The sequence below is a fragment of the Urocampus carinirostris genome, chromosome 16 (assembly GCF_059441175.1).
Source record: "Urocampus carinirostris isolate Australia breed hairy pipefish chromosome 16, RoL_Ucar_1.0, whole genome shotgun sequence".
Classification (NCBI taxonomy): Eukaryota; Metazoa; Chordata; class Actinopteri; order Syngnathiformes; family Syngnathidae; genus Urocampus; species Urocampus carinirostris.
Window position 1 is genome coordinate 35107092 of NC_142364.1, and position 143449 is coordinate 35250540.

Here is a 143449-nt window from a genome sequence, read left to right on the forward strand (position 1 = left end):
TTATGGATCAATCTTAAAATTGCAAAGTTTTCCAACTAACTTGCAGCCGCCGACTAGATTTTCCCCCGAACTCCAAGTAGTACGCGGTGTATGCTGGGATTTATTTACCGGCGTTTCATTGGCTAACCAATGTGTCAATCATCATTTGAATCGATCACTATTGGCTAAAGTTATTCGGAGGTCAAGGGGCGGATCCTTTTTATCATTTACAGGCTGGCATTGGCTTAAACGGCGAAACAAAGCCTGCAATTGGCCGAAAAAGATGAATGTGTATAGCACGTGGCTGACGGCATAGAGAAAGCATTTTTTTCTATTCTGTATTTGTAAATATTGTATTCTCCTGGATTTACTACCCTCACGGATATAAGAGGACTTTGGCTGCACATTATTATGATCACAACGACTTCGGTGAGCTACTCCGGGTTTTATATTGTCCCTGTATCTTGTTTCAGACTGAACTCGATGTTTCTGTGATAAGCGGTGCTGATAATGGATGGAATGTAGTGTCTATTTTTAAATTAAACTCAATTCCAAGTGTTTATTGTCATATGCACAGTAAAGTTGTGAGCGAAAAAGAAAATAAATACTAAGGAATGGTTGGCATTTCTTGAATCCTAAGACTTTAACCTTCCGAATGATGGAACGATGCATTTGAGTGACATCGTACGGACACCGCATCCGCACGTGTTCTCGACACGTATTTGCGTCTTTGCAAGCTTTCGGAATGTTAAGGGGGTAATAAGTTGGACTGAACAATGTGACTGTTTTGTCGACGTTCCCATTGTAGAGCCTTATAATCCGGTGCGTCTTATGTATGTCAAAAATAGGACCAAAAACTATTTTTTCGGGGTGCGCCCTATAACCCGGTGCGCCTTATAGTGTGGAAAATACGGTAATTTATTGTTAGGAACAGTGAAAATTATAATTAAAGTTGTGGAGAATTTCAATAGTTATTTTGTAAATGTTGGACTGAAGATAGCTGCAAATATCCCAGAGTACAGGAGTAAGCAATTTGAGTCACTAATAAAAATGAACTCCAAGACCATGTTTTTAATCTGGGGTTACGGAATCAGAGATCTTAGACGTGGTTAACAACTGTGAAATGAAATGAAATGAAATGATCTGCATTTATATAGCGCTTTTCAAGTCAATGACTTCCCAAAGCGCTTTACATTGTGCTTCACATTTCCCAATAGCGGCCGTGATCTGTGCAGCCATGTAAGGCGCTAACCTGCTTATTGGGGGTATTGGGGGTTTAGTGTCTTACCCAAGGACACTTCGGCATGTAACACGGACAAGCCGGGATTCGAAATGGGATCCCTTAATCCTAAAACGATCGCTCTACCTCCTGAGCTACTGCCGCCCCAACTGTCAAAACGAAACGTCTACGGATTGTTTCGACATCAATATGGTACTAGTTAAGCAAACTATAAATAGCATAGTGAAACCAATGACCTACATATGTAATCTATCATTTCTAACAGGCACATTTCCAAATCAAATGAAGGTAGCAAAAGTTATAAAAGTTTGTAAAAATGTGTTTTTTTCCATACAAAAATGGAAACAAACACATTTTTACAAACTATAGACCGATATCTCTGCTTCCTCATTTTCTCTAAAATATTAGAGAAACCTTACAATAATAGACTAGAATAAACATAAATTGATTAATGAAAGTCAATATGGTTTTAGAGCAAACAGATCAGCAACAATGGCTATTATTCATGCAGTAGAAAAAAATCACCCATAGCATAGAAAAAAAGAGATACGCAGTTGGGGTATTTATTGACTTAAAAAAGCATTTGATACCATTAATCATAATATACTATTAAAAAAATGGAAAGATATGGCATCAGGGGCGTGGCTTTGCAATGGATTCAAAGTTATTTGACGGGGAGGAAGCAATATGTGAAAATGGGAGAGTTGTCATCTGAATACTTGGACATCTGTTATGGAGTACCACAGGGTTCTATCCTGGGTCCAAAGTTATTTAATTTATATATTAAAGATATTTTTAATGTTTCAAAACTATTGAAAATGTTAATATTTGCAGACGACACTAACATTTTCTATTCAAATGATAACTATATTGATTTGGTAACCTGTATTAATCATAAATTAGTTAACTTGAAAGTATGGATGGATATAAATAAATTATCTTTAAATTCAGATAAACCAAAGTAATATTCTTTGGTAATCGCAAGGCAAATTAAGGTTTAGAAGTAAAAATGGACACTCTATCAGAAATTGAGGATACACAATGATTGAAATAAACATTTATTGATTCATTAAATGCATATGGAAAAGGCTTAGATACTTTTAACAGCTCGCACAAAAACATTCCTATCTGATAGCTTGAGACTAATTAGACACAAAAGACCACCATAAATTTCAGACTATAAGCTGTTACTTTAAAATAAAAATAATTTTAAATGCCGGCTCACAATACAATGCGGCTTATTCTTTTTTTTCTGCGGGCGGATGGTGTCGACGGTGACTTCGGACATGTGCCATTTAGAAGTGAGATTCTAAATTAAAGGACCAAAAAGGCAACATCAACAAAAATCTCACCAAAATGAATGCTAAAATTGCCTGGGAGGCACATCAAATGAAAAAGAAGGAATGGTACAGTACTGAATTTTTGGTAAATGGCCAATCCACAAACAAGAAAACACCATGTCACTCAAATCAGGGTGAGTGATTCTGATTATGATAATAGTTAAACAACTTCAGTGACTGAAATTAGTAAAAAGCCTAATTTGAGATTTAGAGCTAACAATTTTGAAAAATAAATTGTTTTTTTTTTATTTGGAGTCTTGGGATATAGTGCTCAGAATTGATCTTGCAACTTAAAGCGGGGATTTTGCATTCACTAATAATAAATATAAAGATAATTTAAGAAATTATACGAATAAACAATTAATGAATTATTGTACAGTTTTAGGGGTTTAACCACCAAGGGGAAAAATGACTCTAAGAATTAGTGGTTTTTCATGTCAAATGTGCATTCAAGATGATGTGTCGTAAATTCCAGGTGATGGGGGATGCGAAGCAGACATCTGGTTGTGGTCAGAGAAGATAAAGTTAACGACTACTTTAATCCCTAGCGGCACAGCACCAGAGCTATTGGGGGGCCTCGGGGCAAGAAGATAAATGAGCAACATGAAGATAAGGGAAGACCAGCGTCATATCACATATCCTTTTTTTATACAAAATGGGGGTTAAATTGAGCCATAAGGATATAATATGTCTCAACAGGGGGGATAAAGGATATCTAATTAGTGTAACCTATTTTTTTAAAAAAATTGTAGGTCTCTATCTTTTGTTTCTCTCTCTTTCTCTTTCTATCTCTTTCTCTCTCTCTATCTCTCTTATCCACACAGGAGACGGTGACCCCTGGTGATCTGATACTGGTAAAACAAAAAAACTAGTCCAGTCCACGCTGGGACGGCCCTTACAAGGTTCTGCTCATCGCCCACCACGGCTGTCAAAATACCTGGATTCACCAAGGCCACTGCAAAAGTATGAGAATGACACGATGGTCGATGCCCTTGCCACCAGGAAGAACCTCAGGAACACCATTGCCCAAGAAAAAGGCGTACAACAGGGATGGCTGGATTGGCTGTACTATGGCAGCTGGTCTCAGGATGGTGTCAAGAATGTTTGTTGCACATATGTAACATTACAAACTAATTCCTGACCCACAAACTCTGATAATGATATCGAAACCTGACAGCGGTGTCTAATCGACTTGTCCCTACAGCCCAAAGGGAAACCCCCTCACTGCACACACCATGGTGAGACCACTGTGCAGGCGGGGTTCTTTTCTTTTTGTTTTATTTTGTTTGTTTTCATTTTTGCGGTCTCTATCAATGAGCCTTATAGTTAACCATTGCTTACTACTTTGTGTTCGAAGAGATTTGTTTTTATTTTTGAGAAGAATGAACAACACTGATCCCCCAATATGCAGGTTAGCGCCTTTCGTGGCTGCACGGCCGCTATTGGGAAATGTGAAGTACACTGTAAAGCGCTTTGGGAAGTCTTGACTTGAAAAGTGCTATATAAATGCAGATCATTTCATTTCATATGCGGGTTTTTTTGTTTGTTGTAGGTGTCCAATTTTTATTTTTATTATTATTATTATTTTTAATCCCCTGTTTTTCCAGAAAAAGACATTCCTGACCCCTAGCGGGTGGGAGGAGGGGATTTTTTTCCTTTTTGAAGGTTTTCGCCTCTCCATGAAATTACCAATCTGATGTTTTTTTTTATGTTTTAATTTGAAACAACTGGTATTGTTTTTATTGATATTCTAGGGGCGGCAGTAGCTCAGGAGGTAGAGCGATAGTTTTAGGATTAAGGGACCCCAGTTCGAATCCCGGCTTGTCCGTGTTACATGTTGAAGTGTCCTTGGGTAAGACATTGAACCCCCAATTACCCCCAATAAGCAGGTTAGCGCCTTACATGGCTGCACACATCACGGCCGCTATTGGGAAATGTGAAGCACCATGTAAAGCGCTTTGGGAAGTCATTGACTTGAAAAGCGCTATATAAATGCAGGTCATTTCATTTCATTTCATTTCATATTCTATGAAAATCACAACAGGGGGGGAATGTAAGTAAGCTACTTTTAGTTATTGTGTATTTCTCAGACTCCTATGTTACAAATTAACTTGCTATGAAATTAACTTGTTTAACCTGTTTTTCTATTCTTAATACACAAGTAATCATTCACACACACACACATAGTCACATTCAAAGATCCACGTTTTTCAGTCTTTTTCTAATGTAAGTAATGTAATGCGCATGCGTGACTCCATTGTATGTACTGCGCATTGGTGACTCTTCAATAAATGCAGCCACTGAAACCGGAAGTAAAGGAGAAGAATCCGGTCAAGCTAGCTAGCGGATCTCTCTCCCTACTGCAGTAGTACAAACCCTATTTTTCTGCCTCTGCCTGAATTCTATGGTCAGCCGTGGGTTTATATCTTTATAGACTCAACACCCCTGCTGAGGTGTTCATGGTGGCGGTGCTCACTGCCCGGTCTGGTGCCGTACGGCGTCCTCGGCTGGTCGCCTCAGCGGGCAGGTATTGAGTCAAGTCAAGTCATGTTTATTCGTATAGCCCCTAATCACAAAGAGTCTCAAGGGGCTTAACAGACCACAGATTATTGTAAACCACAGACTATTATGAAACCATCAACTGATCTAAAACCTACATGAGGACAAATAATACACAGATACACAGTTATTGTCAACATAAAATATAGGTTATTCATATGCTATAGAATAGAGGTGTGTTTTAAGCTTAAATTTAAACATTTCCACTGAGGTTGCAGATCGAATCTCAGGGGGAAGACCATTCCACAGCACCGGGGCCCGAATAGAGAACGATCTCCAACCTGAGGATCTCTTCTTTGCTTTTCTGATCACTAGTAGACCAGCATTTTCAGAGCGAAGCCTCCGGACCGGAACATAGGGAGAAATTAAATCTGAAAGATATGAGGGAGCAAGTCATTGCATGATTTTGTATACTATCAACAGAACCTTGAAATCATATCTTGAGAATTATAACTGGTGCAGACCAGGGAATCCGACCATTTACTTGGATCAAAGAATCGTTAGGGCCTGTGGAGGATGATGACGTGATGTGATTCCTGCTCAGTACTCTAAATTTCGGATTAAAGAAATTTAATGAAGCACAGATAGACAGTGGAAGGAACTATGACTCCCTTCGATAGTCAAATGCTTTGGCTTCTCATTCGTTCAAGACTGGATGGACGAGATTCCCACTTTCCCTATGGAGTAAGATCGAAATCTGTGCAGAGAAGCGGGCAAATGTCTTGTACAGAAAAGTAACACATTGTTTTTAAGACATTCGTTTGCAGACTGTGTTTGCAGTTGTCAATATTAATCATCTAGCGCAGGTGTCAATGTTAATTACATTTGCATTAACATAAACACATGATTGCGACAAAAACATTCTAATTACATTGCTCAATGTACTGAACAAAAATTCCTAAGCCCATTTTTATTTTTTTTATGTTGTGGTAGCAGTACTTGGTCTCATAAGACTTTGTTATGTGCGCAAGGTAGGGCTTAAGATCAGTCTCATGACTCAGCTTGTGTACAGGCTGTTGTGATTGTATGAACTTCTGAATTTTAGTCAGTACAGTAGTAGTAGTGAGGTTTGTTTTGAAAATGTTCTTATCCCACTTGTGTGTACATGTTAATGCCAATTTAATAATATAGACTTCTGCGCTAGTTGAGAGAAAGAGTGAAAAGCTGCGGGTAAAGTCTGGAAACAAGTGTCTCAATCACAGCACAATGTGTTACTTCCTGTACTAGACTTTTGCCCGCTGATTTTGTTTTTAATGTAAGAACTGGGCATGATGAGTTCAGTTTTATGGCTGTTTAAACCTGCGGCTTGAAATACGGTGAAGCTCGTACAAATACAAAGTTGAGATTCATCCTTAAATTTGCAGCTTTTAATCAGGTGAATTTACAGTAGTTAACTATAGTTAACGAATGTATAACCGGCACCAGCTTTGAGTCATTCAAATTAAACTGTAAAATTACAACTTCATTCCACGATTTAGCCCATTTTTAATTCAAAGGATGATCAAAATTCATTCTGATGAATTGTGCGGCCTTTCATGGCACAAAATTGTATATTTTTGAAATGCGATTAAATACAACTTTTCGAAGAAAGAAAGCACACACTTCATTTAATTGCAAAACTTTCAGTCCCCGAAATAAAAGAAGGATCAAGCTTGGGCAACGGTAATCTCCGTCCTGCACTTTTGCTTCCGCAGCTCATGCTTGTCGTTGAGAGGGTTGAAAGAGACCCAAAATACACACTTGAGATGCTGCACAGCAGAAGGAAACAATAAGCAGAGCTCCAAAATAGATTTGCATTTTTTTTGTGCATGGGTGAAACGTGGCACCTTTTTCTCTGGGTCACAGCTCTTCAAGTCGAGATTGTCAGCCTTTAAACATTTGGTTTTTCGCAGGATGGCTTCGATTTTGTAGTCAATGTCGTTGGTCACCTGCATGGTGAAAGCCAAAAGTGGGTCACCTACGTGATAGCAGTGAACAATTTTCCAAACATTTATAGTCATAATTGAGGGTTAATCCCGTTTCCCAAAAGGTGTGATTCCCGCCTTGTGACCTGAAAGTGCGCCGACGTGACAGACAAGAGTTTGAACATTTTCTTGGCCCGAGAACGTATGTTGAACATATTCACGGCATGCTGAGCCGCCGCCAGAACCTCAGGCAACTCTGGACTCTTCTTGACCCAACCACCAAGAACAGGTACTTTTCCTTAAAAAAGACAAAAGAAATAATTCTTTAAAAGTTGCAAAATCACCAAAGTCCAGTTTAAAATGTTTAATTGTGTTTTGTTTAGAGCATTTTTACATTTATAATCCCGAAATAAAATTTGAAGGTGTTGTACTCATTTTAAGGCTATCTTCGGGCAGTGGGGAGGGGACACCCTTAACTGGTTGCGAGCCAATCGCTGGGCACACAGAGACAGACAACTCACTCGCTCATTCACACCTAGGGACAATTTGGACCGGCCAATTAACCTGACATGCATGTTTTTAGAACGCGGGAGGAAACCTGAATGCCCGGAGGAAACCCACGCAAGCACAGGGAGAACATGCAAACGCCACACGACGAGAAGTCAAGTCAAGTCAAGTCATTTTTATTTGTATAGCCCTTAATCACAATTAGTCTCTAAGGGCACAAGGTATTACATATAAGAAGTTTAGGTTATTCGTATGCTATAGAGTTTCAAGCCTAAATTTAAACATTTCCACCGAGGTTGCAGATCGGATCTCAGGGGGAAGAGAATTGCAATTTCATCTTAAAATCAAGAATCACATTGAAATTGTAATACTAGTCTGAAAAATTGCTATATATATATATATATATATATATATATATATATATATATATATATATATATATATATATATATATATATATATATATTAAGAGCCCAATATTGTTTTAAACACAGTGTGCACTTTCTAAATTTTCAACATTAATTCCAAGCAAGTGAAAGATATTGAACAACATAATGTAAATTCGGGCAGGTGCTTTTGAGTTTAAATTAAAAGCACTTTTTCTCCCCCTGTAGGCACAATATACAAAATAGAAATAAAGTCTGCTCCTTGTACAGTGAACACAAAAATATCACTTTAGTCTTTCATCTAGCACTCACACCATTAAGTAAATACAGCCCGTAGGTAGATGAAATATGAATCCAAGTATGGGCCTAAAGCAAAATTCCAAATGGAAATAGTCTATTAACAAAACACTAAGTGCTCTTTTTAAGTTTACTATGTAGATTAAGGGCACCCACAATACACAACTACACAACAGAAATACAGTACAGTATACTTCTTATGTAGTGAAGACCAAATTTTCATACTTAAGTCCTTCGCACCATGTTTAACAAATCAGGTGTGCTTCCTGAATTTTCAAAAATAAGATAAAATGACAATCAAAATGAATGTAAGGTACTACACTTTAAGAACATAAAGCAAGGCAAAAAGAACATTTGCTGCCAATACATTTGCAGAACTAGTGTGTAGGAGGTAGGAACCATTTGTAAAATCCTGAGACTGGAAATGTGCAGCCCAACTGTAGTCTTATATTCAATCAAAACTGAGCTTTGGGCAAAACTTTCTGTTATAACGAAGGAGGAGGACTTGCTCCATGTGGTCATCAGACAATCTACTACGATATGAGGTAGGTACATTTCCACCATAAATGAAAAGGCGTTCAACTGGAGCACTGGAAGGCAGCGTAGTATTGTACTTCATGAAGAGCCGCTTAACCAAAGGAAATGCATTCAGGGAGTCCATGGTCTTAACGGTATCATTAAGGAACCTCCGAACCTCTTCCTCTGCTCTGCACTTGTCAGTCCTGTTTTTCTTCCCAAACACAAAAAAATCTCCATCTGATCCATCAGTTTCAGAGATGGTGATTGTTGCAGCTGCAGGATATTTCCTATTTTCCAAAGAGCTTGCCTCCTGAACCATTGCTTTGTACATGTCCGCTTTCTTCTCAACAGGAAGCCAACACATACAGAATTTTGGCATGGTAGTTGTAGCCTTTTTTGCATCATGGCTGCTTAGCATGGCACCAAAGCGATGATGAAATGAAATGAAATTATCTGCATTTATATAGCGCTTTTCAAGTCAATTACTTCCCAAAGCGCTTTACAGTGTGCTTCACATTTCCCAATAGCGGCCTTGTATTGCAGCCATGTAAGACGCTAACCTGCTTATTGGGGGAATTGGGGGTTCAGTGTCTTACCCAAGGACACTTCGACATGTAACACGGACAAGCCAGGATTCGAACTGGGATCCCTTGATCCCAAGATGAGCGCTCTACCTCCTGAGCTACTGCCATCCTGATGATCAATTGCATCAATGACTGCGGTAATTATGCATACTGTGTACACAGCTTGTGGCTCCTTCTCAGAGAGCTTAGATTTGAGGCTTAAGATTGTTGGAATGAGGAACCCCAGATAGCACTTTTTCTCCCCCTGTAAAAGATCAATGAATTGAGCAAGTGCCTGTAAGACAGCTACATATTCCCTGAGAAAAGTCATCTCATGAGGGTTCAGCCTGGTCACACCGAGTCTTGAGCAGATGTCTCCCAGCTGATCTTCTGTAAGTTCAGTCAGTTGGGCAATGGCCATATATTCAGAGCTCCACCTTGTGACACATGGAACCGTAACTCTCATGCTGGCAATATCCTGCACGACTTCTGCAGCTGCTGATGATCGATGTGCTTTGTTCCATATAGAAGCACACTTTCCCATTGCACTTCGATACACTTTCCGGGACGGCCCTTTTGATGCTGCTTTATTCACCTCATTGGTGGCAATCAAGTTCAGTGTGTGTGCTGCACAACGTTGATGAGGAGGGAGGAAGAAGTTCCTCACCTGTCTCCACCTCCAGAGCTGTGTCCATATCCAAGAACCCAATTCCATCATCCAAGTTTTGTCCGACAGCCATCGGATCGTGGAAGCAAGCCTTAGTCTCCCGCTTATTCAATAAAAACTGAGAAAACGAGCGCTATTGGGTCCTGTGTCCGTTTCTGGTCTGTGACAAGAGAAAGTAACTATTTCCTTTACTTTATAAAGAAATTTTTCGTCAAAGAATTCCAAATTTTCTGAGTAGTATTTTATCAATGTTTTAGAACCTTGTAATACTGATTGCACCTCACAAGCAACATATTTAGCCTGAACCTGAATTGTTACAAATATAAACATTAAACAATAAAATAAAATACCAATTAGAAGTGAATAAAATAAAGTAAGTTTAATAAAATTGAAAAAAGAAACAAAAGACAGAAAAAATGTAACGAAGGAAAAAAAGAGATAAAACAAGGAAAAAATGAATACACTTTATTTTTTACAAAAACACATTTCACTATATAACACGGGAAATAAAATAAAAATATTTATAAATTTACAAAAAAACGTGATAAAATACAAAATATTTTACTTGTCATGTTCAACAAATTTAAATTCAACAACGCAGGATTTAAAAACATGACTATTGACCAATCATAAGAAAAAAAGGCGTCTTGGAGGGAACCAGCTGTTAATTGATGTGGAGCCAGTTCCCTTCAATCACTTCTAAGAGCCGTTCACTCCCAGGGACAGCCTAACCCTCAGCCCGTGTCATGAATCTGGCTCGTAGAAAAGTTTTGTTCGCTAACGACACGAGTTGGTTGTCGTGGCATTTGCCAATGACAACAGCAATGGTGGTTTACGTGTTTTGCTCCTCAACAGCACTCATTCGCCTTTTTTTTTTAGCACATGAGTAAATAACTAGACAATTCCCGCGGCAATTGTAAGAGTTGTGATGGCTCTGGCAGATGATCCCGGGATGTATATATAACCCTGGTTGTTTGAATTATGAGTTAACATAAGAATTTTGACTCATTTGGTTAAATCTGTCATTTTTTACTTGGTTCTGTAGGGGGACTCTGCCCTCCAACCCCCCCACCCCCTGGCAAGTTCCTTTGAGATAGGCCCATAACCTTTAGCAACAAGGATATGCCTTGTGGAGGTCTAAAAAATCACATGCATGGTAATAACATAGTAATAACACTGTTATTACACTTTGAAAACATTTAAAATGTACAAGTTCAAAAGGAATGAGCCATTCTATTTGAATTCACCCATCCGGAATGCATTGAGCCCATTCAATTTGCTGAGTCGTTAGCATGTTAGGGTTATAATAATTTTTCAGCATGAAGTAGTAGCCGTTAGCATCACTTTTTAGCATGTAACCATTAGCTTAACTCATTAACATGAGCCCATTAGCATAATTTGTAAATATGAAGTCGTTATAATATTGCCATTACCACATTTTTTTAGCATGAAGCATATCAGCATTTAGCCGTTAGCATCACTTTTAAGCATGTATCCATTAGCATGACTCATTAACAAGAGGTCATTAGCATAATTTTAAAATATGAAATCGTTAAAATACTGCCATTACCAAACTGTTTTAGCATGAAGAAAATAGCATTTAACCGTTAGCATCACGTTTTAGCATGTATCCGTTTGCATAACTCATCAACAAGAGGCCATTAGCATAATTTTTAAATATGAAATCGTTAAAATATTGCCATTACCAAAAAATGTTAGCATGAAAACGTTAGTATTAAGCCGTTAGCATCACTTTTTAGCATGTATCCGTTAGCATAACTCATCAACCTGAGGCCATTAGCATAATTTGTAAATATGAAGTCGTTAAAATATTCCCATTACAAAAATTTTTTAGCATGACGAAATTAGCATTTAGCTGTTAGCATCCCTATTTAGCATGTAGCCATTAGCATAACTCAATAACATGAGGCCATTAGCATAATTTGTTAATATGAAGTCATTAAAATAATGCCTTTACCAAAAAAGTTTAGCATGAAGAAGTTAGTATTTAGCACTAAAAAGTGATGCTAACTGTTAGCATCACTTTTTAGCATGTAACCATTAGCATAACTCATTAACATGAGGCCATTAACATAATTTGTAAATGTGAAGTTAATAAAATATTGCCATTACCAAATTTTTTTAGAAGGAAATAGTTAGCATTTAGCTGTGAGCATCACTTTTTAGCATGTATCCATTAGCATAACTCATTAACATTAGTTCATTAGCATATTTTGTAAATATGAAGTCGTTAACATATTGCCATTACCAAAATTTTTTAGCATGAAGCAGTTAGCATTAGCTGTTAGCATCACTTCTTAGCATGTATCCATTAGCATAACTCATCAAAATGTAACCATTAGCATAATTTGTGAATATGAAGTCATTAAAATATAGCCATTATCAAAATTTTTTACTATGAAAGAAGTTAGCATTGCCGACAGTGTTTACAGCTAGCTTGCGCGAATACTTGGGTTGGCCACGCAAGCCCAACTCGTCACCAAGCATAGCATCAACCTTTCATCGCTAATATTTGGGCTGTCTATGCCAGCCCAACACTTTGCTAGAGGCGCACATAGCTATTAGCATCTTCTCGCTAGCCTCCACTCTTTGGAATTCGCCATTTACCCATGGTTAAAGGTAATGTGGGTCGGACCCCCTCAAGCCACCCAGGACAGTCCCTTGTTCCTATGACTACCCTTGGGAAAAGCCCTGTTTACCGTGGCTCCCTATTATATTGAATGGGCCCATGTATTCTGGATGGGAGATTTTCAAAATACATTAGTCCGGATGGGGACTTTTTTTTTGACTCGTATTGCTTATCCATATTGTCGCACAGAACTCCCGGTCGGGCCGAAAATTTTGCTATATGAATCGTTGGGCTACTCCAAAAGCTCTGGGAGGAGTTACCCGTTAAACTTTGGCGGAAGAAGATAGATATAATAAAAATAATAATAATATCTCGGGGGATTATATTAGTTGTGCTTGCTCTGCTTACAGCACTTGGCAATGTAGTCGTGCCTTGCAAAACCATCACAACTAACTAGACAATTCTCGTGGCAATTGGAAGAGTTGTGATGGATCTGGCAGGTGTTGGTAGAGAACCGGTAGCGTTGAGTTGTTAGCATTATGAGTTAGCATAAAGTAATCAACTCAGAGAGATGAATTTGTAATTTTTCTCTTGGTTAGTCCGGATGGGGACTTTTTTTGGGTCTCCCGGGCGCCTTGCGGGGCCCCGGAGACTCGTATCGCTTATCCAAATGGTTACACAGGAGTCCCTACAACTACATTGCCCTGTGCTTACAGCACTTGACAATGTAGTCGTGCCTTGCGGAGCCATCTAATAATAGCAATAAAAATATTTTGGAAGAGATTAATAGTTGTGTGGCGTTGCCACTCACAACACATTACAACTGTGCTTTGGTTTGCTTGGGTTGCGCCCCGTCAGGCCTGGCGGCACAGGACAGTCGCAGCCCCCTCTCCTTCGGAGAACTACAGAGCCTCGCAAGAGCGAGTCTGGCGCTACTATGGATTACCTTAGGCGCCTTGAGTGACTCAACGATGACGACCACAACTGTGCTTTCAGCTCAGTTGGTAATTAGTGTTGTGTGTTGCATTGCCATCACAACTAATGAAATCTGATTTGCTATCCAACAACAGGTATACAATAGTCGCTATTTTAAATGGAGACATGATACCGAATAGAAACAACTCGAAAGAGCATAAAACCACGCCACTGAAAACAGTTTGCAGGAGCACGTCGCCGTTGGCATTCTGTACCCAAAGTAACACATTGCTTTTGACTGTCAGTAACTGTAACAGCGTTGTAACAGCTGAAAAAATTATTAGTTAGATTACCCTGTTACTGAAAAAAATAGTTCCATTACGTCACAGCGTTTTCTTACAATGGTGTTATTCCCAACACTGGAAGTGACACTTCTCAACAGGGTTTAATGATCCTTAATCACTTTAAAGCCCCAGTATGTAATATTTGACCACTAGATGGCACTGCTAACAAAAACGAGTGCCACAGAGTACAGTGTAGCAGCAAGTTGCCAGACATATATGGCTGTGTCCTTAGGTAGGGATTCTACTGTGTAAAAGAAATACACATTTCCCCCCCTTATGATTTCTTATCTTAACATTGGTATGATAGTTCAGGTATTTTTGAATATTGTTCAAAGCATTGTTTTTTTTTAATAGAACAAAAGTTTTTTAGTACCACTAGGAGGCACTAAATAATACAGACTGTCCTGTTAAGCATAATTGAAAAAAACTATTTAACCAGTTTGCCCATGTGGGTGCCGACCACCTCCAATATAATATTTATAATATTATAAATAATAATTTGTAATATTTAGAAGTCAAAATTAATAGCTTTCTTTGGAATTGATCTCAATAAACTTTCATGAATTGACTTACTTGCCACAATGACTTCCTCTAACGGCTGATCCCCCACACTCATCCCAAAAACTAAAAAACATAGGTACACCGACAGAAGGACATTCATCTTTCTTAGAGAAGATGCTGTCTAAAAAAAAATCCAAACCAGAAAATGTTGCCTGTGGAAGGGTGACCTGTGGCTCTGGGACGTTGGATGAACTGCTAGGCAGATGACTCCTCTGAGTTTTCTGTTTGCCGATAGTGGCGACTTTTTAGTAACTGGCGAGTGACGAAACACCCACTGACTGGAAATTACAGCGCATGGGCAAGGATGAAGTCATCAGTTAGCCATGGAACGTCAACGTTCACTTTACTTCTTTATTTCGACCACAAAGCTTTTCAGTGAGAAGGGGAAACCATGTACAGCTGTAAGACATGTTTCTTTCTCCTTTTATATGATCTTTTGTGCTAGTCCTCCCAAACGTCTTTCCATTGATACCTTAATTTGTCTTTTACAAGTACACATTATTGCTAGAGTGCTAAGTACCTCCAAAAGTCTGTGACAGGCTCTCAAACAGAGATACTTACACTGTAGAACAGTTGTAACACTGCTAGCGTGATTTGTTATTACCGTATTTTCTGCACTATATGGCGCACCGTGTTATAAGGCGCACCTTCAATGAATGATATATTTTAAAACTTTTGCCATACATAAGACGCACCCCATTATAAGGCGCTATAAGTGCATGCTGGTTTAAGATCAGGTAATTGTGCAATTTTGTAATTGTAATCCTGTGCAGTCCTTCGAGACATTTTTGGGATTAAGGGCTATTTACGGTAAATAAATGTGACGACTTGACTACAGTAGAGAATGTAGTTACGTTATGCAACCTCTAGATGTTGCCACGCTAAAGGGAATGTCAACAAAACATTCAAAAAGGTCAAACTTTATTAACAAACAAGATTCCACAACTCCATTCACTCCCAAAATAAATTAACAGCCGTTTTATTATTTTCTCTGAGGTAAAGCATTTTCGTGACACATCTTTAACATCTTTGAACAACATCAAGGTATATAGTTTACTTTTCCTCCATTTAGTCAACACGCAAAGAAAAAAACGTCTGATTCTGTTATTTTAAATGAAACGTTAGTGCAATCGCAATAAAGTAACACTCGTAATGTGCAAAAACAACAAGTGCAAAACAATAACAATAAAGCAATAACATAATAACTGTAAAATGTAAAACGTAAACACACAAAAGAAAAACAGAGATCACTCTATAAGCTCCTCATCGACGAATCCCTCGAATTCTTCTTCTGCTGTGTTCGAATTGACCATATCTCAGTAAATGGGCCATCCAACACGTCCGGTGTTTTTGTCCTGTGCCAGCGCTGTTGCCTTCATACGTATAGTTATCGTATTGACACTTCTGCTTGCCGCTCTTTGTTGAACAACCCACTGTTCAAGTGTCTCCTCTAACTCTGGCCATCTTGCTTTATTGCCACAGAAACTTTGTTGAATTTTCCTTACTTGGCGGAGCTTATCTTCATCCTTTCTCCACTTCCGTACCATCGATTCATTTAAGTTTAACTCTCTCGCTGCCGCTCTATTGCCGTGTTGTGCTGCGTGACTGATCGCCTTGAGTTTAAACTCGGCGTTGTACGCGTGTCTCTTAACAGGAGCCATTTTTTATACAAATGCACGTATGAAAGAGAATCGTTGTTTAATATTTCCCAGTATGCACAGCGCGAAAAATGGAGTCGGCGGCTGTTTCTCGTAGTTGCAAGACCTTGCGAATTTAATATTGAGCCATATATAAGGCGCACTGTGTTATAAGGCGCATGGTCAGCTTTTGAAAAAAATTAGGACTTTTAGGTGCGCCTTATAGTGCGGAAAATACGGTACAAATAAGCTTCAGATAGTCCAATATTTAAAGAATTCTTTATTTAATAGAAATTTTGTACTAAAAGAGCATACAATAGAACAACGTGTTTGGGTTATATCTATCCTTTTGCATGGACAGCATTGCTAATCAGAGTCTGAGAAACTTATGTGGCAAATGCATAAGAATGCCTGGGGTGCAGCCTTCCCCCACACTTCCTTTCCTTCCTTCCTTCCTCCCTTCCTTCCTTCCTTAAAAATATACAGTGTAAACATATACATATCTTATCCGTTACTTCATTTTTGCCCAGAATATAGTGTGTAATAAAACTTTTAAAGGAACTGCTCATCTGATTCTATTTAGAAAACCTGCCCACACACTCTATAAATAGCCACACAAATTGCACTAAACCTGTGGCAATTTTACATTCAGAACTTTGGGAGTGCTGAGGACCCAAAGCAGAGGCAGGCAAACTGTGGCCTGTGGGCCACATGCAACACATCAGGCTTTTTCATCCGGCCCGCCAAACAAAAACGGTCAAAGTATATATATATATATATATATATATATATATATATATATATATATATATATATATATATATATATATATATATATATACATATAAGGTTTTTGGGGTGCCAATTTTGTCCATATTGTCCCCCCCAAAAATTTTGTGCTTCAAAAAATAGGGACCATAATTATTATTTTGTGTTAATTCTGACAAGAACAAAACACTATATGCATACTACATAAATACGACTACAGTAATACTACAACACAGTAATAGTTTAAAACAAAAATACTTAAATAGGAGGACAGAAATACAACAAAAATGCAAATAGAGACTTTTAGATCATGCACCGGATCCTGGATTATTATGCAAACTTCAGGCTTAGGTTTATTTCCGGGTCAGTAACATCAGACTGGCAACACCTTGGGAAAGGAATAACAACAGGTTGTACCATCTCAGTTACCCTTTTTGCTTTAGCAATAAAAATTGTAGTCAAAGCAGCAGAGGTAGAATGCTAAGGGCCACTATCCAGATCAGGTATTCACCAGCCTCAGAGCATATATGGATGACCTTACGATCACAAAGTTTTGGGACACATGTAGCCCGTCAGGTTTTTTCATCCGGCCTGCCAAACAAAAATGGTCACTATATGACACATAATATATACAGTCGCTTGCGAAACTATTTGGCCCCCTTGAACTTTGTGACCTTTTGCCAGATTTCAGACTTCAAACATCAAGATACAAAACTGTCATTTTTTGTGAAGAATCAACAATAAGTGGGACACAATCATAAAGTGGAACACACTTTATTGGATCTTTTAAAATTTTCTGACAAATAAAAAGGGAAAAAGTGAGTGTGCAAAATTAGTCAGCCCCATTGAGTTAATACTTTGTACCGACACCTTTTGCTGCGATTATAGCTGCAAGTCGCTTGGGGTATGTCTCTATCAGTTTTGCACATCGAGAAACTGATATTTTTGCCCATTCCTCCTCCCAAAACAGCTCGAGCTCAGTGAGGTTGGATGGAAAGCGTTTGTGAACAGCAGTTTTCAGTTCTTTTCACAGATTCTCAATTGGATTGAGGTCTGGACTTTGACTTGGCCATTCTAACACCTTGATATGTTTTTAGTGAACCATTCCTTTGTAGCTTATGTTTCATGTTTTGGATCATTATCTTGTTGGAAGACAAATATCCGTCCCAGTCTCAGGTCTTTTGCGGACTCCGTCAGGTTTTCTTTCAGAATGGTCCTGTATTTGGCTCCATCCATCTTACCATTAATTTTAACCATCTTCCCTGTTCCTGCTGAAGAAAAGAAGGCCCAAACCATGATGCTGCCACCACCATGTTTGACTGTGGGGATGGTGTGTTGAGGGTGATGAGATGTGCTTATTTTACGCCATACATAACGTATTGCATTTTTGCCAAAAAGTTCAATTTTGGTCTCAGCTGACCAGAGCAACTACTTCCACATGTTTGGTGTGTCTCCCAGGTGGCTTGTGGCAAACTTTAAATGACACTTTTTATTGATATATATATATATATATAATCTCATTAGCTGCACCGCTTATCCTCAGTAGGGTCGCGGGGGTGATGGAGCCCATCCCAACAATCATCGGGCAGTGGGCAGCGGACACCCTGAACTGGTTGCCAGCCAATCGCAGGGCACACAGGGACAGACAACTCGCTCGCTCATTCACACCTAGGGACAATTTGGACTGGCGAATGCACCTGAAATGCATGTCTTTGGAATGTGGGAGGAAACCCACGCAAGCACGGGGAGAACATACAAACTGGAAGAGAGAAGCTCGCCTCGACCTGTCAATTAAATAAAACTGCTGATACCAAAGTCAGTCAAATTTCCAAATATCGATGCCGATAATCGACCTGCATGATAAACAGCCTGCATGATAATCGATCTGTGGGCGGCATTAGCTCAGGAGGTAGAGCGCTCGTCTAGGGATCAAGAGGTATCAGGCTTGATTGCGTGTTATATGTCGAAATGTCCTTGGGCAAGACACTGAATCCCTAATGCCACCAATAAGCAGGTAGGCGCATTGCATGGCTGACTCCCTGTTGGTGTGTGAGTGTATGTGTGAATGGGGAAGTGTGAAGTACATTGGGAGGTCTTCATTGACCTGAAAAGCGCTATATAAATGCAGACCTTTTACCATTTACCATCTAAATTTAATGACCATCGGCGCACTTCTTCCCTGATGTATCGCTTGAAAGTTAAGCACCTCGATGCGGTGGTTTAGTCAGACAGCGGACCTCGACAAACAACCTTGGATCAGTTTTGGTGCAAGAGATTAGTGTTCTACAAAGTTTACAAAAGGATCTTGAATATTTTGTTTATGGAAGACTTTTTCTTTGACACCACAAGCTTTATGCACGTTTCATTTACCTTGTAACCATATTTTGTTAAAATATTACGACAGCTTCACAGCAAATTTACAGTTGTTACAGTGTTGACATAAAGTACTTGAAAATCTTTGCTGTGAAATATATCTGTCATTACAGTCTGTATGCACGTTTACTGTACTTGGTATAGGTCTATACCATTTGCAATAAAAAATGTAATTTTATTTCTATGCATATTTTTAAATATTATTCGTGATTAATGTATTTTAAAACTGAGATCAATTCAATTACTTTATTTTAATCGATTCCCTGCCCTAATATATATTTTTATGTGTCATACCTGTCAACCTGTACGTTTTTGCCGTACAAAGAACGTTTATTATGCATTTTGAGACGTGTACGACGTACAAGGAAATCTGTACGGAAAAACGCAAATTTGTCAATTATGTGTAACATCCGGTATACTGTACACGATTATCATGAAACGGCAAATCAATCAAGTCAAATGAGTACGCCGCGGTACCCTCTATCTCGGTATCGATTTTTCGTTGCAAACGAAGCGAGCGGTTTGATGCTACTGTGCGCATGCGTCTGCCGTTTGAGGATTTCCCATCATGCATCATTCCGTGGTTGTTGTGTAGTGAAAGGAAGTCCGTCTCTTTTTAGAGAACCGGCTTTTTCGGCTCAACTCATTAAAGAGAGCTGGCTCCCAAACGGATCACCTGCTTTGATGGATTATATTACGAATTTTTATGTTGTATAGATGTTGAAAAAAAGGAAGTATAAAAGGAGAAAATGAACAAATACAGGTTTGTGGTTATCCCTTTAATCAGTATATTACCAACAATAATGCATAAAATGAATTAATAATTTGAATAAGATAATTTTACCTGATTATATTTGCATGTATTTTTCCTTTTACAGTGAATGTCCAAGCTACTTAAGTTTTGAACTTTTTTTTTATAATAAACCTCATTCATATCTCACAACAAAATGTTAATTAACAATATATATGATATAAGGAAACACATGTACAATATAACATGTTAAACTACATATATAAACGTGTTTGAAAAAAGATTTGTTGTAAGATTATTTTGTAAGGGAAAATACGTCAGTTTGTAAGGGCATGGAGCCGTGGAGGTTGACAGGTATGATATATATATATATATATATATATATATATATATATATATATAATATATAGAATAGAATAGAACATACTTTTATTGTCATTCCTTGTAACCATGCACACAGAACGAAATGTCGATACACCTGACCCGCACAGTTAAACTGTAGTGAGCCGATATATATATATATATATATATATATATATATATATATATATATATATATATAGTGGGAATCGTGGGAACCTCCTGCGTGGGTTCAAATCCAGCTACCCGCCTTACTGTGCGGAGTTTGTATGTTCTCCCTGTGCTTGCGTGGGTTTGCTCCGAGCACTCCGGTTCCCTCCCACATTCCAAAGACATGCATTTCAGGTGAATTGGCCGGTCCAAAATTGTCCCTAGGTATGACTGACCGAGTGAGTTGTCTGTCCCTGTGTGCCCTGCGATTGGCTGGCAACCAGTTCAGGGTGTCCCCTGCCCACTGCCCGGAGATGGCTGGGATGGGCTCCAGCCCCCCGCGACCCTAATAAAGATAAGCGGTACACCTAATGAGATGAGATGAGATATATATATCAGTGTTCTTGTTTGCCCGCGTCCCTGCGTCCTAGACACATCATTTTGGCTGGGGACACATAGTCTCAAATCAACGTGCGTCCCCAGGACGCAACCTTTTTGACACAAAATTGTCATTATTACCCGATTACATTTTTTAAACAAAGATTTACCGCACTCCAAACTTTTTGTCAGGCAGATCCGGCAGATGTTGTTTTGGTCTCGCGGTTCGAGTTTTCGTCTGCATGCCGATCTCGAGTTGTGTGGTGAAAAGTCTGTCTCTTTTTAGACAACCGGCTTTTTTGGCTCAACTCTCAAACAGCTCACTTGCTTTGATGCATTATATTACAAATTATTATGTTGTATAAAGAAGTTAAGAAAAAAAAGTAAGTATAAAAGGAGAAAATAAAAATAAGACAGGTTTGTGGTTATCCCTTTAATCGGTATATTACCAACAATAATTTGATGCAGAAAACGAATTAAGGATTTGATGATTAAAACTGAATGAATATTTAGATTTTTTATTATATATTTGTCACAGATTTACAATTTCTACCTCGATAACACAGAATTTTGGGCACCCATAGATCTCTGTTGGGACCCATATATTTTTGAGCAATCATCGGGCAGTGGGCAGGGGACACCCTGAACTGGTTGCCAGCCAATCGCAGGGCACACAGGGACAGACAACTCGCTCGCGCATTCACACCTAGGGACAATTTGGACCAGCCACTCCACCTGAAATGCATGTCTTTGGAATGTGGGGGGAAACCAGAGTGCCCGGAGGAAACCCACGCAAGCACGGGGAGAACATACAAACTCCACACAGTAAGTCCAGTAGCTGGATTTGAACCCACACAGGAGGTTCCCAAGACCTTAGAACATTATATATATATATATATATATATATATATATATATATATATATATATTACATATACTATAATATATTTAATTATTATATCGATATATACCATTCACTTTTGTTAATTGATTTCCCCGTAATGCCCCCGATAAGTAGGTTAGCGCCTTACATGGATGCACGGCCGCTATTGGGAAACACTGTTAAGCAGACATGGGGACTTGAGACTTAGTGACTTGGACTCGAGTCGACTCGAGTCGCTGTTTTTATGACTTGTGACTTGACTTGGACTTGGCAATCTAAGACTCGGGACTTGACTTGTGACTTGACTTGCCCAAGAAAAAAATACTTGGGACTTACTTGGGACTTGAAGGTGAAGACTTGAGACTTACTTGAGACTTGCACATGTGTGACTTGGTCCCATGTCTGCTGTTAAGCGCTTAGGGAAGTCTTGACTTGAAAAGCGCTATATAAATGCAGATCATTTAATTTTCATTTCATTCTTATTTCGGCACTTTTGGTTCTCCGTTGAACGGAAGTGGGAGCGAAACGGAAGATCATCGGCGTGACGTCAGAGCCCAAAGATGAACAAAACAGCCTTTAGTGTTGCGACAAATTTGTTGTGTTTGTGTTTTGTCGTATATTTGTTTCCAGGCCGCCGTCTCTCACGACAATAACGAAGATAGAACAATAACCCTTAAAAACCCCAAAACCCCCTTGAGACGTCAAATTTGAAACAAGAGACTTGAGAAAAGAGATTCGCGTGTTTTGGGGTTAGCGGGCGAGCGAGCAGCTCCCTCCTGAAATTGGAGCCATGGCCCAACGCAGAGGAGTCCTCAGTCTGCAATTCAACCAGGACCACAGTAAGGAAGGGAAGTAATGGAGAGAGGAAATTGCGTCCGAATGTCTTACCTCCCGCCAACTCGTTCGCCCTCCTTGTATTCAGCCAGCGAGCGACTCTATCGGATTACAGTTTGGTCGCCGTTATTGAAACGCGTGTCAACGAAATCCACGTTCGGCCTAATTCAGCCTTCCTTGAGAAGTCTTTATTGTTATTGTCATTATTATCAACGTTGTGATACATTGTATGTAAAGAGATTAGGCACGGCACTCCAGTGTAAAACATGTAATAATAAAGCTTTTGGAAATAAATGGTATAATCCCTGCGGACTATTTATAAAATTGGCCTAATTTAAAATTATAATGCTGTAGCGAGCAGAGACGGGAGTCGTAGGCGGAGTGTCAAACAAAGGTGCCAACGAAAGCTGCTTTAATGACATTTAAACTTGCAATAACAAAACAAACAAGAGAGTGGCTAGAACCGGTCGAATTAAGAGTCCACCTAGGAACTCGCTAACTATGGTTCCGTGGGTGAATTATGTACAACCCACTACAATGCAATGAAATATAATAGTTCATTGTAACAATACTGCCATGAAAATAAGTGCATTAATTACTACGACTGTTGGACAAAGTTTATCTAGCCTTTGAAAACACATGTTTTAACCGAACTATTTTCCATGGAAAATTTCTATTTTCCATAAAACATATATGCTCACTGTGATGAAATATGTCATATGTACATACAATTGTAGAAAAAACTCCACCTATTAGTTTCGACTTCAAGTATTCTATTATTTATACATCCAAACTAAATGTTTGTGTTGTAATGATAAAAAGGCTCTCAGCCGATGACATTAGCTCAGTGCCGGCATCCAGGAGAGTTAGTTAGTGGCAAACAATTTTGGCTTTTAAAAATAAAGAAAACAATAGAATAGGGAAAATTGTTTTGCAAACAAGCATATGTGGGTGATGAAGCCTTGGCACCATGATCTAGTTTGATAGACTGGGATTAATTGGATCCTAAAACATCATTGAACCTTTCATGTTAATGTAGAAACACCAGGTGTGAACAATAGTCCAACTTAGACAGCAATTGGTTTGATTCTATGTTGTTAATGTTTTTCGCAATAACTTTTACCAGTGTTTTCTTGCAAATCATCTCGCAACCATACTAGAAAATGCAAAACACCATTTAGCTGGTATCATGTTTGTGGACATACAAGTAACGTTTAAAGGAAAAAAAATGTAGCAATGTGATGAATACCTCTGATCCTGTCTTTTAAAATTCAATTTCTGAGAAAATTCACCTGTGATATACCATTGTGTCTATAATCAACATGCACTGAACCATAAATCTAAAGCTTTCAGCTTTACAAAGGTTGGAGACCCCTGCACTAAACTATTGCAACTAGACTGAGTGATTGAATGAACTAAATAGATGGCTGACTATATATGAACTCCCTTTTGCTGACTGAATGACTGACAAACCTAAAGTAGAACAAACTAAAAAAAACATTACTTTTCATTATCCATGTGAAAAAAAACACTTTCTGTCCGCGTCTTTTCTTAACACCTCAACCCAGTAAGCATTTTTCCCAGATTCAGCCCTTTATAAAGCTGTTTCGACACTTGCGCGACAAACTCGGACAGAAATTAGGCCTTTTTTTTCGCATCGGACATGCGACTAAGACACATGCTTCTAGACGGGTCTTCGTTTTCTACGCCCACAATTCCCCGACACAAACTTCAAAGCCCAGGTTAATTTCAATACTTCCAGGTTGCTTCTGCTGCTCCATGGAAACAGGGGTGCGCATCTACAACGTGGAGCCTCTGATAGAGAAAGCCCACCTCGGTAGGTGAGCGTTCGTGCACGACGGGCATGCCCACTTCTGACGCCCGCTTACTCACGCCTGCTTTGCAGATCATGAGCAGGTTGGCAGCATGGCGTCTTGCTCCATGCTGCATCGCTCAAACCTGCTCGCCCTTGTCGGAGGCGGAGCCAGTCCCAAGTTCTCGGACTTATCAGGTAGGTGACATTTTGCCTTTGATTAACTTCAATTGTGATAACTGCTGACAATACATGTGTTTTTTTTTTTTTTACAGTGCTGATCTGGGACGACGCACACGAGTGCCGGGATGCCAAGGACAAGCTGGTGCTGGAGTTCACCTTCACCAAGCCGGTGTTGGCAGTTCGAATGAGACACAACAAGTCAGTGCTTGCTCGACAAACTAAAACCATTAATGGGAAAGTTCACTCAAACACAAAATGCTTTCAACACCACTCACTGAACAAGAACTAGGGATTGATGTTATTCGTTTTTCAGGGCAGATACTGGTTAGTAGTATTAGAGGAGCCCCAAAAAACAATATTTGGAGTCAATATCAATTTGCTGTTTTTAAAAGCTTTAAATTTGGTGTAAGAAATGTTTAATAATGTGAAAAAAAAGAAGTAAATTTGTTATAAATTAAAATAAAACTTAACTCGCTCTCAAACATTTTACAATGAATAAATTAGAATTTCAACACAACAAACCTGACTAGTGTTTTGACTTAAACCAAATACTAACAGTGCAGGAAATAAGATTAGGCTTAGCAGCAACTGGTATAAGGGTAGGCTACATATAAACTTAATTAGGCTCCTGATTTTTTTTTGTTTTTTTCTTTACAAAAAATAAATAAAAATGTCAATGCAACCTACACGACTTAAACTAATTTTTTAAAAATTTGCAAAAAGCAATGGAATTTTCAACGGAGCTCATGAATTGAAAAGTATGGACACTACTGCTTTAGAGCCATATTGACAAACTAATGTGATGGTAACAGTCTTCCGAGGTAGCGTTTTGTTTATGCTCTCAATCATAAACACACAAGCTTGGTCGACAAACGATAAGATATGATAAGAGGTAATATCGGTCTCCACGTGAACTTGCTTCCCTTAAACAAGTTAACTACACTTTTTAGGCTATCTCTTAATTACACACACACTTTTCTACAATGAATTTATTGAAACTTAAAATTATATTATTGGCACTCAGGCATGTCAGGGAGTCAGAAGATCTGATGCGGTTTGCAGTCTGCGGTGTGCAGAGTTGGAAAAGCTTTAACTTGAGTGGCTCCACTCTGGTCACTCATCCAATAAGAGGGCATGGGATGGATGAGAAGCGAGGAGAGAGTATTATGAAAGAAGTAGAAGCCAGGAAGAGAGAAGCTCCCCTCGACCTGTCAAATAAATAAAACTGCCAATACCAATGTCAGTCAAATTCCCAAATATCTATGCCGATAATCGACCTGCATGATAAACAGCCTGCATGATAATCTATAGGCGTGTTAGGAATTAAACTATATTACAACTGTAGCGTTTAACAAATTGTTCGAGTTAGTTAAGTGACTCCATTAACCAAACATAAACTTTATAAACAATGCATGCTCGTTTCTCAATTTTAGGGAAAAATATTGTCAAGTGGGGAATTTTCACACAGGGGCAGATTTATTTTCTTAAAGTATTTCTTAAGTGAATTCCATCAAATTTAGCCGAATTATTGTCGAATTAGTCTAATTAGTCTTTGTCGAGCCTCCCATCTCTCGTCTCTGGTCCCGTCCTCCGTCTTTTTGACACATCGGAGATCGGCCACCCCCAATGGACGGGCCAGGAATTCCCCACCTCGTCTGACCAGTGCATCACGTCCCAGTTCTTGTTTTTCTGTAAACATCATTCTTGTCTAGGTCACACTGACCCCAAGTCTTCCCTGTGAAAAATCCCCACTGCATTCAACAAATGTAATTCGTATTATATTAAATCCCTTATAGTCAAATAAATAAAATAAAAATCCTTCAGGCGGCATTCACTCAGGATGTAGAACGCTCGTCAGGGGGATCAAGAGATCGCCGGTTTGATTCCCGGCTCCTCAATGTTATTTGTTGAAGTGTCCTTGGGCAAGACACTGAATCCCTAATGCCCCCAATAAGCAGGTTGGCCCCTTGCATGGCTGCACGGCCGCTATTGGTGTGTGTGTGTGTGTGAATGGGTAAGTGTGAAGCACATTGTAAAGCGCTTTGGGAAGTCTTCATTGACTTGAAAAGCGCTATATAAATGCATATCATCATTTTCATCATCTACCTTTAGCAAGAAGTTTAAACGAGTATAAATTGCTTAACTCATTCACTGCCAGTGATTTTCTGAAAAGCCAGCCTCTCACTGCCAGCAGTTTTGGAGAATTGTGACTGATTTTTCAAGACCCACAGAATATTTAGTTGTATGACTACATAAACATGGAACACATCAAAAGAAAGTGTGGACTCTTTTCTTTCATTAGGGGAAAAACTGGTTCTAGCTGCTTACATTTTTAAGTAACAGGTTTCACAAAAACACTGTTTCTAACTAAAAAACAAAGAAAATTAGCTTTTGGTGCAAAGAGGCCTTTCAAGCAGATTGGTGACTGGTTGTTATTTTTTTTAGCTTCGTTGAAATCTAACCCATACAGCGAGTGGTTTGATTGTATTATTAATGTTTTTACGATAACTTTCACCAGTGTTCTCATACAAATGATCTTGCAACCATAATAGAAAATGCATAGCACCATTTTACATGTATCATGTTTGTGGATATACAAGTAATGTTTTAAGAAAATAAGAAAAATTGTTTCTACTGCTTCAGTTTAAAAAAAAAAAAAAACAGGATGTAGAACCAGGGTGATTTTCACAAAACAGTTTCTCACCAATAAACTGAGAACATGAGCTTTTGGTGCAAAGAAGCTTTTCAAGCAGATTGGTGACTTTGTGTTTTTTTTTTTTAAGTTTCACAAACATCAACAGTTGTTTACTTCTATGAAACAACAAAAAACACTGAAAACAAGGTGTTTGATAGAAAAACAATTATTTATTCATAAACATGACATGAACAAATTACAACCTATGAACAAACCAACAAAAACTACAGACTAGTTACAGGTGTATGCATGGTTGTGCATGTTGTGTGTACATGGGTGTACAATCGTTAGTAAGGGTGTGTGCTCACCACCTGTAACTCACGGCACCAGGTGTTACAGTTCATTAGACTGAATTTGTCCTTACAGATTTTATAAATCGGGAATTGAACATTGATGTTACTGTCGGTTCAACTTTGCATACAACTGAAATGCTTCTATTTGCAAGCTTCTCTTTTTATATTAAATTCCTTTAATTTCATTTGCTTGATTGTTAAATGGCCACTATAGGGAGCCATTGTACTTTTGCACCACGAATTGTCTTGTGTATGACTTGTGCTATACACAATCTTCGTCTTACTGGGTGGATATACACTGCACATTGGACAGGCCCGTGTCTCTAATACTACTACCATTACTAGTTCATACACTGATCGAGTAGGAAAGTGGCGTTCATGTAACATGGACTGAATGCGGTTTACTTTTTTCTCGTGTCACGTCCATGATCAGACCTGCAGCTTTCAGATAATTCAAACGGCAGCCATTCGTCTGAAAAATTTCGGATCTGGTTCACTGAGCTCTTCTAAACCGGATTCATCAAAGCCATGCTGGGGTGAATCCTGTTCCTCTGAGGGCACCAGGCGTGCACCACACCCTCTCACTCCACCCCTCTCCTTTGCCGGCGTTCTCCGACCCACTCCTTCCCTCTCAACTGCCGCTGTATCTCCTGAGATGTACCTAAACATAATTTCCTCCATCGTCAGCTGCCTCAATTAGCCTCATCTGATGCGAACGCCTGTTATGTCCACCCCAAACCAATTTCATTGGCGCACCCCGTACAGGATCAGGTCGATACTACACCAACATTCAAAGAGTAGAAGTCTGATCTTCAGAGACGGGCTGCACCAGACCGCTCTCTGACCACTCCCATTAAAAAAACGTGAGAATATATTTTTCAATGGCAGTAAATAAGTTAAAGGTATTACAAAGGACTCTCCCTTTTTATCAATTTGGCACAGAATGTGTAGTGTTCCCCACAGTTATGCAGTTATCCATCCATCTACTATCTGTTCCACTTACCCTCACTAGGGTAGCAGAGTTGCCGGAGTCCATCACAGCTGTAGGGCAGGGGTCACCCTGAACTGGTTGCCAGCCAGTTGCAGGGCACACAACGACAGACAATTCACTTGCTCATTTACACCTAGGGACAATTTTGACTAGCCAATTAACCTGACATCCATGTTTTTGGAATGTGGAAGGAAAACTGATTGCCTCGAGAAAACACACGCAAGCATGGAGAAAAAATCAAAATGCACAGGAAGGCTGGTAGCTGGATTTGAACCCATGACCTCAGAACTGTACTGTGGACGCACCAACCACTCAAATGCCATGCCACCTCATGAAGATATGTACAAAAACATTCCACACGCCATTTATCTCTAGGAATCAATTTTGAAAGTAGAGAGTTTCATCTCATATCTCCCAGAGCTGTGATGTCAATGGAAGACAAAGCAAAACAAACGGCATGTCATGTTGGAAAAACAAATAGCGTTTGTAGTGATCAGCGAATGCATAGCGGCCATTCCAGCTTGGAGTAATCTGAACTTTGCTTACCGTGTCACTGGGGGACTTCTGTTTTGTCTAAGTTGATCATCAAAGGGTAAGCTTTCCTGCAGATGTGTTCAGTGTGCGTTCCTTTTTCTGACATGGCCTCATTTTAGATATGATTGTCACTTTACCTCATGTGTTTTTGCTGCTTGTCTTAATAATAATATACAGTCCAGATACAGCTCCCCATGCGCGTGCAGCCTCCCAAAAGGCTTCCAGTTTTGTTTGGTCTAGGTTAGCCCTGTTTGCAGTCAGCTAAATGGCCAGCCTGCCGTGCTCATTGTTTTTTCTCCTAGCTGGGTTCGTGTTGGTTGGCATGGTACATTTTTGTTGTTGTCTTCCTGTTATCCTGGCTGCTTATTGCATATTTCAGCCAGCCAGCCTCTTGTTTTTTCCCGCTGATTGGTCCTGGTTCATCCTCTATAATTTACCCCTGTTAGGTGTGTGTGTGTGTGTGTGTGTGTGTGTGTGTGTTATTTTTGCCAGTTCACCTCATTTTGGCTGCTAGCAATTTGATGTGCCATTGCTGCACCTATCTGCGACACAGTGCCTAGACATTCTCCCCCCCCAAAAAAACTACCAAAACTGGGCTTGAAAAAACTCAAAACCTTTGATATTTTGTTAGTCCAGGTCAAAGGTGTTAAACACCCTCCCTTCCTTCCTCAGGATTGTGGTGGTATTGAAGAACAGGATCTACGTTTACAGCTTTCCAGAGAAGCCGCAGAAGCTGTTTGAGTTTGACACGCGCGACAACCCCACAGGTGAGGCAGCACTCATCCTGGCGTGCGGAGGCCATCTTTTAACTTTGCTTTCGTGCCAGGCGTGTGCGACTTATGCCCGAGTCTGGACAAGCAGCTGCTGGTCTTCCCAGGACACAAATGTGGAAGTCTGCAGCTGGCGGTGAGTGGCTTCTTTCACTTGCACCGTGGCGCTCGCTAAAGTCAGAATCATTCCTCGATGAGAAACGGCCGCCGTATGTTTGGCAAAGTCCTGATGTTTGACCAATGACATACAATGCTGCAGGATTTGTCCAACAGCAAGCCCGGGACATCGTCAGCGCCGTTCACCATCAACGCACACCAGAGCGAGGTGGCGTGCGTAGCACTCAACCAGATGGGCAGCATGGCTGCCTCGGCCTCCCGCAAGGGGACACTCATCCGGCTCTTTGACACCACCAGCCGCAACAAGCTGGTGGAGCTGAGACGAGGCACCGACCCCGCCACGCTCTACTGGTGCGAGCGCCACTGCCTCCCTCAAGCTGTCCCTTGCTCATGCTTCATGTTTTTTTTTCCCGGGGCAGCCTCAACTTCAGCCACGATTCATCTTTCTTGTGTGCATCCAGCGACAAAGGGACGGTACACGTCTTTGCTCTCAAAGACACCAAACTCAACCGCCGTTCAGCGTAAGAACACCAATGCCGGGACTCGAAATACTGCAGCAATCTCTAGCCTCCCTTCTTTTTTGCCCCCAGGTTGGCGCGCGTGGGAAAGGTGGGCCCTGTGATCGGCCAGTACGTGGACAGTCAGTGGTCGCTGGCCAGCTTCACAGTGCCTGCAGAGTGCGCCTGCATCTGCGCCTTTGGGAAGAACACCTCAAAGAACGTTAACTCCGTCATTGGTAAACAGCCGCACACTTGCTGCCATGAGAAAGGTCTCACCCTAATGCTTTTGCCCGCTCCCCCCGTCTACAGCCATCTGCGTAGACGGTACCTTTCACAAGTACGTCTTCACGCCTGATGGTAACTGCAACCGAGAAGCCTTCGACGTCTACTTGGACATCTGTGACGACGACGACTTCTGAGACATGATCGCTGCTGTCGTCATGGCTTCACTGTACAAGTTCCTTTCCTTTAAGTTGACTCAATGTTCCGGCGACGGGCTGTCGGACTGTTGAGAAGCAAATATGTGTCTTCACAATGTCACCAGTCACTTAAATACATAATGCCACATATCATTGGAAAGTTTGAACTCTTGGGATTCAAGTTATGATGACCATTTCAAAATGTACTCGGCACAGAAACATCATGATCAGTCTGAAACAAGATACCCGAAAACTACAAAGGTATTGCTCACCAATAATGTGCTCCAGTCAGCTGATGACACGATTCTCCGCAAACATGGTCTCGTTACATTCAGGACAGTCAAGTGAATACAACTATGTAAAATATTTACTTCAAAGCACACAGTAATGCAGACTAGCGGAAATGTTTTATCTAAGAGCAATTCTGCATTGTTTGACAATCTATGTTGTTATCAGTGGGTTTCTCCCCATAATTTCCTTTTAAAAGTAAACTATCTCGTAATATAACTTTCAATATTGCTGTTAGCATCTGACCTTTTGATGACACCACTCTCAAACATATGCAAGATTTTTTTCCCACAGTCCCTAGCCTGCGATAGCCTATAAAGGTATAACCTACTATTATGGCTTCAAATATCCTCAGTCAGTAGCGACCCATTCTAATGATGATTGACACAATGGTTACCCAATGAATTCCAAACAATTATATGCGTCTTCACGATGTGTATTTAAATCAAAGATGGAAATAAATGTGCATAATCTCGGGATCAATTTTTACGAGCAATTATCACTCGCAAGTGCACACCCAGTGATTGACTTCTGGAAAGAGTAGTCAAACATTTACAACTCTTTCACAATGTCTAAAAATTGGCCTAAGTATACCCACAGTTTTATAGTTGTGAACTAGTGGTCTTCAAATGATATGTGATATATTTTCAGAAAAAAATTGTAATATACAATGTTTAGTTTTTCAGATTGGGATTATATTTGACCTAGGACTAGGTCAGGCTTCGTGCTATTGTTTAGCTAAAATGTTCATGCCACACTCTTCTGGAGGCATGTGATTGCAACTCAATGTTAGTACCACTTGCAGTTATTTCAGTTTGGGACAAAACATGAGAGTGTTAACTTTCGAAAGAGACTAAAACCGTACATATTTTCCAAACGTTTCAAGAAACAGCATTCATTTTAGTTTGGGTACGTCTAGGATTGTTAATGGCTTGTTGCTCAAGCAGCTGGCACAACTCCATTAATTGTTGTCGTTCAAAAATACAAAAAGGACTTCACAAAATGCTACTATACATTACAAGTGCAAGATGACATCAAAAGCAAGTAAACAATGAACAATAATCATTAAGATATGTCCAAAGCTTTATTTTCTGGCACTCGCCTTTTTTCCCCAGTAGGCATTAGCTGCAATCGCGCGGGTAATTGGGTGTTGACGTATTTTGCTACAAAATGACAACGGCGCCATGCCGCACACCTGAAACCGTTTTCAGCTCTACTCCAAGTTGTTTATCATGTGCTTTTGGATCATGTTACCATTCAGAATAGCGACTACCAGAGTCAGACTACAAAACAGTGCATATTTACTACTGCGTCAAAAGAAAACGCAAATGAGCCCTATGATCGTGCGTTAAAATGTGAGCGCTATATTTCTAGAGGACAGTGACAGGGCAACAATAATCAAGTTAAATTTATTTGTATAGCCCTTAATCGAGAAAGTCTCAAAGGGCTGCACAGAGCACCATCACAACTGGTATCTACACAAAATATTTTTTTTTAAACTCCACATGAAGAAACTTTATTGTAAAAATGTATAACTCAACTTTTCTGAATTGATAAATTTCATTAGTCCGAAATTCGAGTTAAAACTTTTAAAATTAAGTTTTGTCATTTTAAAAGTTGACATGCTATTTATAAAAGGAGAAAGATATTGCGAATTTAGATTATTTTGTATATTCTATTTCGTTATGATGGTAGATTACAACACAGATGTGATAAGTCTAGTTTTTGTGTTTTCGGTTGTTCCGCGATAACTGACCAAATTAGATTTGATTGTCATTATTGTCGAGGATTAAAGGAAACTGGCGAACTCATAATCACTCCAATGATCCGAAAAGAGCTGTAGAGTTTTTGCTGAATAAGTTAAATTGCTGTTCAGTTTGGATGTATAAATTGTGGACTTGGTTTGTGGATAAAAAAGTTGAAATACAGAGGAGAAAATAAGTATTTGAACACTAGGAAAGAGACAATAAAAATCTGAAAGCAAGCTCTAATTTTGTCCCCAAAATACTGGATAATTTATAGTAAAGTCAAAGTTTTCAGCATATCACACAATTGGAGTTTTTTTATAATCTAAATCAGGGGACTCCAACGTGGTCCCTGTGGTCACCAGAATTCCCCCTAAGGTGAGTCGAGGTGCTGCCGGACCTGTTCTCAAAATAGCTCACCAGTGCTGGGTCATTGAGATTTTTTTGGTATTTTTTTTTCCTTAACTGAGTCATGGGCTTCATGAACAAAATGAATCTATTCAAGTATAACTAATTATTTGTAAGCAATTAAAAGAATAGGATAAAAATCTATTCATGTATTAAACACTTATCTATTAGTCTTTTTATCAATTTATTATACAAAAATACAACAAACTAAATTCCATTCTATAGGTTTTATAAATCTGTAGCAAATATGGATGGTAAATAAAGTATTTTAACAAACTTGACCAATTGAATTAAAGAGCGGAGTTTATTCTTTTCAAACTTGTCTCGCCTTTTTGGAGCACCACATACTGTGAAGAAAATAAGTATTTGAACACCTTGCTATTTTGCTGTATCTCCCACTTAGAAATCATGGAGGTGTCTGACCTTTTCATCGTTGGTGCATGACCACTGTGAGAGATAAGCTAGAGAAAAATCCAGAAATCACAATGCATGCTTTTTGGCGATACAGCTGCAATTAAGTATTTGAAAACTTGGGTATCATTTAGAATTCTGGCTCTGAAAGACCTGTTAGTCCACCCATTAGAAGTCCACCTGCACTCCATGTATCATCCTGAATCAGATGCACCTGTTTGAGGTTGTTAGCTGCATAAAGACACCTGTCCACCCCATACAATCAGTAAGACTTAAACTTGTAACATGGCAAAGACCAAAGAGCTGTCCTAGGACACCACAGATAAAATTGTACACCTACAAAAGGCTGAAAAGGGCTATGGAGCAATTGACAAGCAGCTTGGTGAAAAGTTAGCTGTTGGAGCAATCATTAGAAAATGGAAGAAGCTAAACATGACGGTTAATCTCAATCAAGAGTGGGGCCCCATGCAAGATATCACCGCGTGGGGTCTTAATGATTCTAAGAAAGGTAAGGAATCAGCCCCGAACTACACGACAGGAGATGGTCAATGACCAGAAAAGATCCGGAAACACCATTTCCAAGATAACTGTAGGTAATACACTAAGACGTCAAGATTTGATATCATGCTTGGCACAAAAAGTTCCCCTACTTAAAACAGCGCAAGTCACGGTCCGTCCTAAGTTTGCATATGACCATTTGGATGATAAAGAGGAGTCATGGGAGAAGGTTTTGTGGTCAGATGAGAAATAAAACATGTTGGTCATAATTCCACTAAGTGTATTTGTAGGAAGAAGAATGAATAGTACAAGCCAAAGATCCCCATCTCTACTGTGAAGCATGGGGGTGGCAGCATCATGCCTTGGTATTTTTCTGCACATGGGACAGGAAGAGTGCAATGCATTAAAAGAGTGGATGACTGGGGCTGTTTATTTTAAGATTTGGGGAAACAACCTCCTTCCCTCAGTCAGAGCATTGAAGGGTGGGTTGTGGCTGGGTCTTCCAACACGACAACGACCCAAAGCACACAGCCAGGAAATCCAAGGAGTGGCTCCGAAAGGAGCATATTATTGTTCTAGCATGGCCCAGCCAATCTCCAGACCTGAACCCAATTGAAAACTTTTGGAGGGAGCTTGAATCAGATGCACGTGTTTGGATGCAGGTTAAAACTTTTAACGAAAGCCCAGAAACCTGACTGAACTAGAGAAGATCTGTGTGGCAGAGTGGGCCAAGATCCCTCTTTGCAGTGTGTGCAAACCTGGTGAAAGACTACAGAATCACACAAATAATTTGTTTAAAAAATCATGCACTGTGATTTCTGGGTTTTTCTTTTTGGTTTCTCTCTCACAGTGGACATGCACTTACGATGAAAATTACATACCTCTCCATGATTTCTAAGTGGAAGAAATCGCAAAATAGCAGGGTGTTCAAATACTTATTTTCTTCACTGTTTCTTGAGTATGTAGTGAATATTGAATTAAGTACAGTCAAACCTCCAGTTTTATAGGTGTTAATTTTTTCAGATGTCACCGCAGAGTTTTGTACTTAAAGCATGTGATTTGGAAAAGGCCAGCTCGCCTTTTTTTCCTGTGGAGGATAGTGGCAGATTTGAACACAGACGTAAAAAGTAGTTTTTCTGTTTTCAGAGGTTGACGCCATAACTGACGAAATTGCATTTGATTGCCGGCAAACTGATGATCACTCATATGATTCGGAAAGAAAGCTGTAGGTTTTTGTAAATAGGTTCCACTATATGAATGAATGAAGTCAACAATTTATACATCCACTTAGTTTGGATGTATAAATTGTGGACTTCACTCGCATGGTGCCATTTATCTCCAAAACATGCCCGACACGAAAAGCAAAATGCCGATCACCAGTTACGTTCCTCACAGATGGCACCATGTTTGTACGGGGTTAAGTGAGCCATTTATTGTGTTTTCAAAAACTGATATAAGTCAGACAGCAGCATCTGACTTGGCATAGTGTCATGTTTGAAAATAAGTTTATGGGGCTTGACTGTTATCTTGGCTAGGATCTAACAACTGACATCTAGATCCGCATTCAGGTGGTTTGCTTGTTGTTGCAGGCCTTAGCATTCTAGTCGTTGGCCCTTCGTCCTGTTGGGCAGAAGTTTGTCCACTCCTAGGGCGTCTGGAGAAAATGCAGTCTCAACAGGGCCAACAAGGAGCGCAACAGGATGCTCAAGATCAAAGTGGTGCATGGTCTCCAAGACCAGGCCCAGATGTTTCAAGAAAGAGTTGACGGACACGCGCAGAATGCGCACTTCGTCTGCCCACCAATTCCTAAAATAGTCACACAAAATGCAGTGTTAAATAAAGAAATATTAAATGCACTCTGTTTTAGAGCAATCCAAATCTTTGTGTAAAGCATTTTTGTGGTCTTCCGCTTTGAACTCCCAAATTTACCCAATATCTATAGAGCCCCCACGTGTTTGTAAACAAGAAGGATGTAGCCAAGATCTGCCTGCATTGTTGTAGCAGAACGGCAGAATACATGTTGGTTTTTAGCAGCCATTGACACAAAAAGATCGTAGATCATAGATTGAACCAGCTGATAATAGGACAAAGTATGTGCTAGCAGCAGGATAGCGACTTTAGTCATCAATGTAAACAAATAGAATGTCATTTTGATCAATAAAGGTACTTAAAAATTAAAAAAGTGTATGAACCCTTTAGATGTCACAGAAGCTGCGCAAACAACAAGACTACTTACACGGTCAAAATGGTCCCGGCCAGCGTGAGATGCTTATGGACGCCGCCTCGTCTGGGTTCCCGATCCGGACTCAGTGAGCCCAGGACCACAGCCGCCTGACGCGCTGAAGGAAATGGCACCGCCACGTGGCTGCCACTCTGTGTCAAGGAAAATTGGGCAAAGGAAAAATATTTTGCCGGCGTAATCTGGGACTGCATGGAGTACTCGCATCCTTCATGGTAACTTTGTTGTAATATTGAAATATATCACTGACCATAATTAGTGATGAATATGTACTTTCTTAAGTTAAAACTTCATTAAGTTGTGATTATTTTACTTAGTTTTGTTTTGTGCCTTGCTGTCTTTGAAGAGTTGCTAAAAGTGGAAGATGGGAGAGAAGTAAAAGTCGAGGCGATCGGTGGTATGGGGAGAATGCCCATGTTGGGTGATTTAAATGTGAAGCCTGTGGAAACATGGGAGGTGCAAGAGGAAGTGAAAAATGAAAGGAGGAAAGGCGCATGGGTTGGATGGTTGTACTACTGAATGCTTGAAGAAAGGTGGCACTGCTATGACTGGTTAGTACGCTTGTTGAATGTATGCTTTTTAAGTGTTGTGGTTCGATTGATTGGTGTAGTGCATGTGTGGTGCCATTGATAAGGGTAAAGGTGATAAGCATGAATTTAGCAATTCGAGAGGTATCAGTTTGTTGTCTGTGATAAGCTGTATGGAAGAGTCTTGATTAAGAGAGTGAGAGGAATAATGGATGAGGTGGAGCAGAGTGGTTTCAGGAAAGGAAGAGGATGTGTGGATCAGGTGTTTGCAGTACGACAGGTGTGCGAGATATTTTATAAAAGGTAAGGATGTTCATCTAGCTTTCATGGACTTGGAAAAGGAGTATGACAGAGTTGGTAGAGAGGTGTTGTGGCAGGTGATGGTAATGTGGGTGGAAAGTCGTTGGAAGCATTGAAGAGTTTTTATGTGAACAGCAGAGCATGTGTAAGAGTAGGGAGTGAGACAAGTGAGTGGTTCCCTGTGTTGACTGGTGTGAGACAGGTGTGTGTAATGTCACCATGGCTGTTCAATGTATACATGGACGGCGTGGTGAGAGAGGTGAAAGCAAGAGTATTTGGCAGAGGTGTAGAGATGATGGACAGCAGTGGAACGGTGTGGCAGGTAAGTAAGTTGTTGTTTGCAGATGACACAGCGCTTGTGGCTGATTCTGAGGAAACATTAAGAAGGTTGGTAATGGAGTTTGGAAGAGTGTGTGATAGGCGTAAGTTATGTGTGAATGTTGGGAAGAGTAAGGTGATGATGAGGATGTTCACGTGATGGAGTGGGCATGGTGTTCGAAATAAGGTTGCATGGACCGGTGCTGGAAAAAGTTGAAAGCTTTAGGTACTTGGGTTGTGACGTGGCCGCAGTTAGTGGAATGCTTGGTATTGCACAGAGTGAATCAAGGAAGCAAGGTTTTGAGTGCTCTAAGGAGAGTGATCAGCAACAAGAGTGTGATTGGGCCGACGGTGTTGTATGGTGCAGAGACTTGGAGCGTGAACGCAGATTTGAGGAGGAAATAAGATGTTTTTGAGATGAAGTGTTTGAGGAGTATTTTAGGAGTGACAAGATTGCATAGATTGAAAAATGAAATTGTGAGGGACAGAACTGGAGTAGTAGTGGAACTGAGCAAGCGTGTGGATAAGAGAGTACTTGATGGGTTTGGACACATGGAGAGGATGGATAAGGAGCGAATGTTAGAGAGGATCTACAGAGCAGAAGTAAATAGAAGGAGACCAAGAGGAAGGAGGTCTAAATCCAATGGAAGCTGGAGCTCTTGTTGGTGATAGGAATGAGTGGAGAGGTGTTGTAAAAGGATAGTGGGATGTTTGGACGCGTTCTAAGGGATAGGCAGGGCACGTGTATGATGCGGCAGGGGTAAACCAGTGAAAGCTGTCGGGCCCTGCTGTTGAATAAAAGAGTGTATTCTGTCACCCTGACCCAAGTGACATGGCCGCTTTCTTGTGTCCCGTTTCATCTGGAGGGACAAAAACATGACCAACTTGGATGCCAAAGTGCCTAACTTGTTCGGGTGTTTGGGCATTAGGGTTGGCCATGGTCCAAAAATGTTTGTGTGTGTTTTTTGCTATTTTTTTCCCCCTTTTTATTAGTTGTGATTGCTTCAGCAAGGCACAACTACATTGCCAAGTGCTGTAAGCAAGCACAACTATTATAATCCCCCAAGATATTATTATTATATCTATCTTCTTCCGCCAAAATTCCGTGGGGAACTCCTCCCAGAGCTTTTGGAGTAGCCCAACGATCCATATACCAAAAATTCCGGCCCGATCAGGACTCTCGTGCGACAAGATGGATAAGCGATACGAGTCTGCGCCAGCCCAAATATTAGCGCAAGCTAGCTGTAAACACTGTGGGCAATGCTAACTTCTTCATGCCCAAAAATTTTGGGAATGGCTATATTGTAACAACTTCATATTTACAAATTATGCTAATGGTTTCATGTTAATGAGTTATGCTAATGGGTACGTACTAAAAAGTGATGCTAACTGCTAAATGCTAACTTATTTATGCTAAAAAATGCACCAACGACGGCAGCGCTCGAGTACAAAAGGTAAGATTTAGACCGGTGGAATATATGCGCTGAGGAAGACTGCAACATCTTGGCTTGTGCACAAATTAAATTAGCGTAAACAACCCTCATCATGCAAAATGCTTAAAGAAAGAAACATGACGCAGCTTTCAAGCTAAAAGCGATCGAGCAGTCCGATAAAACTGAATGAATATATAGATTTTATTATGTTATTTGTCACCGATTTACAAATTCATCCTCGATATCAGTGAATTTTGGGGACCCATAGATCTCTGTCAGCATGCGAGTCCCCGGGACCCATCACTTTTCAGAGGTAAAATGAACACTGCACATCCTCTTCCTTTCCTGAAACCACTCTGCTCCTCAGTCTCCACCTCATTCGTTCTTCCTCTCACTCTCTTAATCAAGACTCTTCCATACAGCTTACCCGACACAGACAACAAAATGATACCTTTCAAATTGCTACATTCATGCTTATTACCTTTACCTTTATACAATGGCACCACACATGCACTACACCAATCAACAGGAACATACTTAGATACATACAGGACTGTCTCAGAAAATTAGAATATTGTGATAAAGTTCTTTATTTTCTGTAATGCAATTAAAAAAACCAAAATGTCATACATTCTGGATTCATTACACATCAACTGAACTATTTCAAGCCTTTTATTATTTTAATATTGCTGAATTTGGCTTACAGCTGAAAAAAACTCAAAAATCCTATCTCAAAATATTAGAATATCATGAAAAAGTATACAAGTAGGCTATTCAACTAATCACCTGAATCATCTAATTAACTCGAAACACCTTGCGAGGGTTTCCTGAGCCTTAAAACACTCAGCTTGGTTCAGTAAACTAAATCACAAGTATGGGGAAGACTGCTGATCTGACTGCTGTCCAGAGGACCATCATTGATACCCTCCATCAGGAGGGTAAGACACAAAAAGAAATTTCTCAAATAGCAGGCTGTTCACAGAGTGCAGTTTCAAAGCATATCCACAAAAAGTCTGTTGGAAGGGAAAAATGCGGCCGGAAACGCTGCACAACCAAGAGAGATGACCGCAGCCTTAACAAAATTGTGAAGAAGAGCCGCTTCCAGAATTTGGGGGAGCTTCAAAGACAGTGGGCTGAAGCTGGAGTCCAGGTATCAAAAGCCAAAGTTCACAGACGTGTCCAGGAAATGGGCTACAATAGCCGTATTCCCATGGTCAAGCCACTTCTGAACTCAAGACAACGGAAGAAGCGTCTTGGGCTATGGAGAAGAAGCACTGGACAGTTGCAGAGTGGTCCAAAGTCCTCTTTTCAGACGAAAGCAAGTTTTGCATTTCATTTGGAAGTCAAGGCGCCAGAGTCTGGAGAAAGGCTGGAGAGGAGCAAAATCCAAGTTGCTTGAAATCCAGTGTGAAGTTCCCACAGTCAGCAATGGTTTGGGGAGCCATGTCAGCTGCTGGTGTTGGTCCACTGTGTTTCATCAAGTCCAGAGTAAATGCAACTGTGCACCAAGAGATTTTAGAGCACTACATGCTTCCATCTGCTGAAAAGCTCTATGGAGATGAGGATTTCATTTTCCAGCATGATCTGGCACCTGCCCACAGTGCCAAAACCACCAGTAACTGGTGCACTGACCATGGCATCACTGTCCTAGATTGGCCTGCTAATTCCCCTGACCTGAACCCCATCGAGAATTTGTGGGGTATAGTTAAGAAGAAGATGAAAGACACCAGACCTACAAATGCAAATGAGCTGAAGGCCGCTATCGAAGCATCCTGGGCATCAATAACACCTCAGCAATGCCACAGGCTGATTGCCTCCATGCCATGCCGGATTGATGCAGTAATCCGTGCAAAAGGATTCCCAACCAAGTACTGAGTGCATCAATGGACATTTTCAAATGTTTGATTTAGTTTTGCTGTTTTAAAACATTGTTTTACTTGGTCTGAGGAAGTATTCTAATATTTTGAGATAGGATTTTTGAGTTTTCTTAAGCCGTAAGCCAAATTCAGCAATATTCAAATAATAAAAGGCTTGAAATAGTTCAGTTGATGTGTAATGAATCCAGAATGTATGACATTTTTGTTTTTTTAATTGCATTACAGAAAATAAAGAACTTTATCACAATATTCTAATTTTCTGAGACAGTCCTGTATATACATGCATACATATATACATACACACACATATATATATATATCTACACATATAAAGGGACATTTTTTTTTTTTTTTTTTTAATAATTATTGATTAATATTTACATGTTTAACTATTTGTGATCCACATGGTAATGTCCCTAACATGGTTGAAAACATTCAGAGACATTGTTGGATGCATAAGTGGGGGTCAGAAATGACCCCATTCGTTATTTTTCAAATTATTTATAAATTTTAATATGTTGTCATATGTTTATGACATGATGCCATTGGTATTTTTGTTTTTCCCCACAAATTTTCGATTCCACTATTGGAAAAGTGTATGTAATGGCAAATCATGGATCCCAGAATTAAGTAGTACATAAATCAGCCCAAATTTCAGAAGACACCACATGGGAGCGCTTGATTTGAATACTGTCGCGTTTTACATTTGGTCCTTAGTAAGTAGTTCTTGCCTGAAAATAAATATTTTTTACATTTAGGAGTATATACCTTTCAGTGGTGTGGTGCAGTGGGGAATATACAAATCTGAACTTGATTTTTTTACTTATATATTTTTTTTTCAACAAGCATAACAATTCGAATAAACACTTCATCCACTTTTAGACAGAACAAGTGCGCAACATTGTTCAGACCAGACATGATCATTACCTCTGAGGCCTCAAAACACCATATCATGCTGGAACTTACAGTCCGTGGGAAGAGTGCATTGAGGAAGCCAAAGAAAGAAAACGTGCAAAGTACCAGGAGCTGGTGGAGGAGGGCAGGGGCTGGAAAATAGTCTATGAGCTAATAGAGGTCAGCTGCAGAAGTTTTTCTGGGCGATCCTACTGGAAAGTCCTTGGACAGTTGGGTGTGACAGGGGCAGCCAAGTTAAAGGCCATTAAGCTGCAAAAAGCCACTATAGGTGACTATGGCTTAAAAGGGCAGATTCGTGGGCTGCCACTGGGACATAAGTTGAGCTGTGATCAACCTTGGCTTGGTGTCCTGGGCAAGAGTTTCTGATGTTGCGAGACCCGAAACACTCAATGAACCCAGGATACATCACTGATTATGTGTCCCAGTTGCATCCATAAGATGTTGTTGTTTTTTCAAGTCCAAAACTAAATATCAAGTTTAGTGCTTAAAAAACAGGAACCACATATATTATTTATTGTTCATTCCGATAAGAAAAAACTTCTATAGAAATACTAGAAAAACACTACTAAAGTAATACCATGACACAAAAATACTGTTACAAAAATATTACTACAGTAATACTTTCATACAGAAATACTTGTACATAACTGTTATGAAAGGAATACTACAAATATACTACAGATACACTACAATGATCAATCATGGAAAGACTATAAAATACTACTGTACAAGTAATACAAAATATACTACAAAATAAAATTGCATTACTATACTATATTATGCTCTAAAAATGCTATAGGAATACAACATAAATCTGACAGCAGAAATAATAGAATGATACTACAAAAATACTAAAAAAAGAGCAGTTTCAGGAATCAAATGAACTGAACCATTTCAAGGCAGTAGAGTATTACGCAGCATCAATAAACAGTTTTGTTTTTTAATTTATTTTTAAAATATCCAGCGTCTATCATCATATGTAAGCCTATCCTATCCTTTATTGAGGGGAAAAGGGGTTTGAAAACGCTAAAATTACAGTATAAAAATGGTGGGGTTCTTTGGTTGAATACAAAGTGGCTGGTTAGGCCAATGCATTAAGCAGAAATGCCAAAAGAAAAGTCGGATAGCTTCAGGGTAACTCGTCGTTAATCTGGCGTGCACATATTTGATCACACGGTCTCAATTGATTCCTACATCAATTCATACAAACTATTAGTTGTGCAAAAAAAAGAATAGAGAAAAACGCTTGCATGTGATTCGGGGGATAGAACAGGAGAAAGGATACAATTCCAGGTTGCTGGCTTGCTTGCCGCATTCGGCCGCGGCCATGCTGTTTACTTTTTGGGGCTTTCGTCTTCGTTTTATTTATTCTTCTTCTTTGGAGAAGGCTCAATTTACGCGTTGTCGCCCCCTTCGGCAGGGAAAGCATACAACTCGAAAGCGTTTCCTGAGATTTTGCAATCAATCACAGGTTGAATATCATGTAGAAATTACTTTTGAGTAAGTTGAAAATATTCACATTGCTCTGCCTTTTTTTCCTCCCTTTTTCCTTCTTTGGGTCTTTATTTCCCTCTTTTCATTTTCGTTTTTAATCTTCTTGTTCCTTTTTCCTGGGTTTTTACTCATTTTTCTTGATTTTTCTTCTTTTGTCCTCTATTTTCCATTTCAACTACTTCTTCTTTTTTTCTTTATCCTAGCCTTTAATTTGATTTTTTTTTAATTTTATTTTATTTTTTAATTTCCTGATTTTTTTCTTTTATCATTGTTGTCTTTTTATTTTGTTACATAATATTCCACAATATGCAGCACGGCGGCGCAGTGGTTAGCGCTTGTGCGGCACAGTTCATGTCATGGGAACCTGTCGTGGGTTCAAATCCAGCTCCAGACTTCCTGTGCGGAGTTTGTATGTTCTCCCCGTGCTTGCGTGGGTTTCCTCCGGGCACTTCGGTTTCCTCCCACGTTCCAAAAACATGCATTTCAGGTGGATTGGCCGGTCCAAATTGTCCCTAGGTGTGAATGAGCGAATGAGTTGTCTGTCCCTGTGTGCCCTGCGATTGGCTAGCGACCAGTTCAGGGTGTCCCCTGCCTACTGCCCGGAGATGGCTGGGATGGGCTCCAGCCCCCCCGCGACTCTACTGAGGATAAGCGGTACGGCTAATGAGATGAGATGAGATATTCCACAATGATCAGTAATACTGTATATGGAATAAAGCAACAAAAACAATCTGAACAGCCGCTTGAGAGCCAAAAGAGCTAGCTGTTTTTAGACATCAGAGTATATCCACTGTCCACTCCCTCTGGTAATGCCCTTGGTGTGAGGGTCGACTATTCAGCCCAATATTCTTTGAAAAGTCTTTAATAAATTAGCCCTCCGTTAAACGTTTGCAGTGCCTCAGTGACCTCTTAGCCTGCCTTTGTAGCATTTTCATTTGACCTGCAGGGTCTCGTGAAAAAGCGCTGCAAAGCCGTTAAAACAGCTTGTTTCACCTTTTCACATTTTTGTTTGAAGTTAGCATTCTGTAATAAACATCGTTTCGTCTTAACGGGCTGTAAATGACCCCCGAGCCGGACATTGGACTAAGGCTATGGGGTTAGGTTTCCTTGTATTTTCTAAGTTTTTTTATCATTTCAAAGTGTGTACGCTGTGTAACAAATTTTGTTTAGCGATTTTTTTTTTCAAAAGGCCGTTTACGTCTTGCCAAATTCAGCTTTAAACCGGATCGACGCTGTGACTGGTAGCAGACGATGACGTATTCGAACATTGCCAAAGAAGATGAACTCAGCAAAATTCCGCTCTGCATTGTATAAATTACACAATGTACCGACAGCAAGTAGGGAAGAAATAAGAAATATGTTAAAATAATTGTTGGTGTTTTTAATTAGTTAAAAATTATCTTTGTTTTTATTCTACATAGTCTGCTTTGCTGTGCATAAATAGGTCAAAGTCAAAGTCATGTTTATTTGTATAGCCCTTTATCACAAGGAGTATCAAAGGGCTGCGCAGACCACTGACTATTGCAAACTATAGACTATAATGTACCTTAGATGTGGTACGAAAGCACAAATGATTACAGTGGGACCTCGCTACTTGGCGGTTTGACGTTCGCGGATTCAGAGCTTCGCGCTTCTGACAGGCCACCCTCCGCGCAGAGCGTCGGACCCGCTCGGCTTGTCGCGCTGTTGTGCGTATCGCGCCCGAAAGTACCCGCGCCGCGGGTTGGGGGCTCGCTCGCAAGTAATAAGGATAAGCGGTGCAGATAATGAGATAAGATGAGAATTTTTTTTTCTTTTTGAAGGGGCCTCGCTACTTCGCAGATTTTCTCTTTTTGCGGGTGGTTTTGCTCCCCATTAACCAGGTCTAAAAAATAATAATTAAAAAATAATAAATAAATAATAATGTGTTTTTTTGTTTTGTTTTGAAGGCGCGCCGCTACTTTGCGGATTTTCACTTATCACGGGTAGTTTTGGTCCCCATTAACCGCGATAACCAAGGTCTTACTGTATATAAGATACATTTAATCTCTGTTAAAAATAACCATTGTAGTCCAATTTTTCTGAATTTTCTTTGAACCTTTAAGAGCGTGATCCTCTGCTTGTCCTCAAACTTTTTCCCGAGTTCAGCAATATGTTGTTTTTGAGTATCCTTATGCAGCCAAGAGGAGAAGTTTAAGAGTGCCTTGTTGTGTTTGTAAGGTTGATCAAAAATCCGTATGAATATTGTTTGACTTTAACTTGCAAACATTATTAAGGGGAGCAATTGGCTGAGGTTGACAGGTATGTTATCCAGTTATTTTGTTCTTAGCATTCATTTATTCATTCATTTGGTAAGGACCTGTCAAAATCACCTGTGCCAAAGGGGTAAGGGGATTGTCGACATAAGACATTACCCTAAAAGCAGCACAGAGTCCTTACAGAAGTTTCTTCGTCAAACACGGTAAGACAGGGGTCTCAAACTCAATTTTCTTGGGGGGCACCACAGCTTCTTTTAAAAATCAATGTCTATACAAAATAAGTTCTAAAAGTTAAAACTATTGAGAATTTCTTAGAACATCAATCAATCAAAAGATTCTATAGGTGAGTCAACAAAATGGACATATTATGATTCAGATTTTAATGTATGTCTTGAGCCTTTAAACTATTGAACATGAACTGTTTTTAACATGGCCTTTTGCAAAAGTATTCATAATAACATTTAACTTTTGTGATATGCGACAGAGGAAATACAGCCAAATTGTATATCATAACCATGCTCAAGCAGATAAAAGATGTTCAACACATTTATCTCAAAGCCACTAAAAGGTTTTTGCAAAGTTCATTCAAGTCAAGTCATGTATAGCCCTTAATCACAAAGAGTCTGCACAGACCACAGACTATTGCAAACTACAGACCACGATTACACCACTCGTTGATCTAAAACCAAAATGAGGGCAAAGAAAAATACAAAAACCTCAGCATAAGTAAAATGAAGAAACCTTGACAAGAGACGGCACATGATGACCAGGCTGCAATGATATGTTGTATTAACAATCAAAATAAAAATGAAATATAAAATAAATATAGCGTAATATGAAATAAAACAAAAAGATATACCAGATTTCAATGGATGTAGCATGAACAAACAATACACAGACATTGTCGACATGAAATATTAAGTCATTAATAAGCTGAAGAATATAAGTGTGTTCAAGAACAACATGATAGGCCAATTGTAACAAAGATATAAAACCGTGCACAATAGTCAAAATAACAAACAACCCAAGGATCCAATAAAATCTTCTTTGCAGGAGTCAAGTCAAGTCATGTTTATTTGTAAAGCCCTTAATCACAAGAAGTCTCAAAGGGCTGTATAGAAAATACACAGTCAAACCCAATTATGTGTGACAAATTTGGCTTGGTGTTTTATATTTCTGATTGTTTACATTAAACTGAGTTATTATGGATTGGATTGGATTTGGATATTATTTACCGTTACAGTGGTCCAATTGTAAAAACAAAACTACAATCTTGTTTCATAAGCAAGCTGAATAAACACTTCGCAGTGTCCGGTTCACAATTTTTTTATTAGTAGAATTCGTGCAACTACGTTGTTCCGTGGGTCATGTTTTGCCTCTTTTAACTAGCATCACTTAAAATTTTGGTCACATTTTCAAGTAAATATGTCAAAATGTCAAGCTCTGATTGTAATTAAAGTCCCGACCTCATAGTACCCAGGTTTAAATGTAACCTACAAGATCTTCAAAATGCGCAGATGCACACAATGAGTAAGCAAAACATAATCCTAAAACACACCATGAACTGGAAAGCAAATTTCAGTTAAGCATTTGTTGACAGACTTGTGATTTCACATCCAAATTTTACAAAGTACCCATTGTGCATGCAAGTCAGATTTGTATTTTTATGATGTCTGTTCAAAAAGTAAAATGATTAAAGTAGGCGACCTAGATATTAACACTGCCAAAAGTCCATAACCCCCAAAAAATCATTAATTTTGGACCACTGAAGCACTCATGTGTTGAAGGGCACTTTTCCTGGACTTAAATGAGTGATTTTGTCCTTGAGCCGCAGTGTGTTTAATGTGTGAGCGTGTTGGTTTTTTGTGTGTGTGTTTGTGTGTAATACACACGGATTGGCATTTTTCCCCATTTTACTGCTGGCAAGTCTTCAAAGTACTTGGGAGAAACCATTGGGGCGGCATTCAGGGTTTACGAATCCCTTAACCCCTGGGTCGTAAGGGCACAACTTCCTGTGGTGTGTTTTGGGCAGCCTCGTGGTGCCCATCCCGCTCCAGGCTGTTTTTTGGAGTCGAGGTCTGTTCCCCGACATAAAGCAGATAGTACTGGTTTCCATAGTTACTAGTTGCAGGATAAACTTCCTGATGTGACTCAGATACAGCACCTTCATCTTCTGCTCGCTGTTTTTTTGGTGTACAGCAACATCCCGCTCTTTGAATTCTTAACACTTGTTGATTAAATTCCTACACTTTCCTGAATGACCACAAGCCAAGATTAAAGAGCTGTTGGTACGAGCGGCTGTTACATTACACTTGTGTCATCATTGCAGCCTCTGTGTGCATGTTCATGACGTGCATGCAAATACAGTGGTACCTCTACTTAGAAATTTAATTTGTTCTTGGAGTAGCATTGTAACCTGAAACATTTGTAAGTAGAGACGCCTTTTAATGCAAATGCAGTTATCCGTTCCAACCCACGCAAAAGTATATTTTTATTAATAAATTATAAAACAGCTTCAGAACATGAAACAAATATATATTTAAATTAGGTTACCGCAATATAAACATAAAACGAGAGGCACATGATGTTTAAAAAAAACGAAAAATAAAGGAAATAATAAATAAATCAATTTACCTTTTAACTGGTCTCTTTGATAACAGGTCCTTGGCAATGTTTTTTGCCTCGCGTTTCTTGAATAACTGATCCAACGACGTCTGCTTTTGCTGGCTTTTGTCGGAAATGTGCGAGGCAAACATCGTCTTAATGAGCAATTGCCCCACCTGTCACCCCGTTCCCCAAATTCTGAGACTTCATGGAATTTTGCCAAAATGTCTTTAATTTGGGCTGATGGAATAATAGCTGCATTTCCCTTCTTGTCTTCTCTGAACTCCTCCTGCACGGCAGTATGTGTTTTCATTCCTTTCCATTGTCTCTTGCTATGTTTCGATGGTCAGAAAATGTCTCTTATTCTTCTTTTCTCCTTGTCCACTTTTTTACATGTCTTTCATGGTGGGGTTAATTTTGAATAATAGCTCTGTAGCGGTACCATACAGTAGACTGTTTACAGAGTGGGAAGAGCATGCTGGGGTTCATGCATACATATGGTCTATGCTTGCACCAATGTATATGCTGACTATTTTTGCACCATGATGACTTTGCACCAAATGCAATATTGCACAACCGTTACGATACAACGTTATCACGACAACCCTGTATGTAACATCCCACATGTCGACATTCTTGTGTAAATACCATGTAAATTATAACTATAGCCTTATTCCCCTTGTTTTATAACATTATCTTCTCTGTTCCTTTATCTTCTTGCTCATACCCCACTATGTGTAAAACTGGAGTGTCATGCCCAATTTCGTTGTCACAATATGTTAGCCCATTTGTAACAATGACAATAAAGGTATATTCTATTCTATTCTATTCTATTCTATTCTACACACAGGATTGACAAGTAGAACTCGAGGAGTGGCAAATGGCACGGCATAATGTACTGTATTTTCGGCTTTGTACCATAAAACGCCTTTGTAACTAGAGACAATATTATCCTGTTCAGTTACTTTTGAACTTAGAGACATTTGTAAGTAGCGGTACTACTGTAAATGCATGTTTTCAGACTCAAGATTGATGAAAAATTAAAACAAAACTTGGACCTTGGATGGGCGTTCGAGAGGACGAAAATGACGCCTTACAGGGGATTTGCATCAATATAAATGTAACTGGGAGACCAGAATTCTGAACCAAACACACATTCGTCTGGTAAATTAGCGATGGGCAACCAGGCGAAGTTTTTGATAATTGTACAAAAGTTCGCGCAACAAGCAGGATAGATACAGAATTACAAGGACAGTTGGAATTAATGGATATGTTTTCCCCAAATAATTAATGGCTATTTATGTAATGTAATTACAATTTTTTTCATCATTATCACTTGGTGCTGTTGGTGCGTGCACCAAAACGAATTATACACTTACTAATGTAGTTGAAACTGGCTTCTCCTTTGTTCAGCATTTTCCATGATTATTGAAAGCTGGTTTCATATTTCTTTATCTAGTGTAGTATGCTACACTAACCAATAGAAATAGCCCAAAAAATGCAGTTATGAGCATAGCGTCACCCGTCCCCCATTCCCACCTACCAAATGTGTTCCATCCCGGACAGCTTTGATAAAAATAAGATAAAAGCCCTAACCCTAAAAACTAAGTGCTCTTTGGACTCAGTGGGGCATTGTAAATACAGTGGGACCTCGCTACTTCGCGGTTCGACGTTCGCAGCTTCAGAGCTTCGCTGTCTGTAATGGTTAAAAAAATAATAATAATAATAATTTTTATTTTTAAAAATTGCAGAGTATGCTCGATGCCTAGGTGTCCCATTTCATTGTGCAGCTCTGTGGAATACTAACTGGGATCGAGTGGCTATTTCCGGAACAGGACGCCATCTTCGTTGAGGACAAATCATCTTCTCTCCCTCATGAACGCTATCATCTCATTCTGATGATCCTGACGGTTAATACTCGGTTTCGTTTTGACACATCTGATTACTTTTCTAATAATTGGATCGTTCTCTTGTGCACCTTTTAAGGGGGTGGCACTTGTTCACTGTCTGCTGCTCAAATTTTTTTTTTTGAAAGGGGCGTCGCTGCTTCGCAGATTTTCACTTTTTGCGGGTTTTTTCGGCGGAACGTCAGCAGTCGCTGGATAAGGCAGCCTCTGGATGGGACGGGGGGGGGGGGGGGGGGGGGGGGGGGGGGGGGGGGTTGGGGGGTTGTTGGCGGAGGTCACTCCCGGGCCCCGTGAAGGAGTTCCAGTAGAGCGGCGCGACGACAGGCGGCTGTCCTCGCGCGGCGGGTGAGAGGCGGCGGACGTGCGCGGCGGGCGAAAGGCGGCGGACGTGCACGGGACCCCCGTAACTGTGTCGGTGTCGTGCGTATCGCGCCCGAAAGTATCTGCGCCGCGGGTTAGGGGCTCGCTTGCGGGAGCGACCGAATGGCACTCACAGTGCGGCGCAAGTATAAACCCTGTCGTGAATTTGTCTCTGATCGTCCCGGGCAGACGTAAAATCGCCCAGCTGTACGACTCTTAGCGGTGGATCACTAGGCTCATGCGTCGATGAAGAACGCAGCAAGTGATTTGCAGCTGTGATTGGCTGGCAACCAGTTCAGGGTGTCCCCTGCCCACTTCCCGGAGATGGCTGGGATGGGCTCCAGCCCCCCAGCAACCCTAATAAGGATAAGCGGTGCAGATAATGAGATGAGATTTTTTTTTTTTTGAAGGTGCACTGCTACTTCGCGGATTTTCACTTATCGCGGGTGTACTGATCCATGTCCAGTGGCATTCTGGGCAATAGTGGATGGTAAAGTTGAAGTCTGCAATCTCTGCCACCCATCTATGTGTTGTTGCATTCAACTTGGCTGTTGTCAAAACAAGTTAACAGGTCGTTGTCTGTGTAGACCACAAACGATGGTGCATAATAAACGTATTCACAGAATCTTTCACATATGGCCACTTCATGGCAAGGAATTGTAATTTAGCGGAGTGAAGGTGATAAGCAGGTTATACAGCAGCTTGGCTATGCGGGAAAAGTTGGGAATATACTGCCGGTGATAAGATAAAAATCCACAGTTTGCCGGGTGTTCTGTCCTTTAGTGCTCCAATTTGTAGCCATCTTTTGCCACAAGTTTTCCCAGCAATTTAACACTGTCTTTAAACACTGTACGCTTGCCTGGTGTCAGCTTGACTCCATGTTTCTGACAGCGATGCAGGACTTCTCGCAAATCACGAAGATGGTCTTCAAATGTGCGACTGTGCACAAAATTGTCATAGAGGTAAGGCTGACATGATTCATCCCACAAGGCATTCCTCCTTGCTTCGTTGAAATTCTGCTGGGGCTGATGACAGGCCAAAAAGAATCCGTATTTACTCGTAGAGACCCAATGGTGTGATACATGCAGCAAGAGGCTGGCTGCCTTATCCAGTCAGCCCTGGTGGTACGCTTTTCCCTGATCAAGGACAGAAAACCATATACAGTACAGTACTTCCTTTCAAGCTGTTCAGCATGTCTTGCACACGAGGAATGGGATGACGGTCTGGGACAGACTTCTGGTTCAGCTCTTGGCAGTCACAGCACATGCGAAGGTTACCATCCTTACGCACACAAACAATTTGCAAGGAATAGTTAGAGCTTGATTTCTGTATCAAAGCGCGGTTCAACAAATTCTCCAAATAATCCTTATCTTCTTTGTGCAAAGGCTTGGGTACCGATGTGTATGTGCATCTGAATGGAGGGGTGTATTTGAGTCTTATTTTCAAGGTGAGGTATGGGATACTTTCCATGTAATCAGGAATTTGTGCAAATGCATTGCTCTCTTCCTTCGAAAGCTGTTTATTTTTATCTGTTGATCTTTTGGAAGGGGATCGAAGCTCACTGGAATATCCCACTGATCTTTATCTTGTTCTGCTAAAATCACTTCTCTTTCTTCATTTGCTTGTTTTTTTTTTTCCGTTGGTTGCCTTGAACGCTCCTTTGGCAATCCCGATCCACTTTGCCTCAACCGTCCTCACTTCTGCAGGATAGATAGCTTTAACTCGGTGCACCTGTCCAAGGGTTGAGAGTGATGTTATAAGAAGTGTCATTGGTTACTGGGGTGGAGACTCTGGACCAAGTCCCTCTCTACAAACTGATGATGGTTTCGGTTATCTATGTTCAGGCAACTTCACGTTCTCTCCAGGATGAAATAAAACTTCTTCCTTAGTATGTAAAGGATTTGTTTGCACACAGCATGGTACATTTTTTGTTTTTCCAGCTGGTCTGCCACACGAACCATACCTTTCTGTGAGTCTTCTTTCTAGAGGAGCCGTTTCATCACTTAGACCCGTTTGCCGTCAATGGCGAACGATTCACTCAGCGCTCTGGTCGTGAGATCAGGATGTTTCTCCATTCCACATTTAACCAACTCCTCAATCATATTGTAGCCAATAATGGGTTATTCGGGTACTTTTACCAGCTCAGTAGCCTAGATGGTAGTGTGCCCGCTTTGAGACTGGGAGGTCGCTGGTTCGCGCCTCGGCCGAGACATACCTAATTGGTATAATGGCGGCGCCCTCTGTTGGCTGCGGCTGCATCGACTCGCTACAACGGGTCAGGTGTATCGACATTTCGTTCTGTGTACATTGTTACAAAGAATGACAATACAAAGGAAATTATTATTATTATTATTATTTAGGATCACGAGCAATAAGCATGGGTACAAGGAGTTCTTGTTTGTGTGTGACACCTGATTTCAGCTAGAACTTCACTTCAATCCAACCAGTGAAGGGGATGGCCGTTTTGTTCACTGCCCTTCCAAGCACAGTACCGATTCTAGGAGTTTCACGATTTCGCGCACAGTTGTGTGGGGTAGATTGTTTTTTCGAATCATGCTTACTTGTAAACCATGATCCCAGACAGCTTGAGGAGGCTGTGGGGTAGATTGTTTCTTTTACATTTTTCGAATCATGCTTACTTGTAAACCTTGGTCCCAGACAGCTTGAGTAGGCACGTCAATAAAGGTACAGTCAACAATACATTTTTTTTTCCAATGAGGCTCAGCAACTTCGAGTGAAAATAGGCTTACAGGTGACTGACGTGCGTGGCGCCTCCCTGCTGACATGCTGGCCTCCAAGACTTCTGCTCAGATGAATTCTCCTCCTCTAGTTGTTCGATTTGCTCAAGCAGCAACAGGTGTAACTCCTTCCTGTGATTCTCCTTGGCTTGAGGTGGAAGGGTTCGATGACTTCACGGTGGGGCCAGAAACGGTTGCCACACTGGAACCACCAGACTAACCACCATGGGCCTCTGCGGCCTCTCGACACATGACCGTTTGACCACACTTAAAGCAATGTTCACATTTATCTGCCCTTCCACTGTCTTGACATGCTATACATGCTCTTCTGTTGATCCATCGAGAAGTGCGGGTAGCCACTGAAGTATTTTGCATTTACCTCTTCATTTCTTCAACTTCTTGCTTTAACTGTTTAATGACGTCAAAAAGCTTGGTTTCTTTTGGGTGTGTTGCTGTGGTTACTTCTGTCCTTTTGCATTCTTCGTCACAGCTCCGTGCCCCTGTGCCTCCGACACGTCTCTGCACCATGGTGATATTGTTGCAGAATCCCCACTTCTGTGTGCATCCCATGTATTGTGGTTAATTTGATACTATTGTTCTGCTTGAGTTTGTTCTGTCTTTCCCAGTCAACACTGACAGCTTCTTTCATCTTTTCAATGAGCATTATATCAGTGACAATCACATCATCAAGGAAACCTTTTAATTAAAATTTGACATTGTCATTAAGTAGACCAGTGCTCACTGATCTCAGGAATCTGCGATTTATGAGTTCTGTACTATACTACTCATCTGTACTTGGTTCTTTAACAGCAATTAGGAACCTCTTCTTCAGCTCAATCACTACAGAGAGCAAATTTTGTTGTAATTCACGACTGTCTTGTGTGATATTTATGAGACGATGATATAAATCAGTGGAACTTTCTTCTTTGAAACGTCCTTTCAATATTGTGCTTAGTTGCAAGAAAGTAAGATCAGTTTTGATTTCCAACATGTCCCTGATACTAAGTCAGGGGCTAATACATTTTACAACAGCTTCTGTTATTTCAGCTTCTATGTCCACCTTGTTTAATCCCATTTCAATTTGATGCATTAAATTTGTGAATGATGTTCTTTTGCCCATGTTCACCAATTTGTCCATGCATTCTGATTTCTCCTCTAATCATTACTTCTGGGACTCTGCTTGGATGTGATGATGTAAAATTTTGTTGAACGGCAGGTTTCAGTCATTTGATTTCTCACCACTCTTTCAACAGTGCTGAGGTAGATAATTGAAAATCTAACTACAGGTTAGCATACAGTTTCTGTAAAGCAGCGAGTTCTTCTATTGCTACATCCACGTCAATCACTGGCTCCAACACGTGTCGTGAGTTAGCCTCTCCGTTGGCATTAGGATCTCATGCAAATAATGTTCGGCAACTTCGCCATCCTTGCTCTCACTCATGTCATTATTAGATTCATCAAGAAGGCGGAGCAGTACTTGCCTTTTCATTACTTTCTCCCCGGACACTTTAGCAAAAATGCACACATCTTTTAAATGTTCCAAACTCAGGTCTAAGAATTGCTTGCCTAGCCAGTCTTGCAGTTCTTCGAGCAAAATTTCTCTAACATCCATGCCTGTCTTACGTTTTTTATCAAGGCACAACTTTCTTTACCTCCTGGCTAGCTCGCCAAGATTTGTTGCACATTTCAAGGGGGGCAATGATAAGTCCGGTGTGCGTTAGTTGAAACTGTTTTACATTTTGTTTTTGCACGCTCTCCTGTTTTTCCCTCTTTCATTCTACCTCCAACGGGCCAACTTTCTGTTTTTCAGCACCCTTTAGCTCCCTCCGTTGCCTGATCACAAAAACATGACTTCAAGTGCAAAAGTGTTACAAAACTAACAGAAAAGTGCTAAATACTTAAGGTGCAACAAAACGAGACAGTATTAACAAACAAATATTAACATATAAATGAAATAACATGAAAATAAATAAATAATGCAAAGACAGACGGACAGACACAGACAGACGGACGGACGGACGGACGGACGGACGGACGGACGGACGGACGGACGGACGGACGGACGGACGGACGGACGGACGGACGGACGGACGGACGGACGGACGGACGGACGGACGGACGGACGGACGGACGGACGGACGGACGGACGGACGGACGGACAGATAGATAGATAGATAGATAGATAGATAGATAGATAGATAGATAGATAGATAGATGAGTACCAATGTTGTAAGTCTTAGGTATGACTTGGCAGAGGCTATAACCGGCAACCTCCCAGTCTCAGGGCAGGCGCCCTACCCCCAAAGGATCCCCCAAATAACATTTGACTTGTTTTTGCACTTGCAGTAAATGTCCACTCCATGATGTCGCCGCCAAAAAGCGGTCTGCTGCACGACTTGCAGGCGGCACTGCAGTTAAAGATCCAGGAACTGACCGAGCGTGATGCACTCATCGACGAGCTGGAGTTGGAACTGGATAGCAAAGACATCCTGATAGGTCATCTGCGGGCCCAGCTGGAAAATCGCCACAGCTCGATGGCGGGTGCTGAGCATGCTGACCCCGAGGCTTCCCGCCAAGGTGCCAAAGCCCCCAAAGCTCGAGATAACCTGTACACGCAATTCGCAATGGCTCAAGCAGACCATTAAAATGGACACCTTGCCACTCCTTGCTCTTTGCTTGTTTCTCATTCTTCCTTATTTTCTTGAGCGTTTCTTACTTTTTGTGCTCCCTTCGCCATTGGGAAGCTGTGACCACTCATTCCTCAGTTGGAATTGGTTGCCCGGCTTTTTTCTCTTTGTCATTGTCTCTTTAATTTAAACCTTGTCTTTTTGGTTAAATTTTGGAATGTTGCTCCTGAATATGTTTTTTCATTGTGCATGCATACCTTATCTGTTCATTTGGCGTTTTGCAAAAATCCGTTTCCTAAAGTTCTTCGCTTTGCAGCACAGCTAACCTTTGGTTCTTGTAGCATCGGTGCATCGTGCTGCCAGCAAGCAGGACTGCTGTTCTAACCAGCTAACGAAACGACAAAAAACAGAATAAAATAACTCTTTGCCAGGAGCAAAGCAGGGTCCAAACTGTTCTGCTCTGAGATACTGTCCGGATCCAATACTGCTGAGCTTATGCTTTTTGGCGACCTGCAGGTGCCGTTCCTGCGACGACGGCGGCCACAGACGAGCCCCAGCGTACCAAGAGGCAGGCCATTTCGGCGGAACCCAGCGCAGTGGATCCCGCACGGCTCACCGACGTCACGCTCACCAGCTACTGCAAGACCAGAGAGTGAGTGGTCCGGCATAGCTTTTTGAGATCTTGCCTCCCTATAGTCGACAGTTTCCTCTGGGTCAACATTAGTATTAGAAAAAATGTCTAACCTTCAAAATGAAAGCGAGAAGGAGAGGTTGTTTGATATGCAGCCAAACTCCCAACTTGTTTTGCGCCTTCTTTGAGTGTGGATATCAAAATGTCCAAAGATGGGACTCTCCAGCCCTGTATGTTTTGGGCATTTCTTTCCTCCAACACGGCTGAGTTAAAGCTGACCAGGTTTGCTGATCCCTGCATGCTGGTTTAACTGTGTTTAGATCCAGCGAATTAATCCAAAGAGCGCTGATGGACAACGACTTCATGAAACACCTTGAACATGGACAGGTGAGAACTTTGGGTGAATTGTTGATTCCTCCATACGTAAATGCACTTTTTCTGCTCCCAGATCCTCACAATCCTGGACTGCATGCGGCCCACCAGCCTGGACAAAGGATGCTGTGTCATCCAGGAGGGCGACGACGGGTCCAGAGTCTACGTTCTGGAGGGTCAGATGCACTTTAACTGGAAGTGCTAGGTGCACACTTGGCACTAAATTTGAAATTTGGCGTCGACTTTTTTGGCTGCACAATGCCAATGGAATCTCGGGCCCTTGCACACCTGACGCAATAATATCTTGCACCGTTTACGATTCTGTCCCAAATTGTTTACGTAACTTTTTTTCCAGATCATGTTACCATTCAAGATGGCAATTATGAAGATGAGCGCATTATTTACTACTACGCCGAAAGAAAACTGAAAAAGGGGCTGCATCACATAAAATGTGCGTCCTATATTTCAAGAAGAAAGGACCAGGGCAACCATACTCTGTAGAAAAGTAACAAAGTTGTCATCTTTCTGTGCTTTCGTTATTGGAAGTTGCAGCAAAAGCGGAGCAAATTGCGTTCGTTTGTTCCCCAATGATTAAAGGAAACTTTGGGACCTGACAATGATGCAATGCTATGGAATGGAAAGTGTAGCATTTTTGATAAATAACTTTGACTCCTGTTCAATTCTGACGTATGAATTGAGGACTTGATTTGTCGGTGAAAAAGCTAAAATATCATAAATACATTTTCATGTCACAAGATAATCAGGCCTGGCAAAAATTATTTACCCGGGTAAAGTCCAAGGGGGCAAGAGGAGGGAAAGACAGATAAAGAACTGGGCCGACAACATCATGGACTGGTGCCATTTTTGCCACAACCCAAAAACAGGCCAGAACCCGTCAGCTGTGGATAAAGCTGTCCAGAATTCTGTCCTTTGTGGTGCCCCGATGACATTGAGTATGTTGTAAGTATTGAATAAAGTTCTGTGAAACATCCTGTTTGGTTTCATATGAATTAGGATGGCTAAAACACCAATTAATTTCTCTAATTTATCCTGTAAATGTTTCCAGACGTCACTGCTGTGTTTTGTATTTAGAGTGTATGCAATGTGGAAAAGAGCAATTCAGCGTTTTCCTTGGTGCTATTTGAGAAACCAATCTTCATCCACCCATCTGCACCGGATATCCTCAGTACTGTGCCGCACATGCACTAACCACTGCGCCGCCATGCTGCCCTACCAAGCTCCAAAATGATAAAATATGTTGTATACCTGTCACCTGTGGCACCGCTCCATTTTCCTCCCAAAAGTTCTCCGGCACAGCTGACGCTAAAAGCTAAATGGCGTTCTGCAGTGGCGTAGCACGCCGTTGCCACCAGGTGTGTGTGTGGCCTAAAGCAGGGGCACTTTTTGGAGAAAAACGGCATGGCAGCCATGGCGTAGAGTATCAAATGTGTTTGATAATTTTGCACCTTCAGTGGCCAAATTCCTCAAGTGTGTGCAGTGGTGAGGAAAACAGAAAGTTGCTATTTTCGACAACACATGCCGTTTAAAATACAAAACACTGCAGGGACGTCAGGTAATATTTATGATGCCCTTCCAGAGGAGAAATTGGTCCATGTTTTTGACAAATGTATTCATATGATACATGACACAAGCAAAACGGCAGATTTAACAGTACTTTCACCAATGTTTACTATGTACTTACGATATTCAACTTTTTCACACACAAATCAAGTCCTCAATTTATACATCAGTATTGAACAGCAGTGGAAGTTTTCTATCAAAATCAGGTCACTGGAGTTTCTTTTAGTCCTCGAGGAACAAGAACAAGCAAATGGCAAGCACCAATGACAAAAACACAGAAACTGTGTTTCAATCTGGCTCTATTTTCCAATATATGGTTGCCCTGGCGTTGTTATATAGAAATATATGAGTCAAATTTAATGCGACTGCCCTTTTTCTTTCAGCGAAGTAGTAAATAGTTGCTCGACTTCGTAGTTGCCATTTTGGATGGTCACATGGTCCGAAAATGTGATGTACGCAACTTGGAGCAAAACTAAAAGACACAGCAAAAACTGCCTCAGGTATGCAGAGGGACTGCACTGTAAGTGTCCTGCAGCCGAAGGAGTCGACGCCATGTCCCCCATGCGGTTGACGCTTCTCACAGTTTTGCTCCTCCAGAAGGTCCTTGGAAGGCTCCTCGTTGATGAAAGGAATTCTGGTTCTTTTGAGTGAACTGGCTCAATGGACTCGGCTCACTAAAATGTGTGCTATTTAGGCTTCAAAATGGCACTTCAGATTAGGGGCGGCAGTAGCTCAGAAGGTAGAGCGCTCGTCTTGGGATCAAGTGATCCCGGTTCGAATCCCGACTCGTCTGTGTTACATGTCGAAGTGTCCTTGGGTAAGACACTGAACCCCTAAGACCCCCAATAAGCAGGTTAGCGCCTTACATGCAAGGCCGCTATTGGGAAATGTGGAGCACATTGTAAAGCGCTTTGGGAAGTCATTGACTTGAAAAGCGCTATATAAATGCAGATTAGAGGTAAGATCGGGCCAAAAAAAAGCACCCGAGCCCGACGCAGGCCCGAGGGGTATTAAACCCGACCCGGACCGAGCCCGACTAATTAACTGGATTTGCTGGCCCGGCCCGAAAGGGGCCCGAAATTACATATTTTATTTATTAGGAGGGGTGATTTATGATAACAAATTAAACTCTGCCTTTTGTTACAACATCTAGGCCTAAGTTAAATAAAACTGTATAAACATTTACATCTTTTATATTTCTGTGTCTGCACTGCAGATGTTACATTAAGCGACAATCTGTCATTGACGGTTTTTTTTTTTTGAGGTAGCGAAAACATTTAAGGGCGTCCGTCATTTTGACGACTTGATCATTGGGCCATAATCCACAGCAGCAGTAGTAGTACGTCCTTAAGATTTTAGCGCAGCACTTTCATTGAGGGGGTGTTGACGTGTTGTGCCCTTTTCCGACTCCTATGCAAATTCCCCCCCCCCCGATCGTATTCTATATAAAACGCTTATTAAAACAATAAAGCGAGCTAATTATAATAATTGGGAGATCCTAGTCTATATAACGCGTTTATTTAAACAATAAAGCGTGATTTTATTCTGCAAATTGCATTTTTTAACGCGGATGAAAATGTCACCAACGTCAATGTACGCTTCCGACAAAAGCGATCGTATTCTATATAAAACGCTTATTAAAACAATAAAGCGAGCTAATTATAACAATTGGGAGATCCTAGTCTATATAACGCGTTTATTTAAACAATAAAGCGCGATCGTATTCTACAAATTGCGTTTTTTAACGCGGATGAAAATGTCACCAACGTCAATGTACGCTTCCGACAAAAGCGATCGTATTCTATATAATACGCTTTAAAACAAAATAAAGTTTAAGTATATATTTTTAATGAACATATATTTATAATTATTAATTAATTAAAAAAAAAAAAAAAAAAAAAAAAAAAAAGCAGGACCGAACCCGACCCGACCCGACCGTATGACTGACATTTCAGGCCCGACCCGGCCCGAAATTGCCTCGGGTTCGGGTTCGGGTTCGGGCTCGGGCCATAAATCTTAGGTCTAATGCAGATCATTTCATTTCATTTGTTCACAGTGAAGTTTCAAGTTGTCTGAACTTTTAACTAACACACACGACGCAACAAAAATGTTAATTGAAACTATTTACTTTTAGTGCCACAACAAATAATGAATAAAATAAATAAGTAAATAAGAACAATAAATACAAAAATACTTTGTCATGTCTAAAAAAGGTAAAAGACGGGCTGGATGCCTGAAAAGGACCCTATAATATTATACAAAATTTGTTTTAATTTATTTACATACTTAACACATGTCAAATCAAAAAACAAAAAAACAGTACTCCACCAGAAGCGCTTGTAGTGTCCTCCTTGTGGCTTTTGAGACTCTTGTGTCTGCTGGGAACCCGGACCAAATCAGTGAGAGAGAAGCACAGCCCAGCCTACCTTTATGTTTGGTATTTTTTGCCCGAATAGGCAGGATTAGGTCCAGGCCCAAAATCTTACCTCTCATGTGAATATTCAGGAATCGGCAAGCAGAGGTGGGAATTAATGCAACAAATCATGTTTCTGTTTGTGGAACCATGGCGGGAAAGTCCCAGAACCCCCTCCCACTGCAAATTTTTTGCTTGCTTATCAGAAGGCACAGTGGAAGTGAGCAAGGAAGGTCAAAAGCTGTGCACCATCGGCCCCGGAAAAGTCTTTGGCGAGCTGGCCATCTTGTACAACTGCACCCGCACGGCCACCGTGACAGGTACCCGTCGTCCTCCGGCTGGCGACAGTCCACATGCGACACGCCCACCAACCGCCCGTGTCTGCACTCTACAGCACTGAGCGACATTAAGCTGTGGGCCATTGACCGGCAGTGCTTCCAGACCATAATGATGAGAACCGGTCTCATCAAACATTCCCAGTACACCGACTTCTTGCGAAGGTAGCTTACGTGCTGCCGCATTACGGCAGCCTGTTGTCATAGCTATCCCTCGTGTCCCCGCCAGCGTTCCGTCCTTCCAAACCCTTCCGGAAGACGTTCTCAGTAAGCTGGCCGACGTTCTAGAGGAGGTAAGTCTCGGTCCGCACACTGGTCTGAGGGTGAGGCCACCAGTGCTCATGTCACTGTAGAGAAAGTTGCTTTAAATTATAATTATTTGGTTCAGAACCGGCAGCACGGCAAAGTGGTTAGCGCGTGTGCGGCACAGTTTTGAGGTCATGAGATCAAACCTTTTGTGTGGAGTTTGCATGTTCTCCCCGTGCTTGCGTGGGTTTCCTCCGGGCACTCCGGTTCCCTCCCACATTCTAAATACATGCATGTCAGGTTAATTGGCCGGTCCAAATTGTTCCTCCGTGTGAATGAGCGAACGAATTGTCTGTCCCTGTGTGCCCTACGACTGGCTGGCAACCAGTTCAGGGTGTCCCCTGCCCACTGCCCGAAGATAGCTGGGATGGGCACCAGTACCCCTGCGACCCTACTGAGGATAAGCTGTACAGATCAGGGGTGGCCAACCCGCGGCTCTCGAGCCGCATGCGGCTCTTGAACTAGTTTCATGCGGCTCTTGAGGAGCTGTTATAAACTGGTTTAATGCGGCTCTTTCGAAGCTGTAACATGACATGCATCAAGAATGTTTAGCCGGCACTGTAATTTGCCTTCCCTACAGCTAGATGGCACTCCGACAATGAATGTCTGATTTAGTGACGTAAAACGAGCGACGAGAAAATATTTGTTTGACAAAATGTATTGTAGTCAATTTATGTGAAATTACCTCTTGAAATGGCAGGTAAAAAGGCACAGCCAAACTAAAATATGAAGAAGAACACAGGACGTTTTCGCCAGAATGGGACAGTTTACATTATTTTATTGAACGTAATGGCAAGCCTATCTGCCTTATACGTAACGTGGCATTAGCACATTCCAAAGCTTCAAATCTTCAGCGTCAATTCAGCTCACTCCACCCTAACATCGAACAGGAATTTCCAAAAGGGACTGAACTTAGTAAGAAAAAAGTTGTTGACTACGAAAAGCAAAGCAGAAAAACAGTTGCATTTCTTTCAAAAAAATTATGAAACACTCTGAGACCGTAACGTTTGCTTCGTATCAGTTAGCTTGGAACATAGCACGGGCTAAAAAGCTATACAACGAAAGATAATTCATTAAAAATGCGTCATTGACGCCTTTGAAATCTTGGCTCCTGTAGACAACAAACTAAAACAGAGCAAATCAGATGTTCAACTGTCTCGCCACAGTATGGAACGAAGAATATCCGATATTAATGCAGCTGTTGAATAACAGTTGCACACTGACCTGCAAACAAACTAACTGCAAGAGCTACGGATGGAGCGCCAGCCATCATCGGATCAATGAACGGGCTTGTGGGACTGTACAAAGCTGATCAAACATTTCCAGACTTTTGGGATTTCCACTGCATCACCCACAGGGAGCAACTCGTGTCTAAATCACTCAAATTTGACAACGTCATTAAACCTGTGATGGAAATCGTCAACTTCATCTGCACACATGCGCTTAACCGGAGGATATTCAGGAATATCATCGCTGAACTGGACCAAGGACTTCCAGGTGACCTGCCGCTGCACTACACTGTGAGGTGGCTGTCAAAAAGCCATTTACTATCTCGCTTCTTTGAGCTTTTGGATCCAGTGAAACTGTTAATGGAAGAGAAGGACTATCCCAAGCTCTCAGACCTCAAGTCGATAATGGATCAGGAACAGTGCTCACAATGTTAACTGTTGAAAATTATTGATATTATCATGTTGGTGTGGTTATTTTCATCAGATCTAGTTGAGTAGAGATTTGTGTATGCGTGCGTACATGATTAAAAGATGTTTATGTGTATAATGTGGCTTTTTAGTAACAAAGAAAAAAAATAATCAACTCGCCCCCGTTAACAACTATGATGTGGCTCTTTGTAGTAACACAGACGAAAAATTGGCTCTTAGTCGCTGAATGGTTGGCCACCCCTGGTACAGATAATGGATGGATGGATGGTCCCGAACCTAATTTGGTGGTTGCAGTTTCGGCCAGCAGGTGGTGCTCACGGTTTACCAGACAAATTAGTTTGAGTGTCTAGCATTTAGCATATGAAGTGAGCAATACTTTTATAATGTATTTTGAGCTTTACATGATCAATTTTGCAGTTAATTGATTAAGATAATGATTGATCAGTCCAAAAGGAAAATAATATAGATACACAAACAAATAGTGCACATGGTTTGATTCTAACAACTACGGTTTGTTTACAAAACAAGAAAATCAAATCAATAAACAAACATTTGTGGCAGGAAACAAGCAAACCCGTGTTAAAGAGGAAAAAGTTAGGGAGGACGGAATTCTATAGCAATAATAAAAGCACTGATCTATAAACCTGGGTTTAAAAGAAATCAACTTATTTTAAGGATCAAAACTAATTTCATAGCGTGTCAGCATGAAATATCTGGGAAATGGATTTGTGGCAGAGTAGTTCCTCTCCATCACCTTTGCGTTCATCAGACTCACTACAGCGACGGCGATTACATCATCCGGCAAGGCGCCACAGGAGACACCTTCTTCATCATCAGCGAAGGTCATGTGAGTCCACCCTGGCTCTGCTTGATCTCGCAAGATCCCCGGAGCAAAAAAAGCCAACTTTTCTGACCTGGGTCTATGCAGGTGAAAGTGTGGCAGCTTAGCCCCTCCAGTGGTCAGCAGGTGGCGATGCAGACGCTGTCCAAAGGTGACTGGTTTGGCGAGCAGGCCCTGAAAGGGTGATCCAACATTGTTGATGAATGATGACTGCTTGGTCCCTGAGGTCCCGCCTTCTAACGTGTTGCCTTGGCCTGTCTCGCAGGGAAGACGTGCGCACGGCCAGCGTGACTGCAGAGGGCGCCGTGACTTGTCTGGTTGTGGACAGAGAGTGAGTACTGGTGCGGCTGATTACATCCAAGATGAGCTCAACTCCTCAAAGGCATCGCAGAATCTTAGCCGACGAAATGGCATGCTTTGGACAAGTTCATTAATGTGGAATGTCGTACGTAGCTCATCCCAATTTTCTAGAGTTTAATTCTTTAAGCTTAGTGATTCGCCAATTGACATCAAGATCCGACTGACTCATATTGTCTGGGAAAGCAAAATTATGCAAAAGAGGTACGACAATAGTTAGTAGGACATCCGAGCTAGTAGGACATAAGAAAACATGAGCAGCGCCAACAGTGGGGGAATTTGTCAGTTATAGCTCTGGACTCGAGTTATCTTTGTTGCCAGTTGCACCTCGGGTTTCATGTCCGACCCCTCAGGTCCTTCAAGCAGTTGATCAGTGGCCTAGAGGAAGTGGACTATAGGCAGAGTGCCGATGACCAAGTCCAAGCCAGGTGAGTGGCAAATGTGGCTAACTAGCTATCGGCTAGCACCTTCACTCACAGCCAGGTAACACGGGCCAGCAGGCGTCCTGTGGAGGATGACTTCTTTTCCAGCGTGACACTTGATGACTTTCGCGTGGTCTGCACCTTGGGCATGGGGGGCTTCAGCCGCGTGGAGCTGGTGGGCTCAATCAGCGCTGGAAACTGGCCAAGGCCCAACATGCTTGCTCACATGCATCTGTGATGCATCTTCAGGTGCAGCTTAAGAGCGACGCCGGACGCTCCTTTGCGCTCAAGGTCTTGAAGAAGCGCCACATCTTGGACACCAGGCAGCAAGAACACATTCTGTCAGAGCGCCGCATCATGATGGACGTCCGCAGCCCCTTCATCATCAGGTGCTTGTCATGCGCCATCCTTCGCTCACCCCGAGATTCACATGCCATGGTCATATCTGGAAGCTAAGTTCCAGGAGACCGGGGCTTTCTACTGGTGCTGAATTAGCGTTGGAATGCTTGGGGCTTCCCACGAGGCTTTTCTTTTTTGAAAGCTTGCTCTATCCAAATCTTTTCAAGAAGGTTGCCCCCAAAAGCCAAGAATTAATCAATTGCAAAGTATCAACTTGACAAGGAGGTGGGGTATATTTCTGCAACCATTTGATATTTTCTCTTGACGAATCTTAATTTAGCAACCTGGAAATATCGCAATTAACTGGTTTTGAATGTTACTAAATGTATGACTATCCTTTGCAGGTTATATCGGACTTTCCGGGACTCCAAATATTTGTACATGCTGCTGGAGGTTTGCCTCGGCGGAGAGCTTTGGACACTTTTACGAGACAGGTGAGTGTAGCCATCAGATTTGGTTGGGGGGAGGGCCATAAAAGCTGTCAAGAAAGCGACACCACATTCACACCGCCTATGGAATGGAGTTGCTGAAGTAATTAAACGAAACAGAAAATAAGTAAGGTGAATCCTTTATGATTTAAAATAAAGCTCTTCGTAAAATCTGTAACTCCTAATGTGAGTCGGACAGAAAGACAAAACAATTAACTACCAAAGTAGTTGTACGTCCTTTTTATTTTTAGGATGTGGAACAATTTGATAATATTGTTTTACTTCGTTGTCAATGTCAATGCTTTTGTGAATGAAAGTTTTTTGTGGGCCCCTTGTGACCTCAAAAGACCACGTTGTCATGTTCTACGGTTGCTGTTAGGGGATCCTTTGATGACGGGACCACCAGGTTCTACACAGCCTGTGTCATGGAGGCTCTGGCAGAACTCCACTCAAAGGGGATCATCTACCGAGACCTCAAGCCAGAGAATATCATCCTGGACCACAGAGGCTACGCCAAACTGGTGAGTCTCACCAAGGTCAGGCAGGCTGTGGCAGGAGCAAATCCGATATTTGGCCTCTAGGTAGATTTTGGCTTCGCGAAGAAGGTAGGACTGGGGAAGAAGACTTGGACCTTCTGCGGGACTCCTGAGTACGTGGCCCCGGAGATCATTCTCAACAAAGGCCACGACAGCTCAGCTGACTGCTGGTCCCTGGGGATCCTGGTTTTTGAGTTTCTCAGTGGAAGGTGGGCATGACATAATCCCTCCCCCTATAAGGCAGTGGCGTTATTGGCTTTCTGGTGTTGCAGTCCGCCCTTTTCCGGCTCTGACCCCATGAAGACGTACAACATCATCCTGAGGGGCATCGACATGGTGGAGTTTCCCAAAAAGATCGCCAAGAGTGCTGCCAACCTCATAAAGCGACTGTGCAGGTTGTGGCCCGAGAGCTAGAGAACCGGCTATTTCGGCTCAGCTTAAAAAGAGCCACTTATTTCATCTCCCAAATGGTTCTTTGGATTTTAATGGCCTTAATCCAAATATTACTACCACTAATGTAACACTGAGCACAAAATTAATGAAGGAATTAATGAATTCATAATTTAAAATGCATTATTCTATAATATTACAATAGCCTGTATTTTCTCACGCTGCAGTGAACTTTGACCTCATTTAAACATCTAAATTTTTGATACAATGCATCTTTACTGTCAATCAATGCAGAATCCCTGGAAAAAAATGCAAACTATTAATGCTTCAGTGCTACAAATAAAGAGTGAAATCGAACCCCCAGCTCCAACCAAGACCCTAACCCTAGCTCCAACCAGAACTGTAATTCTAGCTCAAACCAAACTCCTAACCTTGGCTCCAACCGAATCACTAACCCAAGCTCCAACAAAAATCCTGACCCTATAATGTCTACTGCCTTGACTGGTAATCAAACCCGCAACCCTGTGAGTGTAACACAGGCATCTTGGCATTTAAGCTACCAATGCTTGTTGTGGATTTGAACCAAAACTGTAACCCTGTCACGATTGCCGCAGTGAAGACACCTGCGGCAGTCGTGTGGCGCGCTGGAGCGCGCTCCCTGATTGTCTGACGTTTTGTTCTTAAGCGGTCAGCGCCCAGACCAGTTTGTCCGAGGGTACCTCTGTGTTCCTGTGTGTTTATGCCAGATTATCAAGTACTAAAGACTACTCTGTTTTGATTCCTGCCTTCGGTTACGACCCGTTTTCTGCTCAACGTTACGACCTTCTGTCCTGCCCTGGCCATCTACCTGTCCGCAAGATTGATTCTGCTTACCTGTCACGGAACTGCCGTTCCGCCCAACGCTGCTAGCGACCGACGCCCGCCGGCTTCCTAAACCAGCTCTGTTAGCTAGTCAATAAAGATTCCTTTCAAACGTACGCATTTGAGTTTGAGATTCCATTCTGGGTTCTGACAGAACGCTCGGACCAGAAACAGGACTCAGCTACGTTTTTTTCACGCACCGATCAGTGAAGGGAGCCATGTCACGTTCGCATCGAACTGGGGCGGAGCTCCGAAGGATGTCGAGTGACGTGTCCGCCATTCTTCGACTTGTCCGGGAACAACACGAAGTGCCTCAGCACCAGCAAGCAAGGTTGGACGCCCTCCCGAAGACGCTCGCCCTTCAGCTGCACGCATCAGCTCCGCTTCCTGGAGATTCTCCGCAAGCTGTGCCGCTGCAAGCCCCGCCCCCTCCACTCGTGAATTTTCCCGCCATCGAAACGGCGGAGCCTCGAGTGGGCGTGCCAGAGAAGTTTTGTGGAGATCCCGCTCAAATCGGCCCCTTCCTTGTAAATTGTCGGCTGATATTGGATCTCCAGCCTCGCAATTTCAGAACCGAAGAGGCGAAAGTGGCCTTCGTTATAAATCAATTGTCTGGTAGAGCCCGCCTTTGGGGAACGGCCGCATATGAACGAGGGGCGGCGGCATGCACCTCATTTAGACTCCTGGCCCAAGAAATGACCAAGATTTTTGACTCTGGTTCCTCGACGGCCGACGCCTCCCGTTCAATCATGAACATTCGCCAGGGGAGACGTTCCATTGCGGACTACGCAACCGACTTCAGGACTCTGGCGGCCCAAAGCCACTGGAATGAAGAGGCGCTGGTCGACGCCTACCTCCACAGTTTAGCGTGCTACATAAAGGACGAATTGGTGTCCCACGCTTCCCAGGCAGCGCTTGACGAAGCAATTGATTTGATCATGCTACACTGCTCCTTGCTCATCCGAGAGGGTCGACGACTCCTCGAAAGTCCAGCAACCACCCGCGATTCCTTTAGACCCTCCAGAGGCTATGGAGGTGGATTGTACGACACTGTCCGTCGAGGAGCGCCAGCACAGACTCTCTGTCTGTACTGCGGGGGGGGGGGGGGGGGGGGGGGGGGGGGGGGGGGGGCAAGGGCACCGGGCAAGGGGGGATCTCACCGAACGATTGGGGTCGTCCAGTTGGGTTCCGTCCACACCCTGATGTCCCCGACCGGAAGGCCAAGGCTCCAGGTGCACCTTCAAAGTTCCGGGTCAACCCAGTCCCTGTCCGCCCTTGTGGACTCGGGCGCGGAGGTCAACATCCTGGACGCGGCCTTCGCCCGGAGTATGGGAATAAGACGCATTCCCCTTCCAATCCCAGTTCCGGCCCAAGCTTTGGATGGGCATCTGTTGGGCATTGTAACACAAATTACAGAGCCGGTGGAGATGAGACTTTCTGGGAACGACCGCGAGCGGATTAGTTTCTACCTGCTTTCCTCCCCCGGCCAACCGCTCGTCCTGGGACAGCCGTGGCTGGTTAAGCACAACCCTCACTTGGACTGGCGGACAGGGGCGGTCCTGGAGTGGGGGATTGGATGCCGACAAACCTGTTTTCACACAACCTCTCGTCCTATCCTTTCCAGGTCTCCTCCTGCAACGCGTGACCTAGCTGAGGTTCCCATCAGCTTTCTTATTCGCCAGTCCTGCTCTCCTGCCTGCCAGTCCAGTCCGTCCGTTCGCCAGTCTCGAGGTCAGTCTGTCTGCCAGTCCGATCTTCCATCCGCATGTCTGCCTGACGAGACGTCCGTCAGGGCGCCCCAAAGTCGGTCCACCCGCCGGTACCGACGTCCATCTGTCCGAAGTCCGTCTCGGCGTCCGTCCGTCCGCCGGCCTTCCCACCGGTCTCGACCTCCGTGTGCCAGCCATCCCCGGTCATCCGTCAGACTGTCTCGAGACCGGCCTGCCAGGAAGCCTGCCTGCCAGTCTACCTACTGCCTGAATTTGGACCAACCTGTTCCGCGCCGTGGTCGTCCCCGAGGGTCTGGTACCGCAACCCTTCCACCTACGGACCCACCTCCTCCCGCCCCTTCGGATGTTGAGGATGGGGTCCCGTCCACTCGGAGGTGTTCTGAGGACTTCCTGTGACGCTCCTTGGGTTTATCGGTGACGTATTTTTGGATTTACTTTTTTTTCTCGGGACTTCTGGAGCCGTCCCTTGAGGGGGGGGGTTCTGTCACGATTCCAGCCTTGCAGATTATCAAGTACCAAAGACTACACTGTTTTGATTCCTGCCTTCGGTTACGACCTGTTTTCTGCTCCACGTTACGACCTTGTCTCCTGCCCTGGCCATCGACCTGTCCGCAAGATTGATTCTGCTTACCTGTCACGGAACTGCCGTTCCGCCCAACGCTGCTAGCGACCGACGCTTGCTCACATGCATCTGTGATGCATCTTCAGGTGCAGCTAACTAACTCCAACACGAACAAAGCTGAGCCCCTCATTTTAGTATTTAAAATTTACAGTTGTATATTTGGCTTAAATATGAGCATATACAGTAGAGAGAATATATCTATGAGGAAAAAAATAACGTTCTAGTACTCTGTGCTTGCGATTCCCCACTTTTTGCTGTCCATGTTTTATTTAGAAATAAAGTTTATTTCTGCATTCAGTTTTTAATACAACCCCCTTCACCTAAAACACAAATTCTGCAAGTCTAATGTTGCATCAGTGCTGTGCTTCTCAAAACTTATAATCACTTTTTTACGTGATCACATAATATTGTTGGGTACAAAACAAAGATTGCTCGAATTTGATGGTAAAACGTCACCTGCGTCCCCGCCAAATTCGCCCATTTTGGCACATTTTCACTGAAGAAAAACTCGAGGCTGGATTCAGTGGTAATATCTTTAAGTGAAATCTGAATTTATTTGGCTCGTGCTGTCTGCCTCCAACATTTTTAAAACGGCAAGTACACCTCTCTTTGCTCGTCTCCCTTCAAGGTCGCAGTGAAGTGCTACGGGAGGAGACTTTTGTTTGTCTATTTACCCCGTCTCTATTTCCCTGTGTCCGCATACGTGTTGAATATTTTTTTCATGGGGTCACTTAAAGGCATGCTACACTTTGTGTCTACACTTCATAGTCTGTGATTATACTCTGTGCTTAATGCACTGTGTTAAGGCTAAATGTAATCAAAACCGACCCCTGTGTAATGGAGATTTGCATTCTGGGAAAGTAAAAAAAAAATCCCTCAAGTCAAAAGCACCCCTAAGGACAGCTGAGGTGCCAGTGGACCTGTTCTGAAAATATCCTACTGGTGCTTGCTTGATTATTGTCATTTTTTAATTAAAATTATTGTTTCAGTGGTTAACTAAATATATTTGTTTCTACTTCCAATTATTTATCTCGTAAAAGGGTTTGTAAGGGTGCTTGAAATTGTTGAAAATGCTTGAATTTTAATGTTGTGTATTTAAGGTTTGAAAAGTGCTTGAATTTTGGGTGAAGTGCTGATAAATGGTTAAAATGTTTGCCTTGTTTGTCAGCAGTATGACTTAATAGACCAAGCGTTATTTGATTTTTGTTTACATTTAGAGCGGTACTTTTATTTTTTTAACAAAAGTGAAAAGAGAAAAGCAGTAGTTTAATCCGTACAGTGGTTGTGTTGGCGGGTATGCGTTGTTAGTTTTGGTGTTCTTAACAATAATAGTGATTATGACAATTAGTCAATAATTATAATTAATAACAATATTGTATTATTTTGTCTCTTAATGGTACATGACAAAAACATAGCAAAATATACAACAACATCAATTACAAAATGCTTAAGTTAGTGAATAATTGAATATGTCATGATTACCGATGTGTTTAGCCTGTGCCTGCTCCTTTGGTGCCAACTGCCTCGGATTCTGATTGGCTTCCTGTCCCTATTTAAACCCACTCCTATCTGTCCCCTTTGGTCAGTCCGTCTGCGAACCTCTGTTAACAATAGCCAAGCCTTTCTCGACCCTGATTCCCACCTGTTTTTGCTCCCGTCTGTCCCCCGGCTTCGACCCGTTATTGATCCTGACCACGTCTATTCTCCCGTTCCGGCTTTCGACCTCTTTTTGTCCCTGACCACGTCTACTCTCCTTTCCGCTTACGACTTGCTTCTGTTTCCGCCCGGACCACGTTTTTGCTCTCCTATCACTGGCACTGACGTGTTTTTCCATTCCCGACACCAGCATCGCTCACCACGGAAGATCCACTGCCGCGTTCAGAGCGACCTGTTTCCCGCGTCCAGCAATCACCGGATTGTGGGCGCAACCCTTTCTCTTTCTTCCAATGAAACTTGTGAGAAACGCAAAGCAAGTGGATCCTGTCTCCGTTCTGGTCCTGACAGAGTAAATTGCATTTGTGTCTGATAATTAGTTATTACTCGCTTTCTTTATGAGTTTATATTTTGGAAGGAAATAAGGAAACATAAAAGAGCAAGAAGGGAGAAAGGAAGAATGAGAAAGCGAGAGCGAGAGCGAGAGCGCGAAAGAGAGAGAGAGAGAAAGAGAGAGAAATATAGATAAAAAGAGAGCAATAGGTAAAGAGAGATAAATAAATGAAGAGAGAGTTATAAATAAAGAGAAATAAACAGATAAAGAGAGAGAAAAACAGAGAGAAATATATAAAGAAAATCAACGGCAGAGTGATGGATTTCGTTAGGCGTGAAACCCTCATAGTCATGAGTGATTTTGTTTGGCCACAATTTCTTCCAGCTGGAGATGAGTGTTCTTTCATGTCCTTTAGGGCATTCTGAATATTAGCCAGACACGTAGCTATATTGTAGTCCTTCCAATAAGATTTGATGCTGAAGGTCTCGTCTGTGTCTTCAATGGAGGAGAATAGACCCTCCATTGTTGACTTATTGTAGAGGGCTTTGAAGGCTCTAATAACCCCCTGATCCATGGGCTGTATAAGGGAAGTGGTGTTGGGGGGAAGGAACTCCACCTCTGCCCCTTCATAATGCAAATTATTTGCATGACCTCCTGCACAGTCCATGAAGAGAACCACTTTAAAGGGCAGGCCCTTTTCAGCCAGGTAAAGTTTTACCTGTGGTATGAAAGAGTTAAGGAACCAATCAAGTGTGAGGGCCCTCGTGATCCATGCCTTTTTATTGGACATCCAGTACACTGGCACTAAGACTTTGTTTTTGTTTTTCAATGCTCGAGGATTCTGTGACTTGTAGATAGGACCGGGCTTCAGCATGAATCCTGCAACATTGCCACACATGAGCAGAGTCACTCGATCCTTGTGAGCTTTGAAACCTGTCTTTTGAAGTTTGTCCTTGAAAAGAAATATTCGGGACGGCATCCTCTACCAGAAAAGGCCTGTTTCATTCATATTGAGGACATGGCAATTTTCTTCTATTATTTTCGGAAACACATAACCAGTGCATTTTCCATTCGCACCATGGTCTTATTCTGGGTGCTTACAACCCTTTTGGCATCTTTCGTGACAGATATTGCAGCAGTTTTGCGAATGTTCTCCTCTTCCTTCTTTATGTACCGTACCATGGATTCATTCAGGCCATATTGTCGGGCTACGCTAGCGTAGCTATTTCCTGCTTTCAACTTGTCCAATAAACTCACTTTTTCGTTAATCGTTAACATCTTTGGCTTTTTCTTCGGTTCACTAGATGCACCAAGGGATAAAGAGCGTTTGGGAGGCATCAAGAAAGGCCTCAAAAAACTTTTAGACTTAAAAAAATCACCGCGAGACAAAGGCTAACTAACTGCGAGCTATGGCGAGAAGCGCACAGTACTGTACTGTATACGAGATAAGCGTGGGCTACTGTAGTGAATGGGCTAATGAGGAGTCGTGTATTCAGCGAGTGCTGGCCAATCAGCTTGCGTTTATGCCCGTGATGCTTAGCGTATATGTGCATTTCGTTGTGTTTTAAAATTTTATAAAATGATGCAATTACAAATTTTAATTGAATATTTTGTTTTCAAATCTTGTAAAATAATGTAATTTCTAATTTTAATTTAATATTTTTCATTATTATTAATTTTTAAATATTTTTTTATATTTTTAATTTTTATTATTTTAGTTTATTATTATTTTAAAAGCGAGAGAAAAAACTGTGTCCAAGGCTCATGTGGTTCAAAGAGCCTTTACGTTGGCTGACACATTACTTACTGGCCAGATGACGGCATTGTGCGGTGATTTGTAGACCAAAGCGGACGTTTCTAAGGTGTTTGGATTTTACGGACATGTTTACTTTGAAGATGCTGCAGATGAAATGTAAATCACAGGGTTCGGTACACTGAATTCGAGCACTTTCAAGGCCAACTTTCCCAGTACATACAAAGTAAGAAACCAGGTGCAATCAAAAAAAACATTTATTTAGAGTTGACATTGATGACTAAAATAAAGTTGCTATATTCGTGCTATTTTGAGCTGTTCCTATCTATGATCTACATTCTTTCAGTCTCAATGGGCTGCAATAAATTGACATTAAATCTGCCATTCGCTGCACATGCAGCTTGGATACAACACACTTGTCTAAACATATTAATTAAGTTCAATATGGAAAAGAAAATGGAAAGTACTGTATGTATAAAAAGCAGAAAAATACTGGACTCATTTTAAAGATATTGATTGGTCCGAAGCAGAACACACTCAATCTTTCAATCCTATGAACTGCTGATCTTTTCCTGTTCTTTTTCCTTATTTTATTTTTTCCTGTTTTCAGAGGATCTATATCTAAATTGATAAAAATAGAATTGTAACTCGTACATTTTTTTTGCATCTTATCATTTAATAATATCACTGAAAATGTATTATTGTTTTGCATTTTAGGGGATTTTGTGAGACTTTCAGTGTGCAAAAAGATAAAGTTGTTTCGCATTTTACATATTTTTTTTATAGATCTGTGAATATTATGATTCATATTTCATGTGTTTTGCGAGGATTCCTTGCAAAACATATGAAATGACTAATTTAGTAAATGGTCTGCATTTACTGTATATAGCGCTTTTCAAGTCAATGAAGACCTCCCAAAGCGCTTTACAATGTGCTTACCCATTCACACACACACACACACACACACACACACACACACACACACACACACACACACACACACACACACACACACACACACACACACACACAGTCAGCCATGCAAGGCGCCTACCAGCTCATTGGGGGCATGAGGGATTCAGTGTCTTGCCCAAGGACACTTCGACATATAACACTGAGGAGCCAGGAATCGAACCTGCAACCTCTTGATCCCAAGATGAGCGCTCTACCTCCTGAGCCGCCCTTTAGTAATTTAGTAATTAATGTTTTATTAATATTGAAAATATATAATTAAAAAGAGTAAAATATGACGTTTGAGATTTGAGCCAAAAGAGACGATTTTCTAAATAGAGCTTTATCTTGGGGTGCAACCAGGAGGGGACACTACACTTCACATGACAACGCCATGATAACAAGCGACAAGAGCAGGCGTGATGACGTAATTTGAACACACTTTTTTAAATTCTTCTTTATTTTTTGCCTAGTCCTATGGTCAGACTGCCAAGAAACATGGCAATGGCAACAATTTCAAGCATTTTTATGCGCTTCACCCAAGATACAACCATTTTCCCGACCTGGAAAAGACACCCTTTACGAAACCTGAAATCAAAATGTGTGTTTGCCCCTGCCTCAGGGACAATCCCTCGGAACGTCTGGGGAACCAGAAGAACGGCGTCAAGGACATCCACAAGCACAAGTAGGTCTAAGTTGCACTAAAAGGCCTGTCAGTGGATGCTTATGCTAACAGATATGTGTAGAAGACTAAGTACAGTGGAACCTCGGTTCTCGACCATAATCCGTTCCAGAACCCTGTTCGAAAACCGATTTGATCGATCACCAAATTCATTTTTCCCATTACAAATAATGTAAATCGTTATAATCCGTTCCAACACCCTAAATGTTTACCTTGAATGTTTAACGTAAACATAAAGCTAACCCAGGCTAATCGTACGTCCGCGTTATCGTAATCTTTCGTACGGAAGATTACGATAACATGAACGTGTACAAATAAAAAAAAGACTAAGAAAAGAATTATGAATAGGATTTCTTACCTTTATGGTGGTCAGCAGAAGGTGCAGGTGGACGGTGCGGTATTCCCTAGCTAGTTTAGACACTCCACCTCCTTCATATTTTGCTTATTTCTTTCTTAAATGCAATAGTTGTACGCACTAATTTTATTTTTTCACCTGTAGCAACTTTGCTGCTTGCACTGACTTTCTTCGGAGGCATAATTAGGGGCTAAAACACTTCGTACACCTATATTAAAAGCGAAAGCAAAACGAAGCACGTCCGCACGCGATAACAGTTGGTCAAGAAAAGAGCGATCTACACCCTTATGCCGCTCAGCATCGCTCCCTAGCATACCCACTCACGCATTACCGGCGTTCGAATACCGATTTTTTTGACCAAACAGTGAAGCAAGAATTTCTCAAAATTTTGGGTCGGACTCCGATTTGTTCGAACTGAGAGGCGTTCGAAAACCGAGGTTCCACTGTGCGCTCACTTTACAACTGATTTTCATGCAGTGGCCTTTTTCTCAACGTCAACACATGTTGTTGTAGCAGAGAATGAATAAAAAAATATAAATACGGAAAAAAATAAATTACCAAAAAAAAGATCAATTTATTAAAACAATTTTTGTACCATGAGATAAGTTCCAAACAACTAAAAATTAAATTGTTAACACTTAATATGCAACTCATTAAAAAATCTGTGTTATGAGCATATTTTACAACTTTTTTTAAAAACTGTGTGTGTGTGTATATATATATATATATATATATATATATATATATATATGTATAAAAGAAGGTTGTTCTTAAAATCTCACAATACACTGCCCAAGTCATCCTCTCATTGATGCAGTGCACTCGTCCTCTCCCATGTGCAAAAAAACACCCCCAAAGCATGATGATACCGCCCCCATCCTTCACAGTAGGGATGGTGTTCTTCGAATTGTACTCTTCATTCCTCTTCCCCCAAACACGCTTTGTGGAATTATGACCAAAATTATTTTGGTCTCATCTGACCACAAAACTTTCTACCATGACTCCTTTGTATCATCCAAATGGTCATATGCAAACTCAAGACAAGCCTTGACATGTGCTGGTTTAAGAAGGGGAACCTTTCGGGCCAGGGATGATTTCCGGGAACGGTGCATTCACAATGTTCGCAGCAAGGCTGTAGGGCTAGGACCTTAGCTTGGCCTTTTGGCTGAGAATAAGTGTCCCGGCTCCTAGGTTTTGTAGCCCATTATGAACTGACCGATAACGGATAATGGATAATGAATAACGAAGATAGAACAATAACCCTTAAAAACACCAAAACCCCATTGATGATTTCAAATTATGATGTCCTACAGTAACCTTGGAAACAGTGGTCACAGCTCTTTTCAGGTCATTGACCAACTCCTGTCGTGTACTTCCGGGCTGATTCCTCACCTTTCTTAGAATTATTGAGAGCCCATGAGGTCATATCTTACATGGGGTTCCACTCCGATTGAGATTGACCGTTATGTTTAGCTTCTTCCATTTTCTAATGGGTTAGTCAGGGTTTAGGGTTAGGGTTGTGATTTCTGGATTTTTCTTTTTCGTTTAGCTTTCTCACAGTGGACATACACCTACGATGCAAATTTCAGACCCCTCCATTATTTCTAAGTGTTCAAATATTTTCTTCATTGTTCATAGCAACTCGTCAAAATAAATACCACAAAGTTAAAGGAAGTGTAATTTTGATGTCTACTACGGTGACTATGTACAGCAGGAGTGTCAAACTCATTTTAGCTGGGGGACACATTTAAGATAGAAAATCTAGCGGGGGGCGGAAAGGGAGAAAAAGAGATAAGGAAACAAGGAAGAGATCAAAAAAGAGAAAACAAAGGAGACAAAGAAGGAGAGAGAGAAAGAGAAGGTAAGAAAGACACAAATTTAGAATGAATGAGAGAAATAGAGAGAGCACAATAGAGAACAATGCAGAAAGAAAGGGAGAAAAAACAGAGAAAGGGAAAATTGAAAGCAAGAGATGAAAAAGAAAGAAAACAAATAAAACTAAAAAAACTAATAAAGTGAGACAGAGAGAAATATCTAAAGAATGAGGAATGAAAGACAGAGAAAGAAAGAGGAATAAAGTGATCACGAGAAAGAGAAAGGGGGTGAGAACAAGAGGGATAATGTGCGAAAAAATCAAGGGTGAAAGAGTGAAAGAGGAAAAAAGTTAAATAAAAAACGGAGAGAGGGAGTGAGTAGGAAGAGAAAAAAAAGTCAAAGAGAAAGACAGAGAGAGAAAGCAAGAAAAAAAAGAGCATGGGAGAAATCAAAGAGAAAGACAAATATAGTGAAAGTAAAAGAGAAAGAGTAGGAGACAAAAAGACAGAAAAAAGGAGAGAAAGAAATACAACTACAGTTGCTTTGTGAGTGGTGCCTGTCTTGGGTGACATCAAGTGGATATATTTCAAACTGAAGCTCATTTTTGTCTTGCAAGCCGGATTAAAAAAACCTTTGGTGGGCCTGTTCCGTTGGGCGGGCCGCCTTTTTGACTCCTGTGCATTCACCGCCTGAGTCGCCATGGAACCACTGACAACACAACTCTAAACAGGTATCTCCACTCGTTAATGGCCTGTTCTGGGGTCGTGGCAAAGTTGGCACCACCAGTTATAAACAGTATAGTCATGTAGTGCTCGAGGGTGTGATTCCATCGTCTATTGTTTTTGGACTTTCAGTTCTATCTCGTCGTCCGTACATATCTGTGGTTACCAACAATTGTTCCTCTTTCTGGGATCAGGTGGTTCGAAGGTTTCAACTGGGACGGGCTCCGTCAAGGAACCATGGACTGCCCTTTCGTGCCCAGAGTGAGTGGGAGCACCCACACTTCCTGAAAGCAAAGTAATGGTGGTGGTGGTGGGAGGGGGGCAATCTGCGGTGGCCACCCACGGACACGCTCCGCCCACCTCAAGAAAACTGGATGTAGAGGTGAGGGCAGTCTTAAAAAATGAAAAAAGAGAAAAGGAGAAAAAAAGAGAAAAAAAAAGAAAAAAAGAAAAATAAACCAAGAAAAATTAAGAAAAAAGCTGTAAAAAAAGAACAAGAATAAAAGGATAGAGAGAAAAAGAAAAAGAAGGACAAAATAAGAAAAAGTGGGAAAAAAACAAGAAAAAATAAAACGCTAGGGAAAAGGGGAAAAATGGGAAAAAACATAACAGGAGAGAAAAAAATAATAAAAAGAAAAAGAAGGAGAAGTTAGAAGGAAAAGAAACAAAAGGAAAAAGAAAAAAGAAGAATAAAACAAGAAGGAAAGAATTAAGAAAAAGCGTAGAAAGCAAATAAAAAAAAAAACAAAAGAAGCAAAAAATATATGAAAGGAAATAAAATAATGGAAGAAAATAGTAAAAGGCTGGGGAAAAAAATGAAAAAAGGGGGGAGGAAAGCAAGGAAAGTAAAAAGTGGAAGAAAAAAGAAAAAACAGGAAAAAAGAAAGGAAGAAAAAAAGCATATAAGAGAGAAAAAAATAATAATAGAGCAAAAAAAGATGATAAGGGCAAAGAGAAACAAAGGGATAAATAGGAAAATACAGAAAACAAGTCGGAAATAAATAAGAAAAAGAGTAAAAATCAAGAAAAAAAAAGAATAAAAAGCTAGGAAAAAAGTAACAAAATAAAGAAAAAAATAAAACGAAAAAACCCCAACGTACAGGCGCCGAGCCGTGGAGCAACTGATATGCCCACACCGGCTTTGCGGCTCTCACCACGGGCAACTCAAGAGTGGAAGAGAGTCCAACCCCTCTCGAGAGGACTGGTGCCAGAGCCCAAGCCGTGTACTATATCTAGTCGGAATTTCTCAACCTCACGCACCAACTCGGGCTCCTTCACTGCCAGAGAGGTAACGTTTAGTGTCCCAAAAAACAGTTTCTGTAGCCGGGGATCGTCGCACCAAGGACCCCTCCCTTTGCCGCTACCCAGCTCTCTGTGCAACCGACCCCTCTGGCCCCTCCTACAGGTGGTGAGCCCATGGGAAGAGGGTCCCACGTCGTCCCTTCGGGCTGTGCTGTACTCGTGTACAGCACAGCCCGAAAGGTAAAGGTCCGGCCACCAGGCGCTCGCCAGGGTACCCCACCTCCAGGCCTGGCTCCAGAAGGGGGCCCCGGTAACCCGCGTCCGGGTGAGGGAGACTCAGGACCAATGTTTTTGCTTATCATAAGGGATCTTCTGATCTGCGTTTTGTCTGGCCAATCACCTAGAACCTGTTTGCCATGGGTGACCCTACCAGGGGCTTAAAGCCCCCTACAACATAGCTCCTAGGATCATTGGGACACACAAACTCCTCCACCACGTAAAGGTAGCAGATCAATTGACTTCCGACTTCCGGGGTGAGAGGACGCTGGCGTGTATGTCGCCGCTTCTCACTCCAAAACTTTTCCAAAACTTTTTCGAAGCTCAGATACTTTTTCTGATCTTTTCTTTTGCCCTTCTGTTTTGGACTGTGGGTACTTTGGTTGATGTAACCTGTACGTTTCACCTAATCAATCAAACCCTCGTAACTTAGCCCACGGGCTAACACCGGTAGCTTAAACATACCAGCTGTCACTGCACCGGCCTCTCTCCCTCGTCATGGCGTGCCAAAACCTCGCCGCCTTTGGATTATTTCTGAAACTCCTGACGTTCTGCCATCATCCAGCGACAGGATTGCTCCACTATTCTGTCGCGGATCTTCTCCGGATCCGGTGGATTGCACTGGGGCCTCCGCCACCGGAGCTGCTCGACCATCCTGACATCGCTCGCCTGCCTCGACGCCGCTACATTCACCGCGGATCGCGCAGACACGTCGAGTATAAAAACCCTGGCTCAATCACCTCGACCTGGTCCAAATCTCGACGCCCTCCTATAAACTGCGGCCGTAGGGCTAACTGCACTGCCGCCGTCAAACAAGACACCTCTGCCGTCAACTTTGGATTACTGAACGTCCGCTCACTCAGGAACAAGGGCCACCTCATCCAAGACGTCCTCGCCGAACGAAAACTCGACTTCCTCATTTTAACAGAAACCTGGCAACGAACAAACGACTTCGCTGCTCTGAATGACTCCACTCCTCCCGGCTTTGTTTACATCTGCCGTCCCCGTGGCAACGGCCGTGGAGGAGGTCTCGCGGTAATTCACCGCGAGAAGTGGAAAGTCTTGCCTGTCTCCGTCACTGCATCGACTTCCTTTGAATGCCTGGTGTTTAAGCTCCCGGGACCCACGCCAACCATTATTGCTACAATTTATCGCCCCCCCCAAAGCCACATAGTGATTTTATCAATGAATTCTCCAGCTAAATTTAATTTTATTGGGAGATTTCAATATTCACATGGACAACCCCAACCTGCCACTCACCAGAGACTTCACATCCTGCCTGGAGAGCCTCGGGATACACAGCCTTGTTGACTTCCCCACCCACATTAAAGGCCACACATTGGACTTGGTCTGCTGCTCTGGCCTCTCTACCTCCAAGCCCACTGCCGATGTTTTTCCTGAATCTGATCATGTCCTCCTCACTTTGAACACCGTACTCTGTCTCTCTACTGTCAAAACCTCCCGTCTCATTTCTTTTCGTAATACCAAAAATATCAACATTGACACCCTCTGCTCCATTATTGACCGTTCCCCACCCCCAGAAGCTCTCTCAAGCCCGGATGACCTCACCGCTCACTACAATGCCTGCCTCACAAATATTCTAAATTCTCTTGCCCCCTTGAAAACCAGGACTGCCTCATTCTCCACATCAGCCCCCTGGTTTACACCCGCTCTTCGGTCAATGAAATCAAAGAACCGCCAACTCGAGCGACTCTGTAAGAAAACCGGCCTCACCATCCATAAGGACATGTACATTACCCATACTGCTAAATACAAGGACCAAATTGCACAAACCAAATCCAGCTACTACTCCGGCCTCATCCTTTCCAACGAAGGAAATTCAAGAACTCTCTTCTCTGTCATGAACAAAATCCTCCAGCCACCAAATTCTCTCCCCCTCCACCTGTACTCCACAGCAACCTGCAACTCCATAATGGAGTACTTCAATCACAAAATCCTTAAGATTCATCACCAACTCCATCAAAACCTGTCTGCTCCCTCCCCATCTGAATTTCCTTTTCCTTGTCACTTCTTCTCCAGTTTTGCTCCACCGACGACTGCTGAATTATCCAACCTCATACTCAAATCCACTTGCCAGCTCGATCCCCTCCCTTCATCCCTTGTTAAATCCTGCCTCCCTTCCATGCTTCCTCTCATATCTGCCATTGTCCACTCCTCTCTTCTGGTATTGTCCCATCACTTTTCAAAACCGCTGCTGTTACCCCTACACTGAAAAAACATGGTGCTGACCCCAACAACTTTGACAACCTCCGCCCCATCTCCAACCTTCCATTTATTTTGAAAATCCTTGAAAAAACTGTTGCTGCTCAACTCCACTCGCACCTGTCCCTCCACTCTCTCTATGAGTCCTTTCAGTCTGGTTTCCGCCCCCGCCACAGCACAGAGACTGCCCTAATCCGTATTGTAAATGATCTCCTCATAGCATCTGACTCCGGTCTAGTCTCCATCCTCATCCTCCTAGACTTGAGCGCCGCCTTTGACACAATCTCTCACCCTATCCTCCTCAATAGACTCTCCTCCATTGGTCTCACCCATACTCCCCTCAGTTGGTTCCATTCCTACCTCACTGGCCGCACTCAGTTTGTCCAGCTGAAATCCTTCACCTCAAAGCCCTCCCTAGTCACCACAGGTGTACCCCAGGGATTTGTCGTAGGTCCTCTTCCCTTCATCGTCTACCTCTTGCCTCTTGGTCATATCCTCCGCAAATTTAATATCCACTTTCACTGCTTTGCTGATGACACCCAACTCTACCTCTCCTGCAAACCAAACTCCATACTCCCACCTCCCTACCTCACCTCTTGCCTTTCCGAACTCAAAACATGGTTCACAACAAACTTTCTTAAATTAAATGCCAATAAAACAGAATTCCTCCTTCTTGGCACAAAATCCACTTTATCCAAAGTAAACAATTTCTCTCTCAACATCGACAGCTCCTTAGTGTCCCCCTCCCCCCAGGTCAAGAGTCTGGGTGTCATCCTGGATAGCATGCTTACCTTCCACTCACATATCAACACCATCACCCGCACTGCTTATTTCCACCTCCGCAATATTACTAGACTCCGCCCTTCCCTCACCCCCCGCACCACTGCTATTCTCGTCCACAGTCTTGTCACATCCCGCCTTGACTACTGCAATGGTCTCCTCTTCGGCCTTCCTCAAAAGTCCCTCCATAAAATTCAGCTGGTTCAAAACGCCTCTGCTCGCATCATCACAAAAACATCTTCCCAGCAGCACATCACCCCCGTTCTCCAACAGCTACAGTAGCTTCCTGTTCAGCATCGCATCAGCTACAAACTGATCCTATATACATACAGGTATATGGCCATTCACAACCTGGCTCCTCCTTACCTGTCCGACCTTCTCCAGGTGCACGTCCCCATTCGCTCCCTCAGATCCTCTTCCTCCCTCCAACTGTCAGTGCCCCCTGCCCACCTGAGCACCATGGGAGCCAGAGCCTTCAGTTGCGCTGCTCCCAAGCTTTGGAATAATCTACTTCCAGACCTCCAAAACTGCACACCTCTCTCCACTTTTAAGTCCAGTCTAAAAACACACCTGTTCAGGACTGCCTACAACACATAGCTTCTCCATTTCCCATGTTTTTATGATTTGATGTCTTGTTTTTATTTATTATTTCGCTTACAACTTTTTAAATTGTATTTTTTCATTGTCTGTACAGTGTCCTTGGGTGGCCTGAAAGGCGCTTTTAAATAAAATGCATTGTTATTATTATTATTATCAAGGAGGAGCACCCAGAGAAGCACAAGACAAAAATCAGCTGCAGTTTAAATCATGTCCACTTTATGTTGATAGAGCCAGAAGCCATTTTTCTCTTATTCGTTTTTTTCTCTCTCTCTTACTCTCTCTTTCTCACTCTCCATTTCTTTCTTTTCTGTCTCTCCCTTTCACTCTTCTTTTTCCTTTTACTCTCACTTTCTCTCCTGTTTCTCTTTTTTCATCCAGTTGTTTCTCTCTTTTGCACACTTTTCTCTCTCTTGTTCTCCCTCTCTCGCTGTCTCTCTCCCTTCCCTCTCTCTCACTTTCTCTGTTTTTACTCGCTCTCTCACTTTCTCTCATTCTCTCTCTCTTTCTGTCTTTCTTTTTCTCTTTGTCTCTTTCTCATTTCTCGCTTTCTTTCCATATGTCTCTCTCTTTTTCAATCTGTCATTTTCTCTTTTTTCACTTTTTTCTATTCTCCCTCACTCTCTATATGCCTTTAGTTCTCTGCTGCTATTTATCTTACTTTCTCTTTTTCTCTCTTTATTTTCTTTCAGTCTTCTCTATTTTCTCTCTTGTTCTTTTTCTCTCATTAAACTACTAGTCTGGCCTATGTGAGAGTTGCTTTTAGCATGTGGCCCCCAAGCTAAAATGAGTTTTGTTCTAATGTGTTGCCGTCAGGTGGAAGGTCCTCTGGATAACAGCAACTTTGACCACTTCCCGCTGGACACAGAGGGCCCTCCTCCGGATGAGGAGTCGGGTTGGGACCTGGAATTCTGAAACCCGAAAGAAGGAATTAGACTCTTTGAATTAAGCCAGTGTGTGCAGGCCTTTTTCCTGTTCATTCAAAATAAAAGGAAAATTCAAAATATAGAGTCATGCTTTATTTGGGTGGTTGATGAGAGTGCTTAAAGCTAGCCTTCAGATGTTTGGGATGAAGAGCAGAATTTTTCGTCCATCCCCGAGTACCCCTCCCAAAACTATGGTTTTAAAGCAGGTTTGACCTATTTAGAGGGTTATTAACCCAAGGCCAGGGTTCTATTGGCGTACGACGATCTGTGTCTTGCTGGGATTCGGACGAAGTATTTGGATGGTGGAAAATAAGGCTGAAAAGAAGCAGTTGAAGACATTTTTCATACAGACAGACAGACAGACAGATATATATATATATACTGGACTGTCTCAGAAAATTAGAATATTGTGATAAAGTTCTTTATTTTCTGTAATGCAATTGAAAAAACAAAAATGTCATACATTCTGGATTCATTACACATCAACTGAACTATTTCAAGCCTTTTATTATTTGAATATTGCTGAATTTGGCTTACAGCTTAAGAAAACTCAAAAATCCTATCTCAAAATATTAGAATATCATGAAAAAGTATACAAGTAGACTATTCAACTAATCACCTGAATCATCTAATTAACTCGAAACACCTTGTGAGGGTTTCCTGAGCCTTAAAAACACTCAGCTTGGTTCAGTAAACTAAATCACAAGTATGGGGAAGACTGCTGATCTGACTGCTGTCCAGAGGACCATCATTGATACCCTCCATCAGGAGGGTAAGACACAAAAAGAAATTTCTCAAAGAGCAGGCTGTTCACAGAGTGCAGTTTCAAAGCATATCCACAAAAAGTCTGTTGGAAGGGAAAAATGTGGCCGGAAACGCTGCACAACCAAGAGAGATGACCGCAGCCTTAACAAAATTGTGAAGAAGAGCCGCTTCCAGAATTTGGGGGAGCTTCAAAGACAGTGGGCTGAAGCTGGAGTCCAGGTATCAAAAGCCACAGTTCACAGACGTGTCCGGGAAATGGGCTACAATAGCCGTATTCCCATGGTCAAGCCACTTCTGAACTCAAGACAACGGAAGAAGCGTCTGACTTGGGCTATGGAGAAGAAGCACTGGACAGTTGCAGAGTGGTCCAAAGTCCTCTTTTCAGACGAAAGCAAGTTTTGCATTTCATTTGGAAGTCAAGGTGCCAGAGTCTGGAGAAAGGCTGGAGAGGAGCGAAATCCAAGTTGCTTGAAATCCAGTGTGAAGTTCCCACAGTCAGCAATGGTTTGGGGAGCCATGTCAGCTGCTGGTGTTGGTCCACTGTGTTTCATCAAGTCCAGAGTAAATGCAACTGTGTACCAAGAGATTTTAGAGCACTACATGCTTCCATCTGCTGAAAAGCTCTATGGAGATGAGGATTTCATTTTCCAGCATGATCTGGCACCTGCCCACAGTGCCAAAACCACCAGTAACTGGTGCACTGACCATGGCATCACTGTCCTTGATTGGCCTGCTAATTCCCCTGACCTGAACCCCATTGAGAATTTGTGGGGTATAGTTAAGAAGAAGATGAAAGACACCAGACCTACAAATGCAAATGAGCTGAAGGCCGCTATCGAAGCATCCTGGGCATCAATAACACCTCAGCAATGCCACAGGCTGATTGCCTCCATGCCACGCCGGATTGATGCAGTAATCCGTGCAAAAGGATTCCCAACCAAGTACTGAGTGCATCAATGGACATTTTCAAATGTTTGATTTAGTTTTGCTGTCATAAAATTATTTTTTTACTTGGTCTGAGGAAGTATTCTAATATTTTGAGATAGGATTTTTGAGTTTTTTTCAGCTGTAGGCCAAAATCAGCAATATTCAAATAATAAAAGGCTTGAAATAGTTCAGTTGATGTGTAATGAATCCAGAATGTATGACATTTTTGTTTTTTTAATTGCATTACAGAAAATAAAGAACTTTATCACAATATTCTAATTTTCTGAGACAGTCCAGTATATATGTAACCGCGGTGTACGTGTCCCACCAAAGATCCACATTCACGCTGGACTGGATGATGAGGTTTTTATTATTACAGTTTCTGCAAATGGATGAGTCACAACATTAGCTTTTTCTGCTGGGCTTGATCTCTTTGATCTCTTTGTAGTACTCTGGTAAAACTGACAACAAACCCCGCCTCCTGGTCACATGTTAGAAGCCAAAACCAAACCCCACCCCATACCAGCAGATGGCACTGTTGGACTTAGCATTGCAGGACATTTACCAAAAACTATACACATATTTTAGCAGGAATTTCAATAAAATAAAAGTTATTATTACACCCGTTACATATATATATAGTCAAGTCAAGTCATTTTTATTTGTATAGCCCTTAATCACAATAAGTCTCTAAGGGCTTCACAGATTAGTACACTATGTTACACAGACTATTTTCCAGCCGACAAGAAGAGTAGGTTATTATTCATATGCAATGGAGTAGAAGTGAGTTTTAAGTTTAGATTTAAACATTTCCACTGAGGTTGCAGATCGGATCTCAGGGGGAAGAGCATTCCACAGCACCGGTGCCCGGATGGAGAATGCTCTCGAACCAGCAGAACACTTCTTTGCTCTTGGGATCACCAGGAGACCGGCACTCTCAGATCGTAGGCTTCGGACCGGGACATAGAGCGAAATCAGATCTGAAAGATAAGAGGGAGCAAGTCCATGTATGATTTTGTACAATACTAAGAGAACCTTGAAGTCACATCTTTGGCTAACTGGGAGCCAGTGCAAGTTAGCCAAAATCGGTGTTATGTGATCGTACTTTTTTGTCCTAGTTAAAAGCCTCGCTGCGGCATTTTGTACTAGCTGAAGAGACTTGATTCTGGACTTCGGGAGACCGGAGAGTAGTGCATTACAGTAATCGAGACGGGAGGTAACAAAAGCATGACTTATAGTTTCCGCATCAGACTGAGACAGTATTGAACGGATTTTGGCAATGTTACGAAGATGGAAGAAAGCGGTTCTAGTAATTTTCTTTACATGCATCTCAAAGGTTAGATCAGGGTCAAATATGACACCTAAATTTTTAACTGAGTCACTCTGTGTGATGTGACATTTGTCAATGTTCACAGCAGTTTTTGAGAATAAGTCACGGCATTTAGATGGACCAATGACTAACATTTCGGTCTTTTCAGAGTTAAGACGCAAGAAATTGAGTGACATCCACTCTTTTATCTCAGTGAGGCAGGCCTCCAAATTTCCACAGTTTAGTGTGGAAGATTCCTCCAACGGAAGATAGAGTTGAGTGTCGTCTGCGTAGCAGTGGAAGCTGATATTGTACTTGTGAATAATATCACCTAATGGAAGCATGTAAATGTTGAAAAGAAGGGGGCCAAGCACTGAACCCTGCGGAACACCGCAGGTAACATTAAAGGGCTCAGATGTCATTTCACCATATTTAACACAGTGTGTCCTATCTGAGCAGTAGGATATGAACCACGAGAGGACGGTTCCTGAGAGACCAATCCATTTTTCCAACCGTTCTAGTAGGATATTGTGGTGCACTGTGTCAAAAGCAGCACTAAGATCCAGCAGCAGCAAAATTGATGAAGCGCCAGAATCCATTGACATTAGGAGATCATTTGTTACCTTGATCAGAGCTGTCTCAGTAGAGTGGTTAGCCCTGAATCCTGATTGCATGGATTCAAAAAAGTTATTCTCGGATATGAAAGCATTCAGCTGCTGTGCCACTACTTTTTCGAGTACTTTAGAGAGGAAAGGTAGGTTTGACACAGGTCTGTAATTACTTAATATTTCTGGATCAAAGTTGGGTCGTTTCAGTGTGGGTTTAATAACGGCGGACTTAAAAGCTGCTGGAACTACACCTGAGGAGAGTGATATGTTTATAATATTTAGAACTGAAGGCCCAAGGACGCTAAAAAGACTTTTAATAAGTGAACCTGGGAGCGGGTCGAACTGGCAAGTTGTCGGTTTGGCCGCATTCACCACCTGTTTGAGATAATCAAGTGACAGTTCACTAAAACCAGCCATTTTCCCAGGGCAGCCACCCTGTCGTGCATCTGTAAATTTCAGTCCTTTAATATGTGTGGTATTAATAATTTCTTTAGCAATTTCTTCCTGTATGCATTGAATCTTCTTAGTAAAGAAGACCATTAAGTCCTGAGCAGAGTGTGTCGAACTATCTGCGATAGTTTGTTGCCTTGTAAGCGATGCTACAGTGTCAAGAAGGGCTTTGGGGTTGTTCTTCTGAGACGCAATCACCTTCGAAAGGTAGCCCGATTTTGCAGAGGCAAGGGCCGCTTTTTACTTTAACAAGCTGTCACACCAGGTTTGATGGAAAACCTCAAGCTTGGCAGCGCGGCATTTTCTTTCCAATTTCCTGCATTCTTGTTTAAGGGTTCTAGTTTCATCAGTAAACCAAGGCGTGCGTCTTTTAGGACGTGATTTTAGTTTTATGGGCGCTATTGAATCCAGCACACTAGTCAGGGTGGTATTGAACTCATTCATGAGTGAGTCAATTGAGCCATTGTATGTAGGAAAGGACGCAACTGCTCCAGGAAGGAGTTCAAAGAGCTCAGAAACTGTGCCAGTGCTTATATTGCGTCCGCTAAATACTTCAGCTTTTTTAACACTACATTTAGCTAGCACCTCAAATGTAACTAAATAATGATCCGAGATAACAGTAGTACACGGTAACACCATAATGTTTGAGGTTAAAACTCCTCGAGTCAGAATCAAGTCTAGCGTGTTCCCATTTTTATGGGTTGGCATATCAACCAGTTGATTAAAACCAAATGCATCAATTAGAGACCTAAACGCAATAGTAAGTGAATTGAGTGGGGAGTTCATATGAATTTAAAAGTCTCCCATAATTATAATTTTGTCTGCATAGGTTACTAGTTCAGACAAGAAAGTCTAAGTCTAAGAAAGTTGTGTATGGCCCAGGTGCACGATAGATAGTTATTACATAAATTGACAATAGAGAGGACCGCATCACAAGAGCCTCAAACGCCTTGTAATTATTAGAGGTACGTGGATTAAATTTGAGCGATTTTTCAGAAATTAGCGCAATACCACCACCCCTTTTCAACGTGCGTGCTATATGGCTACTCTCGTAGTCTGGGGGAGAAGCATAATTTAGCGCTAAGTACTCATCCGGGCGTAACCAAGTTTCACACAGACCCATACAGTTAAGTTTATAATCACGAATAATGTTATCAACAAGTAAAGCTTTTGGAGCAAGCGATCTAATATTTAACAGACCAATTTTTTGCTTTGCTGAATCATTTGACTTAGCTGAACTCTTTGTAGTCTTTGTCGAGATCTTCCAAAGCTGCCGCTGTTGTGGCTTTTCGTGTGGGTTGTCCGGCGAGGAATGAATGGTGGAATTAGTTACTTCCTTGCGTCCATCTTGCTGCTTAGACTTCACACGCTTCACACATCTACCTGCACGGCAACCACGCTTCTGTTTTCTGTCCTTACGGCGCCGTTTTTGTCGTTTATTAAGAGGAATAGCCGTCCACAAGGATGCCGGGTCTCTTTGAAGTTCGCTCGGTATATCATAGGCGGTATAAAAAGTGCCCGAAAAGTCGAAATTTAGACGCCCACCCAAACGAATAAGTTCGTCCATACTGTAAGTATTTTTGGCCGCACATGTGTCCAAAAGTGAAAGCAAAAAAGACAAGAGAACGGCAATAAATAGAAGATTAGCTGGAGAGCAACGAGCCGCAAGCATGTATCCATGCGCCGCCATGTTGGAAAATCATATACACATACGTATATATACATATATACACATACATCTATACATATATATGTACATATATACACATACATCTATACACATACATATATATGTATATATACACATACATATACACATACATATACACATACATATACACATACATATACACATACATATATACATACATATATACATACATATATACATACATATACACATACATATATATAGATACACATACATATATATAGATACACATACATATATATAGATACACATACATATATATAGATACACATACATATATATAGATACACATACATATATATATATATATATATATATATATATATATATACTGGACTGTCTCAGAAAATTAGAATATTGACTTTTTGTGGATATGCTTTGAAACTGCACTCTGTGAACAGCCTGATCTTTGAGAACTTTCTTTTTGTGTCTTACCCTCCTGATGGAGGGTATCAATGATGGTCCTCTGGACAGCAGTCAGATCAGCAGTCTACCCCATATGAAATGAAATGATCTGCATTTCTACAGCGCTTTTCAAGTCAATGACTTCCCAAAGCACTTTACATTGTGCTTCACATTTCCCAATAGCGGCAGTGATCTGTGCAGCCATGTAAGGCGCTAACCTGCTTATTGGGGGTTCAGTGTCTTACCCAAGGACACTTTGGCATGTAACACGGACAAGCCGGGATTCGAACTGGGATCCCTTAATCCTAAAACGATCGCTCTACCTCCTGAGCTACTGATTTAGTTTACTGAACCAAGCTCAGTGTTTTTAAGGCTCAGGAAACCCTCGCAAGGTGTTTCGAGTTAATTAGATGATTCAGGTGATTAGTTGAATCGCCTACTTGTATACCTTTTCATGATACTCTAATATTTCGAGATAGGATTTTTGAGTTTTCTTAAGCTGTAAGCCAAAATCAGCAATATTAAAATAATAAAAGGCTTGAAATAGTTCAGTTAATGTGTAATGAATCCAGAATGTATGACATTTTTGTTTTTTTAATTGCATTACAGAAAGTAAAGAACTTTATCACAATATTCTAATTTTCTGAGACAGTCCTGTATAGGTTGGTTGGTGTTGGAAGAGTATCGTACACTGACCGGAGCAAGAAAGAGATCCGGAACGGTTCCAACCTCCAGAGTTCTGGCCAGGTGATCCTTCGCTTTGGTAGGTCCCACTTTGTCCAGGCTCCTTGGACTCCAAGCTCCACCGCCCTGGACCACCTGCCTTCCTCCTCCAGTTGACGGACCTCGGCCTGCACCATGTCTCTCCTCTGCCTTGGATCAGCTTTTGACCATTGCTGGAAATGAGTAGACCCTAATCCCTGACGCCCTATGCATGCATTTCCGTTGAGATCTTTCAACCTCAGTCTGCCTTCTGCCTGATGTACTTGGCTGTCTGCTGCCCATTTACGCCATGTTCTTGTAATCACGCCCGCGCCCCTAACCATCTCGTCGCTAGAATCTTTGAGCATCATGACCGCCCTACACTTGGCCACCTTGAACTCTTCCACTACCGAAGACAGGGGAAACTGCAACTGCCCGACCTGATGTAAAGCCCTAATGATGTGAAGCTTGGTGGAACACCAAGGCACCTGCGGACATGTTTATTTGCCCTCCTCTCTATTCCTTTGACCGCAGTCATAAAGATTTCATAGATCGTTAGAAGCCACAGCAATCTTGGTAGCAGACCATACTGGGACAACCAAGTCTTGAACTTGCCTGGTAGTCCTGATCCCTCAATCCTCTGCAGCCACTCATTAGCCTGCTCCACTGTCCTGAGAACGCTGCCCCTCTCGCCCAGAGATGAATCGTACCACTTTCTGAGGCATTTTATTGGGTTATCTTTGATTGATGGTATGTTTTCTCCTTGGATTCGAAGTTGAAACCTGCTTATGACCATCCCGCTCCTGATCACCATGCTTCTTGACTTTCTAGACTTGTATCTCATCCGAGCCCAGTTTGCTACCTCGTCAAGTGCCTTCAGGATCCATCTTGCTTGCACATGGGTCACTGTTGTAATAGTGAGGTCGTCCATAAAGCATCTTAACGGAGGTTGGCATATGCCAGACCTCATCATTGGCCCTCTGGTCTCCTTCACCGCGGCAGTAATGAGTAGATTCATGCCCATAACAAACAGGATGGGGGAGATGGTGCAACCCGTGACGATCCCCTTCTCCAAGTCTTGCCACTGGGTGGTAAACTGGGTGGTTTGGAACCGAAACTTGAATCCACTGAAGTAGGAAGTGATCATTCCCCTTATGTGCTGTGGGATATGGTAATACTCCATCGCAGTGTTGATGAGATCTTGGGGAATTGACCCATATGCATTGGCCAAGTCTAGCCAGTCGACTGTTAAGTCACCTTTACTTTCCTTGGCCTCGCGGATCAACTGGCTGATGATGCTTGTGTGCTCCAGACATCCAGAGGACCCTGGGATGCCACCTTTCTGGATTGATGTGTCGATATATTTGTTCTTGACCAAGTACGTTGTCAGCCTCTGTGCCAGGACTGAGAAAAATATCGTACATTCAACACTTAGTAGAGAAATGGTTCGGAATCGGCTTATGTCAAATGAGTCCTTTTCCTTGGACACAAAGCACCCATCCGCTCTCTTCCAGGATGTTGGGATTATGCCCTTTATCCAAATTCTCCGCAGTAGCTTCCACAGCCTCCGTAGAAGTAATGGACAACTCTTTTACACTTTGTAAGGTATATCGCTGGGTCCTGGGGCAGATGATGACCGGGCTTTTTTCACAACGTCCTGGAACTCTCTCCATAATGGCTCCTTAGTGTTGAGCTTCTTTTCCGGGGTTTTGTTGCTTCCAATCCAAGGCTTGGCTTCGAAAGGTGTCGCTGTGACTTTCTTTAAGGAAACTTTCTACTGTTTCTTTAGGGATGGTCAGTCTCCGGGATCTTGCTTCCCCCAACAAGGTTTTGGTGAACTTGTCTATGTTACATGCCGAAGTGTCCTTGGGTAAGACACTGAAACCCCAATACCCCCAATAAGCTGGTTAGCAGCCTTACATGGCTGCACAGATCACGGGCGCTATTGGGAAATGTGAAGCACAATGTAAAGCGCTTTGGGAAGTCATTGACTTGAAAAGCGCTATATAAATGCAGATCATTTCATTTCATTTCAAGTGTGAAAACCTTGTAAACGTAAGCAGACTGTATGAAGATCACATCATAAACAAACATGACAATTTTTAAAACAATGAACATTCATCACGTCTTTTTTTTTTTTTTTTTAAACATCACCACATCTTTTCTGTATCATTTTTTTAAGTCACGTAATCTTGAAGCCATGCAGGAGCATGTCGTATTCTCTGTGCACTCGGGGTGGAAGAAGAAGGGCTGCAGTCCGAAGTCCAAGTCAGAAGTTTGAACGTTTGTTTAACGATTTGTATACAAGACGTAGGGCTGCACAATCGACCGAAATCGAATAGACATTGTGATGTGACGTAGTGCGGTTGTGGAACCACAACGGACTGTGTTTTTTGTAAATGTTCTGCAATTATATAGCGCTTTTGAAGTCAATGAAGCCCTCCCAAAGCGCTTTACAATGTGCTTCACACTTTCCCTTTTTACACACACTCACTAACCAAAAGCAGCGTCAGGCATGCGAAGCATCAAGGTTTTATGGTTTTGTAGTGAGTGATGGAGTTTTGGCCAACCACAATTGTTAATGTGGTGTTAATGTTCGCCAAACAATCAGAGGCAAGTTTTTATAATAGCACAAGCCAATAAACGCGATTCAAAGTTTGCAAGCACCACACTATGCAACACCCACCATATGAGCTCATTGGGACTATGTTTCATGACACTCAGAGTCAACAAACGAGAAGGAAATGAAGCTTGCACCAAAGAATGGAGGTATATCACTTGTGTGGACCCATTTTGTTTTTCACGAAGCTGACGTGGAGCAGAAGAAAACGCCCGTTGCAGAATTTGCATTCACATAGTCGCTAGGTCTAGAGGAAACACGAGTAATCTGTACCAGCACCTTAAAAATTATCACATATTACAATACACGGCATGTTAAGAAGTATTACAAGTAAAAGATGAAGAAAGTGCATCTACAATTGGAATGGGACGTAAAAAAACCTCCATCAAAGCAGCATTTGCGCACTTCACGCCGTACGAAAAAAGTTCGCAAAGGCACAAAAAAATAACCAATGCTGTGACTCTAGCTAGAAATGTCCAATAGTGTCCAATCCCAAAACTGCATTTTCGATTAGAGGTAGCACTATCTATCAATGCAAGTTAATAAGTGAAATGTTATAATAACAGTAATAAATAGTTGTACGAGTAGTGTTAATAAGTTAGCAGGAACAGAATACTTGAATAAAAATTCTTGCACTGATGAACATGCTGCACATGATTAATTTCATTTTACACTAATTGCCGACATGACATGTTTACAGCCTTAAAATGATGTGGATTAATTTTAGTGTGCAATGTTCCATTTTTATAGTGTGCACAATTCATTTTTGTTGTTGTTTACTTTGTTTGGTGTGGGTTATCTTGTTTGAATTGAATTTCAAATCTGATTCCATTATCTACTGTTCGCTAAATAAGAAACGCGTCAAACCTATTGTGTTGTATGGCTTTAGGAGACTACAGAGGAATGTCATGTGAAAGTGAAAGATTAGTCATGTTAGTTTTGTTGAAATTTGAATTTATCCACTGTAAAATGTTTCAGAGCTATTCCATTTTATTTGAATCTATAAACAAATATTCTTTGTTTTTGCAGTATTAAGATTTGACAGGAAACAAATACCAGCTCCAATTATCGATTATCTGCCTCCTCTTAATGCTAACAATCGGTATCGGCCCTGAAAAACATATATCGGTTGATCCTTACCCCGTATGCCACCTGCTGTAATGCCACAACATTGGGTCTAAACCCGTAGCGTTTGGCATATATGGCGCATCATTGGCATATGGTAGCAATGAACCCCTTTGGCTCCTTGGGAGCACCCACCATAGAGAAAAGTATTGTCATAGTCATAAATAAGAAACTAAAAAAGCACAATTTTGTTTTGATCAGTCCACAAAATGTTCCTCCATTTTTCTTTAGGCCAGTTGATGTGTTCGTTGGTGAATTGTAACCTCTTCTGCACATGCCTTTTTTTGTTAACAGAGGGACTTTGCGTGTGATTCTTGAAAATAAATTTGCTTCACACAGACGTCTAACTGTCACAGCACTTACAGGTAACTGCAGACTGTGTTTGATAGTCCTTGAGCTGATCGTTGGCCAAGCCTCTGCCATTCTTGTTGTTCTCCGGTCCATTTTAATAGTTGTTGTGGTATATTGAGCTTAGGGGCTCCCTGTAGTAGTGTTACTGCACATGCCTAAAGGCGGCCCAGTTGGCTTATAAGACAGATGACAAGTGTTTAGTAAATGGTTAACAGGTATAACGTGTGAGATCATTGACAATACACCACATAATTGGCGACAAGGGTAAATGCGAGTGTAGTGTGCAGTGAGGATGGCCAATTTTGCCAAACCAGAAAAATTCAATCCCGAAAATGAACAGTGGACAGTCCGGCTCGGGGGCCAGTTACGGCCCGTGATCAAATTTCTACCGGGCTGCGGCTTCGGTCATAAAAATGATAATGTGTGGCCCGGCAGTAATGTTGACAACAGTATCAAATAAATTTGTACCCCCCAAAAAAATAAATCACCATTTTAACAGATGATGACAGAACCCCCTTGGCCACTTTTCTGTGAGAATTTCAGCCCTCTTTATTTCTGACATGGCAACTGTATATAAAAAAAGAAAAGTTGACTGTGAGGGCACAAGTGAAAGTTGGAGTATTTCTTTTTTACCTAAATATGCTTAATTTCCCAAGAGACTTTGGCTGTTTTCAAAGAATATATTATCAACATTCACTGCCATACCAAACAGGCTGACTAAAAAAAGCTAACTAGAAACGAACGCTGTGAAACAGTGAAGCAACCGGAAGCTGTTATAACGACACAGCAGCGCTTCTTCATGAGACGTTGAAAGTCAAATAAAAATACTACAAGGTCGCGACACTGATCGTCAAGCACTGCAAAGCTTTCACGGAGGGTGAATTCACGAATGACTGTTCAAAGAATGCCAGGCTGTATAGTCTGCACTGGCACATTTTCAGGCTTACAGATATGGCCAGCTTTCTGAAAAGTTTGGACAACCCTGGCTTATGTCGAGCAAGTGGAACTTTTCTTCGAGGCACATTATGTGTACGAGGAAAACAAGTAGATACCTTGCTAAACTCTGTTGGTGCTTCCACATACGGGCTACTAAGAAATGTAGTTCAGCCTCTCAAGCCTAAGGACAAGACTTTTGATGAATACATGAAAATTTTATCAGATTACTATGAGCCGCAGCCGCTGGTCATAGCTTAGCGATTCAGATTTCGAAGGTGTGTTCTTCGACATGTCTGTTTTTTCTACAAATTGTAAGGCATTGGAGATCATTTAACCTGAAGAGCCGTTCTTCATTGCAGTACCTTGAACGACCCATTTTCCTCAAATTAATGTTTAACCTGTGATGGCTTCATCATCCTTAAATGGGTGCCACCCGATTCATACCCGTTTTGTTTTTTTTCTTCCCCAAAATTGATGAACTCAAAATTTGTTGCCACACAGCTATTTTTTAACACACACCTTTTAACTATTTGCCCAATTGCACAGCCTTCGGAACAAGCCTATCGTGAATGCTGGGTCTTGTTTGTTTTCTGAGAATCTACTGCACCTACTTGTAACTTGACTGGCAAAAATATATAAAAATAAATAAAAAACCTAAAAACCAGGGATATTCTGGTTAGCCGCATTGCACTGCTATTATTTTGAACAGCACTGTACCTCCGGGTAATTCAACATGATGTCTCGTGCAAAGAGTCAACACAAATTACACTTGTTGGGCTGAAAGTTATAATTAAAGGCATCTCATTTATTTTGTACTTTACGAGACACAGTAAATACACCTTAAAATTGATACATCATTATTCAAGCATTCACACCAGTGAACAACTTATTTAGCAAGGGTTGAACTACAAAACTCAATTCCAATGAAGTTGGGAAAGTGTGTTAATTGCAAATAAAAATTGATCCAAGTAAATTGCAAATTCTTTTCAACCCATATTTAAATGAATGCACAGCAAAGACAACATATTTATTGTCTTCACTCATAAACTTTATTGTTTTGGGAGAAAATCATCAACTCTGTAATTTGATGACAGCAACACGTGCCAAAATAGTTGGGACAGGTGTCAATAACTACTCAGAAAGTGGATGAATGGAAATCAACCAACTATTTGCAGGTGAACAGATGAATTAGCAACAGGTGAGAGTTGTTACTGGGTATAAAAAAGGGAGACCCGAACAAGCTAAGTCATTCACATGCAAGGATGGGGCGAGGTTCACCTCTTTGTGAACAACTGCGTGGGCAAATTGTTGAACAGTTTAAAAACAACATTCCTCAAAGTACAATTGCAAGGAATTTAGGGATATCATCATCTACAGTCCATAATATTGTGAAAAGGTTCAGGGAATCTGGAGAAATCACTGTGCGTAAACGGCATGGCCGTAAACCATTATTGAATGCCCGTGACCTCCGAGCCCTCAAGCGGTACTGCATTAAGAACCGACATCAATGTGTAAAGGACATCACCACATGGGCTCAGGAACACTTTGGAAAACCACTGTCAGTCAATACAGTTCGACGCTATATCCGTAAGTGTGGGTTAAAACTTTATGTTGCAAAGCGTAAGCCATTCATCAACAACATCCAGAAACGCCGCAGGGTTCTCTGGGCCCGAGCCCATCTAAAATGGACTGATACAAAGTGGAAAAGTGTTCTGTGGTCTGATGAGTCAGTTTTCCAAATTGTGTTTGGAAATTGTGGACGTCGTGTCCTCCGGTCCAAAGAAGAACAGAACCACCCAGACTGTTATGCACGCAAAGTGCAAAAGCCAGCATCTGTGATGGTATGGGGGTGCATGAGTGGCCAAGGAATGGGTAACCTGCACATCTGTGAAGGCACCATTAATGCAGAAAAGTACATTCAGGTTTTGGAACAAAGTATGTTGCCATCCAAACAGAATCTTTACCATGGGCGCCCTTGCTTCTTCCAGCAGGATAATGCCAAGCCACACACTGCACGTCTCACGACAGCGTGGCTTCGTAGTAAGAGGGTGCGGGTGCTTGACTGGCCTGCCTGCAGTCCTGACCTGTCTCCCATTGAAAATGTGTGGCGCATTATAAAGCGCAGAATAAGACAAAGGAGACCCCGGACTGTTGAACAGCTGAAGCTGTACATAAAGCAAGAATGGGAAAGGATTCCACTATCAACGATTCAACAACTAGTCTCCTCACTTCCTAAACGTTTATTGAGTGTTATTAAAAGGAAAGGTGATGTAACACAATGGTGAAGAAGCCCCTTTCCCAACTACTTTGGCACTTGTTGCAATTATAAAATTCTAAGTTTATCATTATTTGCTTATGGAAATAAAGTTTATGAGTTTGAACATGGATAATCTTGTCTTTGTGGTGTATTCATTTAAATATGGGTTAGAAAAGGTTTGCAAGTCATTCTATTCTAATTTTACTGACATTTTAAACTTTTTCCCAACTTCAATGGAATTGACTTTTGTAGGACCCACTGAAGGAATTGTGCATTTAAAGCCCAGTCAAATTTCACTCTTGGTGCCATCTGCTGTATATACTAGGCACGGGCCAATAATTTATGGTGGTGTTTAGAATTCATCATGTCAATTATCGCAAATGTTGTCTGCATTGACATTTCATGAGGATGTATTTTTTCATCATATGGGCCAGATTAAAATCAAAATAATTATGGCAATTTCTTCTTTGCGGAATTACATAATGAGTGAGGCAATTGCTTCCCATTAAGTTGTTGAACGAATGGTGGGTTCAAACAGGGGTCGGGAACCTATGACTTTCCTAATTATTTCTCTCTATCTCACACTCTCTCCCTTATTTCCATTTTATCCTTCCATTTCTCCCTCTTTTGATCACTTTTTTCCCTTTCTATTATGCTATCTGTATTTCTCTGTCCTCTCTTTGTTGTTCTTTCTCTTTAATTCTTTCTCCCTTATTTTCTTTTCCAACCCTCTCTTTCCTTCTTTCTCTTTTTCTCCCTTCCTCTCACTTTTTTCTTTAATCTACAAGTGAGATTTTTTTTCTAGCATGTGTCCTCCAGCTAAAATGAGTGACACTCCTGTTCTATGGGGATTTATTCCATTAAAATCATGAGGTCTTTGTGAGCTTCTTTTGTGTGATTTGGTTCAAATTAGTGTTTCTGACAAATAACTGTTACAATGATGTAGTCCCAGCTATTGTCCACTCTTTTTGTCCTTCTGGAAACTAAAACTTGTCCGACGGCTGAGTTTTCTCTGCTTCTGGGCGAAATACTCAGCCCGTGTAGTACTGGCCCGTGATTCAAGAATGTAGTTCACCTGTGGATAAACAGCATTTCATGAAACAATGAACTTACAGTCTATTTAATCATCTCTGAAGAAGAATGGGTGGAACAAATGTTTCCCGACTTTAAACTTCTGGAGGAGTACAGGCGCATGACTTTTGATCATTTATAAGCACTTATTGTACACTTATAATTTAATTTCTATATTTTTAACTTCTTTTTTCATTGTGTGAGTTTTCTTTCATCGTATTATTTTGCCCTTTTAGCTGGAATCGCAATGCTATCACTTTTTATGGGTCCTTTAAGGGCGGGGGGCGCATTCAAGAAGCTTCATCTCTGCCTCCTTTTCAAAATGTTCGTAAAAGCAAGTGTTAATAAAGTGAGCTATTGCGGGACCAGTTACCAATTTTTCATTGGCATTAAACTCATACCAGTCGAGTGCCATATTTATGGCTTTTGGGGGGCTGGCTGAGCATGGGTAGAGGGGTTAGTGCAGTCATGTCATGTTTTGTGAACTCAAAACTCACTTTTGTTAACTATTTGGGGATTATTACGAGAACGATTATAAGATGCATTCTGCCCCATACCTGTATTAAAATCCATTTTTATCATTTTTCCATTTTGGGGGGAGATGATCAGTAGTACGGTCTTGTAATTTTTTTTCATAAACATTGCCATTAGGAGTGTGGCTTTTCCTTCAAGGTGCTTTTCAAAAATGTTGGTTTTAAAAAACAAAGGGGGTTATTACCATACACCAGTGAAGATTTACAACATAAGATAAAGTTGAATGAAGCTGAAAATGTTTACATTAGACCACTGTATGAGACCTGGCTTAATATTCCTGTAAGATCTCACCACAAAACATCAAAATTGAAAGTTCAAAGACACACATGCGCGCACGTGCAAAACTACACTGCACACGACCAGGAAAATACACAAAGTAGATCAGCGGTCTCTAACCCTTTTCAAGCAGAGAGCTACTTTTTTTTACAATTTAGCACAAACGATATCCATTTCTAAAAAAACAACTTGTCATGTTATAATTAAGTTGTGACCATTTTGTTAGCAGGTTAATCATTTGAAGTATGGTTAAATAGGCACCGTTACAGACAGGCAGACGGAAAAGTAGAAAGAGAAAGAAAAAAAGAGGAAGAGAATGAAAAAGTGGGAGGGAGACAAAAAAAGAGTGAAAAAAATAGAAAGAAAAAAGTAACAAATGAAAGAAAAAGAAAAAGAGAATTAAAGAGAAAGAATGAAAAATAGTGAGAAAGCAAGAAAGAAAGAGAAGTGGGGTTAAACTGACTCAGCCGACCACTATAAAAATAATTTTACCAGAAAATCTCAATAAACAAGCACCATTGAGCTATTTGCATAACAAGTCTGCGGGCGCTCTAGTTGCCCTTAGGGGTAAACACAATGAAGAACCCTAAATTACGTACAGTACAGATTTTTTTTTTTCGTCATTTATCCTAGATATGAGGAATTAAAACTTACCTTCAGAACAATTTCATTGACTGTTGTAGAATCTGCTTCGAAGTAAAGAGGTTTGTGGTCATGGTTGCTCAGATACGTGATTTTAAATACTGCATGATCTGTTAGGGTTAAGAAAAAGTTAAGAACTATACTGAAAAAAAATCATCAAGAAATTCACAAAGTGCTTAGACACTCCATTGCTGCATTGTATGTCATCAAATGTTGCGTTTGCAAAACATTTTGTGACTAACGAAAGAGGGGAATTGAGTGGCGCACAGCCCCACCCAGTGACTCATGAGCTTGGAAAAATAGTATTAAAATAAAAAATATTATTATCATTATTATGTGCGCACTCGCGACCAGCCATAAATCCCCACCCCCGTACGCCCTCCCGCGCGCTCAATCTCATGCCCTCGCGCGCCCTCCCGCTCTCTGTCGCGCTTTCTCTCTCTCGCGCTTTCTCTCTCTCGCACCCTCTCTTGGTCTCTTGGTCTTGCGCCCTCCCTCTCGCGCCCTCTCTCACCCTCCCTCTCTCCCTCCCGCGCCCTCGCTCTCTCGCAACCTCGTTCGCCCACCCACGCCCTCTTGCTCGCACACACACCCACGCCCTCGCCCTCTCGCTCGCCCACCCACGCCCTCGCCCTCTCGCTCGCCCACCCAACGCCCTCTCTCTCGCCCTCTGTCACTCACGCCCTCCCTCTTGCGCTCGCTCTCGCTCCCTCGCTCCCTCATGCGCCCTCGCTCTCCCTCTCCCTCCCTCCCTCTAACCCCCAAACGCCCACGCTCACACCCAACGACCCCCCCCCCCAAGCGCTTTACCTCTCGCGCTCGCTCTCTCTGGTATAGTCCAATTAACAATTACTATCAGGGATTGCACTCACTTGGGCTTCTTTCTTCCACAAGGTCACATGCACAAAGATGATCCGAATCAATAGAAATGGGTTTTTGTCGAATCCAGAATTTTGTGCTGACTTTTTGATTGGTGACAGGATCGATCTCAACCTTTTCTCCTGAGACCCCTGGAAGCAAAGTCAGGTCAAGAATTGTCTTTTGTTAATACTGGGCGTTTTACTGAAATGTCTAGAATCTAAGACATTAGCAAAGTGCAAAATGATTAGCCTCCAATGAACTTGATGCTGGATAGTTGTGACATCTTTACTGAACTTGTAAAGTGTCTTTGCAGTCCCGCAAGTTGCCTAACGTAAGTTCCGGACTATAAGCCGCTACTTTTTTCCCAAATGTTCAGTCCTGCGGCTTTTCCAGTGAAGCGGCTTATTTAAGTAATTTTTCTAACGACCACCAGCAGCACTCGAGTACAAAAGGTAAAATTTAGACCGGTGGAATTGTGCGCCGGGGTAAACTGCATCCTCTTGGAGTGATCGATTTGTCCGTATGACAGGATAGAAGTTTGTTTCAAACGTGAGGAAGACGCCCTTGTAGGCGTCAATAATGAGTAGAAAGACGACGACGACGGTTTAGGGCTGGGGGGGTCGGGGGGGTGGGGGTGGTTGGGGGGTTAGGTGCTGGGCATTCGGGTTGGGGGTTTGTAAGGTTTATAGTTCTATATTCTCAATTCTCCGTTATTGGTCAATTCATAATACGCTACAAAGGGGGCCAAGACACTTGCTCTCAGCCAAGAGGCTGAATCAAAGTCCTAGCCACAGAGCCAAGCAGCGATCAGTGAAAATGCACTGTTCCCGGAGGTACTGCAATACCGGGCTGATGCGTGGAGTGGACAGAGCAAGCTCTTATCCCATCTCCTAGCCGCGGTTTACAGTGAATTTCATAATTGCGGCATGGCTTTATTTAACAGCTACGCTTTGAGCTGTGCGAGCATGTTAGGAGTAGCGTGGTGGTACCTTTCACAGGCACGGTTTGGGATGAAAATTATATTGTTATTATCAAAGCTTTGAAAACTCTCTCTGTGTACCGTCTTTCTTTGTAAATATGTGTAACCATGTATAATATGTATTTGCAACTGTATATTTTTGTCATGTATTTATTTGTATTTATTTTGGACACATATTCTGATAAGTCTTGCATTGACCAATTAAAAAGAAGGGGCGTAACAGACGCAGGGGATTCTGGGAAGTAGGGACCAGTAAAGGTGAGTGTTTGTGGAGACGGCAGATAAAGCTGGATATATATTTTTCCCACCCTTACCTTTGGAAATATACACTTTTTTTTCCCTTGGATTACTTTCAACGGGTACCCGAACTTTTGCAGGTCTGCATCAAATGATAACCAACGGTATCATTATCCGACAAACTGTAACGGCATGTGTTTGTGGGTTTTGGACTGTGCCAGTATGTGTCGGCCAGGACCTTGACCCAGCCTTTTGGCTGGGAGCAAGTGTCTCGGCCTCTTGGCTTCGTAGTGTATTATGATTTGACCGATAACGGATAATTGATAAAGAAAATGGAACAATAAACCTTCACAAATCCCCCCGGTTAGGTTGACTCAGCCTCTTTGCTGCCGCGATTTAAACTAAATGTCCTTCATTGAAGCACTAGCGGCTTAAGGGTGTAACATGATGAGACTGCTTATGAATAAGTGACAGAGAAACAATAGATCTATACAAGTTCTCCCCATTAAAATTGTTCAATTAAGAAGGACCGCTTTTGTTAATGTGGGTGCATGCGGCTAATATACCGGTGCGGCTTGGGTATGTAATAAATCGTTTATTGTCCCGAAGTGTGTGTGGGGGGGTGCGGCTTATAATCAGGTGCGATTTATAGTCCGGAATTTACGGTATTTGGTGTAAAGTCAACAATACATTGGTCTTATGGGATCAGTTTTTTTTTTTATTTTGCTAAGAATAAAAGTTCATATCTTTCTTGTACTGTCTTTTTATTTTATTTCTTTGTGGGTCTTATGATCAGACAATCTAGATTTTGGACATCAAATATTTGAAATTAAATAAGTAACAAGCCCTGATTGCATACAAGTTAGACTTTTTGAGTTAGAAATAATTTTTTATTATCTTTTCATTTTTTTGGATGGGTATGAAGAGTCTGTAAAATGGATCTCATACCTAGTTGAACATCTGTTGTGAAACGCAGCTTGTGTATCATACTAATCTTGAACGATTTATAGTGATGACTACTGAGCATATCTTGGACAGAGGTGATGTCAATGGGTGTGTCTTCCTCTGAGCTCTCCTCACCCCTGGAACCTGGAGATGAAAACAATCAACTAAATGCAAATCATTTTTGTTGAATTATAGTCCCAACCGTCGTGCATCAGTGATGAATTGTCATCTTAAAGTCAATAGAAGAAAAAGCTTGGACAAATATTCAAGATAATGGAAAGACTTACTGTTTTCTCTGACAAGGCAAAACTCAAGAGTGCCCTGGTTTTCAAGTGTAGAATCTAGGTCTACAGCAACATTTGGATTAGTTTGCTTCTCCAAACGATACAAAGGACCTGATATAAGACGAGAGTAATTTCTGATTATTGGGTGTAACAAAAACAGGTTTACAGAGAAAAAACATCCACCACCGCAGCCCCTTATTTGGAGTTTGGTTGCACATTAGCAGCCTTAGCAGAGAAGCCCAAACTTCACTGTCCACTGCCACTTTGTCTAGATTATATGACCTCATCCAGAGGCGTTACTTGGCCAGCTGAAGGACCGTCTCTGCAACCTGTCCTGGATTGTCCTCTAGGCCTACGGTCAGTGGGAAGTGGCCGGTACACTTCACTATGGATGTTGCATTCATGAGGCATCCTAACTTGAGCCAACCTCAATAAACTCTTTTCAATGTGTAGGAGATGCTTGACTCCAGTTGTTTAGCGAAGATGTTTAAATGATCCAATGTTGTCCTAAATCACTGATGCCGATAAATAGAATCCATCGGTGTGTAATCAACTCTCTATATGAATGCGCCTTCTCTGTGAGTCTCATTTAGCACAATCCTAACTTCCAATACAACTATTGGCCTTTCGATCTCAGTATATGGGAGCAGAAAAGTTTTACACACCATCAAACACTATGATATAATATTCAAATTTATTCTGAAATTTTAATTTAGTTTTTGTATATCCTAGAAACATTTTAACAGGCACAAAAGAAAATTTTCCTTGATATAACCAACATTCAATGAACATTAAAAAAAGAAGCTGGTATTATTAAGGCACCATCAGTAGCCTATATTTTACACATTCCTCCTGCTTACATCTTACATCCCCTGATTGTAGTTTAGAAGTAATTACCTGATGCTTTCTGCGATCCTTTCCTCTTCTTTAGTGCTTTCTGAAGAATTTCCTTCATGGTTACTTTCAGACTGTCCACAGGGATTAAAGAAAAACCCTGAGCAGCATTTCTAAAATGGAAAGTTTTACTTGTCAACAGAAAATAACTTCGTGCTAAGACACTATATACGACATTTGAATAAATTACTATTGCAGAGAGCAATAGGGGGAGAATAGCCATAGCATATATTTTAAGACAAATGGCAAGACTGTCAAAGAGTGTGGCGGAATTCCAAGCTCACCACAAACACGAAAGTTTCCCTGTACGCTTGTGTGTTGAGCGACCTCCTCTACGGCAGTGAGACACCTAAACAGCTTCTACATGCACTGCCTGCGACGCATCAAGAGCATTTCGTGCCAGGAAAAAGTTACAATGCTGACATACTCGAACGAGCCAACTCCCAAAACATGTTTACGGTGCTGTCAAAAAGGCGCCTTTGTTGGCTCGGCCATGTTTGTCGAATGGATGATGGGCGCCTCCCAAAGGATCTCCTCTATGGCGAACTCGCATCAGGCTCCAGACCAGTTGGCCACCCATTGCTGCGTTTCAAGAATATCTGCACAAGGGAGATGAAAGCAGCTGAGATCGACCCATACTCAAGGGAAGCAGCTGCTGTTGACCGCAGCACCTGGAGACACGCTGTCAGAATTTGGTGTGCGGAGAGCAGAGAAGAGGGACTAGCAGTGGCAGGACAAAGGGCAAAAGCAAAGAGAGAGCAACCTATGCACCTGCACCACTGAATGCCTATATAATGCAAAGTCTACGACAAAAACTGTCATTCGAGATTTGGACTGTTCAGTCACACCAGACGTTGCCTCATACAAACTGACATGGTGAATCGTCTGGCAGAGTCCATTGTTTCTCGAGACAAAAGGAGACCGAGAAAAATGTTTCAAAACAATGTGAAAGCAGAGTTCTTATGGTAAAAATGGCACTAAACATTGCAAACAAAGACATTGACGTATTTGTCTTCGGTGCAGATGGCACTGGGCAGAGAGAAGTGTGCATAGCCCACCCCTATCGCTCACCGAATCAAATTGCCCTGTGTTCTTGGCTGGCATTTCTGGCTGTTTACAGTGTCTCAACAGTGAACTTAAATTGCTTGATAAGCTTTGATATTAGTTATTCCTTAGCTATGTACAGCCGAAACAGGGACTGTTGGTGTGACACTTTGACTGTAGTGGAGCTCATCTATCTATCTATCTATCTACCTTGGTCATATCCCTCAAGAGGGGTGATAAACAGCAAGACAAACACATACAATACAAAGAAAATGAGAAAGGGGAAAAAATAGCAAAAAAACACACACAAATATTTCTGGAAAATGGCCAACCCGAATGCCCAAACACCCAAACAAGTGAGGCACCTCGGCACCTAGGTTGGTCATGCTTTCATCCCTCCAGATGAAACGGGACACAAGAAAGCAGCCATGTAACTTGAGTCAGGGTGACAACACTATTTTGTTCAACGGCAGGGCCCAACAGCTTTCACTGGTTTGCCCCTGCCGCATCATACGGGTGCCCTGCCCATCCCTTAGAACGCGTCCAAACATCCCACTATCCTTTTACAACACTTCTCTACTTATTCCTATTACCAACAAAAGCTCTAGCTTCCCCTAAATTTAGACCTCTTTTCTGCACTCATAACACCATCCATCCACGTCAATCGCGGCCTTCCTCTTGGTCTCCTTCCATTTACTTCTGCTCTGTAACCCTCTTCAACATTCGCTCCTCATCCATCCTCTCCATGTATAACCGAGTACTCTCTTATCCACAGGCTTGCTCAGTTCCACTACTACTCCAGTTCTGTCTCTCACAATTTCATTTCTCAATCTATCCAATCTCGTCACTCCTAATATACTCCTCAAACACTTCATCTCAAAAACATTTACCGTAAATTCCGGACTATAGAGCGCACCTGATTATAGGCCGCACCCATCACATTTAAGGGGAAAATCAATTTTATCCATACACAAGCCGCACCTGTATATAAGCCGCATGCTCACACATAAAAAAACACAAATTTAATCCAAACCAAACTTCAAGTGCCGCGATTTAAACTAATTTTTTAATTTGCTCGTGCAGAATAAGTGTCAAAAATAAATACATTACAAAAATATACAGTTGCAAATACATATTACACATATTTACAAAGAAAGACGGTACATCGAGAGTTTTCAAAGCTTTAATAATAATAATAATAATATAACTTTCATCCTAAACCGTGCCTTTGGGAGGTAGCCTCACGCTACTAAGAACACGCTCGCATACCATCAAATTAGTCTGTTAAATCCCGCATTCGTTAGGATCACGGCAGACCACCAGCTTCTTCCTCCCTGTTAGTGACATCTGAATTGTCTCTCTCAATATCGGAAAGAAACTTAATCATTATGACGTCGTCCCACGCTTCCTTACTTAAATACATCCCAGTAATATGCCCGTTTGCTTTTAAGCTGGAAGCTGAGCCTTATTTTGCGCAATTTGCACGATGAAGGTTGGTTTACGCTCAGAAGATGTGATATTCCTCAGCGCATGTATTCCACCGGTCTAAATCTTACCTTTTATACTCGAGCGCCGCTGGCGGCCGTTAAAAAAATTACATAAATTGGCCGCATCTCTGAATAAGCCGCAGGGGTGAAAATTTGGAAAAAAGTTGCGGCTTATAGTCTGAAATTTACGGTAATTTCCTTCTCAAATCTGCGTTCAGGCTCCAAGTCTCTGCACCATACAACACGGTCGGCACAATCACACTCTCATACAGTCCCCTCTTAACATCCATACTCTTGTTGTTCATCACTCTCCTCAGAGTACATAAAACCTTGCATCCTTGATTCACTCCGTGTAATACCTCGCACTCCATTCCACCAACTGCAGCCGCATCAAAACCCAAGTACCTAAAGCTTTCAACTTCTTCCATGCAACTTTATTTCTAACGCCATGCCCACTCCATCACATGAACACTACATCACCTTACTCTTCCCAACATTCACACATAACTTATCACATACGCCTATAACATACTCTTCCAAACTCCATTACCAACCTTCTCAATGTTTCCTCATAATGAGCCACAAGCGCTGTGTCATCTGCAAACAACAACTGACTTACCAGCCACACTGTTATCGATTATCTCTACACCTCTGCCAAATACTCTTGCAAGCGGAGCTCATACTCTTTATATATTGGCCCAAACAACTCTTACTAGTGGCACTTTGCGCGCACAAGGCTCAACTCTGTGCTAATCAGAACTTGAACATTATACACAGGATTTGTATGAGCATAAGAAGGAGAATGATGGAAAATAAACCTTAGAGATTGTAAAATGTATCGTGATAACGTGATCATTTGTAAAGGGACTAACAAATGACTTATAATTACAAAAAACATGTTAATGAGTTATTCTACACATTTTTACAGAATTGGAAAATTGGGGAATCAGTGTTTGTGTCATGTTTATCCTCTATAGAAGCCATATAAAAACAAATATATTTCCCTATCCAATAAATTTCAAGTTAAAAACATTTTTTGTAAAAGAGCCAGGGAGCCAATCAGCCGTGCAAACCCCTACCACCCCCCCTAAAACAGAGCCATCGTGAAGCCTCTACAGTTGCTCCCAAGATTTTGATAGCTCTTGGCCTATGGAGTCCACAAATACCAATGAGCCAGAGGACACTGTGTAAGGACCTGCCTGCAAAGCCCCTGCAGCCCACCTCAATAGGCTTGCAGCGGGCCCTCCGCCAATTCCTCCTGCATCCAACCTTGAGATCTGCTATTTAACCGCTATCGTGTTGCAGCTGCTATGATGTATGGGAATCACAACTGCTTCCCTATGTAAACCAGGAGCTGCCAGTCCCTTGCAGTTGTGAGCAGAAAGTTGAGGTTTCTCTCCTGATCGGACAAAGTTTTATGTCGCCGCTTGCTGGTGTTGATGCCAGTGCAGATTGTGTGTGCTATTGGGGTGGCATTAGCTCAGGAGGTAAAGCACTCGTCTTGGGATCAAGAGGTCACAGGTTTGATTCCTCTTGTGCATAAGCAGGTGCCATGTGATTAATATAAATTATTACGATTGATACTAATAAATGTGACTTGACTTGAATCATACACTGATTTGACCAGAAATGTGAGGTGGTGTGGCTCCACTTTTCAAAGTGCAGTATAGCTGATCTTTCTGCCAGCAATGTGCTCCTACTTTGTCCAGGCCCCCTGCTTACTCATGCCCACCACTCTGCTGAAGCGCTCCTTAATCTTCCCTGGAAGTCCCGACTTGTCCAGAGCTGAGGGCCACCTGTTAAGGTTGTCACTGTGATAACTGTATTTCAATATGTTAGAGCTCATAACAATATGTATATCCATCCATTTCCCGCATCACTTAGCCTCACTAGGGCCTCGTGGGTGCTGGAGCCCATCCCAGCTTTGGGAAATGGGCATTGGACACCCTCGCCTGGTTGCAGGGCAACCAGAGACAAAACAAGTCACTCACTCATTCACACCTAGGGACAATTTGGACCTACAAATCAACTCGACACGCATGCTTTTCGAATATGGAGGAAAAACAGCGCCCAGAAGAAACCCGAACAGGCCTGGGGATAAGTGCAAACTCCGCACGAGGAGGCCGGTAACTAGAATTGAACCCTGGACCTCTGAAACGCGGGGCTGAGGCGCTAACCACACAGCCGCAGTGCCCCAATAAGTATACTTTTTTAATTTTAATGTTAAAAAGGTTATTGATTATCAGAGACTGGCTTGTGCATCCCTAATTATGACCATAATTTTGCAAACACAATACACAATTTTCCAAATGTATACAAAGCTCACTGTCTCTTCATCTTTTAGAATGCAATTTTAATCTGTTTTTACTCAGTGCAATGTACTCATTAAATGCAATTCTTTTGTTACTCACATTCTGACGAACAGGGATTGTCGTGAACCAAGGCCAGGTAAAGTATACTTTTCCACCAATGCCAGAGTGCTAAAACCAAACTTGTGAATTGGCTCATTGGAGTCAAGGGGAGGGAAGTCCGTATCTACCTCGCCATCATCTTCCGCAATATGAAGGCAGTAAGCATTCACATTCTCACTATCAGTAGAGTAAAAATAATGAGAAAAACAAATTTATGAATGTGAAAATGTTAAAAATGTTATACACACTTAAGTTTGGGCTCTCTTGCATCACTTGTGTATTGCCAACAGATTAGCCCAATGAGATCATGAACACGGGCATTTGCGATGGTTACCACTGCCATTGGATGAAGTTTCTCATGTCCCATTTGCATAGAGAGGTAGACGTCTATCTTTTTTGTTGCTGTTGTTCCTATATGGCCCTGTAAGAAGCAGACAGAGGACAACATAAAAACAACTAACTGATACAGCAGGGATCCCCAACCGCCGGGCCTAGAATCGATACTGGAACGCATGAAAAGGTACAATATAGGTTCCATTGTATTTTCCATCCATTATCTGCACTGCATTTCCTCAGTAGGGTCGCGGGGGTGCTGGAGCCCATCCCAGCTATCTTCGGGCAGTGGGGGGAGGACACCCTCAAATGTTTGCCAGCTAGTCGCGGGGCACACAGAGACAGAAAATTCACTCGCTCGCTCATTTACACCTAGGGACAATTTGGACCGGCCAATTAACCTGACATGCATGTTTTTAGAATGTGGGAAGAAACCGAAGTGCCCAGAGGAAACCCAAACAGGCATGGGGAAAACATGCAAACTCCACATGGCGGAACCTCTGCACCGTGGGGCTGCACACTAACCACTCATCAGCCCATTCTATTCTGCGTGGTATTATTTCATTGACACAACGACAGACAGACCAGGCATTTAAGGCAGTGTGTTTGGATTACTGAATTGTTGAAAGTGAAGCTCCTGCCCGCAAAGAATAGCATAAGGGATTAATTGAACAGACTTGATGCACACAGTTCGAGACAATATGCATGGAGAATGGTCAACAGAAGCCCAATTGATAAAAAAAAAACATTTATGCCATGTGCTTTGAGTCCTCAATACACAAGGGAACAAAATACAGGCCACAGAAAAACTTTTGGCAATGGAGGAGAGGTTGATCAATGCACTTCAGGATATATGGAATCCCTACGTCATTGGCATGACAAGCAGTGCACAGGGACCACACTTTACCATCACACTATCCGTGAGGGTTAAAGACACAGCCCTACTTACGAACAAAATAGGTTCCGCACTATCGTTCGTGAGTTGAATTTATTTGCAAGTTGCTTCAGTGTTATATTTTGTATGTTTAAGGCTTGTATAAGTAACTTGTATTGTTTTGTACTAAAAAGTAAACAGTTCATAAAATAATATGCTCTATAAAAGATAAATAAAGTTGAGTTTGACATGCTTTTGAAAGGTGAGCTTCAAGGTCCTCCTTGGTGGTAAGAAGATGGCCGAAAAAGAGCGTTCTGACCATTTTCTCAACCGAATAAGGCTTGCTTATTCCACTTTCATTTCAAAAGAAAAGGCTTATTTCTTTTTTAAACTTTACAACAACCATATTGAATGGATTCACGAGATATTAAACAATAAAAATGTCAAAGTTCCTCAGCGTGCTGGAGATAGTATAGACATGGACAGTATAGAATGTTTACACACGAACTAGGAAGTGGATTTTTTTTCTTCCAAGTGGATGCTTGGTGACCTCTCACAGCGCCACACGCCAGTAGCGGCGGAAGGAAGACCTACAGTAATGTCGCCAACATGCAGCAACGCACGCACACGCAGAAGTAGATAGAAAGATAGCCTCAGGGGGGCTGATTACAGGCAGGTTGGGGCTGCTGTTGGCCACATCTGTGACAACATTCTCTCTCACATAGAGGTCTTGGTTGTCGCTCTGCCCATCGTTTCATCTGATCGTTGCGGCCGGTGACCTCAAGAGGGGCCGATGGCTTTCTTCATACCTTGGAACACGACACGAGTATTCCCTGCTGTCTCTAGATGGTTGGATGCTGCTGCAAAAGTTTAGCCAGTGGTGGCTGGTGCAGCGCTTTGCGCTGTTGCTTACTGTTCTTAAGGCTGACGGCTCCTTTTTTGTAGTTAGTTGATCAGAGCGTCGCGCTTGGCCTTGATGGCAGGTTTCTATCACAGGGAGGTTTTTGTCAAACCAGTCAGGGTTGTGTCGGTTTTTCCTGCCAAATGTAGACAGAGCTGTGCTGTGAATGGTGCCACGCAGAAAGTTCCATCTCTCTTGAGCAGTCTCAGCTGTTGGCTAATCTCTCAGGGCTTGTTCACAGGAGTAGACAAACTGACTGATGAGCTCGGGGTCAGATGTAAGAGAAGTGTTAATACGTGTGGGTGCTGTACGTTATGGGTAGCGGAACTTCTTTGACATAACGCGTACTTTGCAGCAAACCAAGGTGTGGTCTGTATCGCAGTGTGAAAGCTGCGTGTGGTGAGTACGCTCTTCATCTGGGCCCTTCTTGTGATGGTCAGGTCCAGCTGGTGCCAGTGGAGAGACCTAGGGTGACCCCAGGACACGCAATGGTGGGGTTTTGTGTTGAAAAACGTGTTGGTAATGCACAGCTTGCGGTAAGAACACAGTTCTAGCGGTCTCTGTCTATTCTCGTTCATTTTACCAACACCGAAGCGTCGTAGGCAGACAGGCCAAGAGCCATGATCTCCCTCTACCCTGGCATTGAAATCCCCAAGCAGGAACAAGTGCTCTACACTGCAGCTGGGCGGAACCCTACTAACCGAGGGCTGCCCAGCTTGAGGCTAGCGGTAACTGACCAATCGGTCAAAAAGTCCTCCCACCGACAAAGGCAAACCCGTAGCTTCCATATTCTCACGCCAACTGGATTTGACTTATCACTCGTAACTGTGTGTTGATTTTTGCTGTTTGCAGGCAGCACCGAAGTGGCCTCTTCAGAGCACAGAAACTGGGCATGGTGTATGGAGACTCAGGGCAGCCCAGACTCCAGACTTCCCTTCTCCCCCTTACTGGTGTGGTCCAAAGGAATGCAGGGCACTACATTTGCACCATGTTGGCCGCAGGAGCTGCCAAAAGGGCGACATGTAGTAATTCCAGCTGCCTTAGGAGCCCCATTCCAGATTTTCTGTCTGGGTTTACTCCCATAGCTATGACTGTTATGTCAGACTTGACCTTGTCCTACATGGAAGGCCTGCCGAGGAAGTCGAGCTCCCTTGACTCCACAGTGACGGATTGTACTTTGGTGTTAAAATTTTCACTTTTCTTACTGCTCATTAATTATTCTTGCACGCCATCGAGCAACCAGCAATATTTGCTTCATTGAAACATGTGATTACAGTCTAAACCAATCAGATTTGTTTCATGTATTCATGTCACCTCGTTTAAGCCAATCAAAGGCGTTGTTTTTAATGCCTGTTTTTTTTTTGTTTTTTTTCAATAAATGAGCTGGTAGCCATTGTGTGTGTGTGTGTGTGATTCCTCTCTGAGCCAAACTTGGGGAAAGCTCATGTGGGACGCTTTCCATCAACCCCAAAAAAATCATATTTGCTCTCATCATTCATCAATTCTTGAGCAGTTCTCTTCTGTAGGCTCCTCAGCAAAGCTCAGTCCAGCTTTTCTAATTCAGCCCTCCAGTCCAATTAGTCTTAAACGGAGTGCAGAGTAAAAGTGTAGCGTTAAATTATATTAATTTAATTCAGAATCGGTGGCACGGCGCATGAGTGGTTAGAGCGTCCGCAGCACAGTTCTGAAGTCATGGGGTCAAATCCAGCTACAAGCCTTCATGTGCGAGGTTTGAATGTCCTCCCCGTGCTTGCGTGGGTTTCCTCCGGGCACTCCAGTTTTCTCCCATATTCCAAAAACATGCGTGTCAGGGACAATCTGGACTGGCCAAATAACCTTTGTGTGAAAGAGAGAGAGAGCAAGAGAGAGAGAGTTGTCTGTCCCTGATTACATCACCCCGATTTTAGCTAACCTACATTGGCTCCCTGTTGGCTTTAGATGTGATTTTGGTGTTGGTATGAACTTGCTCCCTCATATCTTTCAGGTTTAATTTCCCCGAGTTCCAGTCCGGAGCCTTCGCTCCGAAAATGCTGCTGTAGTAGTGATTTCGATAGCCAAGAGAGATCTTTAGGTTCGCGAGCGTTCTCAATTCAGGCCCGGTGCTGTGGAGTGCTCTGCCCCCTGAAATTCGATCTGCAACCAAGGTGGAACTGTTTAAGTCTAGGCTTAAAACACTTATATTATAGATCTTATAAATGACTTATATTTCATGTTGACAATATCTGTATATTGTTCGTTATTGCATCATGTGTTGCAGCCTGGTCATTCTGGAAAGGGGATTACCTCATGTGCAGTCCCTTCAAGATTTCTTCATGTTGAGGTTTTTGAGTTTTTCCAGCCCTCATGTAAGTTTTAGATCAGGGAATGGTGTAATAATAGTCTGTAGTTTGCAATAATCTGTGGTCTGTGCAGCCCTATGAGACTCCTTGTGTTTAAGGAGTTTCAAATAAACATGAGATGACTTGCAAAAATAGTGTGCAACTTACCTTGCCATCAAATTTAGAGTATTCATTGAATGGGTTGTTGAGCTGCTGAGGACATTGCTCGAGCCGAAGCGACAGGGTAGATTTCACAGATGCGGGTGATTCTCTGTCTTTAAAATTCCGTTTTTCAAAAAAGTATCCAAGATCTTCCACTTGAGAGAAAGTAAAAAAAAGTTGAAAATAGTAGTAGTGAAAATAACAATAACTTTGGAAAAAAAATCACCCAAAAGAATGCAAGAAAAGCCGAAAAAAAACGAATCACCTTGGCTTAATAATGATGTTATAGTAACGTACATATTATTCAATGTAGTATGGCCTGACTGACTGGGTATTCATTTTCATCAGTCTCAAAAGTACAATTTGCAGTATTGTTTCGGGGTGCTCAAATATTGTTAGAATGCAACTATGAATTTTCTCACAATATTTTCCCTCCCCAGTATCTAAGGTAAGGCATAATTTTGCCAACATTCTTTGTATCTCATTTTATCTCTTTTAAGCCTTCATTGTGTGTTTATCCTGGAGTGACTATTCTAATCTCGTAAAAGATTTTTATTATGTTGTTATCAATAAAAAATAAATTGCGAAGGTTTGGGAACCATTGGTCTAAAGCAATGGTACCCAAACTTTTGCAGGCTGGCCCCCCCCCCTAAGCTCCCCGGTGTATTACTAGTGCCACCCCAACCGCCACTTCCGCAGCAAACACCCCCCTTACCATTTTTTACTTTTGAAGAATTGAAACTTCTTCAATCGATAGAAGTACCTACCCACCTATTAAATGCACTAGATAGCACTTTAAGCCCATTAAAATAGTGTTCTGGAGAATTTTCAAAATAAAACATCACAAAATAACATTCCAATTATTTATTTTGACATGTCTTCATAACCAAACAAAGTCAACATCTAACAGACAACATTTGAAAAAAAGAAATTATGAACTCTTAAAAAAAAAAACCACCTAGAGGAGAACACCCATGTGCGGATGCTGTTCCTGATCTTGCGTCTTAACTCTGAAAAGACCGAAATGTTAGTCATTGGTCCATCTAAATGCCGTGCGTGACTTATTCTCAAAAACTACTGTGAACTTTGACAAATGTCACATCACACAGAGTGACTCAGTTAAGAATTTAGGTGTCATATTTGACCCTGATCTATCCTTTGAAATGCATGTAAAGAAAATTACTAGAACAGCTTTCTTCCATCTTCGTAACATTGCTAAAATCCGTTCAATACTGTCTCAGTCTGATGCGGAAACTATAATTCATGCATTTGTTACCTCCCATCTCGATTACTGTAATGCGCTACTCTCCGGTCTCCCGAAGTCTAGAATCAAGTGTCTTCAGCTAGTAAAATGCCGCAGCGAGGCTTTTAACTAGGAAAAGAAGTAGGATCACATAACACCGATTTTGGCTAACCTGCATTGGCTCCCAGTTAGCCAAAGATGTGACTTCAAGGTTCTCTTGGTATTGTACAAAATCATACATGGACTTGCTCCCTCTTATCTTTCAGATCTGATCTGCCACTATGTCCCGGTCCGAAGCCTACGATCTGAGAGTGCCGGTCTTCTAGTGAAGAGAGCAAAGAAGTGTTCTGCTGGTTCAAGAGCGTTCTCCATCCGGGCACCGGTGCTGTGGAATGCTCTTCCCCCTGAGATCCGATCAGCAACCTCAGTGGAAATGTTTAAATCTAAACTTAAAACTCACTTCTACTCCATTGCATATGAATAACCTACTCTTCTTGTCGGCTGAAAAATAGTTTGTGTAATATAGTGTAATAATCTGTGAAGCCCTTTGAGACTTTTCGTGATTTAGGGCTATACAAATAAAAATGACTTGACTTGACTTCAGTTCAGTTCAGCATTCAACACCATCATCCTGAGCCCCCTGCCGTTCACCCTGATGACACACGACTGCGCCCCTAGGTCAGCCACAAACCACATCGTGAAGTTTGCGGACGACACAACAGTGGTGGGCCTCATCAGGGACGACAACGACCTGGCCTACGGAGAGGTGTAGCAGTTGGTGGGCTGGTGCAGAGTCAACAGCCTGGTCCTGAATGTTGACAAAACTAAAGAGATCATTATAGACTCCAGGAAAAACCAGCCCAACCATGCCCCACTTCTCATCACAACAAGGCTGTGGAGGTTGTCAGCAGCACCAAGTTCCTAGGGCTGCACATCACAGACAAACTCACCTGGTCCGTGAACACCGCATCACTGTTGAAGAGGGCACAGCAGCGCCTGTACTTCCTGTGGAGGATGAGGAGAGCCCACCTGCCCCCACCCACCCTTATCACATTCTAGAGGTGCACTATAGAGAGCATCCTGACTAGCTGTATCTCTGTGTGGTGTGGAGGCTGCAGTGCTTCCGACTGGGGTAGTGTGAGGAGGGTGATGAGGACAGCAGAGAAAATCATCGGGATTTCTCTCCCCTCCATTCAGGACATTGGCCAAATGCGCTGCCTATTCCGAGCCAAGAACATTAGGGACCCCTCTCACCCCAATCATGGACTGTTCACTCTGCTAGCCTCTGGGAAGAGGTACTGCGGTGTGCGGTGCAGGACCACCAGATTCTGCAACAGCTTTGTCCCCCTGGCCATTAGACTGTTAAATGGTCAATCACACACATAGTAAGCCTACACAGCTGCTAATCTGTACATCTGTTTGTTTTGGGTTTTTTTTTTTTGCACTACTGGCAGCTCTCTTATACCTAGCCACTCCTTTTTGCACATCTGTTCTCCTATGCACTCCAGTGTTATTGTATGGTGACCTGTTTATCTGACTGCCCATTTTGCACATCTGATTAGCTGCTCTTCTTGCACTCTTTGCACTACTGTATAATACTATACATAGCTATAATTATTTAGTATATTATTAGTAGTTCAATACTCCCAAATCAATACAACATTTTATTCATAGCTGTACATTCAACGAAACTGTGCGGGTTAGATGTATCGACATTTCGTTCTGTATACACGTGTACAAGAATGACAAACTATATCTGAATCTGAATCAGCAGATTTAAAGTAAATAGAGCTAACAGCAGCAGACAAAAGTCTTCAAGTTCTTAGGCTTTAAAAACAAAAACTGGTTAACAGTAAAACAAGGTATGCAACTTTGTAAACATACAGTTGCTAAGAGAAACTGTTAAAAGAAAAACTATTTTACATCTTAAGCTTTGTTAACATTACCTCAATTTGAAAATAAACTTGTAAATGTAAATTTGTTTTGCATAGCAGGTCGTACAAATTATCAAACTTGTACAGAATGTCTCTGAACGTTGGTTTGTCCACCGTATTGAACGGCAGAATTTCAGTAGCTATGTATCGTGTATTCCAATCAGTTAGTGTACACAAAGTTATACTGCCTTGTTTGAATGTCGTGCCGCATGCACAACCTCCACATATATCCAATTGACAAGCTGCAACCCCTGGATTGTTTACCATTCTTCCTTAGAAAACTAGATCCGTGAATAGTACCGGGTGAATGGGATTAGGTGTATTAGATCTTTCACTGGCACTTTCTTGAGACAGTTTACAGACCACTTCTTCTGTATTTTGGGGCTAACCGAGGTCTCTCGGTACAAACCCAAAATGTTTCCAGAATACTAAAGAGGTGTGTGAATTTGAAACTAAATGTTGCGCCATCATGATGACCACAAAACAGAGTGCAGATGTTGTTTGCTTTCGCGTGTGTGTCGCTACACAATCTCGACAATTCAGTCAAAGGTGGTCACAACATGGGGTGGAAAGAATAAAAGACCGTAAAAGTGAATGTGTAAAATATTTGCGAATATGAAAAATATTAATGATTAGACGAATATGTCATATTCATGACATCCCTACTGCCAGTTCTAACCATTAAACTCAAACATTACAACAACATGGCGTCATGGTCATGTGGTTTGACCATGAAATTGATTGGGTAGTATTTATCGTCAGTTGCTTAATACTTCCTCACTGTGGTTCCGCCATCACCAAATGCTAGAATGCTTATCCGCTTCAAATGACACTCCGCTAACCACTGCAGGCCTGCTGATGTACTACATGTCCTTGAGACTCAGATTGCCTGCTCGGGTCAAGTTTGACCAGAGAACTAATTTAACGGCAAAATTTATGCAGGAAATCAACTTAAGTGAAGCGGGGACTAATCACACTGTAGTCAGCCTGCTCAAGAAGTTTGTGATACCTAGCCAATTAAACCGGGATATCAACCTATCTTTAGTGCACATGGCCATTCGGGCACCGCTCACCAATCCACCGGAGTGTCCCCTTTGAGACGATAACTGAATGTCAGATGACTTACCCACTCCACCTGCTGTATCAGCCAAAAGAAGCCAACCTAGAAACTGCCTCAACCGGTTAACAACATGTGAAGGGCATGCAAGCTTACCTAAGGGCTGCATTTAGTTTTGCACAATAAATAAAAGGCCAACAACCTTACTGTGATAAGACCTTGCTGTCTGAGTTTCAAAACAACAGCAACCTCATGTTGGCTGAACATATGAAAACAAATGCTTTATTTCAGATGACGCTGTAGATTTTCTTCTGGCCATACTTTTGGTCAAAGAGTTGTTGTGCTCCCTTGCTAAAACAGATTGGAAAAGTGGGTCGGATGTAAACCGTTTGATATTTGCTCGTTGGATTTGCTCTAGTGACAGTCCCACATTTCCAGTTTGCTATGAATACAATAAAGAAGTTAAAGCATTTTTCCAATTGGCAATTTGGAAAATGCTACATTATACAAGCTATTTAAAGTGTATTTTCTTACACTTGTGTGCGATTTATTTAACCGGCTTTAAATTGCCAAGTTTTTTTTGTAAATGTCATGTTTCTTCCAACATTTAAAAGTAGATCAGGTTGAAATATTAAAGTCACAGATCTAATTTGTTATTCTTTTAATTTTAACTGAAATTATAACACATTGTTTATGTTGAAATCAAACTTGTGTGGCAAAGGTATGGTATAGCTTTACAACAATACATGAGATTGTAATTTTAATTTTACCATTTACTATCACAGCAAAGAAAAAAAATGCCTTATCTGGCCCTTGTATACTACCTGCAATGTGACAAGGTTTATTGAAATTAATTGTTTTTCGGTTAAAAGAAAAAAAGATTGGGGAGGGAAAAAGCAAATAACATTAAAATTGCCACTTTTAAGAAATATTCACAATTAGATTACTTTTAAAAACTTGTGAAATTTTTGTCTCAATCCCTAAGATTTGCATTTTTATATCAGAAATGATCATAAACTACCTGATTGAGAGGATGATCTTTCCTTCCATTGAATATTTTTACATTTGATTTGGTTTTGACGCTCTTTTCTCAGTCGTTCAAGTCTTTGGGCTGGAAAAAAAGAGAACAGATATGGAATTCAAGTCAGATTATACAAAACAAATACAAATCCGTTGGTAAAGACTGTTCAAATTCAACATACCAAAAAAATGGAAAATATAACAGAACGAATCGTCAAACACAGTAAATTTGACTGTCCCTGTAATCTTACCAGCAGCCCCAGGTTTCTCATGGCTATCTTGTTGGAGCCCTAATAAGACAGCCACAACATATCAATTCTTAAATCCAGTTTGAAAGGATTGCAATTTTCAGATCAGAAACACACATTTTGACCTTTTTTTTCTACCAAACGTAAAGCCCAAAACCCCCCCCCCCCCCCCCAAAAAAAAAAAAAAAAAAAAAAAAAAAAATCGACATTAAGGGTAACTTTCAATTCACAAACCATAGTCCATTTGACCATGCATAGGAAAAAAAAACAAAAACAAAACTGGGAAATAAAAAAACATACCGCCCCCCCCAAAAGCATATTTGACTTAAATACCACTCATTATTGCACCACGGCAGCATACACCAGGATCGGACAAACTTAGGCCTCAAAGGCCACAGTCCTGAATGTTTTGTAGGGTTCTCTTCTCCAAAATAGATAATGTAAATTCGAAGCCAAATACAACGGAAGTGATCATTTTGAGGTCGAATGTGTAATGTTTGACCGCTAAATGGAGCAATGTCTGATACGACCGAGGGCCTGGGATACATGCAGTGACGGTTTTAGGCACGGGCTCCGGTGGGCAGAACTTCCGGTGGCATGGGAACTTCAATTGAAAAAAAAAACGTTAAAAAAAAAAAAAAAAAAAAAAAAAAAAAAAGGGAATAATAATAATATAAGAAGAGGAAGAATACATGTGCGCCACAAGGCAGTTCTGGTTTATCTAACAACATATGAATTTGCCGCTTGTCAAACGGGCGCCTCCTTCGTTGCAGCTTTGACACCCCTGCTGCGAAAGTGTGCAGGGAGACTGACACTCAGGCTGTGCAAAGCATGGAAATGCAAAGGCAAGGGGCGGCGTGGAGGACTGACTGGCGCTCTCAAAATGAACAGCCGGGGGGTTGTGTGTTATGCATAGGGAGGATTTACTGTATTACTACTATATAAATAAAATAATTAGTTGGCGGCTTCTGTCTTCCAAATTACGCAAATTATTCAAAACATTTGAAAATACAGGCTGCGAAGTTTCAGAACTGTGTAAAATGGAGGTGACTGGCCTTGCTGTAATCAGCATTAGTCACGAAATAGGGGATCAGAATGCTTATCACGATATTATTGATTATTTTGCATCAGGGAAAGCCAGAGAGGTCAGATTGTATTGTTTTCTTTTTATTATACAACTACATTTTATTCAGAGCGCTTTCAAATGTGCGAGTTGCTGTTTAAGAATACAGTAAGACCTCGGTTATCGCGGTTAATGGGGTCCAAAACTACCCGCGATACGTGAAAATCCGCGGAGTAGCGGCGCACCTTCCCCAAAAAATTCTTTTAGACTCGGTTAATGGGTACCAAAACCACCCGCTAAAAGTGAAAATCTGAAGTAGTGACGCCCCTTCAAAAAAAAAATATATATATTTTTTTTTAAATCTCATCCCATTATCTGCACCACTTATCCTTATTAGGGTCGCGGAGGGCTGGAGCCCATCCCAGCCATCTCCGGGCAGTGGGCGGTGAAGCGGAAGCCGCACCGAAACTGCGCACCGGGAAACGAGAACGGCGCGCCGTGCTAGGGTCGACGGCCGTCTGTCGTCGCGCCGCGCTACTGGGGTCGTCGGATGATCACGCCCGCCGCCATGTGACGCCGCGTCCGCCTAACTCGCTCCGTCGCGCAGCCCGGGAGTGGCAAAAAAATTAAAATTAACATATAATATGTCATGTATTTTTGCCCAGTAATCAATCATCAGTCGTTGTTTTTTAAATTCAAAACACCTATTTATTTTGGAGAAAACTTGAAACCTCAAGGACAGTTTGCCCACAACTGGCATACACTGTACTGAAGACAATATCAAGCCAAACATTTCCTGCAATCATGTATCCACAATTTTCTCCCATGAATCACCCTGATCATTTCACAACTCGATTTCTGTTAGATCAATTGTTCGCAAAGGTGCGGTCAAATAATCACATGCAGTCTGGCATTTTTATATTGAATAATTACTGTGAAATACATATTAAAATTTTACATAAGCTGTTCAGAATGTTCCTGGGATGTTCATGATGTTTTGACATTTTAAAGTTTGGGTCTTAACAGAACTAAAATCAAATCCGAATAATTTTAGATGAAGGACACATATAGGCATAACAAAAAAAAAACGGATACGTTTGCAACTTAAAGAAACAGCAAAAGGATTTAAATTGGGCATACTGCTACACCTTAATGAGGGCTCAACGGTGGTAAGGTATGGGGAAAGTAGTAACACCCAGTAGTCATAAAGTATTGTCTTACTTACGACATGTCTTTTGTCCAAGATGGTCAAGCCTTTCTGAGCTATTCATGCTTTCAATGTTTGTACACCTTTTTCATGGTCAAATTCAAACACTTTTCAGGCATTTTCAAGGACAATTTTTCCAGTACCTTTGAAGGAAGAAATCCAGCACAGATAAAAATATGTTTTTTGGTTGACTTTGATAACAAAGTCGCTATCTTGCAGCTCGAACATAATTTATGCTATTTTGAGCTGTTCCTGTCTATTTATTGTCAATGGGCTACGACAAACGAACATGAATTCTGCCATTCTGCTTTAACAATGCATGCGCATCTTGGCTACGTCACACTTGTTCACAAACACGAAAATGGCTCTATAAGTCTCATCTCATTAGCTGCACCGCTTATCCTCAGTAGGGTCGCGGGGGTGCTGAAGCCCATCCCAGCAATCATCGGGCAGTGGGCAGGAGACACCCTGAACTGGTTGCCAGCCAATCGCAGGGCACACAGGGACAGACAACTCGCTCACTTATTCACACTTAGGGACAATTTGGACGGGCCAATCCACCTGAAATGCATGTCTTTGGAATGTGGGAGGAAACCGGAGTGCCCGGAGGAAACCTACGCAAGCACGGGGAGAACATACAAACACCACACAGGAAGTCTGAGGGCTGGATTTGAACCCACACAGGGGGGTCCCAAGACCTTAGAACTCTGCCGCACACGCACTAACCACTGCGCCGCCGTGCTGCGGCTCTATAAGTGTTGGGTATTAATTGATTTTTTTTTCCGGAAGACAAAAAAGTATTGTATGTATAAAAAGCGGCCAAAATTAGTCAAATTTGGACACATTTTAATTTGATTGCTTATCACTTGCTTTACTTATTTTTTTGTGTTGTTTTTAATTAGACCGGTGTCTAGTTAATTTTTTGTCTGTTATCGTTTATTTATAGCACTGAATTTAATGTTTTAATTTATACTTTATCGTTTTGCATTTTTAGGAATTTCGTTTTGTTGTTCGACTTTCCTTTAGTGTGTTAAATCTAAAATTGTTTTTTAAAAAAAATTTTCTTAGATCTGTAACTATTTCAATATATAGATCATGTGTTTTGCTGGGATCCTCTGCAAAACATAGATAAATATTTGATTAGAGATTTCTAAACTAAATTTGTCGGGGCAAAGAAAGATTGGATATGGTTATGCATAAAAAAGGAGAAAAAAAAATCTGGGATCACATTAAGGCACTACTCAAAGTAATTATAATTTGTCCCAAATTATTCACAAAAAGCCTTCAAAGAATGATAGGTAGGATTTATGGTTGTCGTTTTACACATTAACGCAAATAAGCCTAAGCCCCAATGTTTCCTCCAAGATTTCTTCCCTAGAAAATTCGGCCAGAAATGCAGTGCATGCTGATAAAAACAACTTGGGTTGTGTGTTTTAATCATGGCATTTTTGGGGTCAATATACAAGAGACAGTAGGGCAGGGTGGGGGTAATGGAGGAGCTCTTCCCTGCAGATGAGGTGGTGGATGCACCTTGAACACACTTTCACTAAGTTTCTGCCTTTGTGCAGTGTGTTAAACATGTTTTTCCCTGCTCAACCAAGGTTTTAAAACCAGTTGACATTTTTTTATCTGTTGTGTTGTCAAATATCACAGGGGTCTTACTGTTCACATTTACATGAAAAATTCTCCTTTTGTGGATAATAAGTTACATGAACAATCTGTTTTTTCATTTAAATAATTTGCAAATATCTCAAGTCGATCTTTTTGGTAAGACTTCTTACACTAGAAAAGTGTGATTAAATACAGTTCTGTATTGTGCGACCAACTAACTCAGGCCACTTGTTAGTATAATGTAAAAAAAAAATACTTAAAAAAAAAAATTGAAATCTCATGTAAAAGTCATTTTAAGGGCACCTGATCTCAGGAAGCTAAGCAGGGGCCGGGCCTGGTTATTACTTGGATAGAAGACGGCCAGGGAATTACAAGTTCTGTGGATGAGTCATTTGGCACACGCTCTGCTGCGACATGGTCATGGCTCTTTTTCTACCAGGCCCTCATAGGTTGTCACAGGCAAAAAAAAAGCTTGTGATTGCCCAATAATGGTGTCAAACAAAAGGTCAGAGAATAACGGCTAAACCTAAAGTCAATTTACACAAGGGTACATTCAGTGAAAATGAAGTCCTTAGAGGGACCTTATTTTATTTTTTATTTTTTTTAAACATGTTTGTGGGCCGTGTAACTTTTCCGGTAATACATTTAACCAATTCATTTATAGGTATAAAAATAAAGGTACCACTTCCAAAATCTCAGCAAAATGTAACTTGATTTAATCTCGGGTTTTGGACATGTTTGATAATGATTTGGTTGCCACACGCAGGAATATGTTGCTCACCATTGCTCCAAGTGACGCTCACAGACGTAATTGCTCAGACCTGTGGAAGCTTAGAGGGAACATTGGCCCTAAGGTAAACCTACCTGTATTGGAGCGTCGACGAATGCCAAAGTCCCAGCTCGAGGTGATGTCCATTGACTGGGACAGGTCACAAGTGTGAGTGTCTGTCATGGTGCCATAACCCTCATTTAAAGAGTTTCCAATTGTTGATTCATAGCTGCTTGCAGGTATCCGAGCCAGATGGCATTTCTCCAGATCCACATCCTGGTCAATTAGCACCATTTCACACATTCCTGTATCATCACTGGTCACGTGTGATTGTCTGATATGAGCCAAAATTATAGCTGGATTGTCCAAGAAGGCCATTTATTCCCCTAAGTGAAAACAGAGATCCATATTAAGCGTTTCTTCTCAACTCTATCGCCAATGGCAGTTTCATTCATGGCAGGCATGTTACAGTCAGTTTGGCTTCGGGAATGAATCCTGGTTCTATGTTCTCAGGAGGGCAGGATCATTAAAAAATGAAAACCCCAAATATTTAGCTTTGTTTTCAGTACTTCATCCTTCTGTCTACGTTTGTACCCTAATGTACAAACTATAATCATGGATGTGTAAATTGCTTTACATTATGTTTATTTAATTCAGAATCTATTTCGATGGTTACCGATCAGGCCAGCAGGGAGTGCTCCCAGTTTCCCACTTGAATTAATTCTACATAGTCTCATATTGTCTCTAGCATTTAAAATGAAGGAAGCAATACTCTAAACATTTTTTAATTTTAGCTTTAAATGATTGATTTTTCAGTTTGTTGATACGGGTAATGATTGATCAGTCTAGAGAGAAAATGGTAGACACACAAAAAAATAATGCATGTGTTTGATACTAACACACTGCATTTATTTACATGACAAAGGAGAATCGAATCACATAAATGAATAAAAGGACATTGTTGACACAAGCCGTCGCAGTCTTTGAAAACAGGAATGGGGAAGAGATTCTGTAGCAATAGAGGACCAGGAATTATTTCATAGCCTGCCAGAAACTACATATTATTTATTTTTGTTGTGCTGCACTAAAATGCCTGTTTATTTGTTACTTAATTAAATGTCTCTTCATTTCTGGACTTCAAAATCAATTATTTTAATACTATGTTTGCAGTTTGGATTTAATCGATTATCTTGACCAAAACAAATTGATTGAAAGGGCAATATCTTTTTCTTTTCTTAAACCCGCTTTGCCTGGAGCACCACACGTTTTATAGATCAGTGATTTTAAACCACTGTGCCGCAACACACTAGTGCACCGTATGTTATATGGAAGTGAGGGTGTAAAACATTTATGGATCATTTTCTACAAATATTATGTAATTGTCTGTGCCGTAAAAACTAAGGGTATAAAAATTATATTGTAATTAAACATACTATTCAGTGTCATTTTATAACATTTTTGGTTAGTGGCGTCCCGCAAAATTTTTCCAATGTAAAAAAACATGCCCTGGCTCAAAATAGGTTAAATACTACACGGCATAGTCTCAAGAAAGAAGAGCAGCTTCAGTGACATTACTGTCATGTCTTGTTCCACGGATAGACTGAGAGGATCATTTCTCCCTCATGCCATGAGGCTCTTTAACTCCACCCGGGGGAGTAGAAGCCCACCCTCACATTCGCATATTTTGCTTTATTTTTATGAGTGTCTATTTTTTGGAACATTATTTAAATGATCTTTATTCTACTTGTTATATTGGGTATTTTTGTATTCCATATCTCGTGCTTTATTTATTTTTTTAACATGAGGATACTGCTGGAAATGTGAATTTCCCTGCGGGGATGAATAAAGTATCTATCAATCTTTGTATCATTGGCTTACAATGTATCAATCCACATTTGAACCGGTCACTATTGGCTGAAGATCTTTGAAGCCAAATTGGTCATGACTCTTTTTCTACCAGGCCCTCATAGGTTGTCACAGGCATAAAAAAGCTTGTGATTGCCCAATAATGGTGTCAAACAAAAGGCCAGAGAATAACGGCTAAACCTAAAGTCATCTGACGAGTCTGTTTTTTTTAAATGGGAGTTTATTTTTATAATTAAAGGAGAATATTGGGGCCAAACAGACGGATTACAACAATGATAGTCAGTGTTTTGGAGTAAATATTTTCCACTGTTGGATCCACTGAAAAACTAAATACAAGCAGAACATGTTTGCGGGGAATTTTTTCACGAGTGGAATATTATATAACTTGGGCGAGTTACGCCGGCTTTATAGTTTTCAGGTATCTTGTTTCAGACTGACCATGATGTTTCTGTGATGAGTTTATTTTGAAACTAGACAATTCCCGCGGCAATTGTAAGAGTTGTGATTGATCTGGCAAATGTTGGTAGAGAACCGGTAGCGTTGAGTTGTTAGCATTATGAGTTAGCACAAAGTTTTTAACTCAGAGATGTTTGTCATTTTTTTACTTGGTTCTGTGGGGGAGTGGGGGGACTGAGCAGAGTAAAATATAATCAACATGTACCCATTAGCATAGTTTGTAGATATGAAGTTGTTAAAATATAGCCATTACCAAAGATTTTTAGCATGAGGAAGCTAGCATTAAGCTGTTAGCATCTGTTTTTAGCATGTATCCGTTAGCATAACTCATCAACATGAGTCCATTAGCATAATTTGTAAATATGAAGTCGTTAAAATATAGCCATTACCAAAAATTTTTAGCATGAAGAAGTTAGCATTTAGCCGTTAGCATCACTTTTTAGCATGTATATGTTAGCATAACTCATCAACAAGAGCCATTAGCATAATTTGTAAATATAAATTCGTTAAAATATAGCCCTTACTAAATGTTTTTAGCATGAAGCAGTTAGCATTTAGCCGTTAGCATCACTTTTCAGCATGAAACCATGAGCATAACTCATCAACATCAACCCATTAGCATAGTTTGTAAATATGAAGTTGTTAAAATATAGCCATTACCATTCACCCAAGGCATATATACGAAATAAGTGAGCACCAAAAACTCCAAAACCAAGTTATTTCAGAAGAATCGTAAAGAGGAAAGAGAAAAAAAATTCATGCCCCAAAAGCCATTGTGTTACACATCGTCTAATTGCACTGTAGGTGTCTGGTAACATCCTGTCTAGCCATAGTGTGAAGAAGCCTGTTGACTGGTCATATAACACGACCCAGCCGTATAGTGCGGTGTGGTGCAAACTCGGGTTGATCAATGTGGCTAACCTCACCTTCAGAGACAGCAGTCACTACAGATTGAACAGTGTCATGCTCACTAATAGTCGAAACGTTATTTGTAGAATTTTTGTCGTATCGCTGTTGTATTTTTGCAGTATTCCTGTTGCAATACTTCTGTAGTAGTATTGCTGTAGTAATTCTCTAGAAGTGTTTGTATTATAGTAGTATGTAGTGTTATTTTTGCAGTATTTCTGTAGAATAATTTTTGATGTATTTCCAAAGCAGTATTTTAGTAGTATTTTGTAGATTTTTTGTAGTATTTCCAGAGTACCATTTTTGTCAGCGGTCTTTAATATTTTTGTAATATTAATGTATTCGTTTTTTTGAAGTATTTCTTGAGTAATATTTCTGTAGTATGTTGAAATAGTATTATTGTAGTCGTATTTTTGTTATATTTCTATTTTTTTTAATTCTTTTTAAGGTAAAAGCAAAATCTTATATGAGGTTCCTGTTTTTAAGCACTCTATTTGCTATTTAGTTGTAGTTGTTGAGTAGTATTTTGTAGTACAAAAGCGTTGGTAGCACTTGAAAAATTGAGACACGAATTGATTTAATCTAGCAATTTTGTGTTATTTCAAATTGTTTTGAAGGATGCGGCTTTTTATAGAAAACAATTAAAATCACATATATCGCAAAGCATTGTGGGGCTTGGGTTGGTGTAATAATAGTCTGTGGTTAGCAATAATCTGTGGTCTGTGCATCCCTTTGAGACTCCTGTGAATAAGGGCTATACACAGAATATACGACTGTTACAAAATAACAACTACCTACAAATAAAAACAGTTGTACTTGAATAAATGGTCTTTATTGTCATTATACAAAACCACAACAAAATTGGAGGGCTACTACTTTAGGTGTTAGAAAGCGATTTACAGAGCGGATGGTTAACTACACGAGTCACAAATGTAAAGATTTTTCACAAGTAGTAGTTCCAAAACGTTCGTTACATGGGTAATGGACCTTGCGTTGAGGACGAGTCACGTTCGTCAGTGGCGGCTTAAAAATTGTTAGCCTAGCTGTTAGCTTTCCCTTACGACGGCGCCTCAGACAATTACAAGATAAAAATCCAGAGAACACCCGCTGGTGATTTGCTTTTCTTTGCGCTCTTACACAAGCCTATTAAAGTCCTGCACACAGGTCTTGCAAACCACTTTGCCTTGCCTTTTTTTTGCCTGGTGCCGTATAACCCACTTCTGATTGCTCATGAAGAAAATAAGTATTTGAACACCCTGCTATTTTGCTATTTCTCCCACAGAGAAATCATGGAGGGGTCTGAATTTTTGATTGTAGGTGCATGTCCACTGTAAGAGGGATAAACTAAACAGAAAAAATCAAATCACAATGCATGCTTTTTTTAACCATTTGTTTGTGTGATATAGCTGCAAATAAGTATTTGAACACCTGAGAAAATGAATGTTAATATATGGTACAGTAGCCTTTGATTGCCATTACAGAGGTCAAACGTTTCCTGTTGTTTTTCACCAGGTTTGCACACACTGCAGGAGTTTTGGGCTGTCGCTGAGAAACACTGAGTTTGAGCTCCCTTGAAAGATTTGATTGGATTTAGGTATGGAGACTTGCTATGCTATGCTAGAACCTTGATATGCTTCTTACAGAGCAGCTCCTTGGTTTTCCTAGCTGTGTGCTTCGGTCTTTTTCGGGGCGGCAGTAGCTCAGGAGGTAGAGCGCTCGTCTTGGGATCAAGGGATCCCAGTTCGAATCCCGGCTCGTCTGTGTTACATGTCGAAGTGTCCTTGGGTAAGACACTGAACCCCTAATACCCCCAATAAGCAGGTTAGCGCCTTACATGGCTGCAAGGCCGCTATTGGGAAATGTGGAGCACATTGTAAAGCGCTTTGGGAAGTCATTGACTTGAAAAGCGCTATATAAATGCAAATCATTTCATTTCATTTCATTTATCGTGATGGAAGACCCAGCCATGACCCTTGTTAAATGCTCTGATTGAGGGAAGGCGTTTTTTCCCCAAAATCTCACAATACATGGCCCCAGTCATCCTCTCCTTAATGCAGTGTGCTAATCCTGTCCCATGTGCAAAAAAACACCCCCAATGCTACTACCCCATGCTTCACAGTGGGGATAGTGTTCTTTGCATTGTACTCTTCATTCTTCTTCCTCCAAACACGCATAGTGGAATTATGACCCAAAGGTTCTATTTTGGTCTCATATGACCACAAAACGTTCTCCCATGACTCCTCTAGATGATCCAAATGGTCATATGCAAACTTCAGACGGGCCTTGGCATGTGCTGGTTTAAGCAGGGAAATCTTTTGTGCCATGCATAATTTCAAATCATGACGTCTTAGTGCATTTCCTACAGTAACCTTGGAAACAGTGGTCTCAGCTCTTTTCAGGTCATTGTACTTCCGGGCTGATTCCTCACCTTTCTTAGAATCATTGAAACCCACGAGGTGATATCTTGCATGGGGCTCCAGTCCGATTGAGATTGACGGTCATGTTTGGCTTCTTCCATTTTCTAATGATTGCTCCAACAGTGGACCTTTTTTCACCAAGCTGCTTGGCAATTGCTCCGTAGCCCTTTCCAGCCTTGTGGAGGTGTACAATTTTGTCTATGATATCTGTGGACAGCTCTTTGGTCTTCACCATCTTACAAGTTAAAGTCTTACTGAATGTAAAGGGTGGACAGGTCTCTTTATGCAGATTATGACCTCGAAAAGGTGCATCGGATTCAGAATGATACATGGAGTGCAGGTGTTCTTCTAATGAAAGGACTAACAAGTCTTTCAGAGCCAGAATTCTAAATGATACACAGGTGTTCAAATACTTATTTGCAGCTGTATCACACAAATTGTTAAAAAATCATGCATTGTGATTTCTGGATTTTTTTCTGTCTCACAGTGGACATGCACCTACAATGAAAATTTCAGACCTCTTCATGATTTTTAAGTGGGAGAAATAGCAAAATATAGTTAAGTTATAAGTTAACTGTGATGTTTATAAGATTAATCGCAATAAAAATATTTCAATTGATTGAAAGCACTCATATACAGTAAGACCTCGGTTATCGCGGTTAATGGGGACCAAAACCATCCGCGATAAGTGAAAATCCGCGAAGTAGCGGCGCACCTTCAAAAAGAAAAAGAAAAAAAAATCTCATCTCATTATCTGCAGTGATTATCCTTAATATTCGCGAGCAAGCCCCTAACCCGCAGCGCGGGTACTTTCGACGCGATACGCACGACACCGCGACAAGCTGAGCGGGTCGGGCGCTCCGCGCGGAGGCCGGCCTATCGGAAGCGCAGAATCCTCCCCCCCTCACGTGAGGTGGGGAGGATTTTGTACGGGAGTCGGATTTGGACACAACACCGGCGCGCAGTTTTGGTGCAGCTTCCGCTTCACCGCCCCCTAACCCCACAGGTCCCCCCTACTCCTTTCCCCCGCGGCCCTGTCCGTCGGCCGGAGCCATCGCGGCCCGAGCGGGAGACGTGACGTTGGTGACTTTTTCATCCGCGTTAACAAACGCATTTTGTAGAATATGATTGCTTTATTGTTTAAATAAACGCGTTATATAGACTACGATTGCCCAATTATTTTATTTAGCTCGCTTTATGGTTTTAATAAGCGTATTATATAGAATACGATCGCTTTTGTCGGAAGCGCAGCAGAATGCGCGTTCACGCAAGGGGGGAGGATTCTCTACGGGAGTCGGATTTGGGCACAACACCGTGAAACGAGTACGAGTCCGGACCAGTGTGTGAAGTGCCTCCATTTTAAAGACTAGGATCCTCGGCTGAGGGGGATTCCCGCAAAAAGTGAAAATCTGCAAATTAGCTACGCCCCTTCCAAAAAAAAAAATATATATATATATATATATATATATATATATATTTTCTTTTTTTTTTCAAAACCATTACAGACCGCGAAGCTCTGAATCCGCGAACGTCGAACCGCGAAGTCCCACTGTATACAATATATATATATGTATATATATATATATATAAAATAGTAGATAGACTACTACTCAAAAAAATGTTTTTGGGGGCCAATTTATTCCCCATTATCCTTTGTGTGTCTAAAATGAAAACACCAATGCAAAAATACTACAAAACTTCAAATTTAGTGCTTAATATCAGAGACCTAGTATATAATTTTACTTTCTTTCTAAAACGGAGAAAAACTCAACTGAAAATACGAGACAAATACTACTGTAAAATTAAAACAAAAGATATGACTACAGAAATATTACAGCAGAAATACTACAAAAATTCAACATGAGTCATATTACCAATATACTAAATAAATACTACAGAAATACATCAATGGAAATACTACAATAATACCAAGGAAATATCATGGAAATATTTCAAAACTATTACTATTGAAACACAAAAAAATGCTACTGAAATACTAAAAAAAAAAACCCTCTGCAGTAAAACCATAACACAAAAATACGACTTCATAAATATTGGAACAGACATTAGACAAAAATGACAGAATTACTACTCGAGTAATACGAGAAAAATCTTACCAATATACTACAAAGATACTAGTACAGAAATACTACATAAATGCTACTATGGAAATCTGACCAAAATACTACTGCAGAAAGTCTAGATGAATAAATATACAGTAATACTACAAAATTCATACAGAAATAACACAGAAATCTGAGAGCAAAATACAACAACATTAATTCTAAAAAACTAAATATCAAATTAAGTGCTAAAAACAGGGACCTTATATATATTATGGCTTTTATTGAGATTCTTTCGAAACCAATTTGGTGAAACTAATCGATTTAAAAAGAAATATAAACGCACATGTTTATTTATTCATAAATAAAAATATTGGATCTGTGTCCAGGATCGGCACATTGGTCAAATTTTCTAACCCAATGCAGCCCTTTATTTCAAATAGTTGCCCACCCTTGGTTTACACTGTGCTAGCTAAAATATGATATACAAATTTAGGACTATCCGGTCCTTTTTTAAGGAAGAGTTTTTAAAATGCTATTATTTTTAGAAGTGCTCGCGGACTCCCCAAAACCAGCTGATTACACCTATGTATATTGTTATTAGGAATTTGAAAATAAAAACTTCCATAAACGCATCAAAAAATGTTCATTTAAATAAAGCAGTCAATTGTTACCTGGTCCGGTCCGCTGTTAGAGCATATGAGCGGGCATAGGAAACGTAAAAGACCGAATGAAACTAAATCCTACTCTTAGTCGTTTGACTAAAGAAAAATGACATTGATTGGAAACGACCGTTTCTTTCCCTCGATCTCCATTACACGTTTAGTCTATTATGTTTGCTTCCGGGGTATTGATGTATCGTTCGGGATCAAAACGGCTTTATGAGCCAACTCTTGAAAGTGGCAGCAGATTCTCCAACCATTTGAAGGCCGGTTTCCTTCTTCCGTTTTGTGATTGGTCAATATAATTTTTTTGTTAGAGAAATCCGTGTTGTTTACTTTATATTTGTTGAGTATATAAAAGGTAAAAATTGATTTTTTTTTTTTAGTTAAAAAAATGTATGAGGTCCTTGTTTGGAGCACTTTATTTTAGTTTTGAAGTATTGCTATAGTTGTATTTTGAAAAGTTTTTGGGGGCGTATTTCCAGAGTTGGATTTTTGGACAAGTGTATGCTTCTTTGTTTTTCTTTTCTTTTTGTAAATGCTTTATCTACGTCTACGCCATTATGACGTACCTCACATTCTGCGCCTACACAAGCCCTGTAGTTTTTTTGTAGTATTACTGAAGTTTTACTTTTATAGTATTTTGGTAGTATTTCTTCAGTATTTTTTTTTAAATTTCCATAGTAGTATTTTCTCAGTAATTATATATTATTTTTATTGTATTGCAATAGTAGAATTCTTGTTTTATATCTGCAGTACTTTTGTAGTATTAAGTTAGTAATTGCTAGTTGGCGCCATCGTGAATGGCAGCCTTTCCAGCAGCTCTGTGTTATTTCTCTCTTTTTGTGATTTATTGTTTTTATTGTTTGCTTCTATCTTCGGTGTTTTCGTCACGTTTGACATCTACTCTTTGGATTACTTTTTATCCTATGGTTATGGGTTTTAACGCACAGAAATGCGTTTATCTTGAAGAATTGTAGTGCTCATTTACCTGACGAGGTGAGTTGGCCCTATCGTGGCAGCAGAGCCGAAGTTAAGGTAAAGGCTAACGGCTAGCGGCAAAGTGGCGATATAAGCCTTCGATACCGTCCGTAATTATGGGAAATGTGAACTTCCTACCAAATAAGACTGACGAACTGACTGCTGGTGTAAAACATCAAAACACACAAGGAGTGCAGTCTGCTGTGTTTCACTGAATGTGGTGGCATCCCGGACGCTAATGTGGAGCTACTTCTTCATCGCAGTTAGGGCAGACAGAGACACAAATCCCTGTGAAAAGCAGAGAGGAGGCAGACTCACTATAGGTGTAGGACAGGTGGTGTAATCCTGGGCATGTAAACACAAAGATTTTCATCTGCTGCAGGGACGTCGAACATTTGGCCGTAAGTTTGTGTTGCTATTACTTGCCCAGAGAGTTTGGACACGCCATTGCTGTCATTGTGTACATTCCACCGCGTGCTGTCGCGGAAGTAGCGTGTGACATCATCCACTCTGCTGTTGCTAAAGTACAAACACAACACCCCGAGGCCATGCTGTTAATCTCTGGGGACTTCAATCACGTGAATCTGGATACAACACTGCCTGCTTTCTTCCAGTATGTGGACTGCAACACCGGGGGTAATATGACTATCAACCTGCTGTATGCAAACATTAAGGACGAATACAGTGCTACTCTACTGCCTGCACTGTGAAAAGCAGACCACAACCTCATTCTGCTTCAACCTCACTACAAACCAAAAGTGAGGAGGCTACCAACAACCACACGCTCATTCAGGAAATGGTCTACTGAAGCAGAGCAGGCTCTGAGAGACTGCTTTGGATCTACGGACTGGGGGGACATTGAGGAGCTGGCAAACTGTACTACTGACTACATCAACTTCTGTATGGACACTGTTCATCCTGTAAGAACTGTACGCTGCTATGCCAACAACAAGCCCTGGATCACGGGCGACATCAAGTGCCTTCTGAACCAGAAGAAGAGGGCATTTAAAGACGGCGATCATCAGGAGCTAAAGCGAGTGCAGAGGGGGCGCAGAGTCCAGCTCCGGGAAGCGAAGGAGCAGTACACGAGAAAGTTGGAGAAAAAGAGCACGGGAACGCCACAGGGGACCTTGCTCTCTCCGGTCCTGTTCACCCTGTATACGTCGGACCTTCAGTACAACTCTGAGTCCTGCCACGTGCAGAGGTTTGCTGATGACACTGCTATTGTGGGATGTATCAGAAGTGGGCAGGAGGAGGAGTGCAGGAAATTGATCCAGGTCTTTGTCCAATAGAGCGACGCTAACCACCTGCACTTGAACATCACCAAGACCAGGGAGATGGTGGTGGACTGCAGGAGGACTAGACCTCACTTGGAACCTGTAACCATCAAAGGAGAATGTGCAAAGTTTGTCCAGGCCTACAAATACCTGGGTGTGCAGCTGGACTATAAAATGGGCTGAACTGCCAACACAGAAGCTCTGTGCAGAAAAGGACAAAGCCGACTGTACTTCTTCAGAAGGCTGGCGTCTTTCAACATCTGCAAAAAGCTCCTGCAGATGTTCTATCACACTGTTGTGGCAAAAGCCCTCTTCCATGCGGCAGTGTGTTGGGGAAGCAGCATGAAGAAGAAAGATGCCTCTCGTCTTAAAAAACTGGTGAGGAAGGCAGGCTCTGTTGTGAGCACAGAGCTGGACAGCCTGACAACTGTACCTGAGAGACGGGCACTGAACAAGTTACTGTCAATCAGGGACAATTACAACCACTACACAGCATGATCTCCAGGCAGAAAAGCAGCTTCAGCGACAGACTGCTGACACGGTCTTGTTCCACGGACCGACTGAGGAGATCATTTACCCCTCATGCCATGAGGCTCTGTAACTCCACACGGGGGAGTGAAAGCCCACATTAAACCCCAACCCCACATTTGCATATTACCCTATTTTTATTACAGTGTCCATTTTTCGGAACACTATTTAAATGCTCTTTATTAACACATTATATTGGGTATTTTTCTATTCTATATATTTTCTTTTATTTTTTAACACAAGGATACTGCTGGAAATGTGAATTTCCCCACGGGGATAGATAAAATATCTATCTATCTATCTATCTATCTATCTATCTACCTTGGTCATATCCCTTGAGAGGGGTGACAGACAGCAAGACAAACACATATACAAAACCAAAAAAACAAAAAAGGAAAATCAGCAAAAAACACACAAAAATATTCATGGCTAACCCAAATGCCCAAACAAACAAATTAAGCAACTCGGCACCCCAGTTGGTCATGCTTTCGTCCCTCTAGATGAAACGGGACACAAGAAAGCAGCCGTGTCACTCGGGTCAGGGTGACACAACACTCTCTTCTGTTCAACAGCAGGGCCCGACAGCTTTCACTGGTTTACCCCTGCCGCATCATACAGGTGCCCTGCCCATCCCTTAGAACACGTCCAAACATCCCACTCTCCTTTCACAACACCTCCCCACTCATTCCTATCACCAACAAGAGCTGTAGCTTCCACTACATTAAGACCTCTTTCCTGCAGTGCACTCATAACACCATCTACGTCAATTGCGGCCTTCCTCTTTTCCTCCTTTCATTTACTTCTGCTCTGTAGATCCTCTTCAACATTCAGCCATCCTCTCCATGTGTCCAAACCAACCTCTTATCCACACGCTTGCTCAGTTCCACTACTACTCCAGTTCTGTCTCTTACAATTTCATTCCACAATCTATACAATCTTGTCACTCCTAACATACTCATCAAACACTTCATCTCAAAAACATTTAATTTCCTTCTGAAATCTACGTTCAGGCTCCAAGTCTCTGAACCATACAAAACAGTCGGCACGATCACACTCTCATACAGTCCCCTCTTAACATTCATACTCTTGCTCATCATTCTCCTCAGAGCACTCAAAACCTTGCTTCCTTGATTCACTCTGTGCAATACCTCGCACTCCATTCCACAAACTGCAGCCACATCACAACCCAAGTACCTAAAGCTTTCAACTTCTTCCAGCACCTATCCATGCAACCTTATTTCTAATGCAATGCCCACTCCATCACCTTACTCTTCCCAACATTCACACATAACTTATCACATACGCCTATCACATACTCTTCCAAACTCCATCACCAGCCTTCTCAATGTTTCCTCAGTATGAGCCACAAGCGCTGTGTCATCTGCAAACAACAACTGACTTACCTGCCACACTGTTCCACTGCTGTCCATCATCTCTACACCTCTGCCAAATACTCTTGCATTCACCTCTCTCACCACACCATCCATGTACACATTGAACAGCCATGGTGACATCACACACCCCTGTCTCACACGAGTCAACACAGGGAACCACTCACTTGTCTCACTCCCTACTCTTACAAATGCTCTGCTGTTCACACAAAAGCTCTTCAATGCTTCTAACAACTTTCCACCCAATCCATACATTACTATCACTTGCCACAACGCCTCTCTATCAACTCTGTCTTACGCCTTTTCCAAGTCCATGAGAGCCAAATAAACATCCTTACCTTTTGCAAAATATTTCTCACAAACCTGTCGTACTGCAAACACCTGATCCACAACATCCTCTTCCTTTCCTGAAACCACTCTGCTCCTCCATCACCACCTCATTCGTTCTTTCTCTCACTCTATTAATCAAGACTCTTCCATACAGGTTACCCGGCACAGACAACAAACTGATACCTCTCGACTTGCTACATTCTTACGTATCACCTTTACCCTTATACAATGACACCACACATGCACTACACCAGTCAACAGGAACCACACCACTTAAAAAGCATACATTCAACAAGCGTACTAACCAGTCAATCATAGCTGTGCCACCTTTTTTCAAGCATTCAGCATTACAACCATCCAACCCAGGTGCCCTCCCCACTTTAATTTCTTTCACTGCCTCTTGCACCTCCCATGCTTCCACAGGCTTCACATTTAAATCAACCGACACTGGTATTCTCCCATACCACCGATCGCCTCGACTCTCACTTCTCTCCCATCCTCCATATTTAGCAACTCCTCAAAATACTCACCATCTCGTCCTGACTGCACTACCACTAACAAGCAATCTACCGTCCTTATCTGTAACATTCTCTTTTTTTCCAGACTCGCTCTTTCTTACTCTTTTCACTTCTTTCCAGAACACTTTTCTCCTTTCCTCAATGTTCACTCCTATCTTTCAACACCAGGTATTAGGAAAGGAAGTGAACGGTGGAATGATAAGATCTCAGAGGCTGTGACAGAGAAGAGACGTCCCTTTGAGGAGTGGCTGCAAGATAAGATTGGTGATGCGTATGAAAGGTATAAAGTGAAGAAAAGGTTGGTAAAAGCGGTAGTGGAAGAAGCGAAAAGGAAAGCAAATGATGAATGGTGTCGAAATCCTATATTATAAGAACGTAATTTTAATAAATGTCGTTAAAAAAGACACTAATAAGTATTTAAAACCGTACTAGGTTCTAATAACTTTTCATCCTACTTTAATCATCAAAATGTATAAACACAGTCATATTCTATGTATAAACTACATATTTGTTGTTAATAAAATAAACCCCCAATAAACAGAAAAGAAGTGGGTAGACCTTATTTGGGCATGACAGGAAGTCGGCGGGACCAGAAGGGGGTATAACTTATTCAGATGGCTTTTACATTTTTTCTTCATTATTTTTCCTTTTTTTCTCTGTTTTTGCCTTTATTTTATCTTTTTTTTAGCTTTATTCATCCCACGTAGGTAATTTTGTGCACAATGTTGCATAATAATTTTCAATATATGGATAGAAGCAACAAAAACAATCTGAAGAGGCTTTTAGAAACACAAAGAGTCGGCTTTTTTTAGTGAGCCAATCAGAAAGAAATAGTTCTTGAAAAAGAGACAAAATTCCCATCAGTATGGGCTTATATGATGAGTGTGAGGTGCTACCAGGTGAAGGCATTTAACGGCTAAATTTTGCGAACACAGCACACAAAAGCAAAAAAGTGCAAGATGATTAAAATGAATGACAGGCAATGTCCTTCTTTTAACATGTTTCTTTCTCTTTTCCTGGCTTTTTCATCTCCACTTAGCACCTTGCTGCCCTTCATTGTACCTGCCTCATATCATTCACGCTGTTCTGTGCTCATTTTACCGCTACAGAAAAGAAGTATTGTGGTGGTCTAAACCAACTTCAAATTTGGGAGGAGAGAATTCCCCAAGACGGTAAAACTCACCTCATCTGCCGTGCTGAATGTGGCCAAATAGTTGACCAGAGAATGAATGCACAAGTAAGGTTATATGGTGCAAGTGACAGATGCAGTGAAGAAAATAAGCATTTGAACACCCTGCTATTTTGCCATTTCTCCCACTTAGAAATCATGGAAGGGTCTGAATTTTTCGTTGGCGCATGTCCACTGTGAGAGAGATAAACTAATAAAAAAAAATTCCAGAAATCACAATGCATGATTTGTTTAACAATTTATTTATGTGTTACAGTTGCAAATAAGTATTTGAACACCTGTGTATCATTTAGAGTTCTGACTCTGAAAGATCTGCTAGTCCTTCCATTTGAAGTCCACCTGCACTCCATGTGTCATTCTGAATCAGATGCACCTGTTTGAGGTCATCATCTGCATAAAGACACCTGTCTACCCCTTACATCGAGTAAGACTTTAACTTGTAACATGGCGAAGACCAAAAAGCTGTCCAAAGACACTATAAATATTTACACCTCCAAAACGCTGGAAAGAGCTACAGAGCAATTGTCCAGCAGCTTGGCGAAAAATGGTCCACTGTTGGAGAAATCATTAGAAAATGGAAGAAGCTAAACATGACGGTCAATCTCAATCGGAGTGGAGCACCATGCAAGATATCACCTTGTGGGGTCTCAATGCTTCTAAGAAAGGTGAGGAATCAGCCCGGAACTACACGACAGGAGTTGGTCAATGACCAGAAGAGAGCTGGGACGACCCTTTCCAAGGTTACTGTAGGTAATACACCAAGACATCATGGTTTGAAATCATGCATGGCACGAAAGGTTCCCCTGCTTAAATAAGCCTGTCAAGGCCCGTCTTAAGTTTGCAGAGGACCATTTGGATGATACAGAGGAGTCATGGGAGAAAGTTTTGTAATCAGATGAGACCAAAATACAACTTTTTGGTCATACTTCCACTCAGCGTGTTTGGAGGAAGAAGAATGAAGAGTACAATCCGAAGAACACCATGCCTACTCTGAAGTGTGGGGGAGGTAGCATTAAGCTTAGGGGGTCTTTTTCTGCACATGGGACAGGACAAGTGGACTGCATTGAAGAGAGGATGACTGGGGCCGTATATTAGGAGATTTTGGGGACAACCTCTTTCCCTCAGTCAGAGCATTAAAGATGGGTTGTGACTGGGTCTTCCAACACGACAACAACCCGAAGCACACAGCCAGGAAAACCAAAAAGTAGCTCCGTAAGAAGCATATCAAGGTTCGAGCATGGCCCAGCCAATCTCCAGACCTAAAGCCAATCGAAAATCTTTGGAGGGAGCTAAAACTCAGTGTTTCTCAGCGACAGCCGAGCTGACTGATCTAGAGAAGATCTGTGTGGAGGAGTAGGCCAAGTCTCTCCCGCAGTGTGTGCAAACCTGGTGAATCACTACAGGAAACATTTGACCTCTAATACCAAACAAAGGCTAATGTAGCAGGGTGTTCAAATACTTATTCTCTTCACTGTACATGTTAAAATTATTTTTTCTCATCCAGCCAACCCAAACAACCACCTTGACATGAGACAGCCCTTAGGGAAATCTTCCGTTCTTCCAGATTAGCCTATCTCAGTATTGCAGGCAGAATTTTGATGTAATGTACATAAATAAAACCCCCAATTGGTTTGCAAATGCTTAATTTTCTGCTTGGTACTCCTGTCTGTAAATGTCTCAAACTAAACAATTAATGATCAAAAATCATAAGACATCATTCTATTGTGACACAAAAACACAGCAATATATATTTTTTTAATTACCGTATTTTCCGCACTATAAGGCGCACCTAAAAGCCTTTATTTTCTTCAAAAGCTGACCATGTGCCTTATAATACAGTGCGCCTTATTTATGGATCAATTTTAAAATTGTAAAGATTTCCAACTAACTTGCAGCCGCCGACTAGATTTTCCCCCGAACGCCAAGTAGTACGCGGTGTATGCTGGGATTTATTTACCGGCGTTTAATTGGCTAACCAATGTGTCAATTCTCATTTGAATCGATCACTATTGGCTAAAGTTATTCGGAGGTCAAGGGGGGGATCCTTTTTATCATTTACAGGCTGGCATTGGCTTGAACGGCAACACAAAGCCTGCAATTGGCCGAAAAAGATGTGTCAATCATCAATTGAATCGATCACAAATGGCTAAAGTTATTCGGAGGTCAAGGGGCGGATCCTTTTTATCATTTACAGGCTGGCATTGGCTTAAACGGCAACACAAAGCCTGCAATTGGCCAAAAAAGATGAATGTTTATGGCACGTGGCTGACGGCATAGAGAAAGCATTTTTTTCCTTTCTGTATTTGAAAATATTTTATTCTCCTGGATTTACTACCCTCACGGATATAAGAGGACATTGGCTGCACATTATTATGAACACAACGACTTCGGTGAGCTACTCCGGGATTTATATTGTCCCTGTATCTTGTTTCAGACTGAACTCGATGTTTCTGTGATAAGCGGTGCAGATAATGGATGGAATGGAGTGTCTATTTTTAAATTAAACTCAATTCCAAGTGTTCATCGTCATATGCACAGTAAAGTTGCGAGCGAAAAAGAAAATAGATACTAAGGAATGGTAGGCATTTCTTGAATCCCAAGACTTTAACCTTCCGAATGATGGAACGATGCATTTGAATGACATCGTACGGACATTGCATCCGCACGTGTTCTCGACACGTATTTGCGTCTTTGCAAGCTTTGGGAATGTTAAGGGGGTAATAAGTTGGACTGAACTATCTGACTGTTTTGTCCACGTTCCCATTGTAGCGCCTTATAATCCGGTGCGTCTTATGTATGTCAAAAATAGGACCAAAAACTATTTTTTTCAGGGTGCGCCCTATAACCCGGTGCGCCTTATAGTGCGGAAAATACGGGACAATAGACAACCTTGTCAATTGTAAATAGACACTTTATTCATCCTCATAGGGAAATTCACACTTCCAGCAGTATCCGTGTGTTGAAAATAAAACAATAATAAAAGGAATATAATACATAAATACCCAATGTAACGTGTTGATATAGAGTATTTCGATAGTGCTACATAAAATACACACTGTAATAAAAATACGGTAGTATGCAATGTGGAGGTGTGGTTTAATGTGGGCTTTTACTTCCCCGGGTGGAGTTAAAGAGCCTCATGGCTTGAAGAAATTATCTCTTGTAGGGTGTGGCGCTTCAATCTATAGACTGATTGCAAAAGGGGAATAAGGTTCTGTAGGAGGAAGAAAAAGGAGTTTCTGTAGCCAGTGAGATAATATCTTTCGAATAGCTTAATGGCTATCCTCAAAGGGCCTGATGTAACTTTTAAATCTAACTCAATGTAGTTGTGTGTAAAATAAATGTAATAATTCCTTTTTGTAAACTAACTCTAAATGTATTGACTAGTCAAGTCACAAATATTAGAGGTGCATTAAAAACATGTCACTACTACTGTTATAAACGAAATACATGATACCTCTACATTCAAGCTACGAAAATTTCAAGATAAGAGATGTCTTTAGAACAAAACTTTTGTCCGATAAATACAAGATATAACATAAGTTACAAGAATTTCTATAGGTTACCAGTAGAGACCGGGGCTTTAAAGTAATTTTATTAGGATCATATTTATATTATAACTGTATTTTATGTTTATTATTGTAGACACAATTTTATGGCCGAATTCAAACACTTTTTAAGGACTTTCAGAGCCAATTTTTCCAGCACAGATGAAAAGAACGGGAGCCTAAACCTTAGCTTCAAACCAGAACCCTGTGCCAACCTTATTTCAGACCATAAAATTGGTATGAAGCCCTAAATTACAGCCCAAACCCAAGTTCCTATCCATATCCCTAAACCTAAACCTAGCTTTAACACTATCCCAGTTTCAAATTGTAGCACTAAACCCATTATGGAACCTTACATTCAGTTCAGAACGTTAATATAGAGCTCAAACCTTAGTTCCTAACCCTAAACCTACCCTAGCTGTTACCCTAGACCTAACCTTGTTTTAAGCCATAACCCTCACTTTAAAATCATTTTGGAACCTTACAATCAGCTTAGAACCCTAATACAGAGCTCAAACTCTAGTTTCTAACACTAAACCTACACGTAACCCTCGCTGTAAACCTATTCCGAACCCCGTTTCAAATCAAAACCCTAGCTCCAAACCTATCTTGGAAGCCTACATTTAGTTTAGAACCATAGTTCCTAATCCTAAAACCTACACCTGGTCAAGCTGTAATCCCCTTCTTCATTTCCTACCCGGAATTAATTTTATTACCCTAATAAGGAACCTAAACCTTGGTCTATGCTATCTAGGATTAACTTGGATACTTTTGGGGAAGTCATGAGAAAATTAATTAGTTTTCAGTCA

At 41.4% G+C, this 143449-nt stretch overlaps 5 protein-coding genes across 9 annotated transcripts; 2 read left to right on the forward strand and 3 right to left on the reverse strand.

Annotated features, from left to right (window-relative positions):
- Window positions 1-6470: 6470 nt before the first annotated feature.
- On the reverse strand, window positions 6471-14605 carry LOC148351185 (cystatin). The gene is made up of 4 exons (XM_088319615.1): window positions 14384-14605; window positions 7169-7320; window positions 6945-7046; window positions 6471-6866 (listed from the first exon to the last, which is right to left on the reverse strand). The coding sequence occupies exons 1-4, from the start codon at window positions 14469-14471 to the stop codon at window positions 6765-6767; spliced, it is 444 nt and encodes a 147-aa protein (XP_088175741.1). The 5' UTR covers window positions 14472-14605; the 3' UTR covers window positions 6471-6764.
- A 7567-nt stretch (window positions 14606-22172) lies between these two features.
- Window positions 22173-31587, forward strand: wdr45 (WD repeat domain 45). 2 transcript variants are annotated; one of them, XM_088320162.1, is made up of 10 exons: window positions 22173-22510; window positions 24268-24342; window positions 24412-24516; window positions 24594-24699; window positions 29687-29781; window positions 29841-29920; window positions 30044-30252; window positions 30321-30422; window positions 30492-30637; window positions 30711-31587. In XM_088320162.1, the coding sequence occupies exons 1-10, from the start codon at window positions 22462-22464 to the stop codon at window positions 30818-30820; spliced, it is 1077 nt and encodes a 358-aa protein (XP_088176288.1). In that variant the 5' UTR covers window positions 22173-22461; the 3' UTR covers window positions 30821-31587. The 2 variants fall into 2 exon arrangements, with proteins under 2 accessions (XP_088176288.1, XP_088176289.1); XM_088320163.1 differs by having other exon boundaries at window positions 22173-24346.
- A 3963-nt stretch (window positions 31588-35550) lies between these two features.
- lage3 (L antigen family member 3) lies at window positions 35551-43190 on the reverse strand. Its single transcript, XM_088320164.1, has 3 exons — window positions 43065-43190; window positions 36407-36535; window positions 35551-35976 (listed from the first exon to the last, which is right to left on the reverse strand). The coding sequence occupies exons 1-3, from the start codon at window positions 43106-43108 to the stop codon at window positions 35763-35765; spliced, it is 387 nt and encodes a 128-aa protein (XP_088176290.1). The 5' UTR covers window positions 43109-43190; the 3' UTR covers window positions 35551-35762.
- Window positions 43191-45703: 2513 nt separating this feature from the next.
- LOC148351188 (cGMP-dependent protein kinase 1-like) lies at window positions 45704-84015 on the forward strand. Of its 4 annotated transcripts, none has more exons than XM_088356248.1 (21): window positions 45704-45713; window positions 55466-55696; window positions 56263-56398; window positions 56698-56764; window positions 56826-56925; window positions 60950-61063; window positions 61138-61243; window positions 61308-61371; window positions 63812-63889; window positions 63971-64065; window positions 64149-64214; window positions 64594-64668; window positions 64738-64837; window positions 64912-65051; window positions 65406-65495; window positions 65869-66010; window positions 66071-66234; window positions 66298-66420; window positions 74942-75004; window positions 78088-78154; window positions 83828-84015. In XM_088356248.1, the coding sequence occupies exons 2-21, from the start codon at window positions 55480-55482 to the stop codon at window positions 83924-83926; spliced, it is 2106 nt and encodes a 701-aa protein (XP_088212374.1). In that variant the 5' UTR covers window positions 45704-45713; window positions 55466-55479; the 3' UTR covers window positions 83927-84015. The 4 variants fall into 4 exon arrangements, with proteins under 4 accessions (XP_088212374.1, XP_088212376.1, XP_088212375.1 ...); XM_088356250.1 differs by having other exon boundaries at window positions 66095-66234; XM_088356249.1 differs by having other exon boundaries at window positions 64741-64837.
- Window positions 84016-96630: 12615 nt separating this feature from the next.
- mapkap1 (MAPK associated protein 1) lies at window positions 96631-133090 on the reverse strand. Its single transcript, XM_088355988.1, has 12 exons — window positions 132891-133090; window positions 124604-124894; window positions 119612-119701; window positions 114363-114511; window positions 110017-110189; window positions 109769-109945; window positions 104830-104939; window positions 103936-104043; window positions 103652-103792; window positions 101499-101636; window positions 100639-100736; window positions 96631-99178 (listed from the first exon to the last, which is right to left on the reverse strand). Exons 2-12 carry the CDS (start codon window positions 124884-124886, stop codon window positions 99056-99058), a joined length of 1590 nt encoding a protein of 529 aa, XP_088212114.1. The 5' UTR covers window positions 124887-124894; window positions 132891-133090; the 3' UTR covers window positions 96631-99055.
- Between the last annotated feature and the right edge of the window lie 10359 nt (window positions 133091-143449).

Coding starts and splice junctions, on each gene's coding strand:
- LOC148351185 (XM_088319615.1), bottom strand. CDS start 14,471: ATGAATGTCCTTCTGTCGGTGTACCTATGTTTTTTAGTTTTTGGGATG. Junction 7,321..14,383: donor AGAGGAAGTCATTGTGGCAA/GTAAGTCAATTC, acceptor GTCTTTTTTAAG/GAAAAGTACCTGTTCTTGGT. Junction 6,867..6,944: donor GCTGTGACCCAGAGAAAAAG/GTGCCACGTTTC, acceptor TCTGCTGTGCAG/CATCTCAAGTGTGTATTTTG.
- mapkap1 (XM_088355988.1), bottom strand. CDS start 124,886: ATGGCCTTCTTGGACAATCCAGCTATAATTTTGGCTCATATCAGACAA. Junction 109,946..110,016: donor GCAAGAGAGCCCAAACTTAA/GTGTGTATAACA, acceptor CTCTACTGATAG/TGAGAATGTGAATGCTTACT. Junction 101,637..103,651: donor CACAACAGATGTTCAACTAG/GTATGAGATCCA, acceptor CTTTGCTTCCAG/GGGTCTCAGGAGAAAAGGTT.
- lage3 (XM_088320164.1), bottom strand. CDS start 43,108: ATGGCCGCGGCCGAATGCGGCAAGCAAGCCAGCAACCTGGAATT. Junction 36,536..43,064: donor CAAGCCAGCAACCTGGAATT/GTATCCTTTCTC, acceptor ACAGAGTGGCAG/CCACGTGGCGGTGCCATTTC. Junction 35,977..36,406: donor GCCGGGACCATTTTGACCGT/GTAAGTAGTCTT, acceptor TGACTATTTTAG/GAATTGGTGGGCAGACGAAG.
- LOC148351188 (XM_088356248.1), top strand. CDS start 55,480: ATGATGTCGCCGCCAAAAAGCGGTCTGCTGCACGACTTGCAGGCGGCA. Junction 64,215..64,593: donor TGTCTGGTTGTGGACAGAGA/GTGAGTACTGGT, acceptor CCGACCCCTCAG/GTCCTTCAAGCAGTTGATCA. Junction 75,005..78,087: donor AAGGACATCCACAAGCACAA/GTAGGTCTAAGT, acceptor TTCTGGGATCAG/GTGGTTCGAAGGTTTCAACT.
- wdr45 (XM_088320162.1), top strand. CDS start 22,462: ATGGCCCAACGCAGAGGAGTCCTCAGTCTGCAATTCAACCAGGACCAC. Junction 29,782..29,840: donor CACGCGCGACAACCCCACAG/GTGAGGCAGCAC, acceptor CTTTCGTGCCAG/GCGTGTGCGACTTATGCCCG. Junction 29,921..30,043: donor GTGGAAGTCTGCAGCTGGCG/GTGAGTGGCTTC, acceptor ACAATGCTGCAG/GATTTGTCCAACAGCAAGCC.